General features: G+C 42.9%; 2 long non-coding RNA genes, 1 other non-coding gene and 1 pseudogene across 7 annotated transcripts; 2 read left to right on the top strand and 2 right to left on the bottom strand.

Annotated features, from left to right (window-relative positions):
- Positions 1-32,742: 32,742 nt before the first annotated feature.
- On the bottom strand, positions 32,743-48,548 carry LOC147347958 (uncharacterized). 2 transcript variants are annotated; one of them, XR_015150857.1, is made up of 4 exons: positions 48,447-48,548; positions 48,296-48,339; positions 33,978-34,158; positions 32,743-33,130 (listed from the first exon to the last, which is right to left on the bottom strand). It is a non-coding gene; the product is annotated as an uncharacterized LOC147347958 (long non-coding RNA). The 2 variants fall into 2 exon arrangements; XR_015150856.1 differs by lacking the exons at positions 32,743-33,130; positions 48,447-48,548 and having other exon boundaries at positions 48,296-48,434.
- Positions 48,483-140,815, top strand: LOC147347956 (uncharacterized). Of its 4 annotated transcripts, XR_015150859.1 has the most exons (4): positions 48,483-48,621; positions 91,823-91,997; positions 136,009-136,204; positions 140,368-140,815. It is a non-coding gene; the product is annotated as an uncharacterized LOC147347956 (long non-coding RNA). The 4 variants fall into 4 exon arrangements; XR_015150858.1 differs by lacking the exon at positions 91,823-91,997 and having other exon boundaries at positions 48,508-48,621; XR_015150861.1 differs by lacking the exons at positions 48,483-48,621; positions 91,823-91,997 and adding an exon at positions 50,988-51,131.
- LOC147347957 (U6 spliceosomal RNA) lies at positions 121,157-121,262 on the bottom strand. The gene has a single exon (XR_015152032.1). It is a non-coding gene; the product is annotated as a U6 spliceosomal RNA (small nuclear RNA).
- A 575-nt stretch (positions 140,816-141,390) lies between the features above and the next one.
- LOC147347955 (annexin A2 pseudogene) lies at positions 141,391-142,658 on the top strand (annotated as a pseudogene).
- The last annotated feature ends 1,521 nt before the right edge of the window (positions 142,659-144,179 follow it).

The raw sequence follows: 144,179 nt of genomic DNA, 5'->3' as shown, positions 1-144,179 counted from the left end.
ATGTTTGAACATAGGTGTGTTGCACGTCTGTGGGGTTGGGGAATACCATGAATAAGAGAAACTGAGCAGGATATTGGTTACTTCCAGGGAAAGAGAAGGGGTTGTGATCAGGAAGGGACACATGAAGGATCTCTGGGGTAGTGGCAGTTTTCAATTTCTTCACTGGGTGGTTATCATAAAGGGAATTCATGACCATCTTTAACACACTCTCATGGTTGCAAAGTGGCTACTGCAGCTCATGGAACATGTCTCTGCTCCACACAGGGTAAAGCTGAATCTTTTAAAGGGCTTTCCTGAACAACCCAATAGAAAAATGGGCAGAAGACTTCAACAGACGTGTCTCCAAAGACGTACAGAAGGCCAGTAGGCACATGAAAAAATGCTCAAAATTGCTACTTATTAGAGAAATGCAAATCAAAACTATGAGGTGTCACTTCACACTGGTCAGAATGGCCATCATTTAAAAGACTACAAATAATGAATGCTACACTGTTGCTGGAAATGCAAATTGATACAGCCACTGTGGAGAACAGTGTGGAGGGTCTTAGAAAATAAAAATGGAATTACCACGTGACCCAGCAATCTCACTACTGGCATACGTCTGGAAAAAACTATAATCAAAACTATACAGGCACCCCTGTGTTCACAGCAGCACTATTCACAATAGCCAAGACACGGAAACCACCTCAATGTCCACTAACAGATGAATGGATAAAAAAGATGTGGTACATACACACCGACTCTATGGACATGAGTTTGAGCAAACTCTGGGAGATGGTGAAGGACAGGGAAGCCTGGCGTGCTGCAGTCCAAGGGGGAGCAAACAGTCAGACACGACTGAGCTACTGAACAACAACAAGAACATATACATGATGGAATATTAGTCATAAAAAAGAATGAAATAATGACATTTGCAGCAACATGGAGGCAACGAGAGATCATACTAAGTGAAGTAAATCAGAGAAAGATGAATACCATGTGACATAATTTATATGTGGAATCTAAACTATGGTATAAATGAACCTATCTATGAAATGGAAACAGAATCATGGGAATAGAGAACAGACTTATGGCTACCATGGTGCGGTGGGGGAGCATAGGATGGATGGGAGTTTGGAGTTAATAGATACAAACTATTACATATAGAATGGGTAAACAACAAGGTCTTACTGTATAGCTCAGGAAACTATATACAATCTCCTGGAATAAACCATAATGGAAAATAATATAAAAAATAATGTATATATGTATATAAATGAGTCACTTATCTATACAGCAGAAATTAACATAACATTGTAAATCAACTAGACTTCAATAAAAAATAAATTAAAAAGTGCTTTCCTGGCCTTCTCGGGTGGTGCTAGTGGTAAAGAATCTGTCTGCAATGCAGGAGATGCAAGAGATAATGGTTTGATCTCTGGGTTGGGAAGTTCCCCTGGAGTAGGAAATGGTAACCCGCTCCAGTATTCTCGCTTGGAAAAGTCCATGGACAGAATGAGCCTGGCAGGCTATAGTCCATGGAGCTGCAGAGCTGGACATGCCTGAGCACCTGAACACAAAGTGTTTTCCAGATCATAGCTGGCAAATTCCATTTACATATATCTCATTGACCAGGACTGAATCATGTAGCCATATCTATTAATAGTTGCAAGGGAATATTTGTTGTTGTTCAGTCACTCAGTCATGTCTGACTCTTTGCGACCCCATGGACTGCAGCATGCCAGGCTTCCCTGTCCATCACCATCTCTTGGAGCTTGCTCAAATTTATGACCATTGAGTCAGTGATGCCATCCAGCCATCTTGTCCTCTGTCAACCCCTCTCCTCCTGCCTTCAATCTTTCCCAGCATCAGGGTCTTTTCCAATGAGTTGGCTCTTCACATCAGGTGGCCAAAGTGTTGGAGCTGAAGCTTCAGCATCAGTCCTTCCAATGAATATTTAGGATTGATTTCCTTTAGGATTGACTGGTTTGATCTCCTTGCTGTCCAAGGGACTCTCAAGAGTCTTCTCCAATACCACAGTTCAAAAGCATCAATTCTTTGGCACTCAGCCTTCTTTATGGTCCAATTCTCACATCCATACATGACCACTGGAAAAACCATTGCTTTGACTAGACGGACCTTTGTCAGCAAAGTAATGTCTCTGCTTTTTAATATGCTGTCTAGGTTGGTCAACTTTTCTTTCAAGGAGCAAGTGTCTTTTAATTTCATGGCTGCAGTCACCTCTGCAGTGATTTTTTGAGCTCTAGAAAATAAAGTCTGTCACTGTTTCCATTGTTTTCCCATCTATTTGCTATGAAGTGATGGGACCAGATGCCATGATCTTAGTTTTTTGAATGTTGAGTTTTAAGCCAGCTTTTCCACTCTCTTCTTTCATCTTCATCAAAAGGCTCTTTAGTTTCTCTTCACTTTCTGCCATAAGGGTGGTGTCATCTGCATATCTGAGGTTATTGATATTTCTCCTGGCAGTCTTGATTCCAGCCTGTGCTTCCTCCAGCCCAGCATTTAGCGTGGTGTACTCTGCATATAAGTTAAACAAGCAGGGTGACAATATACAGCCTTGACATACTCCTTCTCCCATTTGGAACCAGTCTGTTGTTCCATGTCTCGTTCTCACTGTTGCTTGTTGACCTGCATAAAGGTTTCTCAGAAGGAGGCAGGTAAGGTGGTCTGATATTCCCATCTCTTTAAGAATTCTCCACAGTTTGTTGTGATCCACACAGTCAAATGCTTTAGCATAGTCAATGAAGCAGAAGTAGGTGTTTTTGTATATTATAACCTCTCTATATTCTGCAAAGGACTATAGAGAAGTTATAGAAAGCAAGAATGAACAGATTTGGGGTGCCTGTACAAGTCAGGGCTTCTCTGGTGGTTCAGACAGTAAAGAATCCCCCTGCAACGTGGGACACCAGGGTTTAATTCCTGGGTTGGGAAGATCCCCTGGAGGAGGGCATGAAAACCCACTCCAGTATTCTTGACTGGAGAATCCCCATGGACAAACACAGTCCATGGGGTCACAAAGAGTTGGACACAACTGAGCGACTAAGCACACACATACAAGTTAGGGTGATGCTAGCTGCTTTAACAAGGAAATTCCAAAATTTCAATGGCTTAACACTACAGAATTTTACTTATAGGTCACTAAAAGTCTAGTGTGGGTTTTCCTGGTCAATGGGCAGCATTCCATTCTGTTGATCAGTTATGCTATAGGGCACTAGGATCCTCATTTATCAGGCGGATGAGAAGAGAGAGTAGAGAAAGTACACAATGACTTGACCACTAGGCCTAGAAATGACACATCACCCCTGTTCACATTCAGTTGGTGAGAATGAGTCACATGGCTCCATCTAGAAACAAGTGGTTCTGGGGAATGTAGTCTCTGCGTCTGCCATCTGCTTCTACTAAATACACTTACCTGGAAAAGAACACACTTTTCCGCAGTGTATTCTTTTTATTTGCCTATACTATGTAGACTGGATAATTGTTCTTATTTATTTTTTAATTAATTTTATTTTTTTTGGCCATGCCACATGGCTTGTGGATCTTAGTTCCCTGACCAGGGATTGAACCCAGGCCCCTGGCAGTGGAAGTGTGAGGTCCTAGCCACTGGACTGCCAGAGAATTCCCTGGATAATTATTTTTTAGGTACTTTTTACTGTAGTACACCATTAGAAAAGTGCATGTATTGTATAGTCCAGTGCGTTTTCTTCTTTTTCTTTGTATTTGTTAAAAGTATAACTGACATATAGAACTATACAAGTTTAAGGTGCACAACATAATGATTTGACTTATGTACATAATGAAATGATCACCACAATAAGTTTAGTGAACATCTATCATGTAATACAGATACACTATCCAAGAAATAAAATGTTTTTCCCTCATCATGAGAACTCCTAGGATTTCCTCTCTTATGTTTCTTTCATATGTAATATAAAAGAGTGTTGATCATATTTATTATGTTGTACATTGTATCCTTAGTACTTATTTATCTTATAACTGGAAGTTTGTGCCTTTTGACTGCTTTCATCCAATTCCCCTGCCCTCTACCTGCTGATTCTGGGAACCAAAAACCTGATCTTTTTCTCTATAAGTCTGTTTGTTTTGACCTATAATTGATCTACAGTGTTATGCTAGCTCCTAGAACACAATATAGTGATTCAATATTTCTGTACATCTCAAAATGCTCACCATGATGGGTCTAGTTACCATCACTCCAATGCATTTTCACAAACTTGATACACTTGTCTGACTGGCTCCAGATTTAGAAGCAGAGCATAACCAGCACTGCAGAAGTCCCTTTGGGGAGGACATATTTTTGATGCATAGTTAGCTGTTGCCATAGTAGACTATCAGGGGTCTCTGCTACAGTCATAAACAGCAGGAAATTTATATTTTCAATTTAACTATGTTGCTTACTAAATGCCAAATCCATTACCAGTGCAGTTTGGTTGCTGGGTTCTGATAGGAGTTTATGCAAACAGAACCACATGTGGCTGGTCACCGGTTCCTGATTGAATGAATTTCTGGTGGTCTGTTGATATTCACATGGGCACAGGCAATGGAAACCACCTTTGCAGATAAGCAGTGCTGTGAATCTTTTCAGCTTTGCCTACATGAGAGTGTATTTGGTTTCTAGGGAACTACTGGAGATATTCAGTTGAATGGCTTCTACAAATGAAATGCCTGAAACAAAACATTTCTCTTTAAATTATAGCTGAAATTGTGGGTACCTTTGTATTGTGTACAGTTTATATAAATGTGAATGAGGTCGGCTAGTATACAGGAACTATTCAAGTGCTTCACATGCTTGTGTTAGTCTGGTAGGGTGTTTATTATAGTAGCTCAGCTGGTTAAGAATCCTCCTGCAAAGCAGGAGACCCTGGTTCAATTCTTGGGTCAGGAAGGTCCTTTGGAGAATGGATAGGCTACCTACTATAGTACTTATTTCTCTTGTAACAGGAAGTTTGTGCCTTTTTACTGCTTTCATCCAATTCCCTTGGGCTTCCCTTTCTAGTATTCTTGGCTTAGCTGGTAAAGAATCTGCCTGCAATGTGGGAGACCTGGGTTTGACCCCTGGATTGGGAAGATACCCTGGGGAAGGGAACAGCTACCCACTCCAGTATTCCGGCCTGGAGAATTCCATCGACTGTGTAGCCCATGGGGTCACAAAGAGTTGGACATGACTGAGTGACTTTCAGTTTTATTTATTTGGCTGACTTGGGTCTTAGTTGCAGACATGGGGTCTTCTGTTGCAGTGCATGGACTCTCTGGTTGTGGTGCATGGGCTCAGTAGTTGTGGCTCATGAGCTTAGTTGCTCCACAGCATGTGGGATCTTAGTTCCCTGACCAGAGATTGAAGCTCCACCTCCTGCATTGTGAGTTTGTAACCATTGGACCACCAGGGAAGTCCCTATGGTTTAGTTTTAAGGCATAGTTTTAACAAGATTCTCCCACTTGCAGTGCTGCGTGGGCACCAGTCTTTGCTTCTGCTAGAGTAGCCTTTGAGCACATTTATGCAGACACCATGCCCAGTGCTCTGACAGCTGCATGAGGTGGGCACAGAGCGGTGGTGATGAACACCAGCTTTGGCATCAGAAAGATCTAGATCAAACAATGGGCTTGGTCATTTTTTAACTATTTTTACTTGAAGAAATGACCTGATCACTCCTAGCTTCCTTTCCTCCCCTAGAATTGGGGTGAGACTCATCTGAGATAGTGCATATTATATTCAACCGATTAGGTGTTCATTGAAATGATTCTGTAGCTCAGACAGAGGTTGGAGTCCCACTTGGCACTGCTCTTTATTGGTTGGATGTGACAGTTCTGGACTCTGTTCAGTGGTGAGTGGAGAGCCCAGTGCTGCATCCTACAGACTCTGGCCCTTCCAAGCCACCCCATGTATGTGCTCTCTCTCTCTCTCTCTATCTGTGTATGTAGATATATATTTTTAATAGAGATATATATTTATTTATTTGGATTCTATGGGTATTAATTGTGGCAGGTGGGATCTTTAGCTGTGACATGTGAACTCTTGGTCACAGCATGTGGGGTCTAGTTTCCTGACCAGGGATCCAACCCAGTCCCCCTGCGTTGAGAACTTGGAGTCTCAGCCACTGAACCACTGGGGAGTCCCCATGCACTCTACATAGGCCTTCCAATGCTCTTCACTCTAAAGCTTTTCATTTTATTAATAGACACTGAAATTGAATATTAGAAATACTTAGGGCTTCCTTGGTGGTCCAGGGGTTAAGAATGTGCCTGACAAATGCAAGCAGCACAGGGTCGATCCCTGGTCCAGGAAGAATCCACATGCTGAGGGGCAACGAAGCCCATGTGACAAACCACAAAGCCCACACTCTAAAGCCCGTGCTCTGAAATAAGAGAAGCCACCGCAATGAGAAGCCTGAAACCAGAGAAAGCCCCTGAGCAGCAATGAAGACCCAGCACAGTGATAAACAAATAAACATTAAATTAAAAAAAAGAATCCTTGTACTTAGAAAAGGCTTTGCCCATTTCCGTACTTCAGGTTCCAGCTGCTATCAAAATTGCTTGGCCAGGCCGCTTGTCTGGTTGTGTGGTTGGTGCGCTGCTTGAAAGAATCTGGCCAAGGGAGGTGAGAGAGCGTAAAATCCAGCATGTGATCCGCTTGTCAAGCCGTGAGTCTTACTGAAGGGCTGTGTTTACTCCTTTTCTCTAATAATCCACCCAAATGGGACACTCACCGATGGGTCACACGAGCACCGTGTTGTCTGGCCATTTTACTTTCTTCTATCCCCCTTCTCCTTCCTGATGTTTATATCAAAGAACTAAAACAAATTCTATGAGTTTATCTTCCTTTTTGCCTACACCCTTGGGGCCACACATTTGTTTTTCAAATTCTGATCCTTTCAGAGTAAGAAAGGTCCACATATTCTGTATTATGTAATAGCTCCAGCAGGGTCTGGGAAAGCACTTGTAATTAAACACATTAATATTTCCTGGCAAAATGCATGAATATTCATGTTAAGTGTGATGGATAAAGACTATAAATAGTTGAGTCTTGCCACCAAGTGAGTTCAAGTCAGGTCAGATTTTGTCACCACTGAGTTTGGAAAAAACTTTAAGCTTTTCTGAGTCTTTGGGATTTCAGAATAAGGGATTATGGACCTGTATTTTCCTATGCAGAGTCGATGGGATCTCTCTAGTAACCATGTCCAAAGCCAGAACAAGGCCATCTTCTGTCTGTCCAATGAAGTGTCGCAGATTTAAAATGAACTCTTGGTGTAGTCGACTGGCTAGATTAGGTCTTCAGATCTGTGGGTATAAACTTTGCTGAACTGCTCATTAGAATCATCTAAGGAGCTTTAAAAAATTCTGGTGCCCTGTTTGTGCCCCAGAGCAATTACATCAGAATGGCTAGGGGTGGGAGCCACTTTTTAAAATTTCTAGATGGTATAGGCCTGTGATTGCCAAGGAGAAGGGAAGGTGGGGGAGGGTTGGATTGAGAGTTTGAGAATAGCAAACTATTATGGATAGAATGGATAAACAAGGTCCCACTGTATAGCACAGGGAATTATGTTCAATATCCTATAATCAAAGATAATGAAAAAGAATATATAAATATGTATTTAACTGAATCACTTTGCTGTACACCAGGAACTAACACAACATTGTAAATCAACTATACTTCAATGAAAGAAAGATCTCTAGATGATTCCAACATGAAGCAAAGTCTAGGAATCTCTGGCTTTGGTGAAAAGGGAAATCATTAGGAGAGATGTAGTAGGGGTCTGTTTGCCAATCACAGGGAAGGCTAAGCTGAGGCTGAAACAGGAGCTCCAAAGCCACTTCCCATAACTGCTGTGCAGTCTGGGGGGTGAGTGAGGTATTGGAGGGGCCATGTCCAGCCTGCTACCCTGGGGCGGTAGGTCACAGTCACAAATTTGGCCTGGGACAATCCAAATTAAGACTGATGGGCAATTTTCTGCTGGTTCAGTGGTTAGGACTCTGTGCTTTCACTGCACTGGGCCTGGGTTTAATCCCTGATTGGGGAACTAAGATCCCACAAGCAGGGAAAAAGACCGATGGCCAAGAGGGAACCATCTAGAAGAACCTGTTGAATCTCCTTGCCTCTCTGACCTGCAGCCTATCAATTCAACTTCTGACTGTTGTGGCTCATCTGATTTTTGTTTTTCTAGTAAAAAATACTTTTAAAGACCCAATTTTATTTATTTATATTAAATTTTTTGACTGCATGACATGGGAGATCTTTGTTCCCCAGTCAGGGATCTACTTCAGGCCCTCTGCACTGGAAGGGCAGAGTGTTAACCACTGGACCGCCAGGGAAGTCCTGCGGCTCATCTGTTAATATCTTCTGTGCTAGGATCCTCTGACCTGTAAATGGGCTTCCCCATGTTACTCGTCACCCTAATAGCACGGCTTCTATTCATCCTCATTCCACTTAGGATTCCTTATATTCTTCACCCTAATTTATCCAGTTTTGGTGTTAGAAAGCAGGGAGTATATGAGTGGTTAAAATCATCTAGTTGCTGAAAGCCAGACAAGAAGTTGTGTGGGAGGGTGTCTTAAATGTGTAGCAGGAGAAGCAGGGCAAGAAATGTATGATATGGTTTAACCTACTCACTGGATATTCATTCACCTGGCCCTCACTTTCCACCGTGTTGAGGATGGGCTTGGCTGTGTAACATTTTGGGCCTGTAGCATATGAACAGTGGGCTTACCAGGTACCTCAGCAGTAAAGAATTCACCTGCCAATGCAGGAGACTCGGATTCAGTCCCTGGGTCGGGAAGATCTCCTGGAGAAGGAAATGGCAACCCACTCCAGTATTCTTGTCTGGAGAATTTCATGGACAGAGGAGCCTGGCGGGCTACAGTCCATGGGGTTGCAAACAGTCAGACACGACTGAGCAACTAAACAACAGCATGTGGGCAGGTAGGGTGTGACAGAGACCTTAAGTGGATGGTGTTACTGGGCTTTCTTCTGCTCCCAGATCTGCTGTGAGGTGAGGATACATGGCTTCTGCTGCCTCCTTAGCCTGCAGCCTGAGGTAGAGATGTGGGGAACAGACTGCAGCCCAACACACAGCTTGGGGCTTGGCTAGCCAACCAGGCGCCAAAAGGAGCCATCCCCAAGAACTGAGGGTGACAAAAATATGTGTTTACTGTTGTAGCTGCTGAGTTTGGGGTACTTTGATATGTGGCATCATTGTGACAGTAGCTGATTAATACTGAAAGGAACCAGGGGTGCATTCAAAGCAAGGACACAGGGCCCATCCCAGCTTGTGGCAGATCTGGAGCTGGCGGGTGAAAGCACCCACTCCACGTTGCTAATAAGTCAGTCAGCCCTGCGTGGGGCTGGGAGGAGGGAAGAGGACTCATCTTGATGGTTTCATATTCAAAATCTGTTTTAAATGATAATGAATCTGGGTAAGCAACAACTCAGTGGCTCCTTTTCACAAAAGACTTAAGCATCTTGCCCCCAACTATAGCAAGCACACACACTGGACTGGAAACCAATCAAAATCAGTCACTTCTCCAAAAATTGTGAATCATTACATTGTACACTTGTAACTTATATAACCAGGAAAGCCCCCAAAACACTGGAGTGGGTTTCCATTCCCTTCTCCAGGGGATCTTTACAACCCAGGGATCGAACTCTGGTGTCCTTCATTGCAGGCAGATTCTTTACCATCTGAGCCACCAGGGAAGCCAAACTTATGTAATATTGTACATCAACTACACACCATAACAAAGCCACTCTAAAAGGGTATTACTATACCACAGTAATACAATGTACTATAGAATACAATCAATAATATCATAGAAGACTTGCTATAAACGGTACTAACTTAACTGGGGTATTTTTTCAAATTTTTCAAGTCAAAAGATCTGATAGCAAAAAACAAAAACCCCAGTCACTTCTCAGAAATACTTTCCCCATGATCTATCCCCACTCTTTCTAGAGCTGTTTCAGTGTCAGAGGATGATCCAAAGCGTGGGTGTGCCTTTTATGTCTGTCTAGTGAGAAAAGCAAGTCTGACCTTGGCCTCAGACACAAGAATAATAAATAAAGATTTAAATCAAACAGAACCTCAGAGACTCTCCAATCCTGTTCCCTTTTTTCCCTGCTTATTAAAAAAAAATACTTGTCTTAGTCTAGATTATTGGAAAAGAAATGCAGTTTTGTTTGACATTACTTAATAAGCAAATGAAAAATTTCCTAGTTAAATTCTAGCATTAACAGTGTGGTGAAGGATAATTTGGACTGTATGAGACATAGGTATCAGTGAAGAGAAGGAACCTCATGACCCAAGACATCAGGGAAATGTTGAGTTAAACAACACTGAACAGCTCTCTTTACTGAAGGAATTCTCAGAGCCTTTGCTAGCCCAGTGGATATATTAAGTTTTTAAGAATAAAACTTTTCCCAAGTTTGGAAGAAAATGAGGTTCCCCTCCCCCACTCCCCATTCACCTCTCAGAAATAGTGTGGAAGATGCTTCAGGAGATGTTGTATTAGGTATATTTCTGGGCTTGCAGTAATCAGTGACCATGGTGGGTACCCTCCTGGAGGGTAGATCTTGCTAAACCCGAGGTCATCCCTCCATCAAGGCCATGTTTCTCTCCTCTTTCTTTCCTGGACAACTCTTTAGAATGCATGGAAGGAAACTGACAAGCTTGTTAATGTCTATTTATAAATATGTAAATATTTCATCACTGCTGCCTTCCTCTGTACATGCAGGTTCCCTTGTGAAGGTATCTGTGCTGACAGAGAGCAAACCCACAGGCACCCCCACATCTGTCACTGTCATTCTCCTGGAATCTAATTGGCAAGAGACACTCGTGGGACTGTATTTGCTAGCATTCGAGGCGGGACTCCTTCTCCAAGGGCTCAGAGTCCCAGTGTCTGATTATTCTGTTCCTGTTGTTGACGAGAGGGGCTTCCAAGTTGAAGCCCCTTGTCCAGGGCTTACCGTGTCCCCACATCTCACCCTAGTTGTGTTTTACGATTCTGGTTGGTTCTTGTACATAGCAGTGCATCAAACGCTAAATGTGTTCAATCACAGACTCTCACATCAATGCTTCTTTCATCACCAGAGCAGTGTTTTTCCTTCTATTCCAAAGATAAGGGACTCCCTTGGTGGTCCAGTGGCTAAGACTCCACACTCCCAATGCAGGAGGCCTGGGTTCCATCCTTGGTCAGCAAACTAGATCCCGCATGTTGCAACTAAATATCCTGTGCACCACAACAAAGACCTTGTGAAGCCAAATAAATAAATATTGAAATAAAAAAAGACTATTGCTCACTGAAAAAAAAAGCAAAGATAGGAAGGCTTGCTGTGTCTATGACCAAGGGCTTATTGGAGGGCAAGATAAAGAGAAAAGTGGTAGGAAAAGCATTTTCTCAGCAAAGCTGGATATTTTTCAAGGTAAAGGAAACACTTTTTTGTTGTTTGTCTCTGTATCTTTCATTCGTAGCCATGTGGAGTCAAGCTTGATAATTTCATTACTGAGCACTTTTCAGCGCATGTCCTGGTGGGCTACAGTCTGTGGGGTTGCAAAGAGTCGGACACGACTGAGCACACAGGCATGCAGAATCCAGAGCTTAGACGCGAGAATTCCAAGCAGTTTTTCAAGAATATGATGAAGAGTAAAAGATCGCTTACGTAAAAGGGAGAGCATTCTAAAGAGCATGCCTATGATGTCAGATTTCTTTGCTGTGGATTAGAGCGCTCCATGGTTTGGGTTCATGTCATCTGTGTTCATGCAAACCCAATCTCTGCACCACCTTTTTGCCTTCAGCTCCCTTTGCTTTAAATTTGCAGATCGTTGTGCAGAATTTGGTTTTTGAACTTTGGTTTTGCTAAAACTTCCCATTGCATCTCTTAAGACTGGACTAATAGAAGGGAAATTACCAGGTGACTTGGAATCCTACAACAGGTGCTCACAAACAGCCCCACTTCGGTTAATATTCCTTGTTAGAAACGGGTCTCCTCCCAGCAGCTTGGGCTCCTTTAATCGATGCCAGAGACCCATTTTCTGCCTGTCACCATGTTTAATTGTAGCAGGTAGCTTCCTCCCCAGTGTTCCGAATAACCATTGAACTTCGCTTTGATTTGCATTGTCCTCATTTTTCCATTTATTAGCAAGCATATTGGCTCTGCCAGAGTCATGCAATTATCTTTGTGTCTGCCAGATTAGGGCATATGGTGTATTATTTTGGGAAGGCAGATAATGCTCCCATTTGGAGCAGTATCCAGGCAGTATGAACATGCCTTCGAAAAGGTTTCTGTATAAATTAATTTCCCCTCTCAACTGTGTAATGACAGTATATTAATTTTTTGCTCTTTGAGGCATGCAGACTTAACTTGGAGAGGGTTTTATAATGGCTTCCCATGATACCATTGGCTCAGCAATTTGAATGTCTTACCCTGGACAATTTTTTTTTTTTTTTAAAGAAAGCAAGCTGACAATCTGGTGTGCTTCTTAGAAAAACAGCCAGTGAATCAACAACATTGAGCCCAAACAGAAATACAAGGGTTGTCAAATGCTTTCCACCACTCTGACCATTGAGTGCTGTGTCTGAGAACAGGAGACGGTCCATGAGAGATGAAGACTTCAGAGCATCATCTAGCTCCAGCTGGGCCTCTCCTGCAGAGTCTAATCAGACTCCTGCTGCTAAATCCCTGGAGAGCATTCTGAAAACTTAGAGATAAGACCTGAGGATACCTCAACCTGGAAAAAGTGGTTACAGATTATATTTTTAAGGGAAAAAATGGAGTTTTTTTCTTTTTCTTCATTCACTGAGGTGCTATGATAAAAGAACCTGATTTCTCTAAAAGTAACAAGGTGGCACAGTGGTAAAGAATTCTCTTGCCAATGCAGGAGATGCAAGAGATGTGGGTTCAATCCCTGGGTCAGAAAGATCCCCTGGAGGAGGAAATGGTAACCTACTCCAGTATTCTCGCCTAGAGAATCCCATGGACAGAAGAGCCTGGCAGGCTATAGTCCATGGGGTCACAAAGCGTCAGACATGACTGAGCACTACAACAACAAAAGTAACTAGCCTGCAAAGTTGACTACCTGTGCAAATTTTCTTGTTAAGGTTTAAGAAACCCTCAGTTCACCTAGAGATGACGACTTTGAGGATGCCCCAGCCTCAGACTTCCTGCTCCCTGACTTCCACCATCATGGCTCCTCAGAGTGATGGAGCAGTGATTCTCATATGCTGACTTACATCAGAATCACCCAGAGGACTTGTTCAGAGACAGCGCTTGGTCCCAGCCCCAGAGCTTCTGATTCTGTGCCCTGGACTGGGGTCAAGAATTAGCTCTTCTTCCAAATTCACACATGACGTTGATGTTTCCGGGCTGGTGGCTGTCTTTTGAGAACCGCTGGTGTGGGTGGACACTAAGTATGCAGACTCTGAAGCTGAGTTGCTTGAGTTCGTGTATTGTTGCTCTTCAGTCGCTAAGTCGTGTGACCCCATGAACTGCAGCACGCCAGGCTTCCCTGTCCTTCAATATCTCCCGGAGTTTGCTCAAACTCATGTCCATTGAGTTGGTGATGCCATCTAGCCATCTTATCCTCTGTCATCCCCTTCTCCTCCTGCCCTCAATCTTTCTCAGCATCAGGGTCTTTTCCAACGTGCCATCTCTTTGCATTAGGAGGCCAAAGTATTGGAGCTTCAGCATCAGTCCTTCTAGTGAATATTTAGGGTTGATTGCCTTCAGGATGGACTGGTTTGATCTCCTTGTTGTCCAAGGGACTCTAAAGAGTCTTCTCCAGCACCACCATTAGAAAGCATCAATTCTTCGGTTGCTTTGCCTTCTTTATGGTCCAACTCTCAAATCCATACATGACTACTGGAAAAACCACAGCTTTGACTACAGGCAGTCATTAATTTTCCAAATACTGTGTTAACAGAATTGCATACACATCAGACCTGTGCCCTTGGTATTCTGTACCATGAAGACTGCGTGGGACCTTAACCCTCTGTGCTTCAGTTTCCTCATGGAGAATGGAAATATTGACCCAATACAGTTCTTGGGGGTTACAGGAAACAATACTTGAAAAACACACAGAACAGTGCCTGACACACAGTAAATACAACCAGTGAGTAACTACTATTACACTATTATTGTTATTTGAGCAATGCACTTAGAGTGATAATGTTTTAAACCCTAGGGACCTTAAAGATAAGGTATTCTAACTTTTCACCTCATCCTTTTTAAATGTAAATATTTATTTATTTATTTTGGCTGACCTGGGTCTTAGCTGTGTCATGTGTGATCTACTTCCCTGACCAGGGATTGAACCGCCTGCATCAGGAGCCTGGAGTCTTAGTCACTGGACCAGCATGGAAGTCCCTCATACTCTTTTTTAAGGAAAGGTAACAGAGTCACCTGGGCTTCCCTGGTGGCTCAGTTGGTAAAGAATCCACCTGACAATGCAGCAGACCCAGGTTCGATCCCTGGGTCAGGAAGATCCCCTGATACGGAAATGGCAACCCACTCCCGTATTCTTGCCTGGGAAATCCCAAGGACAGAGGAACTTGGTGGACCTCAGTCCATGGGGTTGCAAAGAGTCAGACATGACTGAGCAACTAAACCACCACCATAACAGAGTCACAGAGAAGTGGAGCAATCCACCTAAAGCTCTACGAAGAGCTAACCAGTGCAGCTGTTAATTCTTAATTCAGCTCTTTTTCCAAGATATCATATGGATTACTCTGCTTTTGAGATTTGTTCACAAACGATTATTCAGTCTATATTAAGGATGTTTTGATCTTGTTCAGCTAATTTTAAGATCAGAGAGACCTGGGAAATACAGGAACAATGTTGTAATAATTTAATTAGGTGTCTAGCTTGAGAACCAGCTCTTTGTACTCAATCTGTCCCATGTCACAGGGGCTCCAGGATGAGTGCGTTGGGTAGGAAGGATCTGCAGTTCCTTCTTGCAAGTTATCATTCCAAAGGCTTTTCCCTCAGTCTGCTTAGATACGGTTATTTTATTTTTGTTTTACAAAGTGCCTGAGCTTGTGTGAGGGAAAGTCACTACTCATAAAGAAAAATAGGGAAGGATAAGTGATTCCTCCTTTGACACATAGAAACTAGATTCTTCAGAAAAGTTTTTTTGTTTGTGTCTCCTCTAGGTATCTGCGCCGGTATTTAGGGAAAGCCTTGATGTGTCCACTTACTCATTCAACAAGTAGTTATTAAGCAACTGCTGTAAGCCAGCTACTGTTGGATGACGGGAAGCACTTTGAACTTTTGCATGCAGGCAGTTCTGGGCTTGATTTATTGCATTCTTGGCTCCCCTCACTTATCTTCTTTTCTGTTCATCTAGAGGCCACCTGGCATTAGGCAACAGCTAGGGGTCACCAGGTCATGGTAGAGGCTCAATAAATAATTGCTGAAAGAATGTACGAAAGATGGAAAATAAATGCAAGACAGAGGCTGAATTCCCATCCTTGGCCCAGCCTCTGGTCCCAGTGTCCTGATTTTGAAGCCTTAGGGAGAGATTGGAGGTTATTCATAATCTCTATTCCCACCTCACTACCACTGAAAAACTGGCTTCGGTTTATTTTCAGTGATTGACCCCAAGGACTGCCCTGACCACTTAGGAACGACTGGGTTATTTGCCAGTGGACCTTTTCCATGTATGGTTTATAACATGTATTTATTCATTTTAAAGGCTGAGCAAATCACTAGGGCCAGCCAGGATGCTGCACTCACAAACATCAGCTTTGAGTCTGTGTTGGATGTTCAAACTGTTATCATAATAGCCAGTAAAGATAGACCTGTGTTTGGGGCCTGGGTGATAGTGACAATGGAAAGCTTATCAGGCTCCGTGTATTTGAATCGGGGCTGGGACAGTGGCTGTACTGCTTCATGAGTTATTGTCATGCACCTCAAAGCCTTGGACTGTGGAGGACATTGACCTGGTCATGACTCCTTAAAAGAATGAAAGAGGAAGTTCCTTGGGGGTCCAGTGGTTAGGACTCTGTGCTCTCACTGCTGAGGGCTCAGATTCAATCCCTGGTCAGAGAACCAAGATCAACTTGTCTAGTGTGGCCAAAAATAAAAAGAACCAAAGAGTCTCTCTTCAGATAACCATCGGTTGCCTATTAGATATTGCTGATTGGTTAGTCTAATTGGCTGCATATTTCTCTGTAGATAGATTCCTGAAATAACTCTGGTTGTTACTTTTTTTTTTTTTAATAAATGTTTTGTGTGTAAAATAGCTAGCTAGTGGGAAGCTGCTGTATAGTACAGGGAGCTCCGCTCTGTTATGACTAGAGGGTGGGATAGGAAGAAGGCCACAGAGGTAAACTGCTCTTCTCGCCATATGAGTTCAAGTGTCCATATTTACAAAATGACTTATCACGGATGATGTCCATGTTGGTCACCTGGCCAATGCAGCACTGCCAGGCTTCTCCTTGGTGGAGCAACTTTTTCCTCCCTTTACACACTTGTCTCATTGGCAGGAAGTCACTGAAGTCAGTCCAAGCCAAGTAAGTGGGGAATTAAGTTCCAGCTCCTTCAAGAGGAGTATCTACACAAAGTATTTTGGCTTTATCAAGTTTTGTAAAATATGTATGTATTTATTTGGCCGCACTGGGTCTTAGTTGTGGCACTTGGGATCTTTAGTTGCGGCATGTGAGCTCTTAGTTGCAGCCTGTGGGATCTAGTTCCCTGACCAAGAACTGAACCTGGGTCCCCTGCATTGGGAACACAGTCTTAGCTACTGGATGACCAGGAAGTCCCTACACAAAGTATTTGGAACTTTCTGTATGGGAGATCGTCTTTTCTGCTCCATTTGTTTATTTATTCAGTACTTTATATCAGTATGGTCTCATGGATAACCACTTTGGATTTTAACTCAATCCTACATTATTCATTCTCTTTCTCAAACTGTCCCAGTTTTGGCCCTTGGCAGCTCTTTCAGCTCAGCTCTTGGGTCCCTTTGATATATCTTCATTATTATGATTCTGGGGGAATACTTTCTTACTTTCCAGGACCACAAGATGCTCCACGATCATCTTATATATTTCCTGCCCCAGTCCTAGAATGAACTATATCTCCAAGGAATTCTGGTTTATTTTATAGGAAAAATATTAGAAACCAAGACTTTTGGGGACTTCCCTGGTGGTCCAGTGATTAGGACTCCAAGCTTTCACTGCAGGGGTTGTGAGTTTGATCCCTGGTTGGGGAACTAAGATCTTGCATGCCGTGTGGCACAGCCAAAACAAAACAAAACAAAACACAATAAACACTTCATTAAGATGGACGACATATTAAAAAATAAAAAAGAAAGAAACCAAGATTTTTTGTACTGGGTGACTTGATGGTGCTTTTAATAGAACCTCAGCTAGGGAACAATGAGGTGATCATCTGTGAGTTAATTAACAGTCCTACACGGCTGTTCCAAGATTTGATAAAGCCAGCAAAAATAACTTTAAAACATCCAAGAAATGGCTTTCCTTTAAGAGGAAGCTTTTGGGGTATTAGGGTGAGGGGTAGTTACTTGTTTGGCATAATAGAAAAAGCCTTTCAATAAGCAATATTTTTAAAGGAATGATGCTGAGAGTCCCTTGGACTGCAAGGAGATCAAACCAGTCAGTCCTAAAGGAAATCAGTCCTGAATATTCATTGGAAAGACTGATGCTGAAACTGAAGCTCCAATATCTTGGCCACCTAATGTGAAGAACTGACTCATTGGGGAAGACCCTGATGTTGGGAAAGATTGAAGGCGGGAGAAGGGGACAACAGAGGATGAGACGGTTGGATGGCATCACTGACTCAATGGACATGAGTTTGAGCAAGCTCTGGGAGCTGGTGATGGACAGGGAAGCCTGTCCATGGGGTCGCAAAGAGTCGGACATGACTGAGCAACTGAACTAAACTGTTATTATTTTTTTCATGTTCTAGTCCTCAAAATCTTCACATTTTTTTAAATCAAAATATAGTTGATTTATAGTTAGCATTAATTTCTGATGTATAGCAAAGTGATTCAGTTACACACATGCGCACACACACACATTCTTTTTCATATTCCTTCCCATTTTGGTTTATCATGTGCTGTGCAGTAGGACATTGCTGTTTACCCATTCTACATGTAATAGTTTGCATCTGCTAATCCTGAACTCCCCGGTCCTTTCTCCCCCATTCCCTCCTCCCCTCTTGGCAATCACAAGTCTGTTCTCTTTGTGAGTCTGTTTGTTTTTCATAGATAGGTTCATTTGTGTCATATTTTAGATCCCACATATAACTGACATCATACGGCATTTGTTATTGTCTGTCTGACTTCATTAATACGATAATCTCTAGGTCCATCCATACTGCTGCAAATGGCATCACGTCATTCTTTTTCATGGCTGAGTAGTATTCCAGTGTGTGTATGTACCACATCTTTCTCCATTCGTCTGTTAATGGGCGCTCAGTTGCTTCCACGTCTTGGCTGTTGTAAACAGTGCTGCAGCGAACACTGAGGTGCATGTATCTTTTTGAATCATAGCTTTCTCTGGGTATATGCACAGGCGTGGAATTGCTAGATCAATGGCAACTCTATTTTAGTGTTTTGAGGAGCCTCCACACTGTTTTACATAGTCAGTCTTAAAATCTTGACTGCAGTCGTCAGGATGGTGGTATCACCATCATGTCTATGTCACCCTGCTGTCTCTTTATGCCAGCACCTGGTGGGCATCTTTATCTTGGGACTGGGAACAAATTACAGAAGGATTAGTTTTCAGTGACTCAAGACTTAAATGACTGAAGACTTTAATGACCACACCTTTCTCTCTTCCTCGTGTACTTCCCTGTTACTAACTTCCATCTCCTTAAGTTATATGTCTCACCCTGAAGGAGTCTAAGATAAACTAGAGCAAAGATCAACTTTTTAAATAATTTGGAGAAAATGAATACATTATTTAAAACATTTTTCTATTAAGGCCAACATAGACATGTGTAACACTGGAATGAATTAAAAGATACATAAAGAATTTAAAGATACATATTGAGGCATCAAATAGTTTTTTTTCAAACTTGCTAAACAGTAAAAGGGGCTATGGGTCTGCTTTTGGACACATGCAGTGGTGAGCAGTAGCTTACAGTAAGCAGCAGCTGCAGCGAACAGTAGCTGAAAGCAAGACTTTAGTTCTCTGCCCAGGAGTCCTAACTGCTAGACCACAGAGGCTAACAGCTAGGGCCTGAGTCCCCAGTCCTTGCCTGCCTTGACCAGAATGAACTCTGATGAGGAAGCGGAAGGTAAAGGCAAAAGTAAAGCGGTTATTGGAAAAGCAGAGTACACGCGGGAAGACACGCGGGCAAATTCTGCGAGAGTCTTGAGAGTTGTGTCTTTGTGGGGTTTATTATTGGAGACAGCACAAGTCGGAGAGCGCACGAAGGATCAGTTTGCTTAGTTAAGGTGGGAGCGAGGCAGAGATGCACACCCAGAGAGGAAGGGTGGAGGTGATCTCTAATGAGGAGAACTGCAGGAGAGGTGGTTAAATCATTTATACAGGGCAGTTCTTCTGGGCTTTTGTTGACCTTTGCCCAATTATCTGGTTTCTTTTTCCACACCTGACTTGCCCTAGGACCCCCCACCCCCCCAACATGTGTGCACAATTTTTTCCAAGATGGATTCCAGCCCATAGGCCTATGGGGGAGCCTTGGCATCACATATTGTGGGGTGGTGTCCTCTCCTTTTGACCCCCAAGGAGCCTTTCTGAACTTTCTGGCTCCAAGGATGGGAAATATATGACCTCTTGATCTTTTACTCAAACAGGCTTTAGCGTCTCTCTGTTTCTGCCATGACTATTATCTTAAAGTGACAAAGCCTGGCTGTGTACACTGTTTCTGTTCCTTCCATTTCAGAGAGCAAACAGGAGGCTGACTGTAAATGCTTAACCTGAAGCCCACCAATCTCTTGTCTCAGGAAATGCAAGCAGGAGGCTAGTTCTAAGTGTCTGGCCTGAAGTCCACGTGTTTCCTGCCCCATGAAATGTAAACAGGAGGCCAGTTGTAAATGTCTAGGCTGGAGCCCACCTAAAGCCTGCCTCAACTCCATGTGATGGACAATGCAGCAGTCAAAGAATCAAGGCTACAGGCTACAGTGGGGCTTCCCCGGGGGCTCAAATGGTAAAGAATCTGCCTGCAATGCGGGAGACCTGGTTTGATCCCTGGGTCGGGAAGAGTATGGATACTTCTCAAAGATTATACTCAGTGAAAAAAGCCAGATGAAAAAGGCCACATATTCCATGACTGCAGTGACATAAAATGTCTATAGTCAGCAAATCTGTAGAGACAGGGGTTGGTGATGGAAATGGGGATTAACTGTAAATAGACATGAAGGGTCTTACTGAGGTAACAGGGATGTTCTAAAACTAGATTATGGTGATAGCTGTAAAACTCTGTGAATTTAGTGAATTTATTAAAAATCACTGAATTGCATATTTAACAGATCAATCTTATTACATCTCAGTAGAGTTGTTCACCAAAAAGTTAGGGGAAGACAGGGAAGAAAGAAAAAAGGGTATGGTTCCCAGAATCTCTGGGGGTGTGCGCTCAGCTATTGGGGTGTTTGGTGGAAAAGTTTTAAGAATGTGGCTGTAAATTAACTTGGGTGTGCCTAGTCTCTGCAACTTGAAAGAACCTAGCAAGCTACGTGTTGTTTTACTTAGGTTAAAGGGTGACTAAAACCGCCCACTGCGGCCAGGCATGATTGTAACCATGTGCCTGAGCTATTTTATGACAGGAGGTCCTATCAAGGAACAGGAAACTAACAAACCCTCATCAACTGGAAGAATTCAGAAAAGTTCAAAAGGAGATGCCACACATCCTACCACCTCCCAGAATCCTCACTGGAAGTCATCTTGGCTGAGCGATGTGCGTGCCACCAGGAAGGACCCTGAGTCAGAGTGATTGGCCAAGACAACCAGGAAAACAACCCCATCACCATAAAACCCCAGACTGCGAGTCACGTGGCAGAACAGTTCTCCTGAGTTCCCTTATCCTTCTGCTTTCCCCCCAGGTGCCCTTTCCTGATAAAGTCTCTTGCTTGGTCAGCACCAGTGACTCCTTGGACAATTCACTTTTGAGTGTTGGAAAAAGCCCACCCTCAGGTCCTGGATGGGGTGGCCCTTCCTGTAACACTTACTACAAAAAACAGCATAATTTATTTAAAATAATGATGAATTCTAAGCAACAGCTTTTGATATCCATTTCAGTACATTCTCAAGAAGGAATCTGTGATCAATCTGAACCAGGTAGGACTGATCTGTCTTCTGAAAGGGACTAGAGTAATGCTTTTCAAATTTTTATACTCATAGCATCACCTGTATGTGCATGTGTGCTAAGTTGCTTCAGTCGTGTCTCTGTTTAACCCTATGGATTGTAGCCCGCCAGGCCCCCCTGTCACGGGATTCTCCAGGCAAGAATACTGGAGTGGGTAGCCATGCCCTCCTCCAGGGGATCTTCCTGACCCAGCGGCTGAACCTGAGTCCCTTATGTCTCTTGCACTGGCAGGCGGATTCTTTACCACTAGCACCACCAAATGCACATTCAGATTAAGCAGGTCTGGGGGTGCCGCCTGAGATTCTGCATTTTAACAAGCTCCAGAGGGTTGCTCGTGCTAGTGTTGGTCCATGGAGCACATTTTGAGCAGCACGGGACTACAGCACAGTGCTCAATGGCTAAGGATTTGCAAACAGATGAAGATGGATTCGCATCTGGACCCTGTTACTCAGCTGCAGTGTGCTTTTGTGTAAATAGCTTGAGGTCTGCGTGCTTCAGTTTCATCAAGTGCACAGTGGGATGAGTAACAGTCCTAGCTCACAAGGCTGTTGTGAGGACCAAATGCATATAAAACACTTGGAAATAGTCCTGAGTGCAAAGGGGCTGTTCAAGGTAGTTGTCAACGTTATTCTTATTATGCTATGTCTGGTCATAATCCTTTTTTGGTTTCTTTTGACACTCTGCTCACTGGGGACTCATGGCTCTGTCTTTGTTTGGTATTGGATTATTTTATTTCTTCTTTCTTTCTTCTCTATTTCTTTGGTGTCAAAACATTTATTTTTATTAAAAAAAATTTTTTGGCTGCACTGGGTCTTTGTTGCAGCACACAGGCTTAGCTGCCCTGTGGCATGTGGGATCTTATCTCCCCAACCAAGGATTGAACCTACACCCCTGTGCTGGAAGGCAGATTCTTAACCACTGGACTGCCAGGGAAGTCCCACACTTATTTATTAAAGTTTATGGAAAGTTGTCCAAGTTTGTTTACATGCTTTCAGAGGTTTCACTTAAGTACCCACTCTTGACTTAAGAGATCTGTTTCCTCCTGTATTATCTGCAGAGTGTCTGGTCCTAAATTATTCCTTACCCAGAAATGGCTATTATCTGGTTGGAGCTGAGACTCTTCCGGTCTCTCTGTCCTGTTTGTATTTTCTGGGGCGTGGAGTAGTGAAGAGTTTTTCAGCTGTTCTCCTCGCCCCCCATACACATCTTTTTTTTTTTTTTTTTGGAAGAATAATTTCCTGATTAGAGTTTGAGCTGAAAATGGAATTTTCCCTTTGTTGAGTAGAAAAATCCTGGAAGCCAAGACAATTCCTGTAAAACAACACTAAACATGTCCCCAACCCCACCCCACTACCCCACATGTACTAGTTCAGAGGATATCCCTGTTTAACGATTCCATTTTTAATTTTGCTTCACACGCGAGCATTTGTGTAGAGACGGAATGCTTTTGTCTTGATGGAATTGCTCCACCAAGCACCATCTTGCTTGAGTCTCCAGGTCACATAAAGAGTTCACTAGTAAACAATTTCCGCCCCCCCCCCCCTTTTTTTTCTTTCTTTTGGCCATGCTGTGTGGTTTGTGGGATCTTAGTTCTCTGATCAGGAATTGAACCCGGGGCCACTGCAGTAACAGTGCCAAGTCTTAACCACTGGACTGCCAGGGAATTCCCTGTAAGATATTTAGATGAACTATATTGCACCACCTCTATGGTGTCCGCGTGTGTGCTATTTAGAGGTACCCACAAGAGATGAGGCCACCACGAGAAACTAAAGGAGGCACAGTTTTTATTAAGATTCATTTATTTATTATAATAAATCTTATTATAAATTATTTATTTGGTTGCACCAGGTCTTAGTTGAGGCACGTGGGGTCTAGTTTCCTGACTAGGGATCCAACCCGAGACCCTGCATTGGGAGCGCAGAGTCTTCGCCACTGGACCAGCAGGGAAGTCTCCCAACAGAGGCACGTCTTCACCCCAGTGCCAGAACCTGGGGAAATGCAAACTCGAGACGCAACATCCTGGACTGGTGAAATCCCTGTCGTGTTCTTTTAGATTAGAGAATGATTAACTCATGCTTTTGTAAAAGTACTGCCAGGGGATATTTTTCAGAAATCCATTTCATTGAGGCATCATTAATATATCATTAAATGCATGCATTCAATGTGTAGAATTCATGAACCTTGACAAACGTGTGTACTCACACAATCACCACTGCAGTCAAGGTGTCAAACATTTCCACCACTCCTGGGGGATTCTTATCCCTATAAATTCCCCTGGTAAGGGGAGGGGGAGGTCACGCCTCTGGGTAGTAAGTGCGCTCTGCTAAAAGGGGGACGGAAGTCATATTCTGAAGGACTGAGGGACATGGTTTCATCACCAGAGGAGGATGTGATGGTGGTGGACACAGGAGAAGGAAGCCATCTAGGAACTAGTTTTCCCTGAGAAGGTCCCAGGTGAAATCTCTTCCACCTTTTTTTCTACTTCTATTTTCTCTAAGTCATATTTAATATTCTGTGCTCTTGTTGTTGTGCTTCAGTCACTAATTCATGTTCAACTCTTTACGACCCCATGGACTGCAGCACTCCAGGCTTCCCTGTCCTTCACTATCTCTTGGAGTTTGCTCAAACTCATGTCCATTGAGTCGGTGATGCATCCAACCATCTCATCCTCTGTTATCCCCTTCTCCTCCTGCCTTCAATCTTTCATAGCATCAGGGTCTTTTCCAATGAGTTGGCTCTTCACATCAGGTGGCCAAACTATTAGAGCTTCAGCATCAGTCCTTCCAATGAATATTCTGGGTTGATTTCCTTTAGGATTGACTGGTTTGATCTCCTTGCTGTTCAAGGGACCCTCTAGAATCTTCTCCAGCACCACAATTTGAAAGCATCAATTTTTTTTTGGCACTCAGCCTTCTTTATGGTCCAACTCTCACATCTGTACATGACTATTGGAAAGACCATAGCTTTGATTATAAGGACCTTTGTAGGCAAAAGTCTGTGTTAAGCGTCACCAAATCTTTTACAAACACACAGACTCTGTTAGTGGTGTATGGCAGGTGTCAAGGGGAAGAGAGCAAAGGGAATTGCCACTAGCTGAGGCCAGCAAGGCAGAGACTGCACCACTTTAGGATGAACAAGGGCTTGGGAGGTCCTGGAATGACCAGGCAGAGAATGATGGCTTTACATGGACTGAAAACAGCAGCTGCAGCTTAGACTGACTCAGAGACAGATATGAGATGAGTTCAACAGAGGAAATCCTTAAAATAGGGTTGTCGTATTTAGCAAATAAAAATTAGGATGCCCATTTAAATTTGAATTTCAGATAAACAATGAATTATTTTAGGGTAAGTATGTCTCATGCAGTATTTGAAAAACATTATTCTAAAAAAATGTGTGCTTTATCTGAAATTCCAGTTTAACTGATCATCTTGTATTTTATCTGAAAACTCTAACTTATAAGAACGAAACTCTAGTAACTTGATTGCAATGTTAACCACTTAATAAAAATAATTAAAAGTGAAGAATGAAAAATAAGAATCCACATCTTATGGAGGTTTGAATAAAGGATGATATGTATCAGATCAGATCAGATCAGTCGCTCAGTCGTGTCCGACTCTTTGCGACCCCATGAATGGTAGCATGCCAGGCCTCCCTGTGTGTGTGTGTGTGTGTGTGTGTGTGTGTATATGTGTGTGTGTGTGTGTGTATGTATATATACATACACATTAAAATGATTAAAGAGAATTAAAACTGAAAGACCAATATATATATTTGGACTTCAACATAAAGTGAACTTGATATTTTATTTACTTGACTTGAATCTGTTTTCTAGGGAGCTAAGTTTTTTATTTTTAGTTCCAAACCGGCTTAGTCTTGTCTGAGTAGGTATGGTTTCCTTAGAGACTTTTGATCTGGGCACCATTTCAACAAGAACAATTTTCTACCTGTGGGCATTTGTTGCTAGAGATTGGATCACAGAAGCCTTTGACCTTTTTTCTTTATTTTTTCTGTATTGGTTTATTTATTTGTTTAATCTGTTCCCTAATTTACTTTTATTGAAGTTGCATTATAATACTAGTTTCAGCTGTACAGTGTAGTGATTCAATATTTCAACAGATTATACTCCATTAAAAGTTGTTAGAAGATAACAGCTATAATTTCCTGCACTGTAAATATAATCTCATTTCTCTATTTTATACATAGTAGTTTGTATCTCTTAATCCCACACCCTTATTTTGCTTTTCATCATTGAGTGTGATGTTAGCTATGGGACTGTCATAAATGGTCTCTATTATGTTGAGACATGTTATTTCTTTACTAAGTTTGATGAGATTTTCTATCATTAATGGATACTGAATTTTGTCAAATGCTCTTTATGCATTTTTTGAGATGATTGTTTGATTTTTATCCTCCTTCTGTTAATGTGGTGTATCACTTTGATTTATTTGCAGATATGGAAGCATCCTTGGGTCCATGGAATAAAATCCAACTTAAGTATAAGTGTATGATCCTTTTTTTATATTGTTGGATTTCATTGGCAAATGCTCCTTTCTCACAGTTAAAAAATTATTTATATGGAAGTTTCATATGTAAAAAGTTCAAGTAGTGTCAAAATACTTATCAGAAAAATAAATGACCCTTTGTTCAAAACATTTTCACTCCATACCTCCAATCCCCAGTAATAACTACTTTCAATCCTTTTTAGAGATTATGTCTGATCTGTAATTCCACATGTTAAATAATATTCCTATGTTAAATAATCTCTTCAGATTATTTTATTTCCTGCTAGATAGTTGAGAATTTCTCTGTCTTATACTACTCTCTGCAATTCTCTTTCCAGTTCTCTCTGCCATCTACCCAATCTTTCACAATTTTTAGTTCAATTAAGGATTGTTTACATCATTTCAGTTTATAAAAGTCATTCACTGCTGAGAAATGTAATATATTGTGGTTGCATTTTAATACAATTTTTGTTTGAGTTAATATTTGCCTCTGCATTTTAGAAAAAAAACACACACTATTTATTCATTTTTGGCTGCTCTGGGTCTTTGTTACTTCATACAGGCTTTCTCTAATTGTGGTGAGCAGTGGCTACTCTTTATTGCAGTGCACAGGCTTCTCGTTGCAGTGGCTTCTCTTGTTGCAGAGCACGGGCTCCAGAGTGTGGGCTCAGTAACTGTGGCGCACAGGCTTAGCTGCTCCAAGGCATGTGGAGTCTTCCCCAACCCGGGACTGAACCCTTGTCTCCTACATTGGTAGGTGGATTCTTAACCACTGGACCACCGGGGAAGTCCCTTCCTTGGCTTTTTTAATTTTTTGGTCTTTTAAATTGAGGTCTAATTGACACAGAACATTTTATTAGTTTTGGATATACAACACAGTGGTTTGATGTTTGTATATACTGTGAAATGATCACCATAAGTCTAATTAACATATGTCCTCATACATGTTACAAAATATTTTTCTTATGATAAGAACCCTTAACATTTACTCTCTTAGCAGCTAACTTTTAAATATGTCATACAGAGACTTCCGTGGTGGTCCAATGGTCAAGAATTTGCCTTTTAGTGCAGGGTATGTGGGTTCGCTCCCTGGTCGGGGAACTGAGACCCTACATGTCATGGAGCAACTAAGCTACTGAGCCGTCCCCCTCTGGAGTCTGTGGGCCACAACTAGAGAAGTCCACATGCTGACACAAGATCTGACACATTTTTTATGCCATATAGTGCTAAACCATGGTCACCATGCTGTATATTACATCGCCATGATTATTTTATAACTCCAAGTGTGACCCTTTAGACCCCTTTCACAAATTTCATTCACCTCCTGCCCCACCTCTTACATCCACAGTTGCCTGTTTTCACTTTTGATTAGTTTTCTACGGACTTCTATTTTTCCCCCAAATGCTCTCATTGATCTGTTAACGGTAGCAATATATACATACATATATTTTCCAAATGATCAAAAAACTCTTATGCTGGGCAAGATTGAAGGCAGGAGGAGAGGGGGATGACAGAGGATGAGATAGTTGGATGGCATCATTCACTCAATGGAGATGAGTTTGAGCAAACCCCGGGAGACAGTGAAGGACAGGTAAGCCTGGTGTGTTGCAGTTCATGGGGACAGAGTTCGACACAACTTAGTGACTGAACAACAACAAAACACATTAAATAATCTGGTTCTTTTTTTCCACCCTATTCAGAAGCTCTCCCTACAACTGTTTATTGGGTTGGCCAAAAAGTTCATTCAGATTTTCTGTAAGATATTGAGGAAAAACCCAAACTTTTTGGCTAACCCAGTATCTTCCTGTTGCATCTGGAATGGTTGATCTCAGGGCCTCCACTCTGCTATCAACTTGAGTCTTCCCTTCACAATCTGCTTGTGACTTCCCTTCACTATCTCCTTTGGTTGAAGAAGAAAGGATATGTACTAAAACTCGTATCTTCTTCTTTCTTTTACTGAAGCATATATTTTTAAAATAGTTTCCCATCAAAAGGGTGCATTAGAGATTTGCTTATTTGAGGATTTTCTGCTTGAAAATGCATTTTCTCCTTGCACTTGATCTATCGTCAGACTTTGTATGGAATTTTAGATTAATAATGACCCTCAAGGACTTGCCTGGGAGTCCAGTGATTAAGAATCTACCTTCCAATGCAGAGGGCATGGTTTTGATCCCTGGTTGGGGAACTAAGATCCCTCGTGCCTTGGAGCAACTAAACCCACACACTACAAGTAGAGAGCCTGTGTGCCACAACTGGAGAAGCCTGAGAGTGGCAACTGCTGAGCCTGCTCACATGGAAGCCTGTGCTCCACAGCCAGGGAAGCCCAGAGACCACAGCTAGAGAAAGCCTGCATGCAGCAACAAAGAATCTTGATGTCACAATGAAGAACCTGCACTGACAAAAAAAAAGAATAACAACTCTCAGAAATTTGGAGGCACCTAGGTGGTCATCATACTTGCTTTCAATATTTGTGTGTGACATATTTTCTCACTGTAAAAGCATTTAGTCTTCATTTATCCCAGGTGCTCTGATTTTTCATGAGGATGTGACTTTGGCTAAGACACTAATAATTCATTGTATTTGTCACTTATGGAACTAGAGACACATGTCTTTAGCCATAGACTATCTTCTTGTGACTTCAATAATTCTATCCACTCCCTTCTATTATTTCTTGAATTCATTAATTAGACATTGAACTTCCTGGATTGATGATCTAATTTTGTTTCATTTCCCCTCCCATTTCTGTCTTCAGAAAATTGTTCTACTTTCTTGGTAAGTTCCCTTCTTCCAAGTTCCTCAAATTTATCATCTAGCCTTTCCATCAAAAATTTAATTTCAGTTAAATTTTACATAGGGTTTCCCAGGTGGTGCAATGGTAAAGAACTTGCCTGCCAATGCAGGAGACACGAGAGCGGCAGGCTGCTCCTCGTACTTTGGTACTTTTTACTAGCTTCTTAGTCTTGTTTCACAAATACAAATATCTTTTCTTAGCATTCTAAAAATACACACTATAGATTTTCAAACTTCATGCACTGTCTCTGTTTCCCTCAGATTCTCCTTTTCTGATTGTTTTGATGTCTTTCATGCCAGAAATCTACTCTTGTAACTGGTCATCTTTGGTTTTCCATGTATAATTGAGGGGAAAATAGAGAAAGCAGACTGGAATCTGTGTGTTGTGGGAAGGGAACCTTTTCACCAGTGGGCTTCATCTGAAGATGATGAGGTAATGATGGGGTATTTTTATTGGGGAACTTTACCTGTCTCAAAAGATCTTATATTTGTGTTTAGTTTCTCTATGGAGGAGCATCCAGCTTGCAGATGGAGTTAGATGAAAGGAAAGTAAATTGCCTGGCTGCTGTTATTTTGGGACAGGAGGAAGAAGAGAGAAGAGGTTCTTGTAGTTCAGAATGTGGGTTAACTGCTCTGTTTCCAGTCCCGCCTCTAACTTCATTCCTTTGCTAGCTCCTCTACCCATCTACTTGTCCTCTTGGGTTAACACATTTTTTTTTTTTTTTTTAATTAATTTGCTGGAATTTCAGTGGAGTCTGGCTGGAAAGGGAGAAAACCACAGAGGATTATCCATCTTACTTAGAAGTTTAAGACAACTACTCTTCACAAACAATCTTTATCAATTGAGTCCCCTTGATTTCCATATAAATAGACTGTGTTGACTTTAAAGAATGGTATGTATTACTCTCCTTTCCAACCAGACTCTGAGCTGAGTGATATCTTGCCACTGATATGGGTCCTATACGGGACCCTGGGGTTTTGAATTTCTGTATCTTAGATCACCCTTTCCTTGTTGCGGGCTTGTTGTAATGGATAGAAAGACACAGGCAGACCTGGAAGCAGCTCAAAATGTAGGTGCTGGGAAGTGGGCTGATGAAAGACATGAGAATATGATTAAAGGTTCAAAGTCCCATTGAGTGCTAACTAGAGATTCTTTGACATTGGGTCCTTTAATCAAGTTACAAAAATTCTGCTGAAGTGAACATGTGCCTTTATTATTAGGAAGCAGGATAGCATTTGAAGTGCAATTGTAGAAGCAGTGAAATACATCCAAGAATCCATGAAGCAGACAGGAGTCTATTATCACTCATAATGGACCTGAATATAAAGAGTTTGATTGAAGTCTTTTGCATCTGTGACTTCTGAATCTATTTCTGGTAGCTAATGACAGTCCTTGGTTATCATTAAGAATATTCCTAGTCCCCCCCAGGGGTAAGAGAGATTCTTAAGGATGCCTTGATGTATAATTAGGTGGGAATGCAGTCATATTTCTCTTTGAAAGTTCTGAGGATAATCCCTTAGCTTGCCAACTGGCCTTATTATAAAGCTATTATGCTTATGGAAACTGGTGGAGCTTTTATGATCTCATATGAGTGTGGAGAAGGCAATGAATGGGAAAATATTCCATTAGATTGCTGCGGAAATTTTGGAATGCCTGACTAGGTGAAAAAAATTTTTGTTGTGTCTACTATATGCTAGGCATTGTGCTAGAATTTAAATGCATCATCATTATTTAAGTCTTTGGGATAACCCCATAAGGTGGGGGCTATGATTATATACATTCTAAAGAGCAGAGGTCCCCAACGTTTTTGGCACTAGGGACCAGTTTCATGGAAGACAATTTTTCCATGGATCAGGGGTGGGGGATGATTTCAAGATGATTCACACACATTACTTTTACTGTGCACTTATTTCTATTTTATTACATCAGCTCCACCTCAGATCATCAGGCATTAGATTCTAGAGTTTGGGGACCCCTGCTGCAGAGCAGAAGACTGAGATCACAGAGGTAGTAAGTGGGGGCAAACTTATTTTGAAACTAAGTATTTTAGTTCGTCTGTGTTGTGGATGATATAGGAACTCTTCTAGTCCTCAAGGATCTGATTTTGCTGTGTGTGTGTGTGTGTCTGTGTGTGTGTGTGTGAATGTTTATGTATGCTTTTGCTTGAGCTGTTTATCACCTGCAGCTTTCTTGGAGATCCACACTCAGGACAATGGAGCCTACTTTTCCTGGAGTGGTCTTTAACCAATACCTGCCAGATACGAGACTATGAAAGGTCAGGTTTCTCATGGTAACTTGGCACAGCTGTGAAGTGTTGTGACACAGTCTTCCCTCAGAGTCACCTTCAAGGATCAGGCGGAAGCTCCCATCCTTGAAACTCTGCATTCCTCCCCCACTCTTCCCTACTGGCTTCTTCAGGGCGTACTTCCTTATTAAGTCCCTTGACATGAGTCCTTGTCTCGGGGTCTATGTCTAGCAAATTTCACCTAGGACAATAATTTGTTTGCACTGACTAGCTGTGAGCCTGCGCTTACCCAGCTCATGCACAGTAGGGCTGGAGAGACACGGGGAGACCACTGAGGCCAGCTCTCCTCACTCTGACTTATGATGACCACCCTCTACGTGCATGGAGAAATTCACACTTTTTAACCTGGTCTTTAAGACCCCACGTGATCCAGGTTTGACTTACTGCTCCAGTTTCCTCTCAGCATCATCCTCCTCACTTTCACAGGCACCTGACCCTCTTTCTGCTCCTTGAAGGCACCAGGCTCATGACTTCCCCAGGGTCTTTGGACGTATTCATTCTCATCATTTAGGTCTCAGTTCAAATGACATGACCTTAGAAAAATCTCACCTACTGCTCTATGTAAAGTAACAGCCAACCCCCATGTCAGTTAAAAAAAAAAAAAATCACCTTTTCTGTTCTTTTAAGATTTTTTTTCACCTTATTCTCTTTCTTTAAGGTTTTTTTTTTTTTTTGATGTTGAGCATTTTAAAGTCTTTATTGAATTTGTTACAATATTGCTTCTGCTTTGTGCATGCTAAGCCACACAGCCGTGTCTGACTCCTTGCAACCCTGTGGACTATGGACTGCTAAGGCTCCTCTATCCATGGGATTTCCCTGGCAAGAATACTGGAGTGGGTTGCCATTTCCTCCTCCAGGGGAATCTTCCAGACCCAGGGACTGAACCTGAGTCTCCTGTGGCTCCTGCATTGGCAGGCAAGTTCTTTACCACCAAGCCACCTGGGAAGTTTCCTGTTTTGGTTTTCTTGGCTCCCTGACCAGAGGTGAGCCTGCACCCCCTGCACTGAAGGTGGAGTCTTAAGCACTGGACTGCCAGGGGAGTCCCCTGTCTCACTTTTCTTCCCACACTCATGATCTCATGCTAGTGCCTCTTTCACCTGTTCATTTACTTCCTTGTTGTCTGTTCTTCTCCATTAAAATGTTGCTTCCTTGAGATCAGGGACCAGGCCATGCCATGCGCACCATCACCTCTCGTGTCTCGTGTTCTGCTCTGGTGATATGTGCAGGACGCTGAGCAGGCTGTCTGCATCGAAAGGGTAAAGTGAGATCCTTTCCTTCTACGCCTTTCATACGCTCTCCTCTCCATGACATTGTTTGTCAAGAACACCAGATGACTGGCCGTGGAAACAGAAATCTATGTCTTGGAAGCACACAGCAAGAGACAGGCTAGAGACAGGATGTTACAGGATAAAGCAACCTGGATAGCTTCCTCGTGTGCTAACGACAGATTTGTGTTCAAAACAAGTCTATACTGGCCTTTCGGGGGCTTGATTCTAGAATTCCTGATGTAAAACTTTCCTGCCAACCAGGAATGTCTTCTTCCTCTCCCTTCCTGAAACGGTTCATTTTTTTTTTTATTTTTTTATTCATGGCATCCCTCTGCAAGACAGAAAGTCTGACTCTCATTCCCACATTCTCACCCTAGGCCCTGACTTCCAAAAGGAGCTTCAATAACATTTTTATATTTCCAAGTAGATATTTTGATTTGAATAGGACAAGCCTCCACTTGGACACATTAATTGCCTAAATATGGACAGCTGATTTGTTCTTTTCATAGTTCATAATTTCTGAGAGCAACTGGTTGACCACATAACTATGCATGTAAAGATGAATACTACTGATGGCTATATGACTGCTTCATTAGTATTTTATTTTGCTTCTATTTTTATTTATATTTTGTTAGTTTACATTTTATCTTCTCTATTTAATTTTATATATTTTTTAATCTTATTTTATTTTTGGTGGCTTAAAATAACAGAACTTTATTCTCTCACTGTAGAGAATTCATCAGAAGGCCAGAGGCCAGAAGTCTGAAGTCAGGTGCTGGCAGGGCCATGCAGGCGGTAGGGAGATCCCTTCCTTGTCTGCTCCTAGTTGGTGGCAGTTGTCAGCAACCCCTAGTGTTCCCTGCTGTGTTGATACATTACTCCAATCTCTGCTTGCATCCTCAGCATGGTATTTTTTCGGTGTGTCTCACCGTTGCTATGTCTTCATATGGTCTTCTTTTTTCTCTATTTCTTAAAACAATTTGTAAGAAAATTTTAAGGGTTACACTCCAGTTACAGTTATTACAAAATATTCCCTTATTCCCTGCATTGTACATCAGTGTAGCTTATTTTATACAGAATAGTTGTACCTCACACTCCTGCATCCCTACATTGCCCCTCCCGACTTCCCCACTGATAACCACTGGTTTGTTCTCTATCTCTGTGAGTCTGCTTCTTTTTGGTTCTTCTTATGTTCACTAGAATGCTGCATTTTTAGATTCCATATATAAGTGATATCACACAGTATTTGTCTTTGCCTGACTTACTTGGCTTAGGACAGTGCCCTCCAACAAAATGAGAAACAACAAACCCATAAAACAATTCTTGGCTGAACCTACACAGGTCTGTGTGCCCATGTTTCTAACATTTTGTAACAACATCCAGTTACTTTCTTTCTGCTTGTCAGTGTCATTGTTTCGCGGTCAGTGTGTTTATGCCAGAGGTTTTTTTCTTTCTAGAGAATTTGTTGGGGATCAGCATGAGACCTGAATAGTCACAGGTCAAACAGGATACAGGACAGTGTAAGTCACAGGGCCTTGCCTGCAAACAGAGGGGAAGGAAAGAGGAAGTGGAGCCGTAAACACAGGTACACAGAGCCCAGTCGTCAAGCCAACGATCGGGCCATAAGGAAACAAAGCTTGTTGTGAAGCTAAGACTGGGATATGACACTGGTCGACATGAAGATCAGAAAAACAACAATAAAGAAGAAAATGTCCTGCTGAGGACTTTGGAAAATGGGCTGCACATCGTGCTTTTTATTCTTCAATTTGTCCAACCTTGCATTCATTGAGCAATCAGGTGTTTACTGAGCACTTACTTTGTTTCATCTTGATGCTTAGGTCTTAAACTCTTCGGTGTTAAACTCTTTGTATATAATTCAGTGACTTTCCCAAAAGGTGCTGGCAGTTGAACCATTTTGCAACCTCGAAAGTTTCTCTAATAGATAGCCTTCTTAGCCTTCTAACTTTCTTTGCTGCTTTAGATCCTTAGTTGTGGAGCTGGAGCAGAAGAGAAAAGGGGAGAAGAGGGAACATGGTGTTGGGGTTACAGTGCAGTTGGGATGAATGGACCGGACACTGCCTGGGGATGGGGAAGGGGGAGTGTCTGTGTGGGTTAATTCTACCACGAACTCAGGCGAGTCTTGGATAAGGAAGTTAACATCCTGTGGTCCCAAGAGCTTCTCCGATAGGTTTAGCAACAGGTACTCTTTGATAGCAGGGATGTCCAAAGGCAAGGTTGTTTTAAGAGCTTTCAGTGGCTTTTGCCTACTATTTCTTCCTGCTTTCCATATTCTGGGCATAAAGTAGAATTAAACCTCCTGGTCCCCTGTGGTTGTTGGGACCATATGGCTTATCTCTGTCCAACGAACTGAGATGAAAGTCTCCTGAGTTGCAGCATTTAGCAGGAGGTGTGAGACCTTCCTAAGCACTGTTTTCCCTCTGCCACTGGTATCCAGCGATGATGAAATTGGTGGTTGCTCTGTCAGCCTGGATCCTGGGGTAAAGAGATTTGGGAGCGGCCCCCGCACCGTTCCCTTCCCACCCCTACCATCTGACCCCTGATATACAGGGAATGTGAATGAGAAAAAACTTTGTTGTTAAGTAGGTACTAAGATTTTGGATTGTTTGTTACCAAGCTGCATCTAGCCCATACATTCTTAAGAGGAACTATATCACTTCCATGGAGGTAAAAACTGGCTCTTGGGATGAGTGAAAATATAGTCCATGCATACTGTAAATAAACAAATATATAAAGTATCTGTGGTAATGAAATTTCATGGGGGGATTTAAGAAAAAAAAAGTCTGAAAAAGACTCCCTGGGGAGGCGATAATGAACAATAGTTTGAGAAAACTGATTTGGCTTATCCTGAGTGATATAGTTATGAAGAACATAGTCTTTTAAAAAAAAATTGAAGTATAGTTAATTTACAATATTGGGTTAGTTTCAGGTGTACAGTAAAGTGATTCAATTATATATATTTTTCCATTATAGGTTATTACAAGATACTTGAATATAGTTTCCTGTGCTATATAGTAAATCCTTGTTGTTTACCTACTTTATGTATAGTAGTTTGTATTTAATTCTATACTAACTTAACTCCCTCTTTCCTCTTTGAAGGTGAAGGTGAAGTCACTCAGTGGTGTCCGACTCTCTGCGACCCCGTGGACTGTAACCTACAAGGCTTCTCCGTCCATGGGATTCTCAAGGCACGAGTACTGGAGTGGTTTACCATTTCCTTCTCCAGGGGATCTTCCCGACCCAGGGATCGAACCCGGGTCTCCCGCATTGGAGGCAGATGCTTTAACCTCTGAGCCACCAGGGAAGCCCCCTTTCCTCTTTGGTAGCTATAAATTTGTTTTCTAGGTCTGTAAATCTGTTTCTGCTTTGTATATAGATTCATTTGTATTATTTTTCAGATTCCACAAAAAGTAATATCACATAGTATTTGTCTTTCTCTGACTTACTTCATTAAGTATAATGTTCTTTAGGTTCATCCATGATGCTGCAATGGCAATATTTCATTCTCTTTTATTCCACTGTGTGTGTGTGTGTGTATGTATATAGACATACATATACACACATCACATCTTAGTCAATCATCTGTTGGACACTTGGGTGATCCCCATGTCTTGGCTACTGTAAACAGATGGAATGCACAGTCTCTGTTTCTGTTCCTTTCTGCATCCTTTCTGCCCTTCTATGTCAGCTCTAGAACACTTTTGGTTACCAGTGCCAGGACGAATATATGTTTGAAACTTTTTTAGGACAAGCCGATTCTTAAATTTTTTTCTTTGTCCCCGAAAGTACTTTTGAATATCCAGGCACATTCTTAATTTTTGGCTTGAAAAAAATGTTTGATTTACCCCAGGGCCTTCATGGTCACTTGACTTATCTTGACTAGAAAGGTTCTTAAAATTTTCTTAATGTTCTTTTATGGGAGATGAGAAAGGGACAGTCAGGGTCAGTTTGTGTCTGGGGAGTTTCCAGAGTTCTTCTTGCCTTGAGGAATAGTGAAGGAAGAAGCACATTTAATTTTTTGGTTAAGACACTGAGAATGTTTGGGCTTAGGGTAGAAAAGGAAACAGATACAGCTTTTTCCGTCCTTGCATGCATGTATGCACAGTAGCTTCAGTCATGTCCTACTGTTTGTGACTTTAGGGACTGTAGCCCACCAGGCTCCTCTGTCCATGGGATTCTCCAGGCAAGAATACTTGAGTGGGTTGCCATGGCCTTCTTCAGGGGATCTTCTCGACTCAGAGACTGAACTACATCACAGCAGATTCTTTACTGCTGAGCCACCGGGGAAACTCTTTTCTCTCCTTAAGACCTGACTAAAAAAGGCTTCTCAGTTGAGCGGGGAGATGCTGAGTACTAGCTCTGTGAGTAGACAGAGGAGCCAGATACCCATGGGGGCATTTCTGGACAGACTATCTCCCCAACCCGAGAACATGGGCTTCTGCAAGATAAAGTAAAGAAACCAATATAAATGAGCGCCTATGACTCAAAGCTATTAAACCAGCAGTCCCCAACCTTTTTGGCACCAGGGACTGGTTTCGTGGAAGACAGTTTTTCCACAGATGTGGGTGGGGCTGGGGGGGATGGTTTCAGCATGATTCAAGCACATTATATTTCTCGTGCACTTGATTTCTGTTACGGTCACATCAGCTCCAATTCAGATCATCAGGCAGATCCTGAAGGTCGGGGATCTCTGTATTAAACAACTCAATGAGAAGTAAGACTTCTTCTGGGGAGAAGTTCAATAGAACAGTCAGCACCCAGACAGGAGTGACAGGGACCCAGTCAGAGCGTGACACCATGACGGTGAGCTTCTGCTTCTCTGACTGATCTCGTGAGACTCCAGGTGACCCCTGGCATATACTCAGTGCTTAGTAAAGCTGTTTTTTAATGAATGCACACATGAGGGAGTAGCCGTCATCAACCACAATGATTCCCAGGGAAAATAGCTGGGCTGTGACGACATCCTTCCCTGGAAGCAAGGGTGGAGCATTCCTTGAGGGAACCGCCCCTTGTGCCCCCTTCTTTTTTCCTCTCTTTGTCTAGTATTTCCAGTAAATAGGCATATTTTCTCTTTTAACCTCCCCATCGTTGGGTGCTTAATTTGAACAGTCCTCCTGAATATCAACTTCTTTAGCTAAATTTGGGAGGTCTTCTAACAGTTCCTCTGTTCTTTATCCTGTTATTTGACACATCCTTGCTACTCTAAGTGTGGTTTTTGGACCAGCAGAATCAGCCTTACCTGAAAGCCAGTTTGAAATGCAGAATCTCAGGCCTGACCCAAGACCCACTGAATCAGAATCTATGTTTTATGAAGATCCCCAGGGGGTTCATCTGACAATCAAAGTTTGAGAGGCTCTGCTGAAAATGATTATCAGTTCAGTTCAGTCGCTCAGTCGTGTCTGACTCTTTGCAACCCCATGAATTGCAGCATGCCAGGCCTCCCTGTCTATCACCAACTCCTGGAGTTCACTCAAACTCACATCCATCCAGCCATCTCAGCCTCTGTCGTCCCCTTCTCCTCTTGCCTCCAATCCCTTCCAGCATCAGAGTCTTCCAATGAGTCAACTCTTTGCATGAGGTGGCCAAAGTATTGGAGTTTCAGCTTCAGCATCAGTCCCTCCAATGAACACCCAGGACTGATCTCCTTTAGAATGGACTGGTTGGATCTCCTTGCAGACCAAGAGACTCTCAAGAGTCTTCTCCAACACCACAGTTCAAAAGCATCAATTCTTCGGTGCTCAGATTTCTTCACAGTCCAACTCTCACATCCATACATGACCACTGGAAAAATCATAGCCTTGACTAGATGGACCTTTGTTGGCAAATTAATGTCTCTGCTTTTTAATATGCTATCAAGGTTGGTTATAACTTTCCTTCCAAGGAGTAAGCGTCTTTTAATTTCATGCCTGCAGTCACCATCTGCAGTGATTTTGGAGCCCCCCAAAATAAAGTCTGATACTGTTTCCACTGTTTCCCCATCTATTTGCCATGAAGTGATGGGACCAGATGCCATGATCTTCATTTTCTGAATGTTCAACTTTAAGCCAACTTTTTCACTCTCCTCTTTCATTTTCATCAAGAGGCTTTTTAGTTCCTCTTTACTTTCTGCCATAAAGGTGGTGTCATCTGCACATCTGAGGTTATTGATATTTCTCCTGGCAATCCTGATTCCAGCTTGTGCTTCCTCCAGCCCAGCGTTTCTCATGATGTACTCTGCATATAAATTAAATAAGCAGGGTGACAATATACAGCCTTGACGTACTCCTTTTCCTATTTGGTACCAGTCTGTTGTTCCATGTTCAGTTCTAACTGTTGCTTCCTGACCTGCACACAAATTTCTCAAGAGGCAGGTCAGGTGGTCTGGTATTCCCATCTCTTTCAGAATTTTCCACAGTTTATTGTGATCCACACAGTCAAAGGTTTTGGCACAGTCAATAAGGCAGAAATAGATGTTTTTCTGGAACTCTCTTGCTTTTTCCATGACCCAGCGGATGTTGGCAATTTGATCTCTGGTTCCTCTGCCTTTCCTAAAACCAGCTTGAACATCTGGAAGTTCACGGTTCACGTATTGCTGAAGCCTGGCTTGGAGAATTTTGAGCATTACTTTACTAGTGTGTGAGATGGATGGATTTGTGTGGTAGTTTGAGCATTCTTTGGCATTGCCTTTCTTTGGGATTGGAATGAAAACTGACCTTTTCCAGTCCTGTGGCCACTGCTGAGTTTTCCAAATTTGCTGGCATATTGGGTGCAGCACTTTCACAGCATCATCTTTCAGGATTTGAAATAGCTCAACTGGAATTCCATCACCTCCACTAGCTTTGTTCATAGTGATGCTTTCTAAGGCCCACTTCACTTCACTTTCCAGGATGTATGGCTCTAGGTGAGTGATCATACCATCTTGATTATCTTGGTAGTGAAGTTTTTTTTGTACAGTTCTTATGTGTATTCTTGCCACCTCTTCTTAAAGACCGTGTATTATGTCGTATAATTAATATAACCATAGGAGAAAGGAAAGACTGTGTAAATAAGTAATCATTCACATCTATGAGGTAGAAAAAGAAAGCATTGTGTGAAGGGATGCCCCCACAGACTCCTACAACCTACATCTAGTGAATCAGCCACGGACCCCTCAACCTTGGAGGCGAGATGTCCCCACTGGATATGTTGTTCATGATACTGACTGCTTTAGAAACGGAGCTGGTCCATGTCTTTGTGTGACCATCTAGTAAGAAGGGGATTTGCCCTTTTCTTCCTTTTAAATCCACTGCTCCAAAACCACTGGTTTTGAAAAGGTTAATGACAAATCAGATAGAACCTTTCTTAAGAGTTAGACTCCTTAATATAAGGGATACATATTTTATTTGGAATCCATTTTATGATCAGAACATTTTCTTAATGGAATAGTTTATTGTCCACCTGAGTGCAAGAACTCCTCAGGGACCAGGTGTCATCTTGTAGGAATTTATAAATGTTCATCACAGACCTGTGAATGTGATACTTTACAGCATGGCGGCTCTCAAACTTGGATGTGTATCAGAATCTCCTGCAGAGCTCTTTAAAATACAGGCTTCCTGCTCCATCCCCAGTTTCTGACTGAGAAAGTCCAGTGCGGTCCAACACTTTGCATGCCTAGCAGTTCCCAGGTGATGCTGGGAACTTCTAGGCATGCAAAGTGTTGTTTGGCCCAGCCACTCTGCAAACCAATGTGATGGAGAAACTTCAAAAATACTGGGACTCGCTCATTAAAGTGGTTGATCTCTGTCTGGCTCAAGAGAAAGCTTCAAGCCTTTGGCTTGATTTCACATACATTATCACATTTTGCTTGTTATTGCAACTTCAGTCCAGGAATTCATATTTCTCTGAGGGGAGAGTCTGAGAGAGGCTGTAAGTTATTCCCTGAACTCTCTCTTCTCTTTGCCTATAGTAGTAGAAGCCCTGCTATTTAGCTGGGCATCTGGCTTCCCAGAAAAGTGACTACATTTCCTTGCCTTCCTACACCTAGACATGACCATGTGACTAAGCTGTAGTCAGTTATACATGGGCAGGAGTGATGTGTGTAATCTGGGTCATGCCTTAAAGGGAAAGGACAATTTTTAAAAATGCAAGTTAACTTTATTTTGCTTTTAATTTTGTGGCTGTGCCACACACATGTGGGTGGGGTCTTAGCCACTAGATCACCATGGAAGTCCCAAAAGGACATCTCTCATTCTCCTTTCTCCATCTTGCTGCCTGAATGTGGGTATGATAGGTGCCATTTTGGACCAAGAGGAAAATCCAACCAGATATGCTAGAGGAAAAAGAAAACTGGGTGCCTGACAAAATGAAGCTACCATACCATCCTGGACTGCTAGTGTCTGAATTGTTAGGCTGGAAATAATCATCTTTTTTATAAAAGCCATTGTTATTTTGAGTCTATGACACAGAAGCCCAACTAATATTCTCACTAGTGTCAGAGAATAGTGTGACAGTTCTATTTACTGGAAAGACTCTATTTACTTTTGAAGATTTTTCAGGATGTGGAACCATGAAAGAGTTTGGAAGAATAGCACAGAGACCTTATTGTTTGTTTTGTTGGCTTTTTTATCTTTATGTATTCAGAAGGGAAAAAAAATACCTGCCCACTTAAAAAAATCATTATGAAAAAGAGAAAGATGAAGCTTATGGAGAAAAAGGTCTTAAGAGGCTTAATGTTAATCCAGATCAAATATCACAGAAACAGGATATGAACACAACCCATCTATTATCTTCATTCTTTCCAGGCCAAGAGCAGTGGTTAAAGAGTAAATCTATAGGACTGTCAAAGGAGGGAAATATCATAGTCTCAGTATACTGTGACTTGAGGGGAAAACTGGAATAAAATCGTTCATGATACCCTCATGCATGAAATAAAAAAAATTAGCATTGGAGTTCACTGTGGTTAGACAGAATTGTGTCTGTTTGATCAACTATACTTTTAATATTGATTCATGTTGGCATTTTAACTAAAGGTATGATTCAAGCCATGTTTGACTGTAAAGCACAGAAAACCTAACTAATAGTGGTTTAAGGAACATCCCAGGTAGTCCAGAGGCTAAGACTCCAGGCTTCCAATGTAGGCGGCCCAAGTTGGATCCCTGGTCAGGGAACTAGATCCCACATTCTGCAACTAAGAGTTCGCATGCTGCAACTAAAGATCCCACATGCCTCAATGAAGACTGAGGATCCTGTGTGCTTCAGTGAAGATCTAATGAAGCCAAATAAATAAATACTTTAAAAATTACTGGCTTAAGCAATAAAGACAGTTATTTCTCATAATGAGAACTCTAGCTATAGCCACAATAGTCCAAAGTTTCTCCATCTTAATATTGCTTCTGCCTTTAGTTTGTCAGCTCATGGTCACAAGACAGCTGCTATGGCTCCAGGCATCAAAATCACATTCAAAGGTAGAAATAATGGAATAATCAGTGTTAAGAGAGGACGCCTTAGACTGACTTTGCTTTTTTTAAGAAAATGGGAGCAGAATATTTCCCGATGCTCCTTCCTCCTTGTTGATGTCTCTTTATGCCTCACTAGCCACAACTAGCTATACAAAAGTTGGCATAGTGGCTTTGTGGCTTTTCTCAGCCTCTATAATTAAAAGAGAGCAAGGAATAAGAAAGTTTGGAGAAATGGCTATTGGATGAGCTGACCAGTTATGTCTGACACACTGAGAAAGAGGACTGTAGAGTATTTGTAGGGTTTTCTGGGGGCTAACAGGGACAGACCATTTATTAACAAGTTGAAAAAAGGCATGACAGTCATAATCACAGTATTTTCAAATGACACCTGGTGAGGTCAGTTAATACCTTGGATGACAGAATTTGGTTTAAAAATTGTATTTTTCTCCAAAGTTAAGAACTATATGTGCAGATGAAACACAATTACCTCAGCACAGTGGCACACCTAACTCAATATCAGTTAATAAGTGGAAAAAGCCACTGGGGTTTATGCTGATCATGGATTTCAATATGAGTCACCGAGGAAGAGCATCTGTTTACAGGAATAAAAATACACAAATTTTAACTTAGTTCCAGAAAAATGTTCTCCTTTCTTGTAACTATCTCTGCTTCTACTATTCACTTTTTCATTCATTCAGGACAGTTTTATCGAACGTGCAGGATACAGTGCCAAGCACTAGACATACAACAATGCAAAAAACAGGAAACAAGCAACTATTCAGAGTGGGTTAATTAGAAAGCATGACAAACCCTACAGAAGCAGAGTCAAGGAGACTATGAAACTGGACAAGTGGAGGTTCTGACCTGGCCTTGCGGATGCAGGATAGTTGCTGTGAGAAAGTGGTAATTCTGCTGACTCTAGGAGGATGAGAGAAATTGGCCCAGCAGATTCACCAGGAGAAAGCAGAGAAAATGAGCTGCAGAGAAAAATGAGCCCTTCTGAAGGTGCTGGGGGAGGAGCAGGGTGAGACAGGGGAGGGGGCCTAGGAATAAAACCACACCTCAAACTGGACTTAAGCCCACAATAATTCAACTGAAACTGTACAACTTATCTTAGGACTTAAAGAAGCTCAGGTTCTAAGTGTCTTGGTGCAGAAGAAATTAAGTGAGAGGAAAAATGATGGGTGAGAACTAAATTTATTAAACCAAGGCAAAGTGGAGAAGAAAAGACAACCTTCCTCCTCTTCCTTTGTAAAGATGTTACAAAAAATGAGGTGCAAGAGAATGGTCATGTTGCAGTCTCCAGTGGGTTCCTGGGACAGGCCACCAAGTGAGGGTCCTGGACTTCAGGCAGGAAAAATTCAAGGGTGAGTGGTAGTAGAGAGAAAGCAGAGACACATATTCCATGGGGAGAATGTGGTCCATCTCAGGGGAGAGGTGGCCTCAGGGCATGGGGTCCCCTTGGAAACTGACAGCAGCCCTAGGCATGGGGATGGTTAGTTTTCACAGGCTGGCTAATTCCATAAGCTAACAAGTGGGAGGAGTTTTCTATCTTGGAGAAGCAGTGGGGACTGCCAGGAACTGGGGCACCACCCACTTCTGTGCCTTTTCTGGGTGGCCTTGGAACTGTTATGGTGCCTGTGGGTGTGTCATTTAGCATGATAATGTAATGAGTACATAATGAGGCTTAAGGTCTACCAGTAGACAAATCTTCTACCATCTTGGGCCTGCTAGGTTCTAACCAGTGTATGTCACATCCTGCATGGCTTTGTCCTACTTTTAAAAGTTGTACCCCGCCCTCTTCCCTTCAGTTTCAAAGTCAAACCTCTTTGACTTGACCTTGGGGATGCAGGATGGTTAGTATGAGGTGAGGAAGCGGTAATTCTGCTAATACTGAAAGGATGAAGGAAATTGACTCAGCAGATTCACTGGGAGAAAGCAGGCGCTTGCAGAGAAAATGAGCCCTTCTGAAGGTGTTGACATGAGGAGCTGGGCGAGCTGGAGGAAACGCAAGTTCTGTGTGGTTTTCGGAGTACACCTAGGGGGCGGGAGGCATCTAGAGATGAGGCCGCAGAGGTGGGCTGTGTGGGCCATGATAGGATGGCAGTCTTTATCCTAAACGCATTAGAAGGCATTGCTTTGTCTTGCAGAGACCTACCCTGGCTAGTGCATACAGAATGAACTGGAGGGGTCAAAAATGGGTTCGGAGAAACTGGATAACAACATAGTGCCATTTTGGACAGAGAGATGCTGGCAGCTGGGACTTTAGGGGCAGAAGAAGGCAGAAGTATTTTGGATTTGAAGATGCAGTAGACAGGAAGTGAGGACAGGGAGGTTTCAAAACTGACTCCTCATGTTCTGATTTTTGAAATGGAGTAGATGGACCTACACTCACTGAGAAAGTTTTACTGAAAGTGGGGTCCAGCTCCTCACTGCTTTAAGCCAGTGGAAAGGAAAGTCTGATAAGGAAAGTTGAGGCCAGCAACTGGGGAGGAGGGTAAAATATGTCCTGTCCAAAGGCTAATTCCCCACCTCTGACAATCAGTGGGCAAGAGCTTTTATAGGAGGAGTCATCTTTCTTCAAAAAAAATTTTATTGAAATATACTTAATTTTTAATGCACTAATTCCTGCTATACAGCAAAGTGACTCAGTTTTACCCATGGTGCTAGTGGTAAAGAACCCACCTGCCAATGCAGAAGATGTAAGAGACATGGGCTCGATCCCTGGGTTGGGAAAAATAGGCATGGCAACCCACTCAAGTATTCGGAGAATCCCATGGATGGAGGAGCCTGGTGGGCTATAGTCCATGGGGTCACAAAGAGTTGGACATGACTGAAGTGACTTACCACATACACATATACACACATATATATTCTTTTTTATATTCTTTTCCATTGTGGTTTATCACAGAATATGGAATATAGTTCCTTGTGCTATATAGTAGGACCTGTTTATCCATTCTAATAGTTTGCCCCTGCTAATCCCAAATTCCCAATCCTTCCCTCCTCTACCCTCCAACCTTGGCAACCACAAGCCTGTTCTCTGTATCTGTGAGTCTGTTTTTGTTTCATAGATATGTTGATTTGTGTCATATTTTAGATTCCACATCTAAGTGATATCACATGGTATTTGTTTCTCTTTCTGACCTACTTTATTTAGTACGATCATCTCTAGGTCCATCCATGTTACTGCAAATGGCATTCTTTCTTTTCCTTTTATGCCTAAATAGTAGTCTATGGTATACATGTACCACATCTTTGTCATCCATTCATCTGTTGATAGATATTTAGGTTTTTCCATGTCTTGGCTATTGTGAATAGTGCTGCTATGAATATTGGGGGGCATGTATCTTTTTGAATGACAGCTTTGACAGTATTTTGAAATTGGTCATGTAGTGGTCTGATTGGCATCATCTTGATTATTTTAAATACAGTTAATATTTAGTTCCAGGGTTGTTCTCATTTCTTTGAGGCCAGTTCTCAGAATTGTGGCAGCTTATGTCATGGCTACCATCTGGTCACTATGTAGCTAGCTTTTTCTACCTGGTGGGGGTTGGTTTCAGTATCTATAAGACAGCTCAAAGGATATGGCTCAGAATATTACCTATGGCCCTTGAGGAGGAACTAAAAGTCCCTGATTTTATTAAATGACTATACTATTTTGTCCTGTTTGACTGCTTTCCTTTGCTTCTGCATTTCCCCCCACTTCTCTGATTAAACTTGAGCGAGGGTGTGAAAGTCGCTCAGTCATGTCCAGCTCTCTGCGACCCCAAGGACTACACAGTCCATGGAATTCTCCAGGTGAGAATACTGGAGTGGGTAGCCTTTCCCTTCTCCAAGAGATCTTCCCAACCCAGGGATCAAACCCAGGTTTCCCGCATTGCTGGAGAATTCTTTACCAGCTGAGCCACAAGGTAAGCCCCTGATAAAACTTATCTTTCGGTTAAAGTTTTTCCACAGACAAAAGGCAGGCCAAAGACATGGGAGGTAAAGACCATAAGGTCCTGCTCCATTTCAATTCCCCCTTTTCTTGAAATCTCCTCAATTTTGAGGAGGAATGGGTATTGAACAAGAAACAGAATCAAGCTTTTGATAGAGAAGTTAATCCTAAACTTGGCAGAGGAACTCGATTTTAGTTCCATTTCTGTTTCAATATTCCCCAAGTCGTTGAGGGTGTTGACTGCTCTGGTTACTTTCTGCTGAAATGGGATGCAGTCCTACCTAATTTGGGGAATGGACACAGAATTGGAAATAATTTCAAGTTCCAAGTTTAGCATCCATATTTTGTATTGTGAAAACATTACCTCTCTTTGGTTACCTTGTCACAGCACTTAGACAAATGCTTGAAAATTAGTAGACATATTACAATGAGGATAACAACCAAAATGCATCTTTGAATTATTCTCTGAAGTTATTTTTCCCTAATGGTTGAAGCAGACGTACAATGTATGTATGTGAGTGTTGCTTATTATTGTTTTTCAATTTTTGATTTACAGTGTTACAATGTGTGTTTAATAGGCCACCAGGAGGCTGTTTGGTTAGCCTAAACTTCAACTTAAATCATGTATAGACCAGAATGACTTTCCCATACCTCAATATGTGAAATTTCCCTTCATCATTTTCCCCTTTTATTAATAAGGGCAAATCCTTCCACAGAAAACATTGATAAACAACATATTTTTTCATCGTTGCCAGAGTGACTCAGTTTCCTGCTCTGGGGCCATCATAGCCCTTGGTGCTAGGCCAACTTTTTGTTTAAATATTGGCCTAGTTATCCATGTTGGGAGAAAACTAATCACATTTAACAAACAAATACAGAGAAATATGTTGACAGGGAAACATTTCATAGGCATACATTTTATCACTTATGCACAATGTATTGTGCATTTGTACACAAACAATGTATGTGAGCTTTTAGCAGTGAACTTAGAGCCAGAAGCGATACATATCATAAGTAATTATACTCTGTGATAACTTCACGAGACAATTTTCACATCCTGAACACTGGAGTCAAAAATATATTCTGAAGCAAAACAATAGCTTTCTATTAGAATTCTTTAACTTTCTTACCCAGTTCAGCAGTATGGTCTGAAAGTTATCAAATGTGTTCCAAATAATTTAACATACCAAAAATCCTAGGCACTTTAATATTTCTTCTTATTAATAGCTAACTTGGGGCCCTTTGGAATACTCAAAATTAGCTAGAGAAAGAAACTTACAATCTGTTATCAAAAGTAGCTCAATATTCCAGGAAAATTTTGTTCTAATGGGAAGAAAGAAAACCAAATTCCAGTCTCAAACCAGCTTACTATTAATAATTAAGTTCATTTACATAATTAAATCTGATCTTAATTACTCCTGACGACATACAAATTTATTTTCTCAAAGTTCTTTTTTTTTAACAAACCTTATACCACTTTTTGTATCCATATGGTTTTTCCATTATTTTTCCCTATCCAGAAGCAACTGGCTCTATGACAAAATTATCATCATTTTTCTGCAACAAAAACATCTCCATTCTTTATACCTTCTCTCACTTGCAACACATATTCTAGTTGCTTTACACACTGAAATGCTCCCCTTGTCATTTCTAGTAGCTTTAATTACATATTATAATTTTTAGTCCTTAAAGGTCTTAACAAAACCAAGAATCAAGTAATTGAACTATTATACCAGCATTTACTGATTGGTAAACTTAAGAACACATTGCATAACCTCTAAAAACATACATTTTTCCCCCGCATAGCATACGTTCTCTTTAATGTAGTACATGATGCGTGTTTAGTAAACCTAATCATCTTTAGTGATTTTTTAATCTCCAAAGAAGGGTTTCCCAGGCAGCACTAGCAGTAAAGAACGCACTTGCCAATGCTGGAGACATGAGACATGGGTTCGATCACTGGATGGGGACGATCCCCTGGAGGAGGGCATGGCAACCCACTCCAGTATTCTTGCCTGGAGAGTCCGTGGACAGAGGAGCCTGGCGGGCTACAGTCCGTATGGATCTGAAATGACTGAAGAGACTTAAACACCCAAGAAGGCAAAAGTAGGCAAACTTACATTTGTTCAGCAAAGTTTCAGTATTTTATCTTAAAAATTATTTAGATATTCAATTAGTTTTCATAGTTTAACTCAAAAAAAACTGTAAGGTTTTAAGTCACCAAAAATCTTGAAAAGCTGTTTTTAGGTAGACATTCCTGAAACATAATTATTTTCAAAGAGTTTATCCGAAAGCTTTTGATTGCATTTTGGACAATGTTACATATAGATGTATAATATTCAGACAGAGATCTCAAATCAGATATTTCAATAGAGAAGTTATCAGTTTATAAATAATAGTTGGAATAAACTGAATTTACTCACTTGGGTTTACAAGGCTTCTCCCCCCACCTTTTTTACGCTTTTCTTGAAGTTCTACCAATTAACCTAAAGCTAAATTCTTAGGAGTGGACTGTGTTTGTATTAACATTTCAAGGACATGATTTAAGAGTTAACTTCAAGCTTTCTCCTAGGCATATTTTTGTTCTCTTTGCAGTCAAAATTCTGAAAACAGCATTTCATCTAGCCAGTGTTCTCTAAGTGTACTTCCCAATACAAATGGGCCTCCACATCAGAAACACGTCAGAACCAACTGGCAAAACATTCACATAGCACTTCGAGCTCAAAAGAGAAGTTGCCAGGCGCACATTGCTGAACTTACTGGGTCTGGGAGCTCGTCAGCTTGTCCAGAGGTGTCTTCTCATTCTACCAAGGAAAAGCACATATAGGCAGCCAGTGCTGAGCAGAGGAGAAGCAGGAAGGACCCCCGAAACCAATGCTTTAGGCAGCTGCTAGGAATATCCTCCCCAAACCTCTTCCTGGGGCCAGCGAGGCTCCTCACAGCCTTCCTAGCATGTCGTCACGGCAGCAGCACCAATGGAGAAACCCCCAGGAGCCAGATATCGCGAGAGCACAGCCTCACGTTGGCGCCAAAATCTGTTAGCGAAAGTGAGCCCAGCTGCTTCCCGCTGGAAAGCCAATAAAGAGGTAAGATTAGTGGAAAGAAAAGTTTGCTTTATTTTGGAGGCTGGCAGCCAAGGGCAGGGGGCTCATATCCAAAGGCCGACTCCTCCCTAACCCAATCAGTGGGCAAGAACTTTTATAGGCAGAGGGAACACGCTCCATGTATAAACAGCACAGTCAGCTCTGACGGTCGCCTTGAAACTGGTCGTCGGTAGTCTAACCAGTGTCATCTCGATTGTCTTTATATAGTTAATATTCTGTTCCAGGGTCGGTTTATTCCCATTTCCTTGAGGCCAGTTCTTGGGACTGTGACAACTTACATCATGGCTACAGTCTGGTCATCATGTAGTTATTAGTAACTTCTTCCACCTGGTGGGGTTTCAGTATCTATAAGACAGCTCACAGGATATGCCTCAGAATATTAGCCCTTGAGAAGGAACTAAAGGTCCTTGACTTTGCTTAATGACTAAACTATTATTTTTAATTTTTTGTCCTATTTGACTGCTTTGTTTCTGCATTTTCTCACTTCTCTGATTAAACTTATTCTTTGACTAAAGGTTTTCCACAGACAAAAGATAGGCTGAGGACATGGCGGGGAAGGACTATAGGATCCTGCTCCACTTCAACAAGATATTGACTGTTCTATACAGTAGGACCTTGTTGTTTATCCTTTCTGTATATAATAGCTTACATCTGCTAATCCCATCCTCCACTCTGTCCCCCTTCCTCCTTGACAACCCAAATCTGTTTTATTTTATGTTAGAAAATTTTTTACTTTGCATCTTTATTTTAATTGATGAAACTTTTCCAAAATTCTTTTGACATTCTTTTTTTTATTATTATTCTTTTCCAGTATGGTTTATCACAGGATATTGAATAGAGTTCCCTGTGCCATACAGTGGGACCCTGTTTATCCATCTTATATAGGCTAGTTTGCATCTGCTAACGTCAAACTTCCAACTGGGCCTGGAGCTTAAAAAAAAAAAAGAAAAAGAATTAGACATGGAGAGGAATCAGGGCAAGAAAAGGGGCAGTCCAGGTAGAAGGCACGTGAGAAGAATCAAAGCAGACTTAGGACCAAGTCATGAGCAAACAACTTCCAGGTCTGAGACAGGGAGGTGTATGCTAAGTCACTTCAGTTGTATCAGCCTCTTTGCGACCCTATGGACTGTAGCCTGATAGGCTCCTCTGTCCATGGGATTCTCCAGGCAAGAATACTGGAGTGGGTTGCCATGCCCTTCTGCAAATGACTCAGAGGAGGAGAATTTAGGAAGGGGGACAAAAGTAAGATTTTGGCATCTCAGAAGCCAGAAGAGGTTAGCGTTGCCTGGAGGACACGTTGCCTTAGGCTAGTTTTGATATGGACCCATCTGTTGGACCTGCATGAAATTTAGTGAAGGTATAAACACCAACCCCCGGCCCCCTTACCTGCTCTGCATCTGAAACTGAACTGCCTTTGCCCGCACTTAATCATGTTGAATATTCCCTCTTCTCAATATTTAAATAGTGTAAGTTAACCCTTTGATTCATCTCACTTTGTAAACCAGTCAACCTAAATTACTTTTAGGTGATTATCCCCGCCTCGCCCCCCCCCCCCCACCCCGCCTGCTCCCCGTTTGTGTCACAGTGGCCCTGAATAGAAGACAACTTTCCAACCCTCAGCTCTGGAGGTTTGCATTTCAAAGACCCAGTGGGTGTGCAATCAGTCTGTTTTTTCACTTCCTCCCGCAGAAGAGCAGCCAGGCAGCTCACAGAAAGAGGATAACGATGAGGTGTTGGATGAGGTGTTGACCTCGAGTTGGCCCCGACACACCGTGCATTTCAAAGCAGACTAGGAGACACTTTGAACAAGCCCTCGCTGCTTGTCTCTGTCCTTCCCAGCGCCTCAGGTGGAACTGGAGATGAGCTCCATGAATTGTTAATGCTGATCCGAAATGGGGCTTTCAATAATTCCTGCCCCATTCTCCTCTGGGTGCATATCACACCCCAAAGTAGGACAAAAGGCAGTCCTCAAGAGGAACCCCACAAATGGTCATTGACAAATTAGGAGAGATGAGAAATTGAGGGGCAAAATTCAAGTTTTTAATTTTGAAAAATAACCACATCGTTAATTTTTGTAAACTCACTACTTTTTCATTATAAGTAAGAGTATGTAAATCTTGCCTGATGCTTTTTACCCTTTCTGGCAGTTGGGGATGATTTCTTATGGAGCATTTGGTGTGGAATCATTAATATTTTTAGTTGCTATGGCTAAATAATAGCTTTGCTTGGATGGTGTAGGATTTTGTGTCCTAAAGCATTTTTTTTTTTCAGTTGACAGTATCTTCAAAGTTGCAGAAGTAACTATCTCTGTCTTTTTTCTTTTACTTTAATTTTTTACTGATGTATAGTTGTGTTGCAGGAAGGGGGACCCCTTCCAGGGCCCGAAAGTGGGCTCTTGTCTAACACTCAGAAATGAATTGTCCAAGGAGACACACGTGCTGACAAAGCAAGAGATTTTATTAGGAAGAGGCGCCCCGGTGGAGAGCAGCAGGGTAAGGGAAACGAGGAGAACTGCTCTGACACGTGGCTCACAGTCTTGGGTTTTATGGTGATGGGATTAGTTTCTGGGTTGTCCCATCATTTGATTCAGAATCCTTCCTGGTGGCGCGTGCATTGCTCAGCTAAGATGGACGCCAGCGAGAAAGACTCTGGGAGGTGGTTGGATGTCACCTTTTGACCTTTCCTGAACTCTTCCAGTTGGTGGTGGCTTGTTCGTGTTTCTTACCAGGACCTCCTGTTGTAAAAACAACTCAGGCAAATGGCAACTATGGTGCCTGTCCAGGGTGAGCGGGTTTCAGTCAGTGTGCTTCCCCTAACAGTTGGGCTTCCCTGGTGACTCAGATGGTAAAGAATCCACCTGCAATGTGAGATACCTGGGTTCCATCCCTAGGTTGGGAAGATCCCCTGAAGGAGGGCATGGCAACTTCTTGCCAGGAGAATCCTCATGGACAAAGGAGTCTGGTGGGCTAGAGTTCATGGGGTTGCAGAGTCAGACACGACTGAGTGACTAAGCACACTTAGTTGGTTTACAAGTTTCTGGTGTACAGCAAAGTGATTCAACTACACACTCGCACACGTGCGCACGCTCACGTGCACGTGCACGCGCTCATACACACACACACACACATATATATACTTTTTCAGATTCTTTTCCATTATAGGAAAAGAATTTTTTAGATTCTTTTCCATTCTTTTCCATATAATATTGAATATAGTTCCCTCTGCTATATAGCTGGTCCTTGTTGCTTATCTACTATATATGTGTACATTCAGTCCCTTCAGACTCTTTGTGACCCCGTGGACTATAGCCCACCAGGCTCCTCTGTCCATAGGATTCTCCAGGCAAGAATACTGGAGTGGGTTGCCATGCCCTTCTCTAGGGGGTCTTCTGACCTAGGGATTGAACCTGTGTCTCCTGCATTGCAGGTGAATTCTTTACCAATTGAGCTAGCAGGGAAGCCCATTATAATATATATAACCGTTTGTATCCACTAATACCAAACTCTTAATTTATCCCTCCCTCCTCTTTCGCCTTTGGTAACCGTAAGTTTGTTTTCTATGTCTGTGAGTCTGTTTTTGTTTTATAACAAAGTTCATTTCTGTCATTTTTTAGATTCCACATATGAGTGATATCATATTTGTCTTCCTCTGTCTGACCTATTTAGTATGATCATCTAGGGTCATCCATGTTGCTGCAAGTGTCAACCTTTCATTCTAAAACACTTTAAATGTACACACACACACAAATGCAGAACTACGGCTTACTAACCTTTTTATTTTCAATTTTAGGTTCTTGCTTTGTGTCTGTCACTGACTTTCCACAAATTCTGCCCACCTCCCCTCTTCCTGCTAGGCCCGCCCCCTAACTTCTTGGATGTGTTGTTTCTCCCCTCTGCTACCCACTGTCCTAGCCCTTTCCTTGCTAAATGAATTCTCTCTGGGCACAGTGGCACCTCGCAGAGAAAGAAGAAATAATCAACTGCAGCTGAGAAATATTCCCTAGTGATATTTGCAAGCCTGAAATTTCAGCCTCGTGTCAGGGAGAGAAATGAACGGATTGCTTGTAGGAAGTTTCCCTTTCTAATCCGAAAAAAATGTAAACAGAGAGTACACAGTAAATGATTAAGAAAAAAAGATCATAAGATTTTCTTAATGTTATCAGCACAGGAATCCAGAGTCATAGGGTTTAAAGGACTTTTAGGGGTCATTTAGTTCAATGGAACCTGAATTATTGAAGACAGGTGGTTGTCTATATCTGATTTTAAATGGCCTCCAGGGAAAAATTCCACAGCTTCCCTTGGTAACCAGTTCCAGTCCATAATAACAGTGATGGAAATGAGGCTGGTTAACTCTGAGGTGTCTCACGGCATTGCTGTCAATTAATGAAGAACTGATGGGCAGAACCGCATTGTTTGCATCTGAGTTTTTCTAAGTTTATTCTTCTCTAACCCTCTGATGTCATCCTTCGGTTTACAACCTTGACAGTCCAAAGGCTCTTTCATCCTTGCTTCCTAACCCAGTCCTCTTGCTGTATTTTAAACTAGTTTGTTTTTGTTTGGGCCTTAGGGGAGAAGAGGCTAGCTGGCTCCTTTCTGCTCTGGGTTATCTTTCCTAGACTAAGAAATTGTTATTATTTCAGATCTGTCTACAGTTTGTTCTTTACTGCATACTCAGTGTGATTAGCATTTGTTAGTGGAAGTCACAACAAAGCATGAAGGCAAAGCTGCTCTGGATCTTGCCACACTGATGGCTCACACATTTCACTTGTAGGAACTTCTTTCTAGTACTTGTCCATACATACTGTGTGTGTGTGTCCATATGTGTACTGTGCTAGTTGCTCAGTCATGTCCGACTCTTTGCAACCCCACGGACTGTAGCCTGCCAGGCTCCTCTGTCCATGGGATTTCCCAGGCAAGAATACTGGAGTGTGTTGCTATTTCCTTCTCCCGGGGAACTTCCCAACCCAGGGATAGAACTTGTGTCTCCTGAGTCTCTTGCATTGGCAGATGGATTCTTTACTACCACTGTGCCACGTAGGAAGCCTTGTCCATATGTATACATAATTTTTAATATAACTTTTATTACTTTAATATTCTGTTTTTAAAAATTTAACGTTATATGTGAAGCATTTGTCTTTTCCTCAGAGCTCTTTTATAAATCAGTGCATACAATTAATTCAGTATTAGTTTTTCATGATGTACACAACTATTCTCTTCCTTTTGGGCATTTAAGTAATTTCCAGTTTTTAAAGACAAAGACGTTGGTGCCAAAGCAAATAGTGTTCCTAGCACTCCCCAAAGTTGACATCTGGACACAGAGATGCAAAAAGAGGTCTCTAGAGTCTCACTGAGGCTCAGACTCCAAGTTCTGTTGAAGGTAATGCCCAAAATTTTCCCCAAAGCAGGTGAACCAAATCTCACTAAATGAGCTGCCAACAAGGCCCAAACTCAGTTCAACTCTAGATTCGATACACTCACTGCTGTGCCCTCTCTCCCAGTAGCCCCACCTGCCAGGCTACCCACACATTAGCAGCTGACAGAGCTCTGGGGTTTTTCTGGGGTTAAGTCTTATCAACTTCAGGCTTTATTATTTCCTTGCACACAATTTTGGGCATATAATAAAAATAGCAAGTCATGAGACAAACTAGGAAAATGTGATCAATAAACCAGAAAGAAAAGAGTTGAAAGAATTGATTGACATATAGCACAGAGGTTGGAATTAGCAGATGCAGACTTTTTTGGGGGGGTATGTATGGTTGAATTTATTGAATAACACAGCATAACAAGTAACTAATCTCTAATGATCATATACAAAAAGCAATAGCTAGTTTAGCACCAGATATAGAAATAGCCATTCATGTGAATCAGGCATCTTCATTAGCCCTTAACTACTAATAATTAAGCTTAATTTTACTTTGATTAAAAAGAACCATTTTTTATTGTAGTGGAATTGCTTTAACACTGTTGTGTTGGTTTCTGCTGTACAATGAAGTGAATCAGCTATATGTATACATATATCTGCCCCCCTTCCCCGGACATCCCTCCGCTGCCCACCCTCCCATCCCACCCCTCTGGGTCATCACAGGGACGGAGCTGAGCTCCCTGTGCTGCAGCAGCTTCCCGCTAGCTGTCTGTTTTACACAAGGTGATGTATGTATGATGCTGGTGTATATGTCAGTGCTGCTCTCCCAACTCGTCCCGCTCTCCGCTCCCCCGCACCACATCCACTTGTCCACTCTCTATAGCAGCTGTGGGCTTTTGAATAGATACTATAAATACATCAAAGGATCTAGTGGAAAAGATGAATAACACATGTAAACAGAGGTAGAATTTCAGCATAAAAAAGGGAAATGTTGAAAGTAATCAAATGGAAATGCTAAAAAATGTCTATCAGAATTGACTTTTTAAATTGAATTGGTACACCTAGCAGCAGGGAAGGATCAGTGGACATGGAGACAGGTTAATAGAGATTACACAGGCTGAAAACAAAGAAAGGAGAATGCCAAACCAAAAGGGACCGCTGAGACCTATGATCTAATATAGATATAATGGAGTCCTGAAATGAGGAGAGACGGAGCAGGGCAGAAAAAATATTTGAAGAAATATGGCCACATATTCCCCAAGTTGATGAAATATAATTACCCACAGGTCCAAGAATTTCAGTGAATTCCAAGCAAGACAATTCAAAGTAAACCGTAGTCAAAGAGAGTCAACTTCCAAAAAACAGAGATACAGATGAAATTGTGAAATTAGCTGAGAGAAAAGATTTATTACTTACAGCATAAGGGCAGATCTCTCACCAGAAACATGTATGTGTGTATATGTGTATATATATATATATATATATATATATATATATATATATATCTGTTCACACATATATACATTCTTTAAAAGATTATTGGTTATTTAAAAGAGTAATAAAGATGTGTTGTGGGATTATAACGTATGTAGAAGTAATCTATGAACAACTACATTCTACGGAGCCCCCTCTAGTCTGTTGGCGCCAGTAGGGCCCTGACAATCTGAGGTTGTTTGGTGGCAGCCACTAGTGCCACCAGGGAGCTGGTGATGGCTACCAAGCTTCAGCCTAGGCCACCCCAAAAATGCTGTGTGGGGCTGAGGGTGAGGTGTGGGGACTGGTCCAGACCTTGGTGGTGCTACCCACTACCTGAGATATGGTGGTACAGGCTTTCCTGTAGACAACAGCCAACTTTTAAGTGCAGGGAGAAAGAGCTCGGCATAACGTTTTCTGCCCTTGATAAACAATAAGTAAAGTCTCCAAGCTCAGGAATATTAAGAGAGATTATGAAGCCCTGGAGTCCTTTTGGAAGGAGGCTAGCCTTGAGACCAAGTCATAAAATGCTCAGAAATGCTGAGCCTGGAGGCAAATGATAAAAAACAAAAAACAAACAAACAAACAAAACCCATCAGGTTTCATTCTTGAGGTTAACACAGAATTGCCAGTAAATGAATGAAGGGAAGAGACTCCTGCAAGTCCAGGATGAGTGCTGGGGAGGGCTCCTCACAGGATGCCCCGTCACTGGAAGGTGCTTGTCAGGAGCCATTGAGCTCCAAGTGCCTTGCAGTCCCATTAGGGAAGCGAGACCAGCTATATACTCAACGGCACCAAGGAAAGGTGTGGGCCATCTCCAGGAAAGTGTAATGCTACCTCAATAAGAGCTAAAGGGCACAAAGAGGGGAGAACTCCATAAACTTGATGAACAGAAAGAACAAAAATTTGATGACTTGAAAGCAACAGCTTTCAAGGTTTTTGATGTCAGGACCCTTTTGCTTTCTTAAAAATTATTGAGGATCCTCAAGGGCTTTGGGTTTCCCTTGTGGCTAAGCTGGTAAAGAATCCGTCTGCAGTGCAGGAGACCTGGGTTCAATCCCTGAGTTGGGAAGATCCCCTGGAGAAGGGAAAGGCTACCCACTCCAGTATTCTGGCCTGGAGAATTCCATGGACTGTATAGTCTGTGGGGTCGCAAAGAGTCAGACACGACTGAGCAACTTTCAGTCAAGGGCTTTTGGCCATGTGGCCTATATCCATTGGTTTTTACTATATCAGAAATTAAAATAGGAACATTTTGAGAATAGTATTTATTCATTATTTTATTATCATAATAAATTATGCAATGATTTGTTATTTATTTTTAATTATAAACCCCTAATATTTAAAATAATGCATTTAATGAAAAATTGCCAATTTTCCTCCCCCAAACAACAAAAATTACTGAGAAGACTGGCATTATTTTACAGATTTGTAAATTTTTTAAAAGATGTCTGACTTAATAGAAGGTAACTGGATTCTTATATCTGCTTCTGCATTCAATATGTTGCAGTGTATTGCTGTAATTTGGATATATGAAAAAAATTCTTTCTTACACAAATACGTAATTGGAAAACAGAGGAATATGCTAACAGTTTTTTTTAGGTAATGGTGGGTATTCTTTGTTACTGTATTAAAACTTGACAGTTGTTTATTAAAGGGTAGTTGTGATGTGGAATCTGACATCATATCAGTGAAATTTCCATGCTCTGCTACATTAAAATTCATCGGTCTATCTTGTATTTTAAATAACTCTTTTCCCTTTTTATGATTTTATAATATCATGCATTGTCCCTTGAAAAATACTGATTTACTGAGTTATTTAAATCCTCCAAATGTTGATGTATTTCATTATAAAAAATAACACCACTGATTAACCAGAAAAGGCTTTTAGTATTGGGATACTGTCAAACTCATGATGACTGATACAATTTTTTCCCCCAAAATTCTTATGTTCACTTGAAAACTTGAATTTTATCTTGGGCAAAAATACTATCAACTGTTTTCCTTGAAATGACAGGCTTGCTTTGTTTATTTGCAATAACTTGTCTGCCAAATCCCTAAATCTGTGTGGTTTGTCAGATTTTCTTTCAAATGAAAATAGTGTTCTATGAAAAAGTGGCTAGTTCAGCTTGCAACTTAGTCAATTACACACATGCTTTCCGTCCAGATAATCATCAGACTCAGTGTGAAGCAGAAGCTGCTTTTTATTTAATTTATTTATTTTTTAAGCCAAGATTGTAAGATGATGAAGAATACAATGACTACCAGTAGTTTGGTGCTTCTGCTGTGATTCATACTAAAATGTTAGCAGCTTTACTCATCATTGTTTCTTTCACTGTCAGTGTAAATGTCAACTGTGAAAAAGGAAATGGTATCTTGTTATTATTCTGAGAATACTTTTGACCTCACAGATCTGCCAAAAGAATCTTAGGGATACCCTGGCTCCCAAAGACTACAGTTTGAGAATTACTGCTCTAAAGCATGGATGGAAAAAGTTCTACATGAGAAGCAACATCAGATCAAAACTGACTAAATGTCTCCTGAAGACAGCAGATTGGCTGCGGTCCTTGAAAAAGATAACACCAGGAAAAGGACATAAAGAAACAATGAAAATTGGAACCACTTAGATGATAAGTCAATATGACCTTTGAGGAAACTGATCAATGCTATCAAGTTAAATGCTTTCTTACAGACCCTTGAAGTAGGAAGCAACCAAATATATATTGAACTAAGTAGAGAAGATAAAAATCTCTGATGGAACTAGACTGATTTATTTGTCCTTTGAAAAGCCAGCTGAATGCTCTTGGTTACAGAAAATGCACATGGAAGACTGAAATCAATGCAGACGATATAACACTTGAGATTTTAGAAAAGGATCCACAAGATACCGATGATTCAAATAGAGCATTAGGCTGAAGCCCAGGAGAACCAGGAAATCATTTGGATATCAGATCCTCAAGAGAGGAGGTTTGTCTTATCACACGAAGGCAGTTCAGATATGCGGGGTTCAGTGTTGCCCTGCTTCACCAGACATTGTGTCCACGGCTTCCAGAGCCAGGATGACAGAGTGTACACCAGCTTGTCTGTATCCTGGTCCAGCTTTCTTTGCATGTACAAGACAGACTCTCCCTTTTTGCTCCAGATATTGGTCCTCTTTCTGCACCAACAAGACTTGTAAGTTCTAATGAGCTGCTTTTGAGAGAGCAATTAGTCCACATTTTAAAAAATGACATCTGGTGGGACTCATCTGAGGAAGTTTTTGATAATTTAGGTCCTCCTGACCCATTTCTGTGAAGAAAGCTGAGTGCCGAAGAATTGATGTTTTGAACTGTGGTGTTGGAGAAGACTCTTGAGAGTCCCTTGGACTGCAAGGAGATCCAACCGGTGCATTCTAAAGGAGATCAGCCCTGGGATTTCTTTCGAAGAAATGATGCTAAAGCTGAAGCTCTAGTACTTTGGCCTCCTCATGCGAAGAGTTGACTCACTGGAAAAGACTCTGATGCTGGGAGGGATTGGGGGCAGGAGGAGAAGGGGACGACAGAGGATGAGATGGCTGGATGGCATCACCAACTCGATGCACATGAGTCTGAGTGAACTCCGGGAGTTGGTGATGGACAGGGAGGCCTGGCGTGCTTCGATTCATGGGGTCACAAAGAGTCGGACACGACTGAGCGACTGAACTGAACTGAATTGAACTGACCCATTTGTGTCACTGGAATGTGAAGTAGCTGCGGGCACTTTTCTTCAACCCCATCATCCAGGTGATGGGTCCATGCTGGGAAGGGACCCATTCATGAGAAAGGACCTCATCAATAAACCTATATGAGGCCCCAAATTACTTCCTGCAGGGAATTTTCCTGGCTTTTCATCCCCTAGTAGCACAGAGGAATATCCACCCACCGGGGGAGTGTCCTTGTATTTTTGCCCAAGAGTGACTTCTGAGGTGTGAGTTTTCTATGGCTGAGTTAGCCTTCCAGAGACTCCTTGTGAAAGTTCACGCCAGGGCAGTTGTGTTAATAATGTTTCTATCATTCTTCTAAAGACATTTTAAATTCTTTTTTCCTTTTAACAGCTGTTGTTTAAGTAGTTGTACATTTGTTCAAATTGAAACTTGATGGAATTATACCTCTTAGGGTAGTATTTTGTAAGTAGTGGAATGGTTTTATAAATTAGAATCTTATGAATGAGTTATTTCCATCTTATTGTTCTCTGTAGGTAGTGGAAGATTTGGTTTTGATTTGATTAACCAGTCCACCAGAACATCAGCTAGAGTAGGCACTTTGCATGAGCAGCTATGCACATTTAAAATCTCAAAGCCTGTTTTTCTCTGCTAAGAACTCAGTTTTTAGTATAGCATTGAGAAAAATTGGAGGGTTGTTTGAAGTTGACTAAAATTTTCATTCGGGTTAAAAAGGAATAAAGAATGAATAAAGTGGTGGCACAGAATGCCTTTTTGTTTTAGGGATGGAGCTGGGGTGAAAGAGGGTTAAGCGCTCATGCATCCAAAGAGAGGGACCATTTGGTTACTTCCATGTCCTGGCTACTGTAAATAGTGCTGCAATGAACATTGGGGTGCATGCATCTTTTTGAATTGTGGTTTTCTCTGGATATATGCCCAGGAGTGGGACTGCTGGATCATATGGTAGTTGTATTTTTAGCTTTTTAAGGAACCTCCAAGAATAGCAAGGACAGATAAGAAAGCCTTCCTCAGCGATCAATGCAAAGAAATAGAGGAAAACAACAGAATGGGAAAGACTAGAGATCTCTTCAAGAAAATTAGAGATACCAAGGGAATATTTCATACAAAGATGAGCTCGATACAGGACAGAAATGGTGTGGACATAACAGAAGCAGAAGATACTAAGAAGAGGTGGCAAGAATACACAGAAGAACTGTACAAAAAGGACCTTCATGACCCAGATAATCACGATGCTGTGATCACTCACCTAGAGTCAGACATCCTGGAAAGTGAAGTGAAGTGGGCCTTAGAAAGCATCACTATGAACAAAGCTAGTGGAGGTGATGGAATTCCAGTGGAGCTATTTCAAATCCTGAAAGATGATGCCATGAAAGTGCTGCACTCAATATGCCAGCAAATTTGGAAAACTCAGCAGTGGCCAGAGGACTGGAAAAGGTCAGTTTTCATTCCAGTCCCAAAGAAAGGCAATGCCAAAGAATACACAAACTACCACACAATTGCACTCATCTCACACGCTAGTAAAGTAATGCTCAAAATTCTCCAAGCCAGGCCTCAGCAATACATGAACCGTGAACTTCCACATGTTCAAGCTGGTTTTAGGAAAGGCAGAGGAACCAGAGATCAAATTGCCAACATCCGCTGGATCATGGAAAAAGCAAGAGAGTTCCAGAAAAACATCAATTTCTGCTTTGTTGACTATGCCAAAGCCTTTGACTGTGTGGATCACAATAAACTGTGGGAAATTCTGAAAGAGATGGGAATACCAGACCACCTGACCTGCCTCTTGAGAAACCTATATGCAGGTCAGGAAGCAACAGTTAGAACTGGACATGGAACAACAAACTGATTCCAAATAGGAAAAGGAGTACGTCAAGGATGTATATTGTCACCCTGCTTATTCAACTTCTATGCAGAGTACATCATGAGAAACGTTGGGCTGGAGGAAGCACAAGCTGGAATCAAGATTGCCGGAAGAAATATCAATCACCTCAGATATGCAGATGACACCACCCTTATGGCAGAAAGTGAAGAGGAAACAAAAAGCCTCTTGATGAAAGTGAAAGAGGAGAGTGAAAAAGTTGGCTTAAAGCTCAACATTCAGAAAACAAAGATCATGGCATCTGGTCCTATCACTTCATGGGAAATAGATGGGGAAACAGTGGAAACAGTGTCAGACTTTATTTTTGGGGGGCTCCAAAATCACTGCAGATGGTGACTGTAGCCATGAAATTAAAAGACGCTTACTCCTTGGAAGGAAAGTTATAACCAACCTTGATAGCATATTAAAAAGCAGAGACATTACTTTGCCAACAAAGATCTGTCTAATCAAGGCTATGATTTTTCCAGTGGTCATGTATGGATGTGAGAGTTGCACTGTGAAAAAAGCTGAGCACCAAAGAATTGATGCTTTTGAACTGTGGTGTTGGAGAAGACTCTTGAGAGTCCCTTGGACTCAAGGAGATCCAAGCAGTCCATTCTAAAGGAGGTCAGTCCTGGGTGTTCATTGGAGGGAATGATGCTGAAGGTGAAACTCCAGTACTTTGGTCACCTCATGCGAAGAGTTGACTCATTGGAAAAAACTCTGATGCTGGGAGGGATTGGGGGCAGGAGGAGAAGGGGACGACAGAGGATGAGATGGCTGGATGGCGTCACCGACTCGATGGACGTGAGTCTGAGTGAACTCCGGGATTTGGTGATGGACAGGGGGCCTGGCGTGCTGCGATTCATGGGGTCACAAAGTCGGACACGACTGAGCGACTGAACTGAACTGAACTAAACTGATACTATGTATAAAGTAGGTAACTCACGAGAACCTACTGTACAGCACAGGGAACTCCACTCGGTGCTCTGTGGTGATGTAAATGGTGAAGAGATCTATAAAGGAGGGGATATATGTAAGCATATAGCTGATTCGCTTTGCTGTAGAGCGGAAAGGAACACAGCATTGTAGAACAACTATACTATAATAAAAATTATTAAAAAAAAAACAGAGGGGCCAGACCACCCATGCAATCCTTCCTGAAGGGAGTTCCAAAGAACAAATTTCATCCCACGTAGCCCATCACTCACTTCTCTTCTATATGCATCGGAGGGTGGAGGAATTAGTGGGTCTTACTAGGGTTCTCTGGGGAGAGTTGAAGGGGTGCTGTGTTTCTCCCTATTCACACCCGCTGTGTGTTCATGTGTGCTAAGTTGCTTCAGTCATGTTTAACTCTTTGCAACCCCATGGACTATAGCCTGCCAGGCTCCTCTGTCCATGGGATTCTCCTGGCATAAATACTTGAGTGGATAGCCATTACCTTCTCCAGGGGATATTTCTGACCCAGAGATCAAACCCACATCTCTTATGTCTCCTGCATTGGCATGTGGGTTCTTTACCACTAGTACCACCTGGGAAACCCATTCACATCTCCTACATGAGGCCAAGTAAGGGAATTCTCAATAACTCCTGGAGGCGTGTCCTGTGTTGGAGGATACAGCAGCTGGGGTCAGGTTCACACCTAGAAAGAGGCTGGTTACAGCTTTCTTTGAGGTCAGGACACTGAGAGGACAAGGACAGGAGCAAGGAGCGCTTTCAGCTGTCTTTGGAACAATGGTGGTCTTTGGAAGGCAACTGGGCTTGTGGGTAATTTAAAGCATCTGCCCAGGAGATATCCCTGGTGGTCCAGTGGTTAAGACTTCGCCTTCTAATGCACAGGGTAGGGGTTCAATCCCTGGTTGAGGAGCCAAGATCTCACATGCCTTGTGGCCAGAAAAACCAAAACATGAAACAGAAACAACATTGTAACAAATTCAATCAAGACTTTAAAAATGGTTCACATTTAAAAAATTATGTAAAAATATATAAATAAAGCACCTGCTTGGGGGACCAGCCTGTGCCAAAATGGCAACCCAGAAGCAAGAGTCTGTGCTTTACTGGAACAATGGGGGACCCCCTCAAGTGAGGAATCTACCCCCAAGAAAGACTAAAGAGAAGGGGCTACAAAGAGAAAGAGCTGCTGTGTGTGAGTGCTAAATCACTTCAGTCGTGTTTGACTCTTTGTGACCCCATGGACTGTAACCCACCAGGCTCCTCTGTCCATGGGATTCTCCAGGCAAGGATACTGGAGTGTGTTGCCATACTCTCTTCCAGGGTATCTTCCTGACCCAGGGATCAAACCCCCGTCTCTTCCATCTCCAGGATTAGCAGGTGGGTTCTTTACCACTAGCACCACCTGGGAAGCCCAAGAGCTACTAGAATTGAAAAGTTGTTGTTGAACCACAAAAGACGCCGGGATTCTTGGCCTCCGGAGGAAAGAATTCAATCCAGGGCCAGAGACGAGGATTGATCACTCAGAGCGTTTGTGTAATAAAGTTTTATTAAAGTATAAAAGAGATAGAGAAAGTTTCTGACATAGACATCAGAAGGGGACTGAAAGAGTGCCCCCTTGCTAGTCTTTAGCCAGATGTTATATAGGTACTAGCAGTCTGCTAATTAGAGAAAAGAAATGTCTAAAAACTCAGAGAATGGCACCAGGCCCCTCACCCACAACATGCATTGAGATAATACTGGCATCAGGTGAGTCGTTCCAGGCCATAAAATGATGGACATGAATCTTGAAGAAAGGCAGATTTCTGAACAAATATGTAGTTTCATTAACATAGGTTAGGAGAACAATGTATGAGTATAACGTACTGGTTTGTCAAGTCGGTTCTGAGCCTTTAAGCGGAAACTTTAGGAGCCTTTAGGCAACGGACCTGAAGACAGTCTAGGATAAATAGCTTAAGTACAGAGTTAAATAGTTAAGTACATTAACTTCAGTTCAGTTCAGTTCAGTCACTCAGTCCTGTCCGACTCTTTGCGACCTCATGAATCGCAGCACGCCACGCCTCCCTGTCCCTCACCAACTCCCGGAGTTTACTTAAACTCATGTCCATCAAGTCGGTAATGCCATCCAGCCATCTCATCTGCTGTCGTCCCCTTCTCCTGCCCCCAATCCCTCCCAGCATCATGGTCTTTTCCAGTGAGTCAACTCTTCGCATGAGGTGGCCAAAGTATTGGAGTTTCAGCTTCAGCATCAGTCTCTCCAATGAACACACAGGACTGATCTCTTTTAGAATGGACTGGTTGGATCTCCTTACGGTCCAAGGGACTCTCAAGAGTCTTCAACACCACAGTTCAAAAGCATCAGTTCTTCGGCACTCAGCTTTTTTCACAGTCCAACTCTGACATCCATACATGACCACTGGAAAAAACCGTAGCCTTGACTAGATGGACCTTTGTTGGCAAATTAATGTCTCTGCTTTTTAATATGCTATCTAGGTTGGTCACAACTTTCCTTCCAAGGAGTAAGCGTCTTTTAATTTCATGGCTGCAATCACCATCTGCACTGATTTTGGAGCCAAAAAAAACTAAGTCTTACACTGTTTCCACTGTTTCCCCATCTATTTGCCATGAAGTGATGGGACGAGATGCCATGATCTTTGTTTTCTTTTTTTTTTTTCTCTAATTTTATTTTATTTTTAAACTTTACATAATTGTATTAGTTTTGCCAAATATCAAAATGAATCCGCCACAGGTATACATGTGTTCCCCATCCTGAACCCTCCTCCCTCCTCCCTCCCCATACCATCCCTCTGGGCCGTCCCAGTGCACCAGCCCCAAGCATCCAGCATCGTGCATCGAACCTGGACTGGCAACTCGTTTCCTACATGATATTTTACATGTTTCAATGCCATTCTCCCAAATCTTCCCACCCTCTCCCTCTCCCACAGAGTCCATAAGACTGTTCTATACATCAGTGTCTCTTTTGCTGTCTCGTACACCGGGTTATTGTTACCATCTTTCTAAATTCCATATATAGCATTAGTATACTGTATTTATGTTTTTCCTTCTGGCTTACTTCACTCTGTATAATAGGCTCCAGTTTCATCCACCTCATTAGAACTGATTCAAATGTATTCTTTTTAATGGCTGAGTAATACTCCATTGTGTATATGTACCACTGCTTTCTTATCCATTCATCTGCTGATGGACATCTAGGTTGCTTCCGTGTCCTGGCTATTATAAACAGTGCTGCGATGAACATTGGGGTACACGTGTCTCTTTCCCTTCTGGTTTCCTCAGTGTGTATGCCCAGCAGTGGGGTTGCTGGATCATAAGGCAGTTCTATTTCCAGTTTTTTAAGGAATCTCCACACTGTTCTCCATAGTGGCTGTACTAGTTTGCATTCCCACCAACAGTGTAAGAGGGTTCCCTTTTCTCCACACCCTCTCCAGCATTTATTATTTGTAGACTTTTGGATCGCAGCCATTCTGACTGGTGTGAAATGGTACCTCATAGTGGTTTTGATTTGCATTTCTCTGATAATGAGTGATGTTGAGCATCTTTTCATGTGTTTGTTAGCCATCTGTATGTCTTCTTTGGAGAAATGTCTATTTAGTTCTTTGGCCCATTTTTTGATTGGGTCATTTATTTTTCTGGAGTTGAGCTGTAGGAGTTGCTTGTATATTTTTGAGATTAGTTGTTTGTCGGTTGCTTCATTTGCTATTATTTTCTCCCATTCTGAAGGCTGTCTTTTCACCTTGCTAATAGTTTCCTTTGATGTGCAGAAGCTTTTAAGGTTAATTAGGTCCCATTTGTTTATTTTTGCTTTTATTTCCAATATTCTGGGAGGTGGGTCATAGAGGATCCTGCTGTGATGTATGTCGGAGAGTGTTTGCCTATGTTCTCCTCTAGGAGTTTTATAGTTTCTGGTCTTACGTTTAGATCTTTAATCCATTTTGAGTTTATTTTTGTGTATGGTGTTAGAAAGTGGGAACTAGCCAAAAATGGATAGATCTTTGTTTTCTAAATGTTGAGCTTTAAGCCAACTTTTTCACTCTCCTCTTTCACTTTCATCAAGAGGCTTTTTGGTTCCTCTTCATTTTCCGCCATAAGGGTGGTGTCATCTGCATATCTGAGGTTATTGATATTTCTCCCGGCAATCTTGATTCCAGCTTGTGCTTCTTCCAGCCCAGCGTTTCTCATGATGTACTCTGCATATAAGTTGAATAAGCAGGGTGATAATATACATTCTTGATGTACTCCTTTTCCTATTTGGAAGCAGTCTGTTGTTCCATGTCCAGTTCTAACTGTTGCTTCCTGACCTGCATATAGGTTTCTCTTGAAGAATTTTCCACAGTTTATTGTGATCCACACAGTCAAAGGCTTTGGCATAGTCAACAAAGCAGAAATACATGTTTTTCTGGAACTCTCTTGCTTTTTCCATGATCCAGCGGATGTTGGCAATTTGATCTCTGGTTCCTCTGCCTTTTCTAAAACCAGCTTGAACATGTGGAAGTTCACAGTTCATGTATTGCTGAAGCCTGGCTTGGGGAATTTTGAGCATTACTTTACTAGCGTGTGAGGTGAGTGCAGTTGTGTGGTAGTTTGAGCATTCTTTGGCATTGCCTTTCTTTGGGATTGGAATGAAAACTGATCTTTTCCAGTCCTGTGGCCACTGCTGAGTTTTCTAAATTTGCTGGCATATTGAGTGCAGCACTTTCACAGCATCATCTTTCAGGATTTGAAATAGCTCCTCTGGAATTCTATCACCTCCACTAGCTTTGTTCGTAGTGATGCTTTCTAAGGCCCACCCTACTTCATATTCCAGGATGTCTGGCTCTAGGTGAGTGATCACAGCATCGTGATTACCTGGGTCGTGAAGATCCTTTTTGTACAGTTCTTCTGTGTATTCTTGCCACCTCTTCTTAATATCTTCTACTTCTGTTATGTCCATACCATTTCTGTCCTTTATCGAGCCCATCTTTGCATGAAATGTTCCCTTGGTATCTCTAATTTTCTTGAAGAGATCTCTAGTCTTTCCCATTCTGTTGTTTTCCTCTATTTCTTTGCACTGATTGCCGAGGAAGGCTTTCTTATCTTTCCTTGCTATTCTTTGGAACTCTGCATTCAGATGCTTGTATCTTTCCTTTTCTCCTTTGCTTTTCGCTTCTCTTCTTTTCACAGCTATTTTTAAGGCCTCCTCAGACAGCCATTTTGCTTTTTTGCATTTCTTTTCCATGGGGATGGTCTTGATCCCTGTCTCATATACATTGTCACGAACCTCCATCCATAGTTCATCAGGCACTCTATCAGATCTAGTCCCTTAAATCTATTTCTCATTTCCACTGTATAATCATAAGGGATTTGATTTAGGTCATACCTGAATGGTCTAGTGCTTTTAGCTTAAGACAAACATTTCCATAAGAAAAATGCATTGGTTAGCTCAAGGTTTAAGAAAAGTTACATTCTGGTGGAACCAGGTGTGATTATGGCAACACAGAATTTTAAGAGAAACCTCTTTTTAAATTTGTATAGAGAAGGGGAAAAAAACATAACTCTGGTTTGTTTCCTCCTGCTGCTTAAGAGAGGAAGAAAAAATGTCTGACACTTGCAGCTTATTTCCTCTGTTTGGAGACCCCTGGCCTTCCTGCCTGTTACCCTCTCAGTATTTGGGTATCTGGTCCCCAGAAAGGGCTCTGACCCCAGGTTAATATCAGTCAAGGAAGGCTTTTTACACACCACACTCCGTTTACCTTTCCGCTTTCTCGTGCTCCCATCCTGAGCAGGGAAGGAAGTGGGGAAGGAATAAAAAGTATAAACATCTCCCTTCACCTCCACTGCCTCCCAATCCACATCGCAGGTTTCTAAACTCAGATTACATCAAGAGTTTTAAATTAAATGGGACTGAAGTTTTAATTCAGATTTTATTAAACATTTTAATACCCCCAAAATGAGACAGTTATTTATTGTTAATACTTTAAAGTGATTGAAAGGGCTATAGGATTGGCTTCAAATATCATCTAGTTGAGAAACAAAAATGTTAAGGAAAATACTATTTCAATATTTTACTCCCGCTTGGTTTGGATTGTTAAATACACTTATTATGGTAGTAATGAACATCTTTGGGCATGGACCTTGATTCTTCTTTGAAGCAATTTCCTTAAGATAAATGCCCAGATGTGGGGTAATTGGTCAAAGGTTATGAACATCATTATGGCTTCAGGTAAGCAATACTAAACTGATAACCCATAAGTTTACCGAAATAAACTGCTACTGGCAATGTAGGAAAACATACATTTTATGCCAAAGTTCACTGTACCATTGTCACCCTTATGAGATGAGGTCCCAAGTCAGGGTCACAGTAATAGAGTGGACAAAGTAGAACAGCACTCAGAACTCAGTTTCTCTTTGCACCTATGACCATATATATAGGGGGAAATTGCAAATATTTATACAGATTTTGTTTTGCAAAAGCAAAAATGTGATTATATAGTACATATTTATATTCATTTCATTGTTAGTATTTTCCCATATCAATATACAAAGTTCTGTCTGATTCTGTTGATGGATATCCCGATTTCTTTTAACAAAACAATAATATATGTTAAAAAGAAAATGTTAGGGGAAAGCCACATTACATTTCTCATAACTAATTGATTAATTTTTACAAACACTACAGTTTTTTTTTGTTGCTGCTTCTTTTCTTTATTGTTGCATTCTATAATATACATTATTTTCAAGGTGCTGTGTTGTACACTGTAGCATTCACTCATTTAATATACAGATACTGTATATACAGTCACGAATGAAACAAACATAGCATCTGCCTTCTGGAGGAGTTTCCAACCTAATGGAAACTTTCAGTTTCTACTTTGCCTTCTAAGAATAAGCTTAATACTTAAACCCCAAACGCATATTATATCCCATATAGTTTGCTAGAACTTTGGCTACAAATTAATAGTGATCTTCCTAGTAGCTAACACAAAGTGAGACATTTAAGCAGTAATTATAACATAAATTACAACTGTTGAGGAGATGCAACTCTATGCACAGTTTGGGGGATCAGTTCAGTTCAGTCATTCAATCGACTCTTTGCGACCGCATGGACTGCAGCATGCCAGGTTTCCCTGTCCATCACCAACTCCCGGAGACTACTCAAACTCATATCCATAGCGTCTGTGATCCCATCCAGCCATCTCATCCTCTGTCGTCCCCTTCTCCTCCCACCTTCAATCTTTCCCAGCATCGCCCTTTCCAATGTCAGTTCTTCACATCAGGTGGCCAAAGTATGGAGCTTCAGCTTGACATCAGTCCTTCCAATGAATATTCAGGAGTGATTTCCTTTAGGATGGACTGGTTGGATCTCCTTGCATCCAAGGGACTCTCAAGAGTCTTCTCCAACACCACAGTTCAAAAGCATCAGTTCTTCAGTGCTCAGCTTTCTTTATAGTCCAACTCTCACATCCATACATGACTACAGGAAAAACCATAGCTTTGACTAGATGGACCTTTGTCGGCAAAGTCATGTCTCTGCTTTTTAATATGGTGTCTAGGTTGGTCATAGCTTTTCTTCCAAGGAGCAAGCATCTTTTAATTTCATGGCTGCAGTCACCATCTGCAGTGATTTTGGAGCCCCCTAAAATAAAGTCTCTCACTGTTTCTGTTATTTCCCCATCTATTTGCCAAGAAGTGATGGGACCAGATGCCGGATCTTAGTTTTTTGAATGTTGAGTTTTAAGCCAATTTTTTTACTCCTCTTTCACTTTCTTCAAGAGGCTCTTTAGTTCTTCTTCACTTTCTTCCATAAGTATGGTTTCATCTGCATATCTGAGGTTATTGGTATTTCTCCTGGCAATCTTGATTCCAGCTTGTGCTTCATCCAGCCCAGCATTTCACATGATGTTTTCTGCATATAAGTTAAGCAGAGTGACAGTATTCAACCTTGACATACTCCTTTCCTGATTTGGAGTACTGTTCCATGTCCAGTTCTAACTGTTGCTTTTTGACCTGCATACAGATTTCTCAGGATGCAGGTCAACTGGTCTGATAGTCCCGTCTCTTGAAGAATTTTCCACAGTTTGTTTTGATCCACACAGTCAAAGGCTTTGGTGTAGTCAATATAGCAGAAATAGATGTTTTTCTGGAACTCTATCACTTTTTCAGTGATCCAACAGATGTTGGCAATTTGATCTCTGGTTCCTCTGCCTTTTCTAAATCCAGCTTGCACATCTGGAACTTCATTGTTCACATACCATTGAAGCCTGGCTTGGAAAATTTTGAGCATTACTTTACTAGCGTGTGAGATGAGTGCAATTGTGTAGTAGTTTGAAATTCTTTGGCCTTGCCTTTCTTTGGGGTTGGAATGAAAACAGACCTTTTCCAGTCCTGTGGCTACTGCTGAGTTTTCCAAATTTGCTGGCATATTGAGTGCAGCACTTTCACAGCATCATCTTTTAGGATTTGAAATAGCTCAACTATTTCAAATAGTTGCATAAAGGAGATGCAACTCTACGCACAGTTTGGGGGATGGAGAGCATTTTTCCTGTAAGTTCTCATTAAAGAAATACTTCATAATGTAGAGAACTATGTTCTCAACATTATATCATTAGTCAGCACAAACTGAATTTTAAAGCACTGTTTTCTATCATGTATTTCAATATAAGTAATGATGTAATGCCAAATACAATTCAGGAAAATAAGTTCTCTAAGGAGAACAGAGCTCATGGGCAAGGCATACAGCTTTCTGACTTGACCCATTGCCATAATTTAGAGGGTCTGAGTCTACACTCCAGAATGTATGTGTATACACACACACACACACACACACACATATATGTATATATTATATATATATATATATATATATATATATATATATATTCAGTTCAGTTCAGTTGCTCAGTCGTGTCCGACTCTTTGCGACCCCATGAATCGCAGCACGCCAGGCCTCCCTGTCCATCACCAAATCCCAGAGTTCACTCAGACTCACATCCATCGAGTCGGTGATGCCATCCAGCCATCTCATCCTCTGTCGTCCCCTTCTCCTCCTGCCCCCAATCCCTCCCAGCATCAGAGTCTTTTCCAATGAGTCAACTCTTCGCATGAGGTGGCCAAAGTACTAGAGCTTCAGCTTTAGCATCATTCCTTCCAAAGATATCCCAGGGCTGATCTCCTTCAGAATGGACTGGTTAGATCTCCTTGCAGTCCAAGGGACTCTCAAGAGTCTTTTCCAACACCACAGTTCAAAAGCATCAATTCTTTGGTGCTCAGCCTTCTTCACAGTCCAACTCTCACATCCATACATGACCACAGGAAAAACCATATCCTTGACTAGATGGACCTTTGTTGGCAAAGTAGTGTCTCTGCTTTTGAATATGCTATCTAGGTTGGACATAACTTTCCTTCCAAGGAGTAAGCGTCTTTTTTTTTTTTTTTTACAGCATACAGTTCATGGTTTTTATTTTTTATTTTATTTTTTTCCAACTACAATTTTATTTTATTTTTAAACTTTATAAAATTGTATTAGTTTTGCCAAATATCAAAATGAATCTGCCACAGGTATACATGTGTTCCCCATCCTGAACCCTCCTCCCTCCTCCCTCCCCATACCATCCCTCTGGGTCGTCCCAGTGCACCAGCCCCAAGCATCCAGTATCGTGCATTGAACCTGGACTGGCAACTCGTTTCATACATGATATTTTACATGTTTCAATGCCATTCTCCCAAATCTTCCCACCCTCTCCCTCTCCCACAGAGTCCATAAGACTGTTCTATACATCAGTGTCTCTTTTGCTGTCTCGTACACAGGGTTATTGTTACCATCTTTCTAAATTCCATATATATGCGTTAGTATACTGTATTGGTGTTTTTCTTTCTGGCTTACTTTACTCTGTATAATAGGCTCCAGTTTCATCCACCTCATTAGAACTGATTCAAATGTATTCTTTTTAATGGCTGAGTAATACTCCATTGTGTATATGTACCACTGCTTTCTTATCCATTCATCTGCTGATGGACATCTAGGTTGCTTCCATGTCCTAGCTATTATAAACAGTGCTGCGATGAACATTGGGGTACACGTGTCTCTTTCCCTTCTGGTTTCCTCAGTGTGTATGCCCAGCAGTGGGATTGCTGGGTCATAAGGCAGTTCTATTTCCAGTTTTTTAAGGAATCTCCACACTGTTCTCCATAGTGGCTGTACTAGTTTGCATTCCCACCAACAGTGTAAGAGGGTTCCCTTTTCTCCACACCCTCTCCAGCATTTATTACTTGTAGACTTTTGGATTGCAGCCGTTCTGACTGGTGTGTAATGGTACCTCATAGTGGTTTTGATTTGCATTTCTCTGATAATGAGTGATGTTGAGCATCTTTTCATGTGTTTGTTAGCCATCTGTATGTCTTCTTTGGAGAAATGTCTATTTAGTTCTTTGGCCCATTTTTTGATTGGGTCATTTATTTTTCTGGAGTTGAGCTGTAGGAGTTGCTTGTATATTTTTGAGATTAGTTGTTTGTCAGTTGCTTCATTTGCTATTATTTTCTCCCATTCTGAAGGCTGTCTTTTCACCTTGCTAATAGTTTCCTTTGATGTGCAGAAGCTTTTAAGGTTAATTAGGTCCCATTTGTTTATTTTTGCTTTTATTTCCAATATTCTGGGAGGTGGGTCATAGAGGATCCTGCTGTGATGTATGTCAGAGAGTGTTTTGCCTATGTTCTCCTCTAGGAGTTTTGTAGTTTCTGGTCTTACGTTGAGATCTTTAATCCATTTTGAGTTTATTTTTGTGTATGGTGTTAGAAAGTGTTCTAGTTTCATTCTTTTACAAGTGGTTGACCAGATTTCCCAGCACCACTTGTTAAAGAGATTGTCTTTAATCCATTGTATATTCTTGCCTCCTTTGTCAAAGATAAGGTGTCCATATGTGCATGGATTTATCTCTGGGCTTTCTATTTTGTTCCATTGATCTATATTTCTGTCTTTGTGCCAGTACCATACTGTCTTGATAACTGTGGCTTTGTAGTAGAGCCTGAAATCAGGTAGGTTGATTCCTCCAGTTCCATTCTTCTTTCTCAAGATTGCTTTGGCTATTTGAGGTTTTTTATATTTCCATACAAATTGTGAAATTATTTGTTCTAGCTCTGTGAAGAATACTGTTGGTAGCTTGATAGGGATTGCATTCAATCTATAAATTGCTTTGGGTAGTATACTCATTTTCACTATATTGATTCTTCCAATCCATGAACATGGTATATTTCTCCATCCATTAGTGTCCTCTTTGATTTCTTTCACCAGTGTTTTATAGTTTTCTATATATAGGTCTTTAGTTTCTTTAGGTAGATATATTCCTAAGTATTTTATTCTTTCCGTTGCAATGGTGAATGGAATTGTTCCCTTAATTTCTCTTTCTGTTTTCTCATTATTAGTGTATAGGAATGCAAGGGATTTCTGTGTGTTGATTTTATATCCTGCAATTTTACTATAGTCATTGATTAGTTCTAGTAATTTTCTGGTGGAGTCTTTAGGGTTTTCTATGTAGAGGATCATGTCATCTGCAAATAGTGAGAGTTTTACTTCTTCTTTTCCATTTTGGATTCCTTTTATTTCTTTTTCTGCTCTGATTGCTGTGGCCAAAACTATGTTGAATAGTAATGGTGAAAGTGGGCACCCTTGTCTTGTTCCTGACTTTAGAGGAAATGCTTTCAATTTTTCACCATTGGGGATAATGTTTGCTGTGGGTTTGTCATATATAGCTTTTATTATGTTGAGGTATGTTCCTTCTGTTCCTGCTTTCTGGAGAGTTTTTATCATAAATGGATGTTGAATTTTGTCAAAGGCTTTCTCTGCATCTATTGAGATAATCATATGGTTTTTATCTTTCAATTTGTTAATGTGGTGTACTACATTGATTGATTTGTGGATATTGAAGAATCCTTGCATCCCTGGGATAAAGCCCACTTGGTCATGGTGTATGATCTTTTTAATGTGTTGTTGGATTCTGATTGCTAGAATTTTGTTAAGGATTTTTGCATCTATGTTCATCAGTGATATTGGCCTGTAGTTTTCTTTTTTTGTGGGATCTTTGTCAGGTTTTGGTATTAGGGTGATGGTGGCCTCATAGAATGAGTTTGGAAGTTTACCTTCCTCTGCAATTTTCTGGAAGAGTTTGAGCAGGATAGGTGTTAGCTCTTCTCTAAATTTTTGGTAGAATTCAGCTGTGAAGCCATCTGGACCTGGGCTTTTGTTTGCTGGAAGATTTTTGATTACAGTTTCAATTTCCGTGCTTGTAATGGGTCTGTTAAGATTTTCTATTTCTTCCTGGTCCAGTTTTGGAAAGTTGTACTTTTCTAAGAATTTGTCCATTTCTTCCACGTTGTCCATTTTATTGGCATATAATTGTTGATAGTAGTCTCTTATGATCCTTTGTATTTCTGTGTTGTCTGTTGTGATCTCTCCATTTTCATTTCTAATTTTATTGATTTGATTTTTCTCCCTTTGTTTCTTGATGAGTCTGGCTAATGGTTTGTCAATTTTATTTATCTTTTCAAAGAACCAGCTTTTGGCTTTGTTGATTTTTGCTGTGGTCTCTTTTGTTTCTTTTGCATTTATTTCTGCCCTAATTTTTAAGATTTCTTTCCTTCTACTAACCCTGGGGTTCTTCATTTCTTCCTTTTCTAGTTGCTTTAGGTGTAGAGTTAGGTTATTTATTTGACTTTTTTCTTGTTTCTTGAGGTATGCCTGTATTGCTATGAACTTTCCCCATAGGACTGAGTAAGCATCTTTCAATTTCATGGCTGCAGTTGCCATCTGCAGTGATTTTGGAGCCCCCCAAAATAAAGTCTGACACTGTTTCCACTCTTTTCCCAACTATTTCCCATGAAGTGATGGGACTGAATGCCATGATCTTCATTTTCTGAATGTTGAGCTTTAAGCCAGCTTTTTCACTCTCCACTTTCACTTTCATCAAGAGGCTTTTTAGTTCCTCTTCACTTTCTGCCATAAGGGTGGTATCATCTGCATATCTGAGGTTACTGATATTTCTCCCAGCAATCTTGATTCCAGCTTGTGTTTCTTCCAGTCCAGCGTTTCTCATGATGTACTCTGCATATATGTTAAATAAGCAGGGTATTTACAATATACAACGTTGATGTACTCCTTTTCCTATTTGGAAGCAGTCTGTTATTCCATGTCCAGTTCTAACTGTTGCTTCCTGACCTGCATACAGATTTCTCAAAAGGCAGGTCAGGTGGTCTGATATTCCCATCTCTTGAAGAATTTCCCACAGTTTATTGTGATCCACACACTCAAAGGCTTTGGCATAGTCAATAAAGCAGAAATTGATGTTTTTCTGGAACTCTCTTGCTTTTTCCATGATGCAGCAGATGTTGGCAATTTGATCTCTGGTTCCTCTGCCTTTTCTAAAACCAGCTTGAGCATCAGGAAGTTCACGGTTCACATATTGCTGAAGCCTGTCTTGGAGAATTTTGAGCATTACTTTACTATATTACCATTATGGTTTATCCCAGGAGATTGGATATAGTTCCCTGTGCTGTACAGTAGGACCTTGTTGTTTAATCCATCCTGTATACAACAGTTTGCACCCACTGATCCCTAACTCCCACCCTGTCCCTCCACCTCCCCTCCCCCTTGCAACCACAAGTCTGTTGTCTATGTTTGTGAGTCTATTTATGTTTCATAGATAAGTTCACTTGTATCATATTTTTTAAATTTTTATTTATTTATTTTTGGCTGCTGCTGGGTCTTGTTGCTTTGCACAGGCTTTCTCTAGTTGCAGCAAACAGGGGCTACTCTTCTTTATGGTGTGTGGGCTTCTCACTGCGGCGGCTTCTCCTGTTGGGGAGTGCAGGCTCTAGGTGTGTGGGCTTCAGGAGTTGTGGCACACGGGCTTAGTTGTGCCACAGCATGTGGAGTCTTCCTGGACCAGGGATCCAACTCACATCCTCTGCATTGGCAGGTGGATTCTTATCCACTGTGCCACCAGGGAAGACCTGTGTAGTATTTTATGTCCCACATATAAGCAATATCACGATGTTTGTCTTTGTTTGACTTACTCACTTAGTATGATCATCTCTAGGTCTATGCATGTTGCTGCAAATGAGATGTGTATTATTAATATTCTTATTTTTAGGTGAGGAAACTGAGTTAGGGAAGGTAAGTCACTTCAAACAGTGAATTAGTAGCAGGGCTTGGATTGGATCCAGGGGTAAAGTCTAATCTAAAATTTGTATTTTTAACCACAATATTAAAGGATTTAGTGACAGGCTGAGAAATCTCAGGATACAGACTCTTTTGGTTTCACAAATAACAAGTACCTAGGAAACCATCACAGAATCCAGTGTCCAAACTCAAAGCTATGTCTATGAACTTCTTCCCTTCTCTTTATGGGGTTTCTCTGATTTCTATCAGGGCTTTCCTGATAGCTAAGTTGGTAAGGAATCCACCTGTAATGCAGGAGACCCTGGTTAGATTCTGAGATCGGGAAGATCCACTGGAGAAAGGATACGCTACCCACTCCAGTATTCTTGGGCTTCCCTTGTGGCTCAGCTGGTAAAGAATCCACCTACAATGTGGGAGACCTGGGCCCTGGGTTGCAAAGATTCCCTGAGTATGGGAAAGGCTACCCACTCCAGTATTCTTGCATGGAGAATTCCATGTGACTAGGGTCACAAAGAGTTGGACATGACTGAGAAACTTTCACTTTTTGGGGGGTTTCCCTTAAAGAGTCTGTAGCTCACTTGGTAAAGGATACACCTGCAATGCAGAAGACCCTGGTTTGATTCCTGGGTCAGGAAGATCCACTGGAGAAGGGATAGGCTACCCACTCCAGTATTCTTGGACTTACCTGGTAGCTCAGCTGGTAAAGAATCCACTTGCAATGCAGGAGACCTGGATTCGATCCCTGGGTTGGGAAGATCCCCTGGAGAAAGGAATGGTTATGCACTCCAGTATTCTGGCCTGGAGAATTCCATGGACTGTATAGTCCATGGGGTTGCAAAGAGTCAGACTCGACCGAGTGATTTTCACTTTTTTTCTTATTTCTAGGATGTAAGGATTAAGGACACGGTGGGCTGTTTTCCAGCCTCCTAGGCCCTCCGATGGGCTCTGTTTTCCCAGGTTCCTGCATTTGAATGCCTCCCACCCCTGGTTTCCCTGGTGGTCGGGCAGTAGTAACCCCCACCCCTGGTTCCCCTGGTGGTCCGGCAGTGGTAACTCCCCCGCTGGTTCCCCTCCCTGGTGGTCCGGCATGGTAACTCCCACACCTGCTTTCTCTAGTTCCTGTTCTGATTCACTGAAGTACAGATACTGTTTTCGGAACTCTTGTTTAGTTTCTTTCATTCACAACCTTTCCTCCATGACCTGATTTTCCTATTTTCCTTTTTCCCATTGGTCAGTTTCTGACATTTTGAACATTTATATTTACACTATCCACATCTATGTTGAATTTACATGAAATGACCCTCGTCATCTACACTTGAAGAAGTGGACTATTTCTCAACATACCACTTGCTAAGGTTTTGTTTTTCCTACAATTGCCTTCTCTTGATGGGACATTTATGGGCTTCTTTTCAAACACTGAGATCTGAAGACTTGCCTGAATTTTCTCCAAAATTGTGTTTCCCAGCATCATCTGGAGTTTTATGTATCCTTTGGTTGTTTGGTTCTACACAGGCAGAATTTGGGCACCAAAAAGGATGCTTTTTCTTATACATTAAGCTAATAAGTTTTTTTCCAACCACATTTGCTCACAGAATTGAAACTATTCTCAAAATGCATTAGCTGAGTGCTGAGATCCCTGATGACTTAAACTTTGATGGAGTGAGAAATTAATCAATTTCTGCCTGGAAGGTTTCTGTTAGTGCTACCAGATTAAGGAGCCTCACCAGAGCTTCTGCTTGATAAACAGCAGGAATGGGCAGCCAGACAAAGCCATCTCTGGTGGGGACTCTGGGCCATCAGAGGGCATGAGGGCTTGTGGGGTTGGTGTTGGCCCTCTTCCCCCCTTTCAGGAAAGGACATGCTTACAACATTTCTAGGTGTCTGTCTAAGGGTGGGGTCCCTGAGACAGAGATTTGAGTGACTTATGAGGGAGTGCTCTTCGGAAATAACCTGCCAGGGAGCAGGGGAAGGGGATGGGAAGGGGAATGAGTGGAACACGTCAGTGGAAACAGTCTCACTTGCCATTGGTCCATGGTGCTCTGGAGCGTACACAGTGCCCTGGGACTGCCGCACCTTGAAGGAAGGGGCTGGGCTTTTTAAAAATTAGTTAATTTATTCATCTTTGGCCGCACTGGGTCTTGGTTGCTTCGAGAGGGCTTTCTCTCTCTGTGGTGCACAGCCTTCTCACTGTGGTAGTTTCTCTTGTGGAGCACAGACTCTAGAAAGGCTCGGTAGTTGTGGCACAAGAGTTTAGTTGCCCCATGGTAAGTGGGCTCTTCCTGGACCAGGGATCAAAACCGTGTCCCCTGCATAGCAGGCAGATTCTTAACCACTAGACCACCAGGGATGTTCTGGACTTTTTTTTTTTTTTTTGAAACTCCTTATCAGTTACCTGCTCCTGCCCCCCTCCTCTATCTATCAACTTCTAAGCATCCTCTGCCTACCTGATGATCTTCAGCCAAGTATTAATATAATCCCTGGCAAAGCGGCTTAGGTGAGCCGTTATCTGCTATACTTGCAGCCACTGGGGCCTGCACACATCAGCTGGTCAAGGGTGTTGGCTGTTATGGGGACCCACTTCCTGGGTTGATGATGATTTCCAGCCATGTCCTCACATGGTGGAGAGAGAGGTCCTGCCCTCATGACCTGTCTAACCTAATTACCTCCCAAAGTCCTTACTCCCTGATAATGTCACATCAAGGTTCAGTGCTTCAGTGTATGAAGTGGGTGAGGGACACAAACATTCAGTCCAAAACAGCAGGAAGTTGGAAGAACGGATAGAGTCAGCCCCAGTGGATGCCTGCTCTTAGCTCACCAGGTATAACTGTGTCATGTGGCCACACTGAGCTACAAGAGTGGCTGAGAAAACGAGATTTTGGCATTTCTGGTCTCAGCAATAGGGGTAGGGAGGGGACCATGAGGCTGACATTGGAGGCTGGGCCAGATCCCTAGCAGTATCTCTGTGGAGCCTTTACTTGTTGACATTGTTTTCTGAGGAGCTGCTTATTGATGACTGAATCTGGGCAACATTGCTAGTTTCCTTAAAAAGGAACGAGAGATGCTAATGAGCTTTGGGGAACTTGCTGTCCAGGGAGGGCAGTCGATCAGTAGTCAAAACCTCTATTCAGTGTGACAAAGGCTATGAGAAAGGCCTGGCTCTCCACACTGTCCCACAGAACAGGAGGCCCAGAGGATGGACTCGGCCAGTTGGCTTGAGAGAGGCAGTTGGTTCATCACATGTTGGAACAATATTCTTGGTGTCTAATGTGACTGGGGTGAGGAATATGTGGGAATTGGCAGGGATCCGTCACCTTGCAGACTTGGAGAATGGATGGCGGTTAGATCAAGTTTATTGCGGCGTGTGGAGTCCAAGTGCTGTTACGGAACAGTTGACAGGAGCTGGCCAGCAGGCAGCTAGAAAACCAATGGCTAACGTCAACTCGGCTCTCACTCTAGGTCAAGTTCTGGGAGTCAAGCTCTTCACATTGATGAGCTCTCCTAACTCTCACAGCACAACTGGTCCCTAGTACATCCTCCCCATTTTACAGAGGAAAAAACTGAGGCTTAGGAAGAGTAACTCATCTCAGGTTACACAGCCCTCAGTGATGGCACTCAGTGTGTGAGCCTGTGTGCTAACAGTCATGTCCGACTCTGCAGTCCTATGGACTGTAGCCCAGCAGGCTCCTCTGTCCATGGGATTCTCCAGGCAGGAATACTAGAGAGGGTTGCCATGCCCTCCTCCAGGGGATCTTCCTGACCCAGGATCCAGCCCACATCTCTGGAGTCCCCTGCAGTGGCAGGTGGATTCTTTACCACTAGCACCACTTGGGAAGCCCGATGACACCCAGATCTGAGCCCAGATAGTTCGATTCCAGTGTCTGCTCTTAACTCTTGATTAATTCAGCAGACATCTCCTGAGCATCAGTGATGTGACAGATGCTGTTCTAGGTGCAGGGGATACAGTGCATAAGACAGACAAAATTGTGGTCCTTATGGAGCTTCTCTTTTAGTGTAAGTAGCAAATACAATAGTGTATAATGAATGAATCTTGTTATAACATAATTAATAAATAAAGATATTTATTTTAAAATAAACCACAATTTTATAAACCACGTGTAGTGATAATGTAACTATGTCATAAGAAGGCTTCACTTTAGTGGTGATGCTGCTGCCACTGTAGCAGCCTGCCTCCTGGCAGAACTGGGGCCCAGCGTGGAGTCTGGGAAGCATAGGATGGGTCCTGGGGCCAACACAGGGATGGAGCTGACGCTTCTGTGCTGGTACTACAGCATGAAAACTTGGGATGCCTGTTTCCAGAAGAGAAATCCTGGGTTGGCTGGTGCTTCCTTTTTTTCTGTTTTTTTAGCCACATCACACAGCTTATGAGATCTTAGTTCCCCACCAGGTGTTGAACCCAGGCCCTCAACAGTGAGAATGCAGAGTCTTAACCACTGGACCACCAGGGAATTCCCCCCATGAATGGTGCTGGTTTTGATGAGAGCTTTGTCCTAGGAGGATCAGAGATAAGCGTACATAAGACAACCAAGCCAAGGAGTACAGCAGGACAGGTCAAGACTGAACTCAAGCTCAGACATTGCAGTGGCAGCTCTGGGGCAAAACTCAGGTGTTTTATCAGAAATCTATCATGCAGCTAAAGATACACAGCGTGGGTCTGAGTCTGAAACCATCTGCCTCTTTCTGTTTTCTTTCCAACCTCAGGGTCATGATCAGAGATAGGCCTTTAAATGGCAAGTTCTGTTTTGTTAATTCCATGAGGTTGGTTCTCATTTTGGACTTTAGAGAGCCAAGCTGTAGAATCATACCATAAATCTTACTACAGAGGGATGGGACAGCTTTTAGTTGAAAAGAAATTGCAAACTACTGTACAGCCAAGGAAAATAACATAGCTACAAAGCTCTATGCCCATAACGCTTTGTGTTTAGGGGTCAGGTTTGTTCAGGAAATTAAGGGAATTATTTAAGTCATCCACTGAGTTTGCTATCAAATAGGAGCGAGTAGAAGAATTAAAGCAGGAAAAAAGGGAAAACAGCTGACTAAAGTGAAAAGGAGAGAAATTCATTGAGCAGAGTGACTGAGATCTTAGAGTGTAGTCTGGACAGATATGAAATGAAAAATGACATCTTGTTCCTCTTTTTTATCTTTGTGCAAAAACTGGAAAACTGTTACTGGCTTTGTGTTGAGGTTTCACCCGTTTTGCTGCTTTTGGGACACTGCTTTGCTTAAACACTTGGTCGTGGCTGCATTGTTTTTTTCCCCCCTGTGGTGTTCAAAAGAATAAACATTTTCTTACAGATTAAAGAAAACTTCCTTCTTTCTAGAAAAAATAAAATAGTAATTTTTAAAAAAGAAAATGAGATCTTAGAGGCTGGATGAGACAGATCTAAGAATGGACAGGAGAAGCACATTCATCCAACCCCCTTCCTAATGAAGAGGTTGCTGTGCATCTGCTCTAAGATCAGAGAAGGTCACTCATCTCCGCGAGGAGATGGGACTAATGTTTCCCCGGCAGTCCTTGACTTTAGAAAACGATTGAGGGGTGTCTCTGTAAAACTGCAGGTTGTTCCCCCCGAATAAGAACAACTGGGTAAGCTCCCTTGAGGACTGAGACAACTGCACAATATTTGGATAGATGTGAATGACAAGGCCTGAGAAGATAAAATTCTCAAGGCATTGAGTCATGACTTGGAAACTGGTTCTGTTATCAGTTCTCACAGGTGGGAAAGCAGGAATTGCCTGTGCCAGGTGGGAACTTCCTAGGGAAATTTATGGAATTGGGGTTTCCCTACAGGGAGAGGCACAGGGCATATAAGACATCCTCCAGAGGAGCCAGGCAAGATAAAAATAAACCAGGTCAGTCCTGAGTCCATTATTGATCTGAGGAGTGCATCCCTCCTGAGTGGGTTTGAATAACTCGGGAAAGTGAAGCTAGATAAGATTTGTTTGAAAATTGTATGCTTGGAAAACGATTGACTCCCTGACTTGGTATCAGGTACTCTGAGGGACCCAGAGAGACAAACCCAAGAGGAGGAAGTTAGAAAGTCAAGTGCCTGGGTCAGAAAAGCAGTATGAAAGCCAACAGAAAGAGAGTGCCAGGCCAGCAGAAAGGTGTGGTCCTACTCCCCATAGCGAAGGTGAGGGACCCTGTAAGAAGCAGGTGAAGCTGCTATCATCTCAGATGTAGCTTCTGAGGGGAACAGAGGGGTGCAGACACCAGAGGCCTGTCACACTCAAGCAGAAAACAGATGGAAGAGAAGGAAATGTTACAGGCCAAGAAATTTCAAAAGCAGAAAAAAGGGTCTTGAGGAGCATACCATAGCAGATGCTCTTACTGGACCCTTGGACACAGGCCACCCCTGAGCAGTATCCTGGGGATGCTCAGAGTGAAACTGGCCAGACTCATTGAGGTTGTGAAAATAAACCAGAGACCACCCAAACGAGAACAAACAGAGGCTGTTTCCAGAGTCTGCTATAGCAAGGGGATCGCCCATCATCACCTGTGTTTGCCAGAAACTCAGGGAGGCAGGGGATGGGGGAGCTTTACAGTGAAAAATAGGGAAGATGTCAAGAAGGCAGGAGGAGAAGGGGATGACAGAGGATGAGGTGGTTGGATGGCATCACCAACTCGATGGACATGAGTTTGAGCAAGCTCTGGGAGTTGGTGATGAACAGGGAAGTCTGGCATGCTACAGTCCATGGGGTGCAAAGAGTTGGACACGACTGAGCGACTGAACTGAACAAGAGTGCTCTGATTGGAGGCTGTAGGCACAGGGAATCTGGAAGCGGGCTAACCAGAAGTGAAGCATTTTATGTTGCTAATCTGGGGAACAGAGTGGGCTTCTCTGGTCAGTCATGAGTTGGAACTGGAAGCAAACATTTGGGAAGCTGGTGGTCGTTGACCAAGTCTTGGTTGTCTGGGATGATTGCTGCAGAGGTTTTGTCTTCCTAGACTAATTGCTGCAGAAGTTATGGGTCAGAGTTCTATTTTCATCTATTGTCTGGCCATTTGTCTGTTTGGTCTCTTAAGAGTAAAACTGTTCTAGAGAGCAGATTGTATGGACCTGCACATTTCCATAGTAGGAACCCCATGACTTGGATAGTAAGTAAATGGCTGACCATAAAAAATGTAGAGGTGATTTCCTGGTTTTCAGCATTTTTCTGGCCTTGTACATGGCACTGGGCATGTACAGAAACCTGTACATATGCGTGATCATCTGGACTTACAGAGATGTTTTTTTCAGAGATCTTTACAAACTTTGCTTTTCCTTTTAAGTTTCTTTTCAGCTTGTTGTCTGTCCCAACTGTTATTGCCACCTCAGGCAAGTGCAATATTAAACAATTGCTGCTGATAGTTTTTGATAAATACCCCTGAGGAAAAGGTTGCTCACTCAGAGTAAGCTCTGAGTCAAGTCCCATAAAGACTTGCTTAATGACAGTGTCCAGGGAACTGCAAGAGAGGTCAAATAATAACAGTTCTCTGGAGTGGTGATTTGGGGAGGTCAAAGCCTGTCTGGTTCCTCCAGTGGCTGCTAGTTTTCACTTTGATTGTGGAACTGTGGTTTTCAAGGCTACTGTGAAGCTGGAGAGAGGAAGGAATCAGAAGAGAGCAAATTAAAATGCCACAATCCTGCCTATTCTTACCAAGATGTGGTTCTTTTCCTTGGGTTGTTGCAAACCTTTTGTTAATTTCCAGAGTTTTGGAAAAGTTGACTTTCACAATTTTGCTGATTCATTGCTTTTCTGGAGAAGCAGATTTTCAGAGGTCCTTACTCTCACATGCAATAGCTTTGGTTCTGCTTCCACTGAAATGCATATGCTTGCCTTCCTTCCTCAAACCTGTAGTTATCCATGTTCTAGGCTTCCCTAACCCCCACCCCTTTCCAGACTATCTGGGTAAACCATTAGACATTGCCCAAGAATCAAGATTGATCCATCCCTTCACCATCTCTTTGTCCAGACAAAGTGGATAATGAGATATACTACTTCAAGTTTTGCCCAGGTAGGGATTCCTCAACATTTTTTTCACAGATGCTTTAGAGTGAATCAGTAATATTTCTGTTTGACTCGTGCCACCATATTTTGTAGACCATCTGTAAACCAGACTCGAGTATTATCTTCCTCAAATGGTCACAGGAAAGTTCCACGAGGCTGTAGGAATAGATGAAGAGAGAGAGGGCAATGCAACAAGAGGGATCGCTAAGGGAGTCTCAGCCAGTGCCATGCACGAGTGCTTTCAGGGCCTGGTCAAGCTCAGTCTTGGGTAAGCCATTGTCATCTGATGATGGATTAATGCTACGTATACCTACCTTCATGGTTGGTGGGTCAGACGATGATGGAAATTTAGTGATGGGGAGCTCAGACAACATGGTCACTTGATACCCCCTGGTTAGGTGTTCAGCCTCTACTTGGGCATAGTAGTAAGCCAACAACTATTTCTCAAAACTAGGATAAGTATAGGCAGAAGAAGACATGGCATTACTCTGAATTCTATATGTATCTGCCCTTGAACTCGCCAACTAGGGTTTACCAGATGTCCCATTGTTGTTGTTTAGTTGCAAAGTCATGTTTGACCCTTTTGTGATCTTATGGACTATAGCCTGCCAGGCTCCTCTGTCCATGAGATTTCCCAGGCAAGAATACTAGAGTGGGTTGCCATTTCCTTCTCGAGGGGATCTTCCTGACCCAGGGATCAAACCCGTGTCTCCTACATTGACAGGTGGATTGTTTACCACTGGGCCACCTGGGAAGGCTAGGTGTCCCATTAAGCATCCCTATTTGCCACTGCATCTCAGGTACCGGGTGAAATGTTTGCAGAATGTTGGACCCTTAAGGCAAGTAGCAAGCGGTGGTCCAGTGGTTAAGACTTCACCTTCCAGTCCAAGGGCTGCAGGTTTGATCCCTGGTCAGAGAGCTAAGATCCCATATGCCTCAGGGCCGAAAAACGAAAGCATAAAGCAAAAGCAATATTGTAAGAAATTCAATAAAGACTTTAAAAAAGAATGGTCCACATTAAACTTTAAAAAGATAAATCAAGTAGCTAGGTGTCTTTTGTTAACCCTTGTAGAGACCAACCCACGTAATCAACACCTTGGGTTGGCAAACTGTGGCCTACAAGCCCAATCTGGTCACATCCATTTGTTTAAATATCTTCTATGACTATTTTTATGCTACACACCTGGAGGTTTGAGCGTTTGTGACAAAGACCAGGTGGCCCACATAGCCTAAACTATTATGACTCTTTACAGGACTTGTTTGCTGGCCCTAGCCTCTACCACTGGCTCCTTTGCCCTCTGAATTCTGTGTAGGTTCAGTCCTGGGAGCATGGCAGAGGCTGAAGGGAAGGAGGAGAGGGAGCTGGGGGTTTCATTCCTTTAGTTTCCTCTCTTTGCTGCCTCAAGTTCAGGACTAAAAGTCTCAGGTCGTCTTGGGGCCCCCCTCCAATCAGCCATTTCTGCTCTGGGTTCTGGTAATGTCAGCCCATCCTGCCCCTTCTGGCCCAAGGATGACACCTGCTCCCTGCTGCCCTACCCCTGGGGCCCTGTGCTGTCCCTCATGGTTTCTGAACCTTTGCTTGTCCTTATGCAACGGCCCTTTGTTAAGCTGTCCTTAATTTAAGGATACCTTCTGCTCCTGGAACTCTGACTGACGCAGCAGATTTACAGTACTCCCTTTATAGACAAATATGTAACTCTGCCATCCTAATTTTATAGAAGAAAGAAGATACTGAAAATAATTTTACAAAGATGGTACCAGTAGGTATCTGTGCTTTGTGAAATTATCAAAGATTTTTATTATATTCTTTTTGCTTTTCCTTGACTTTATATGGTGATGATAGATTACTTTTGTGCTAAGGAAAATGTTAAATAATATAATCAAGAGAGAAAAAAAAAAAAACAACCCTAAGCTCTTTGGCTTGGACCAAACCCCACTGTGTCCTAAAGCTCAGTGATCTGTGATGTCTTTTCCGGGAGGTTGTGTAGAGGATGGGGCGGCCGCCGCCTTTAGAATCTGCAGCTCACCCTGCGCTCAGCCTGCAGTCACAGAGACCGACGGGAGACGCACAGATACAGTCCTGTGTGAAGGAAAGCTGCACGGCGCAAAACAGCCTGGAGCTAAAACTCCCCTCCAGGTCCTCCCCACCATTCTATACAGAATAAAGAGCTTTCTCCCCTGAAGAAAGGAAGGGACATGAAGACTGATTACGTTCAGCTCCCAGCCGATCCCAGTCTCCGGCTGGTATCAGGAATTCCTTACCCCAGTTGTTGAAAGCTAACTAATCAAAAATAATCATGAGGAAAAGAGACCCCCTCAAAATGATGCACCTCCGCATATATATGTTTTCTATATATACCTACTCTCTTCTCAGTCCATTAATTGGACTGCTGCCCCTTCTCGTCCCATTAAAGGTGATCTGTTCCTGTAAAATGCCGGTCTCATTATTTTTTCTTGAACCTCACCTTCTCTAACTCCCTTACCTTACAATGTGAGTGTGCATGGCACATACGCACACATACACCAGGTGCATGCACACCCCCACATACATCACCACACACTCCAGATACACAATATATACATATATACCCCACACACTGTATATGCATACATACCACATACACAGACACACACATACTATACACACACACACCTACACACCACATGTGTACCACAGCACAAACAGTATATGCACGCACACCCCACATACATACTATATATACACACCACACACACACACTATATAACACACACCCCACATACACACACACACACACACACTTAAAGATGCACCTCTCCCACACACACCACATACACACCACCACCACACACACCCCACATACAAACACCCCACAAACACACGCACCATGTACACACACACCACACTGTCACACCCACCACTTTCACACACAAAGGACAGTCGCGTCGGCCCAGTGTACCTTCACTTCAGGGGCTGCCACGTGTCCTGTCCCATCTGACTAGTGTCTGCCACGCCTGCAGCTGATGGTCCTGGCTTCGTGTTAAGCCGAAGAAGCAGGATAATACTCTATTTGCAGAGTCCTTTCTCTGTGTAGCTTCCTCGTAAAGTATTCCACACTGAAAATTCTGTCTCCACCTCCCTAAACTCTGACATTTGTCTCCTCAACTCAGAGAGCTTGCCTGGTTCCGTTTCAGCTCTCCATCCCTACACTGTGGTTTGGAAATTGCCTCAGGGCAGAAAGATGGGGCGATCCTCGGTTATGCCTCCTTTGTTTCTTCTAGAGATCACGGTCCTGAACTGCCTGTTGTCCGACGTGAAAATACGTATGTCCTATGTCTCCTTCTCCTCCCAAGGTTTCTAGTTGTTTATTACAGGAGGGTCATTCTGGACTTTGTCACTCCCTTACCCTGACTGGCACACACAAGTTTTGAATACCTGCCTGCCTGAACGAATGAATAGCATACAGAGAAGTCGACTACGGCTCATGAGCGGGATCAAAAGATCTTCACCTTGGGGTATGACTAAGGCCAGCAGACTCGGAATCTTGGGCAGAAGCTGAATTGTGAGACGGCTTAAAGAAAGGCATCTGCTCCTCCAGGAAAGAGAGGTGGCCCAACATAGTCTTTCTTAAAAATATTTCCTTTATTTATTTTTTGGCTGTGCCAGGTCTTAGTTGCACCAAATGGGATCTAGTTCCCTGACCAAGGAGTGAGCGTGGGCCTTCTGCATTGGGAGTTGCAGAGTCATAGCCACTGGACCACCAGGGAAGTCCCAACCCTACATGGTCTTGACTGTGGTTTTGTGTTGCAGAAAATGTTTCTGAATTGGGCCCCGAGGGACCTGCATTCTACTCTTAACTTTCCTACAAGCCAGCACTTTGAATGGCACATGGAGCTGTGTGATCTGCTTTAACCAATGAAATGTTAGTGAAACCCACGAGTCACTTCCAGGTGGCATCTTTAAAGGCCATGTGACATCTGTCACATTCTTCTTTTTTACTATATAATCATGTATCTAGAAGCTAGTGAACCAAGTTGGACATGAAGCATGAATAATAAATTAATTTTTTGCTGGGTTGAATTCTGGGAATTGTTTATCAGCCAAGCATAGCCAGTCACATCTGGACTCATGTAAACACTGTCCATGCATTATTTAATTATGATTACAATTTAATACTTCCTACAATCTCTGAGTCGTAATCATTTTTGTGGATGAGGAGACCAAGACACAAGGGATTATGTAACTTTTCTCAATTCACAGCATTGGTAAGTGGAGGAGGTGAGTCAAGAATTCAACTCCAGGAGTGGTCTCCGACACTCACTGCTCAACAGTACAGTCAACAAGGGTGAGGCAGAGGGAGAAAGGTACCCAGGACCTGGTGATGGTGGGGGCCCTGAGGAGCAGTTTTGTGCAGGGTGGTTTTTTACAGTCTGTTGCAGTGTTTGGTTTCATCTAATTGCTTTATCTTTTCCCTTACAAGCTTAGAGTCTGGACGTGTCCCTGAATCTGCTTTTGACATTTTGTATTTCATGCCCATGAAGTTGTGGGGATTTTTAATTGTTGGTTGCTTTTTCAGAATAAAAGAAGAAATTATATTCAAAGGGATTCCTGCATGCCACATGGAAAGCCTTTGATGATGTCTTGGCATTTGAGGAAATGAGCTTCTAAATGAATAAATAGCTATTGTATGTGATTGGACAGAATTTAAATGGCAACAAGGAAGGACCAAGAATAGCTATTCAGGTCTCTCCTGGCTCTCTTGTAATCCTTTGAATACTTAATTGGATTTTCCTTCAAGTGCCTATTTCCCCCGCCTCTTTTTCTTCTTCTTTTTTTCTTTATTGGAATATAGTTGATTTACAATGTTGTGTTCATTTCTGGTGTACAGCAAAGTGATTCTATTATACATCTCTCTCTCTCTCTCTCTCTTTATATATATATATATACACACATATGTATTTTCAGATTCTTTTCCATTATGGTTTATCACAGGATATTGAATATAGTTCCCTGTGCTATACAGTAGGTCCTTGCTGTTTATCTCTTATATATAAAGTAGTGTGTATCTGTCAGATGTCTTTCAGTATCTCCAGTAGTTTGAATGGAGCAAGCTCAAGTCTAGTCATGAATCATGATGTCAGTAGAGGGCATGGAGTCAGCTGAGGAGAAGGACCCGGGGAAGCCCTGGGAGCAGAGGGGGAAGGAAGTGGAAGCCATCGGTGTCACTGGCCTCAGGGATGCCACTCCTCTGAGCCCTGCTGGCACCCAGGTCTGTGCCGGTCATCCTGTATCAAAGCCGCACTAAGTGCTCACGTCCGCTAGCCTCTCAGTCCTTTCTCTGTCTCTTAAGTTAACCCACAGCCCTGTATGGACATGTTCTATATGTATCTTTGATACATTTCCTAAGGTAGAACCCAATATGTGGAAAACAATTACTGTTTATTAATTATGGTTAACCAGGAAATGGGGATTTATTGAGAAGGAGGGTAGGAAATGCTTTATCCATCTCTTTCTGGAGGACAAACTTGCCAGCCATCATCACCCCAAAGAAGGCCCTAGAGAAGCCTATTGGTCAAACAAAGCTGTATGTTAGACATACTCCAGCCTTGATAGCATCTTAATAGTACCTCAGAGGGGACCTCAGGGAGGATACTTATTGCACTTTGGATCTGGGTTCAATGATTTTAAGGAGAGTCTTACAAGGCAGAGAACTAATTGGTATTAGACAGAACTTATGACATAGTGCTTAATGGAATATAGAGGTGAAGGTTTGCAGGTGCATATATTGGTGCATAAACTGGTAGGTTTTTTTTAATGTTTGTTTTTAAAATTATTTATTTATTTGTTTGTTTTTGGCTGTGCTGTGTCTTCGTTGCTGCACGGGCTTTTTCTAGTTGCAGTGAGAGGGCTTCCCACTGTAGTGGCTTCTCTTGCTGCGGAGCACAGGCTCTGGGGTGCATGGGCTTCGGTGGCTGTGGCATGTGGGCTTAGTTGCCCACAGCATGTGGGATCTTCCCGGATCAGGGATCGAACCCATGTCTCCTGCAGCGGCAGATGGATTCTTTACCACTGAGCCACCAGGGAAGCCCAAAGCAAGTAGTTTTAAAAGTAAAGTGTCTCATTGCTTTAGAGACTTATCTTCGAAGTGTAAGTATTAGATTAAGTAGCCAAATGTTTTTCTGCCTGATCCCAGTGTTGTTAAGCACTGAGGAAAAAAAAAAAAGTATGTACATAAATATTCCACAGTGAAGTTGTTAAGGAAGAGTGCTCAGTCCCAGAACTGTTTAGCACAAAACCTGGAAAGTTGATTGGTTTTGGTTCTTGGGATAGAACCAAAAGAACCTGGCCAGTATTTTGGAGACTCGAAACCTCAGCTGTTAGCAAACAGCTGGTGTCTTTTCTCTAACCTTTCTCAAGTGAGGATTTGCACCCTTCACATGGTACCAATCATCAAAGTTTGACCTGGATTATTTAAATCCACTGGGGTTGAGGTAAGGTGATACTAGAATCCTCTGGCAAAGAAGACTTACATTTCTGCTTTTCATAATTACTGAGGTTTTCACAGTGTCAATGAGTGGAGTATCTTTCAATGGTTGAAGTAGTCTATTTTGTTTCTAGTCCATCAGAAATAAGTTGACATTTGCATTCGTGGTAGTTCCTTTTAAAAACGGATTGACCCTGCATGGTTGTATAAATGGTTCATACCAACATGGTGGTATGTCCCAAAGGAGTTAATGTGATTGCACCTTCATCCTGAGTAAATTAGTTTCTGCTCCCTACATGTGGAGAAAAAAGACTGCTTTCCTGGAGAATACAGTGAGGATAGTGGATTATTTTGCTTTTTTAACCTATTGGCCATGGCATTGTAGCCCAAAGATGGCATGAAATGAAGCTGAAAATCATCTGCTTGAATGCTAATAATTTTATGCACTAGGGATTTGTGAAATGCAGGAACAATAAGAAAACATTCCTGAGCCTATAGAAAGATAAATTATGCAGTCAGCATCTGGAATTTAAATGATATGTTTTCCTCTTTGGATGCAAATAACAGTTAATGGTGACAAGCGTATCGCAATCCTAATGTAATTTCTCCTCTGGAAATATGTCTTGAAAATTATGAAGCTATTTTCAGTTCAAAAGATAAAACTTAAAAGAATTAAGTTAAAGGATAACCAAACCCAAAACAAAACAAACTGAGAGAGAATTGTTTTCTTTGAAAAAGCCACATCTTGTTCCCTTCCCTATTTTTTCTTCAGTTTTCTTAGAAATATCAGTGTTTTCTCTGCATAATAATTGAAATCATCATCATCATTATGTCACCTGTTGAGTGAATACCATGAGATGGGCACGATGCTAGACTCTTTAATTTCATGTCAAAAACTCTATGAGGCAGGTATTATTACCCCATTTTACAGGTGATAAATTTGAAGGTTAGAGAGATGGTGTCATTTTCACAACACATTGTCTCCCTCAAAGACTCATGAGCCTTTCAGTGTTAGAGACAGGATGCATCTCAGAAACCATCCTTGGTTTACAGACAAGGACACCAAGGCATAGAGAGGGGAAATGACCCGAAGTAGAATCTTACTGTGGGTTGTACATCGTGGGGACCTTGTGATTGGATGTTCACCATCCACTCTAGCTCAACATTGGTAATTCCTCCCCCCTCATCCATTATTGCAGAGAAGGCAGTGGCAACCCACTCCAGTACTCTTGCCTGGAAAATCCCATGGACGACGTAACCTGGTGGCTGGCATCTATCGGGTCACACAGAGTTGGACACGACTGAAGCGACTTAGCAGCAGCAGCACCCATTATTGATTCAGGAATGGATGTTTATGGCCAGTGAAGTGTGAGGGTAAGTGTGCTGGAGGGCTTTCAGGAAGAATTTCATCAGTCCCTAAAGAACTCTGAGGAGAGAAGGTAGTCATCTTTCCATTAGCCCAAGAATGATGCCAACCCCAGCCTGGTAGAGCAGAGCAGTGGCAGGCCCTTGTACTCCTGATGACCTTGATGGACCTCTGATTCAGTTAGATTTGAAGTTCATCCAACCTCTAGACTCTATAGTTATTTTAAAGGTCTAGGGACTTCCCTGGTGGTCCAGTGGTTAACACTGCATTCTCAGTGTAGAGAGCCCGAGTTTGATCCCTGGTCAGGGAACTAGATCCCACATGTTGCAACTAAGACCTGGGACAGTTAAATCAATCAACCAGTCAATCAAATAAAGGTCTATATGGTTGTATAGTTATAATAAGTATATAATAATAATAAATTCCCTGTTACTTAATTCAGTTTGAGTCAGAATTTCTACTTGCAGCCAAAAGGATATAAACATTCAACTTGCAGTTACCCAGCTTCCTCTCTAGCTCTGCAATCTCTGTTTTATACACACACCAAGTTCAGTGAATTCAATGAGGAGAAAAACAAATTATTTTACATGTAAGTTATAACAAAGAATTGGGGAAATGAAGAAGCACAAAGTAGAGATACAGAATAAGATGTACATTGATCCTGAGGCCATGGGTAAAGTAGATGAAGTTTCAGATTGGGAGATTGCTTGGAGATGGTTTATCAGATATCTTTTTTTTTTTTTAATTGAAGTATAGGTGATTTGGTGGCTTAGACCATAAAGATCTGCCTGTGATGCAGGAGAGTGAGGTTCGATCCCTGGGTCAGGAAGATCCCTTGGAGAAGGGAATGGCAACAGGCTCCAGTATTCTTGCCTGGAGAATCCCATGGACAGAGGAGCCTGGCAGGCTACAGTCCATGGGGTTGCAAAAAGTCAGACATGATGGAGTGATCAACACTATAGATGATCTACAGTGTTGTGTTAATTTCTGCTGTATGGTGTATTGACTGAGTTATGTACATATATACATTCTTTTTTTAATATTCTTCTTCAGTTCTGTTCAGTTCAGTCACTCAGTTGTGTCCGACTCTTTGTGACCCCATGGACTGCAGCACGCCAGGCCTCTCTGTCCATCACCAACTCCCAGAGTCCACCCAAACCCATGTCCTTTGAGTCGGTGATGCCGTACAACCATCTCATCCTCTGTCGTCCCCTTCTCCTGCCTTCAATCTTTCCCAACATTAGGGACTACATTATGGTTTATCCCAGGAGATTAGACATAGTGCTAATCTAATTTCCTGTGCTCTGCAGTTGGGCCTTGTTGTTTATCCATCCTATATATAGTGGTTTGCATCTATGAACCCCAAATTCCCAGTCCACTCATCCTCCCCCCCGACCTTGGCAGCCACAAGTCTGCTTTCTGTGTCTGTGAGTCTCTTTCTATTCTGCAGGTAAGTGACTTTGTGTCATATTTTAGATTCCACATGTAAGTGACAGCATATGGCATTTGTCTTTCTCTTTCTGACTCACTTCACTTGGTATGATAACCTGTAGTTGCATCTATGTTGCTGCAGATGGCATTCTTTCTTTCTTCTTTATGGCTGAGTAGTATTCCATTGTATACATGTACCACATCTTTTACATTCGTTCATCTCAAATACTAATTTTGAACAGAATCTCAAACATGTGAGTTGATCTGTATCAACTAGATATAGTTGTACTAGTGAACTACTCTATTTAGTACGCTAGAATTTTAAAATGAAAACTAAGCTTCTAGAGCCATAATCATTTTGTACTTTGACTCCAGTAAGTGAATAACAAAGGTATATATATTTGTGCATCTGCGGGCAAGATGTTATTGAGGTATTTAGACTTGACCTGGAACTTCCCTGGTGGTCCAGTGGTTAAGAATCCCAGTGCAGGGGGCCTGGGTTCAATCCCTAGTCAGAGAACTAGACCCCTCACACCACGACAAAGACCCTGCATGCCTCAACTAAGACCCAGCACAGCTAACTAGAAAAATAAATATTAATAAATAAAAATAAATATTAGACTTGACCCACTCACTTATATTTTAGAGGTTTGAGACCTGTAGAGACATAAATATTCATTTGCTTCTTTTTGTCTCTACAAACATGGCATTTTCACACCAAAATAAAGCGTTTGAGTTTTGTCTGAGAAATATTGAATTCTTCTCCCATATGTGCCTCACTTTTACCTGCTTCCCGAGAGGTCAGAAGTTTCCAGCTAGAACAAGTGTACCCACCCACTCACCTCCACCTGATTAGGAATCCAGGAGCAAGTGAGATTAGGGCTGGGGTCACCCTTTGGTGGCCACTTAGCAGTGTTTTCTTGCATTGCCCAGTCTGGCTTTCCATGTTCTTGAGACCATGGGCTCAAGAACAAAGAGACTGCATAGGCTGTATTTAAGTTCAAACACATCAGTACCCCTTTTTTCAGGAGGGGCAGACTTCCTAGTCTGCTGGACTCCAGCACACCTAAACGGCTTGCTCTGGCCAGGAGAATATGAGTAGAAGTGACACGTGTCACTTCTGAGCAGAAGCTTTAAGGGCCAGTGTGTCAGCTGCCATGTTTACGTTCCCTTGCCTCCAAGATTATGGAAATTGCGATGGGGCCTCATCAGCCTGGGTTCCTGAGCAATTATGGTGAACAAAACTGTAGCCAGCCCACTTTTAATAGGCTGGATGAGTGGGAAAGGAACTTTGTTGTTTTAAGCCACAGAAATTTTTGACCTTATCTGTTACTGCAGCAAACCTAGCAAATCCTGACTGATGTGGTGACAGGCAGCAGGGTGCGTAGTTACGCAGTGTGGTTGTTATCACTCACTGGAAATGATTAACTTCAGGTGGCCCTTACCCTGAATATGACCAATTTTTTAAAACAAATCATTCTTTTTTAAAAAGGATAAATAGTGATTTATTTGGCCATGCCAGGTCTTCGTTGTGGCATGCGGGATCTTCAGTTGCAGCAGGCAAGAGCTTTTAGCTGTGGCACGTGAACTCCCAGTTGTGTTGTGTGAGACCTAATTCCCCGACTAAGGGTTGAACCCAGGTCCCCTGCATTGGGGCACAGAGTCTTAGCCGCTGGGCCACCAGGAAAGTCCCAATACAGCCAATTTTTAGATATTGTTTGCAATTTTGAAAGGCAAGATAAAAGAAAAGATGTGAAAAAGATGTTAGCCCTGAGAAAAAGACCCGAAAGACTGATGAAATGGGAACATAGTCCGGTCACAGAAAAAATTAAGTTATAATTTGTGTACATCTTGGTTCATGAATTTTAAACCTTTTACCTACAGCATTTATTGGTGAAAAGTTTCTAAAGAGGCAGAGGTTCTGAACTCTCTGTTGGTCCACAGAAAACCAACATGCAAAGAAAAGATCTTGGTATCTATTCTCATTAATTTATCTTAGGAGATTCCTGTTTTATTTCTAGCCTCTTTTCCCCCTTGTGGTGGTGGTGGTTTAGTCCCTAAGTCATGTATGACTCTTTGTGACCCCGTGGACTGTACCCCGCCAGGCTCCTCTGTCCTTGGGGTTCTCCAGGAAAGAATACTGGAATGGGTTGCCATTTTCTTTTCCAGGGTCCCCCTTGTAGGGGGACTTTGGTACTAAATATATGTACTCTGTACATATGCAAATATTGTGTTCATGTGTCCCAATGCTGATTCTTACATAAAGGGTTTGATTCAATCCTCAGTATTTGGGGTGAATAATTTAAAAAACCCGACCCTCATTCTTAGAGCATCTTCTATAGATTAGAGGCTTCTATAGACTATGATTTATTTTCTAGTAAGTGATTTCACTTTAAGACTCCAGTTCCTTATAGGCAAAATGGGAATCCTATTAACTGTCCCATCACATTATAGTTTTGTTATAGTGCTTTATAAATGGTAAATTCTACATGCATGATTATTATTTTCCATTGACTACCCTGTACGTCATGGCTATTGTTACCACCTGTATAATGAATGCTATTTGCAAAGCTAATTAATCCATGTTATTTATTAAATTTTCTCAGCAAAATACATTTCCTATAGTTAAGGGTAGAGATGTGGGGAGAGTAATTGCAACTCTCCTCTGCTTTTCTCTCTTCCTTTTCCCTATCCCCTCTTATAAGGAGGTCTGTGCTTCTCTCGTGATCAGGAGCAATGGAATTTGAAACCAGATCAAATTTCTTTAAGTGGGAAAGGATGAGATTGGGAGGGGTAGCCTGAGAAGATGAGGAACAGCAGGAATAGGGAGAGTCGAGAGGGGGAGCTTGAGAAAGAGAGGAGGAAAAGAGGAGGAGAAATAGGTGCCATGATAGGCAGCTTTGGAGAGAGATGAAAAACAATTATTTTCCAGAAGTTCTACTGTGCTGTGCTGTGTAAATCCCTTGTCTCTGGCTTCTCAAGACACATTTCAACAGTTTGTCTGGTTCTGAGAAAATATGCTGTTGGTATTTTTATTCTCATTGCATTCCGTTACATTACATACAGAGATTAGCTTTGGGAGAACTGACAGTCCTTCCATACAAAAACAGCACATGCATATTCATGTCTTCAACTTTTCTTTTTCATACTTATCTCAGTTTAAGTTTCCTTCAACACAGTTTGCCTATTTCTTGTTAATTTGAATCAATTCTGTTGAAATTTATTTCTATTTATTTTATATTTTTGTTGCTTTTGCAAAGGGTATCTTTTATTCTACAATATTTTCTAACAGCTTGCTGTTTTTCTATTGGTCTATATTTTGAGTTGTTATTATACACTCAACCACTATTATTGAAATCATTATTTGGTTGATTCTTTTAGGCTTTTCAGATATATAATCATATTATCTGCAAATAATGGTAATTTTATTGCCTCCTAATTTTTTAAATACATTTAATTTTGTTCTCTTAGACAACTGCTTTGGTTAGGACCTCTGTAACAATGTTAAATAACGTGGAATTAGTGTAGGTCATCGACCTGTTCCCTACTTTATTGAAAATAGTTTGTAGTGTTTCTCTAATTTTACTTCTTGGATTGAGATGTATATCATGTTTATCTCTATTGTTAAGTATGAATCTGTCTGTTTCTATGGAAATTAGCATAACTAACTTGTCCTTCTTGTCTGGCTCTTTCTTGGTTTTAGCATTGAGAGTACAATGTCTTGGGAAGCTCTTTGTTTATAGACAAATCATGATTTAGTTCATGACTTGAACTAAAATCAAGAATGAATGTGAATCTTATCTGATCATTTTCAGCATCTATGTGGATACCTTTTAATTTTTCAAGTGGACTGATTAATGTAACTGATTGATTGTATTTATATGTTTTTACAGCATAGAGCTGACTTTTTCCTCTTGGTGTGAACTCCAGCAATTACTCTTATGCTCGTTCTCTAGCCGATTGCTGGATTCTCTTCGGTAATATTTTATGTTAGCTGTTTTTGTCAATAGTCATAAGCGAGATCAGTCAGCCTGTGGTTGTATGTTTTATCTGTGTTGGATTTAGGTACTGATGTTGTGGTGATTTCATAAAAAGAATTTAGAATCCTCATTTCCTTTTCTAGATTCTGCAACAATTTAAATAGCATTGGCTTTTCTGTCCCTTAAAGTTTTGGTGGGTTTTCCTCATGAAGCCATCTGGACTTGGTGTTTTTGTGATGGGTAGCTATTTTTTCTAGTTCCTCTCCAACCAACAGTAATTGGTCTGTTTAAACTATCTATTGCTTTGGGGTTCAATTTTAGTAACATGTTTCATTGGACAGTCCTCCATTGAGGTTTTCAAATTATTTCATAGTCAGGTTTTAAAAATATCTGAATAGAATCGATAAAAATAGTTTCTTATGATTTTTTTAGTTTATACTATATATCTGCATATTTTTCCATTTTCTTTTTTTATGCTTCATACCCTTATCTTTTAACTTAGCATGTGGTTTTCAATTTGGAGGTTTTTTCCTCCCCCCCCGCAACAACTGTCTGTCTTTCTCTTTCCCTCATTTGTTTGTCTCTCTGTGTACTTTTATATTTTTCTATTATATAATTAGTTGATTTCTGTTTTTATTTATTGATGATTTCCTTCTGCTTTATTTAGTTTTAGTTTTCGCTATTTTTTAGCTCCTTGAGAATATGTGTGTAATTTATTTTTCTCATCCATTCTTATTTATAATATAAGTGCTTAAGATTATGAATTTTGGGGACTTCCTTGGCAGTCCAATGGTTAAGACTTCACCTGCCAAGGCAAGGGGTGTGGGTTTGATCCCTGGTCAGGGAGCTAAGTTCCTATATGCCTTGTGGCCAAAATACCAAAACATAAAACAGAAACAATATTGTAACATAATCAATAAAGACTTTAAAAATAGTCTGCATCAAAAAAATCTTTAAAAAAGATTAATGAAATTTCTTTGGGAATTCTTTAGCTGTTGCCCATAGATTCTGTCATGTAGTATTTTCAAAGCCTTTTTAAAGTCACTCATCTCTAGTGTAATCTCATCGTAATCAAAGAATGTTATCCATATGATTTCCACTTTAGGGTCTTGGCACTGTTACTTGCATTCCTGTGCAGAATCCAGGCAGCTTCCCAGGCAGCTCACATACCCAGTCCCTGATCCAAGGAAATGACTGTTCACTTTGTCCCTCAGGCTTCACCACTCCGTGCTTTCAGCATCTCCCAGAGGTCTGTTAAATTTTCTCTGCATTTAGTAACTCTTCCTCATATAGAGTGATTCTGTCAGAAGTGGAGTTTGCATTGGGTCTTTCATTATCCTTGTTGTTTCCAAGGTCAAAGGGTTGAGCAACTTCTTTATTTTTCTGCCATCTTACAAATGGCATGTTGTTCTAGATGTTCAGCGGAGGACAGAGTCATCTGGGGAAGTCACGTGTGTGCCCCCAGCAGCCCATCAACTAGACTCTGAGGTCTCTGCCGAGCCTTGTAGACAGACTCTTTCAATGTGTGTTCACTCTGAGCTCAGAGAAACCAGGCTCTACTCTCTCTGTTTCTCCAAACTAGCTGCTTTCTATTCCTTTCCTGACATTTCTTCTCACTCCTCAGCTTCTGGGGAGGGAGTAATTGAGGTGAATCCTGTGAGAACATTCTAGAAAAGGAGGAAAATATGCAAAGGGCTGGAGATGAGAGAGAGCCGGGATGTTTGGGGAATTAAAGATGGCTAGAATGACTAGCTCATAGAGGGTAAGGAGCCTAAGAGGGAAGGGTGGCTAGAAATGCAGGAGCTTATAAACCGTGGTAGGAAGTTGGGATTTTTTAAAATTAGTTTTTATTGGAGTACAGTTGTTTTACAATGTTATGTTGGTTTCTGCTGTACAGCAAAATGAATCAGCTATATGTATAACTATATCCCCTCTTTTTTTGGATTTCCTTCCCATTTAGGTCACCACAGAGCATTGAGTAAAGCTCCCTGTGCTATATATAATAGGTTCTCATTAGTTATCTATTTTATACATGGTAGAGTGTATATGTTCATCTCAATCTCCCAATTCATCCCTCTCTTCCTTTCCCCCTTGGTGTCCATGCCTTTGTTCTCTATGTCTGTATCTCTGTTTCTACTTTGCAAATAAGAACATCTGTGAAATTTTTCTAGATTCCACATACATGTGTTAATATATGATATTTGTTTTTCTCTTTCTGACTTACTTCACTCTGTATGAAAGCCTCCAGGTCTGTCCACGTATCTGCAAATGACCCAGTTACTTTCCTTTTCATGGCCGAGTAATATTCCGTTATATATGTATACCACACCTTCTTTATCCATTCATCTGCTGATGGACATTTAGGTTGCTTCCATGTTCTAGCTATTGTAAATAATGTTGCAAAGAACACTGGGGTACATGTGTCTTTTTTGAATTATGATTTTCTCAGGGTATATGCCGAGGAGCAGGATTGCTGATCATATTTTAGTTTTACTTTTATCTTTTTAAGGAACCTCCATACTGTTCTCTATAGTGACTGGCTCAGTGTGCATTCCCACCAACAGTGTAGGAGGATTCACTTTTCTCCACACTGTCTTCAGGAAGTCAAGATTTTATTCTTTTGTTTTAAGTTGAAGTAAAGCTGAGTGCCGAAGAATTGATGCTTTTGAACTGTGGTGTTGAAGACTCTTGAGAGTCCCTTGGACTGCAAGGAGATCCAACCAGTCCATCCTAAGTGAGACCAGTCCTGGGTGTTCATTGGAAGGACTGGTGCTGAGGCTGAGACTCCAGTACTTTGGCCACCTCATGTGAAGGGTTGACTCATTGGAAAAGACCCTGATTCTGGGAGGGACTGGGGGCAGGAGGAGAAGGGGACGACAGAGGATGAGATGGCTGGATGGCATCACCGATTCCATGGACATGAGTTTGGGTGAACTCTGGGAGTTGGTGATGGACAGGGAGGCCTGGCGTGCTGCAATTCATGGGGTCGCAAAGAGTCGGACACGACTGAGTGACTGGACTGAACTGAACTGAACTGATAGGTGATAAGTTACATGTGTACAATATAGTGATTTACAATTTTTAGAGCTCATGCTCCTTTGTTATTTATTTTATTATTTTTAAGTTACTCATCCTGATTATCTGTACCTGCTATACACCAGGGTCTTCAGTAACTTTATAAAGAACTGGCCCACCAGGGGAATTTAAAAATCCCATAGCAGAAAATGTTTTAGGGTTGGGGGAGTGAGCACCTCTTGAGATCACAAGAAGTGGATATTATTCCAAAGTGGGGTCCTGCCTGGGCATACCCGTTTTTACCCACAGACCAAGGGATGCGCACTCTTCTTAAGTAAGCCTGGTGTTCAGGCGTATGGGCTAGTGGGGACCCATGTGCTGTCAGGGAGCCTTCTCCTGCCGTTCCTGGTGCCCAGCAGGCGTGGTAATGAGTGTCATGTTCAGATTACACACCCCATGTAGGGGCAACTAGCTTCTGAGGGTGACATGCACTCACTGGCTTCTCCTTTCCCCTTCTGCTTATTAACACCTTTCAATTAGTAAATGTCATGAACATAGAAACACATATTAGCTGCTTGTCACCAGTTCCCTACAACGTAATGGTGGCCTACCCCAGCATGCCAGGGGTTAGCCTCTAGTCTAAGGGCTTATCTTTCCCTGTTTTCACCCCACAGACCCCACAGCAGCAGCTGGTCCTATGAGGCGCATCCTCTGACGACTCTACCCCTTTGATGCCTCCACCAGCCTCTGCACTCGCCTGACTCCTACCCCCTCATTGATGTACCATCTCTGTCCGCCTCTCGTATGTTTCTCCTTGGCGGGCCTCTGTCCTCTGCTCTCTTGCTTCTCAGGCTCCACATTCTGCCTGGGTGGCCTGTCCTTGTCCATGGGAGGACACCCCCCGGGTTCTGAGGATGTCTGTGTCTGTTCTGCCCCCTCAGCCCTTTTTTGGGCAGCCGCCGCAGTCACCCCCCACCCCCAGCTGTTCCCAGTCAACAGGGAGAGCAGAACACATTTGCCACCCCCATCAGCTCCTCAGCATCTGCCTGCAATGCAGGAGACCCAGGTTTGATCTCTGGATCAGGAAGATCCCCGGGAGAAGGAAATGGCAACCCACTCCAGTATTCTTGCCTAGAGAATTCCATGGATTGGGGAGCCTGGTAGGCTACAGTCCATGGGGTTGCAAAGAGTTGGACACGATTGAGCAACTTCACTTCACTTGGCTTCGCTTCAGCTCCACGTGCAGCCACAGGATCGCCCAAAACCTAGGGCTGTCCTCAACACCACCCTCTCCTGGACCTCACACCTCTTCAGCCCCAAATGCCATCAATGCCCCCCGCCCAAACTCCTCTCCATTCCCTTCCGTCGCCCTTCTCCTGCAGTCACCCCCCAACTGACCAAACATATCAGGCTTCCCTGGACTCATAAAACCCCTATGAGCTCATCTTCTACTGCAGTCTTTGTCTGCCCTCCCCTACTCTGTCTTCCAGCCACTGTTGGGTTATCCTTCAGAAATGGCCTCTTGCCCCCGCTATCACCCCTGCCCCACCATAAATTAAAGGCTGCCCAGACAGGCAGAGGGATGCCGTGCAGCCACGGGGATTGGATGGTGACCAGAGGCCTCTGTTTTCCCTCTTTGACTGTGTGTGCATACTCAGTCGCTTCAGTCGTGTCCAATTCTTTGTGACCCCATGGACTGTAGCCTGCCAGGCTCCTTTGTCCATGGGGATTCTCCAGGCAAGAATACTGGAGGGGGTTGCCATGCCCTCCTCCAGGGGATCTTCCCGACCTAGGGATTGAACCCGCATCACCTCTGTCATTGGCAGGCAGCTTCTTTATTTCTAGCACCACCTGGGAAGCCCTCTGACTGTGTTAACTTCTGGCAGAGACCCAGCTCTAGGAAGCGCAGAGCGGAACAAACCCAGGTCAATCCTTTTTCTGACACTGGGGCAGAATGAGAGCCAGAAGCATGACCTTGAGTTACAAAAGCAAGCGTGATAAACCTAGCACACCCGAGATCCCAAGGGCAGCACTGGTTCTTGTCGCATCTTTGTCTTCACTAGATGGGGATACCCTCCAAGTCCGTATCTATGTGGCCCTTGGGCCCAGCTCAGGGTCTGGACCATCCTAGGTGGTCAGTGCATTTTACAGAATTTTAATGCATGCCTCAGACCTCACTGCTCACGTGTCAGTGAGGGAATCTCTGAGAAAAACCTGCTCTTTCAGAGAAATTTGGGTTAATACCGACAGAGACAGCCAAGAACAAAAGCAGGAGAGGGAGGGGTGTGATGGTGGGGCAGAGAAAGAGAGAGATAATATGTATGCGCTGGGCTTCTCTGGCTTAAGACCTGTGGGGTATTATTCAAGCAGCTCAGCCGGGAGCAGAGCCGGGACACTTCTCAGTGGGTTGGCTCTGGAGTTGGCAGGCAAGAATTTGGCCGAGGCCAAGCAGGCTCACTCACACTGTTTATTCCTCTGCATTGTGTGGGGAGGAAGTCACCCTTGGCTGTGAACTGCAGCAGTAGCCCCGGCTGATCCTTATGTGCCTGAGCATCAACCAGGGTGGCCTTGCCAGCTGCCAGGGGGCTCCCTGGGCTTGGCAGCCCCCTCCCACCTGATCCAGCGAGGACAGCTGGCCCCTGCCTTCCTCAGGACCTCACCCTTCCTGCCTTCTAGGCAGTGGCGGGAGGCAGGAGGGCTGGATGACTTGTGTTCATTCTCAGAGAGCCTTCCTGGGTGGCTTCTGGGTTTCCCAGGAGTCATCGTTTTTTGCTCATAATCCAGAGATTAATGCAGAGAGCCTTGCCCCATAGCTTAATTTTTGTCTTTGTAAGCTGGTGGATTTATTTAAAAGTATGTCACCTTCCCAAACCTGAAAGCAGCGTCACTGGCCTTTCCCATGATTTGTTCTATTTGTTCTTTGGCTGACTTTTAACTACAGTGTAGAAGGTTTGCAACATGTAAGGAACATACTTTTAAAATATCAGGTTCCAGGGACTTTCCTGGCCGTCCAATGGTTAAGACTCTGTGCGTCCAGTACAGGGGACAAGGTTTGATCCCTGGTCAGAGAACTAAGATCCCATATGCTTCACAGTGTGGCAAAAAAAGGAAAAAAGCTAAAAAAGGAAAAAAAGATAGATTCCTATCTGTGGCAAGGTTCTAGAAGAACACGTGGGACCTGAAATATGACTATGGTCTTTTTCAGAAAAGGTGACCTGTCTCACTCATCTTCAGTTTCCCACCCAGCTGAATAAACTCCATATACACTGCTTTTTGAACTCTGTTACATGTCTTTTGAAGGCATGTGCTATGGTCCGAGGGTCTGTGTCCACCCCCACCCCCAAGTCATGTGTTGAAAACCTGATGCCCAAGGTGAGGGTTTGGAGTTGGGTCTTTGGGCAGCAAAGCCCTCGTGAACGGGATTAGTGACCTTATGACAGAGACCTCAGAGTAATCCCTGGCCTCTTCCTTTAGGGGTGGACACAGCAAGAAGGCTGTGACTCAGAAGAGGGACCTCAGCAGATCAGGCTGGCACCCTGGTCCCAGATATCCAGCTTCCAGAACTGTGGAAATGCGTTTCCATTGCTTTCATGTTAGGCTGGGAGTTTCTCGGCTGTGGAATCTAGTTTATACCATTCTGAATGGACTGTCAGTGTCTGTAGCCACATGACAATCCTGTAGGTTAGGGCTCACAATCCCCACTGAGAGGCCTGGTAAGTGGCAAGACCAGGATTTCAGAGCATTTTCTTCTTTGCCATCACTGCTCCCAATGTGCTGGTTCAAATCTCACTTCCTCTTTTAGAACTGATGTCCTGAACAGATTCCAAAACTTCACAACCAACAACTGTTAGTAACACGATGGTTATTCTACTTCAGCATCTGCAACCCAGCCTTTGTTGCTGTTGTTCAGTCACTCAGTCGTGTCTGACTCTCTGTGACCCCAAGGACTGCAGCATGCCAGGCTTCCCTGTCCTCCACTATTTCCCAGAGTTTGTTCAAACTCATGTCCGTTGAGTCGATGAAGCCATCCAACCATCTCATCCTCTGTCGTCTCCTTCTCCTCCTGCCTTCATTCATTCGCAGCATCAGGGTCTTTTGCAATGAGACTCAGTTCTTCACATCAGGTGGCCAAAGTATTGGAGTTTCAGCTTCAACATCAGTCCTTCCAATGAATATTCAGGACTGATTTCCCTTAGAATCGATTCATTTGATCTCCTTGCAGTCCAAGGGACTCTCAAGAGTCTTCTCCAACACCATAGTTTGAAAGCACCAATTTTTCGGTGCTCAGCTTTCTTCACAGTCCAACTCTCACATCCATGCATGACTGCTGGAAAAACCATAGCCTTGACTAGATGGACCTTCGTTGACAAAGTAATGTCTCTGCTTTTTAATATGCTGTCTAGGTTGGTCATAACTTTCCTTCCAAGGAGTAAGTGTCTTTTAATTTCATGGCTGCAGTCACCATCTGCAGTGATTTTGGAGCCCCCCAAAATAAAATCTGTCACTGTTTCCACTGTTTCCCTATCTATTTCCCATGAAGTGATGGGACCAGATGCCATGATCTTAGTTTTTTGAATGTTGAGTTTTAAACCAGCTTTTTCATTCTCCTCTTTCACTTTCATCAAGAAGCTCTATGGTTCCTCTTTGCTTTCTGCCATAAGGGTGGTGTCATCTGTGTATCTGAGGTTATTGATATTTCTCCCCACAATCTTGATTCCCACTTGTGCTTCATCCAGCCTGGCATTTTGCATCATGTACTCTGCATATAAGTTAAATAAGCAGAGTGACAATATACAGCCTTGTGTATTGACGTATTCCTTTCCCGATTTGGAACCAGTGTGTTGTTCCATGTCAAGTTCTAACTGTTGCTTCTTGACCTGCACACAGATTTCTCAGGAAGCAGGTAAGGTGGTCTGGTATTCCCATCTCTTGAGAATTTTCCCTTTTGTTGTGATCCACATAGCCAAATGCTTTGGCGTAGTTAATAAAGCAAAGGTAGATGTTTTTCTGGAATTCTCTTGCTTTTTGATGATCCAGCTGATATTGGCAATTTGATCTCTAGCTCGTCTGCCTTTTCTAAATCCAGCTTGAACATCCAGAAGTTCTCAGTTCACGTACTGTTGAAGCCTGGCTTGGAGAATTTTGAGCATTACTTTGCTATTGTGTGAGATGAGTGCAATTGTGCAGTAGTTTGAACATTCTTTGGCCTTGACTTTCTTTAGGATTGGGATAAAACAGAACTTCTCCAGTCCTGTGGCCATTGCCAAGTTCTCCAAATTTGCTGGCATATTGAGTGCAGCACTTTCACAGCATCATCTTTCAGGATTTGAAAAAGCTCAGCTGGAATTCTATCACCTCCACTATCTTTGTTTGTAGTAATGCTTCCTAAGGCCCACCTGACTTTGGACTCCAGGATATCTGGTTCTAGGAGAGTGATCACACCATCGTGATTATCTGGGTCATGAAGATCTTTTTTGTGCACTTCTTCTGTGTATTCTTGCCACCTCATCTTAATACCTTCTGCTTCTATTTGGTCCATACCATTTCTGTCCTTTATCGAGCCCATCTTTGCATAAAATGTTCCCTTGGTATCTCTGATTTTCTTGAAGAGATCTTTAGTCTTTCCCATTCTGTTGTTTCCCTCTATTTCTTTGCACTGACCACTGAGGAAGGCTTTCTTATCTCTCCTTGCTATTCTTTGGAACTCTGCATTCAGATTGGTATATCTTTCCTTTTCTCCTTTGCCTTTAGCTTTTAAAGAAGCCCTTAAATGGAATATAATTGCTTTACAATGCTGTGTTAGTTTCTGCTGTACAATAGCATGAATCAGCTCTATGCATACATGTATCCCCTCTGTCTTGAGTCTTCCACCCTGCCCTCATCCCACCTCTCTAGGTCACCACAGAGCACCGAGCTTAGCTCCCTATGCTATACATCAGCTTTCCACTAGTTATCTCTTTGACACATGGTAGCTGCTGCTTCTGCTAAGTCACTTCAGTCGTGTCCGACTCTGTGTGACCCCATAGATGGCAGCCCACCAGGCTCCCCCATCCCTGGGATTCTCTAGGCAAGAACACTGGAGTGGGTTGCCATTTCCTTCTCCAATGCGTGAAAGTGAAAAGTGAAAGTGAAGTCACTCAGTCATGTCCGACTCTTCGAGACCCCATGGACGGCAGCCTACCAGGCTCCTCCGCCCATGGGACTTTCCAGGCAAGAGTACTGGAGTGGGCTGCCGTTGCCTTCTCCACATGGTAGCATATATACGTCAATCCCAGTCTTACAATACATCCCACCCTCCCCCTCCCCCACTGTGTCCACATATCTGTTCCCTACGTCTCTCTCTCTCTATTCCTCACCTGAATGACTGGGCTGTGTGCTCCCAGAGGCAGTGTGCATTAAGACCTAAGACTTTACTGAAAAACCCTCTTTCTGCTCTGTCTTTGCTATAGGACTGTGAGCTCATTGAGGGCAGGGGCTGTTTGGTCCACTGCTGTAAATATTCCCATGCCTCCCTTCAAGCCTGGTGCATGGCAGGGGTCTCAGTGAAGGTTCGGTGAGCTGAATTCAAATAACAGGGAGCAGAGCTTGGAGCACCAGCCATTTAGGGTCTGCTGTCCTCAGAGATGAATGGGCTCCATTTGTATGCACAGGCAGGGTCTACTTTTCAACCTGCCACATTTGTCTTCTTTATTTGCTCTTTCCTAATGGACCCCTCGGAAAAGGCAATGGCACCCCACTCCAGTACTCCTGCCTCGGAAATCCCATGGATGGAGGAGCCTGGTAGGCTACAGTCCGTGAAGTTGCTAAGAGTCGGACACGACTGAGCTACTTCACTTTCACTTTTCACTTTCATGCATTGGAGAAGGAAATGGCAACCCACTCCAGTGTTCTTGCCTGGGGAATCCCAGGGACGGTGGAGCCTGGTGGGCTACCCTCTGTGGGGTCACACAGAGTCGGACACGACTGACGTGACTTAGCAGCAGCAATGGAGCCTTAGGCTTTCCATCTCACCTTCTTGGTCATTTATTCTACAGTCTTTGGTCTGTGTGATGGTTTCTACCCGCGTGGGTGGAGCATTGCCCGGGTCTGCCTGAGGATGGTTAGCTCCATAACATCTGTTTCCAGGAATGTACTGCATTTTAATTGCATCTTAAAAGCAGAGGCGTCCTGTACCCGGTTACCTTTGGGGGACACAGTGTGTAGTACTATTGATTTATTTATAATTCATAGCCTAATCCCTTCTGGAAAAATAAAAACAGCAGCTTGAAGCTGTTGATGAATGATGAGACAGAATTCTAGAGAAGAAACTGTTCTGGTCCTGGATTTTCATTCTGGTTGTCTCTGATTTGCTGTGTGACCTTGGGCAACTCATTTGACCTCCGTGGGCCTCGGTTTTTCTCATCTGTGGAGTGGAGTACTGAGTGTGTGGGAATGGGGGGCGGTGTGAGTGGATAGGTATTTATGACGTGGAGACCGAGGTGCCCTCTTGAACCACATTCTGTGATCCTGCGAGTGTGGACATGTCAGAAACCTTGTGTGATGTGCACAATTATGGGACTGTAAACTATAGAAACTGACTGTGGAAACGCTGTTGGAGAGCTTGCTTGTGAAAAGTCATCTTTTTAGCTCTTCTGCACTGTGGCATGTGTGTGCTGATTGACGGCATGCTTCAGGAGCCCGCTAAATGCGGTCATTAATCGTATTGCCAGCACATGTCGGGCTGGGAACCCCTTGAACACGATTCAACTTGTATTATTTTCCTCTCTGCTTTTGTTTTTAATAATGATGACACACCCCAGACAGATAAAGACATTTTAAGAACTCTCTTTAGCAAAAATGTGTTCTGGCACCTGCGTCAGTGCTGAGAGCCGAGAGCATCCGTACCATTTCAGAGATCATGCAGAGAGAAAGTGACTTAGCTTCTAAAGCAAAGTTATGACTATAATTTCCCTCAATTACAGTCTCGTCTCATGTGATTTGTGCTCAAGGGTACTTCAATTGAATTGATTTCCACCAGTCGGAATATCTTACTACAGCTGGAAGCCCGAAATGGAACATACTTCACTGATTCTATTAGAAACCAAATGTATTTGGTATCCAGAGGAACCAGGGAGTCTGTCTCCAGATTTGAGGAGACTCAGGGGACAGAGTGGGTGAACCCCAACCTGAAATTGTAAGACTGTTACCCCAGCACAAGAAATCTCCAGACACATCCCCAGCTCTTCTCTTTGGCCAAAAATTCACAGCCTTCCCATGCATGATTTTTTATTTTCTTCTGACTGGGAAACCACCAGTGACCATTTTGACGAGCAAAAAGCTGACATGAGCATTTGTCTGTAAGAAATCCCTATAATTAGGTTTGTTAATTAGTCAGCGTTCCGCCTTGTTTCTATTTTTATCTGAAGACCAGCCTCCTCACAAACATCTCTTCCAGAAATTTCTGTGTGCTCTTTCTTGTCAAAAGTTTGCAAAGTCGATCTTAATCCATGATTAAATCAAAGGGAATCCCCCACATGGTTCCCAAGCCCCTTGCACCCCTGGTAAGTGAAGAAGGTTAGACCTCAAATCCAGACATGCCCTTGTACCAGGCCTCTAGCACCGGTCAGCAAGGAAGCCGGTCAGACCAAACGAGCTGCTCTAAACCAGCATCTGCTAGGTGCTTCCCTTTCCCTCTTTTTATTTTATAATCGAGGAAACAGATGCCAAAATGGATTCGTATTTATGAATCTTTTGTCAGGGTGTCAGAATTATTTTCCTATTCACCGGAAGTTGTGTAAATTCAGCCAGAACAAGAAATTCTTAAATGTAGTTGTATTCCCTTGAATCCACTGTGAAGGATTTGCAAAAGAGGGGAAAAAAGGAGGCTTATGGTACATAATGGGGAACGATCGATGAAAACAAAGAGCCACATAGGGTATGTGTTTTAAGAAAAGGTTTCCAAAGAGGAATCCAGCAGGCAGTGCTGTTAAGTGTGAACTCTATCACCAAAGTTCAGACTGTAAATCAAGATACCTATTCTTTTCTCCAGGGACTTCCCTGGTGGTCTGGTGGTTGCCAATGCAGGGGGTGTGGGTTCGATCTCTGATCAGGGAGCTGAGATCCATATGCCTTTATCTGTGTGTGCTCGCCCGTGTCTGACTCTCTGTGACTCCACAGACTATAGCCCACCAGTCTCCTCTGTCCGTGTTTTCCAGGCAAGAATACTAGAGTGGGTTGCCATTTCCTACTCCAGGGGATCTTCCTGACCCAGGGATTGAACCTGTGTCTCCTGTGACTCCCAAATCGGCAGGTGGAGTCTTTATCAATAGCACCACCTGGGAAGCCCTCTCACATGCCTTGTGTCCAAAAAACCAAAACATAAAACAGAAGCAATATTTTAACAAATTCAGTAGAGACTTTAAAAATGATCCACATCAAAAAAGTCTTTAAAAAATTTAGATTCTGGATATAAAATCATAAGCATTTTTCTTAATATTGCTAGCTGATGAGAAAACTGACAATACAAATTAACAAACATTAAAGTATCCAACTTTTTGCCTGTGGCAATGGGAGAAAGGCAGATGGAGAAAACTAATAATTTCTCTAATCCTACATTAGGATCATCTGGCTTTTTTATATGGATGGAGAAAAGGGCCAGTAGAGGTGCCTGAAGTTGTGTATTCGTCTGTGTGGGTAGGTTATGCTGTGGTAACTAAGCACATAGCATCTCAATGACTTACAACAACCAAGATTTCTTTCTTGTTTCACTGCGTGACCATGGTCGACTGTGGCTCTGTGCCTTGTCATCCTTGACTCAGGACTCAGGTTGATGAAGTAGCTTCTATCTGGGACTCTGTGGTTTGTTGAGAAAGAAGACAAAAAGGAGATGGTGAACCCTATGCTGGTGCTTAAAGCTGCTCTCTGGAAGTGATACTGGAGAAGGAAACAGCATCCCACTCCAGTACTCTTGTCTGGAAAATCCCATGGACAGAAGGGCCTGGTGGGCTATAGTCCATGGGGTCACAAAGAGTTGGACAAAACTTAGTGACTAAAACACACACAGGAGTAATACATTTCACTTCTGTTCACATTCCATTGGCCAAAGCAAATCATTTGGCCAGCCCAGAGATAGTAAGATATGTGGTCCTCCAGCAGAGAGCATCCCTAACAGGGGGGCAATTATATAGTCCATGAGTGGCCGAGTGGGGCATTTAATTGCTGTTGCACTTTGAAATCTGGCTTGCGTTTGTGCCAAGGCCATACTTCCTCTGTGCTGCTCCCACCAAAGACTTGTGTAGTGAGGACCTAGTCCAGGAGGCAGGGGAATCCTTTGCTATCAACATGGCTCAAGGACACCCACAGAGCTTTGCCAAACCTTCCTCCAGCTGCACAGGGATCTCGAATGCCTCCACGAAAGCTCCTCTTCTCCTTCTTTCCTTGGGGTCACACTTGTGCCATCATCTGTTGACTCTCCCAGCTGGCTCCAGCTCACTCCCTATTTCCTTTCACACACACTTTTGCCTGTCAAGTCCTTGGATGTTCAGGCCTCTCTTGGCAGAGTCCATCACAAAGTGTTCTATGGCAAGAAGAAATTCAGGAGGAAGCAGAAACAAAGCTGTGTGGCTGAGTCTCTGGAGGTGTTTGAGTAACTTGTACTTATAATGCACGTGGGCATCTGAAACGGTGTGTATGTCCTAGCTGGCGGGCTGTGGGGTGTACCATCAGAATGCCTAGATATAGACACAGATACTCAGGTTCTGTACTGAACTGGTTGGTCAGAGTACCTGTCCTGCTCAGAGTCCTCCTAAGGAAGACGGTCCCACTCATGGCCTTATACAAGGGAGGCAGCTCTTACAGCCATGCAATATACCATGTGGTTGTTTAGACCCAAGACCCGAACCCAAGAGCAGCCAGTAATAGCTGGTCTGGGCAGTGATGTGTGAAGAGCTCTGGCTCAATACAATTCTCTTGGGATTTGAACCAGGACCTTTTTTTAAAGTGTAGGTTCTTCCAGGAGAAGATTCTGAGAGGATAACGTGGGTGTAGGAAGTTTATTTGGGAAGTGTGATGGTTAACTTTATGTATCAACTTGACTGGCCTAAGAGATGCCCAAATAGCTGGTAAAGCCTTATTTCTAGGCATGTCTGTGAGGGTGTTTCTGGATCAAACACCCTGATCAAATTAGCATGTGATTCGGTTGACTCAGTACAGAGATGCCGGGTCTAGGAGTGCAGGCTTCAGTGGTTGCAGCACAGGAGCTCGGTAGTTGGGGTGTATGTCTTAGTTGCTCCGTGGCATGCGGGATTTTCCCGGACCAGGGATCAAACCTGTGTCCCCTGCATTCACAGGTGGATTCTTAACCTCTGGACCACCAGGGAAATCCAAATTTTCTCTCTCTCCTGTCTCTTTTCTCCTTCCCTTTGAGATCAGAGCTCCTAGTTCTCAGGCCTTTGGACTCTGAGGTTTACACTTGTGGGCCTCTGGTTCTCAGGCCTTTGTAATCTGATTGAATTACACCCTGGGTTTGTTAACTCACCAGCTTGTAGATGGCCAACTGTGGGATTTCTTGGCCTCCATAACTGACTGAACCAATTCTATAATAAATTTCCTATCAACCCATCTATCTATCCATCCTATTGGTTCTTTCTCTCTGGAGAACTAACATCAGAGGTGATTCCAGGAATTATAAATATAGAGACTATGATAGGAAAATGGGATGCATAGGAGGAAAAAACTATGGAGTGAGTGAGTGGTTATTCTGGGCAACTGGAGCTTGCCTCTATTGGGGACCCTTTTAGAAACTGTGTGGACTCATACGGATTTGTCCCTCTAGAGGATGGGTGAGCAAGACACTGACTCACTCATTCATGGAGGGCCCATCCCAATAAGTAATACAATGAGCAATAAAAACTCTACCAGTTGAGGGCTATTACTTCTAGGGAGTTAATTCATTTACTTTTCTGGACTGTACTTGCTGCAGCTGAGCAAGTACCCATGGGACCTCTGGTGAAGTCAAAAGGGCAGCTCAACCTGCTGGAAACTCTACCACAGCTGAGGTGGCCTTAGGGGCAGGCAAAGAGGCCTTGAAAGTATCTGCAGAAACTTATAAGGAGAGAAACAGGAGTAGGAATTGAGAAGACATGGAAGAACAGCAAGCAGAAAATATTAAGATACTGTGAGTAAGCAGAAGCTGAGAGGTAGAAGGAGAGATGAAGGAAGAAAACACATACATTGAGTAGCTGGTTTGGTCATGGGAAAATTTAATGGATGACAGGGACAGGTGAATTCTGCTGGGACACTGGCACTTCTTTCCTTTTCCATCCCCCACCTTGCAAGGCAAGCATGTAATGGACATAAACGCATGTGCTTGCTTTTTAGTGAGTAACATTTCTCTGTGGCTCTTGTACTGCACTGATTAGAGATTAAGTCCTCAGTTTCAGGGACGAGATTGAAACTAGAAGTGGGTTTTTGCCCCTAAATGAATGGATGTTCATGCAGATCTTTAGGACACTTGGAAAACACAAGCAAGCATTGAGACTGCCTTCTGGGGTTCTGAGACACAACGGGGGAAGAAAAAGGAAGGCTCTGGCTCAAGAAGGGGTTGGGAGGGTCCAGGTTCTCCATGGGCCTGCTCCACTGCTGCAGCGTGCGGCTCGCAGGTGCCCAGGCGGGGGCTCTTACACAACTGGCATCCTGCCTTCGCTAAGAGTGGGGAGCAGCCTTTCCTCCACGGGTCTCAGCAGGTGCAGGGGTAGCCCGTGTGTCCTACTGCTTGGCTGCCCCAAGAGCCGACTGTCGGGTCCTTGCTATCTCTGGGGTCAGGTGGATGTAGGTCTCACTCTTATCAAGGATGACCGGGTGTTCAGGACACAAACATCCCAGGCGCACTTAAGTCACTGATCATCCTTAACAAAAATGCCTATTAAAATCCAGCCACATCCCTACAGTGTAATCAGTTTAGGGCAAAGTTTGGGATCTAAAGAAAGTCTTGTTCCAAAGTGATATTTGTTTGGCAGACGTGGGAGTTACTCAGGACCCCTAAAGGGATTGCCCTGAAAATTAATGCAGTGACAGCATCTTACAAGCTTTGTCAACTGTTCTACCCTTTCTTGGCCACTAAGGCAACATAACACCATGAAAACAGCCCAGGCTTGTCCTATCTGTTCTCTGCCTCCATTAAAGCGTGCCTGTGCAGGGCTCCACTCCCATCTCATTTAAGGTGTGCACAGCTGGGCGGGGCTTACTGTGCCCCATGATACTGGCCTTTTCGTAGAGAACCTCTGAGGATACTGCTCATCACAGGTTGGGCTCTCAGGGAAGCAGATGCTGAGATGAATTCAGGAGGGTAAAATACTTACTGGGGAGTTACACACGGGGAATCAAAAGAGTGTGGAGCAGGACTGCACAGTGGGAGCTATCAGACCAGGGTGCACACTAAACAGAGCTTCGGCCAGCTCCAGGGAGAGCCTCAGAGCAAGACAGTCCTTTATTGGGTCCTGTGCTGGGTGGAGATGGTTTGATCCTGTATCACTGCTCTGCTCAGTCATTGGCTGGAAACCTCTTGAGAAGAGCATGAACTTGACTTGAAAGTGGAGGTTGTTGGATGTTCATACTCCTTTTCTTTTGGTTGCACAGCACATCAGATCTTAGTTCCCCGGCCAGGGATTGGACCTGCACCTCCTGCATTGGAAGCACAGAGTCTTAACCACTGGACCACCAGGAAGTCCCTTCCCATGCTCCTTGAGTTCTTTCTTAGAGAGCCATCTGAGTGGTACATCTCTGTGTCCACGTTCACTTAACCCAAGGAAAGACCATGGAACATGGAATTTTTAAGGCCATATTATTGAGCTGAGGCGTGTTTATAAATGTGTGTTCAGGGACTACTTTGTGCTGGATATGTTCACAAAGCATGTATGTTCTGACATTTTGAGCAAAAGGAGAAAAAAGGAAAAAGAGCTTTTTTTGTTACTCCCTTCCCCACTTCATATTGTCTTTTGTTTGGCTGTCTTGCTTGGCAGAATATTTAAGTCCTACTTATCTTTCAAGGCTCAGGTCAGGATTATCATGGTGTCAAAATATTTAAATTGGAACTCTCCCAGAAAATCAAGGATGTGTTTGAAATCCTGTGCCTTCAAATCGCCAGTGCTGGCCAGCTTTGCGGATTTTCTGTCAGAGGGAGACCTGGTTTTGTTTTTATTTTTGTTGACCTTGATCTGTTGTATGTTTCCGGACACACTGACTGCTTGACCCTCATCAAGTCCTTAGCTCACTGGGACGAGGAGTGTTCTCAGGGCCCCCATGGGACCGCTGTAAGTTTCTGTCCTGGACTGAGTGTGCTGAGAGGTCAATCTGCTCTCTCCTATTTGGCTTGAGTCGCCACAAGCCTCTTATCACATGTACCTCTTGCTACATTGAGTGTGTTTTTGGTGTTTAAAGGTGTGTGTCATTTCTTACAACACGATCTTTAACACAAGCCAGATGCTTCATCTGGCACTTATTTGAAGATACAGTCATGGGTCCCATTGCTGGGGAAAAACCTGCTTGTGATGAGCTCAGGGAGAGGTAACAGTGTGTTGCTGTGTTGGCTTCTGATCTGGAGCGTATAGATATGGCTGCAACAAGTTTAACTGTCAAGATGTAAGTAACAGAGACTCTCCTGGTGGTCCAGTGGTTAAGACTCTGCGCTTCCAATGCAGGGGGCGCTAGTTCCATTCTTGGTCGGGAACTAAGAACCCACATGTAGGAAGGCGTGGTCCAAAAAATAAATAAATAATTTTTTTAAAGACGCATGGGCCATTTGACAGATTTTCAGGGGTAATGCTGACTTTGTGAATTTCACCATATGGACAGAATAACTACGGCCAAACCGTTGGTCTGCTGTAGTCCAGCGGGCCTTTCACTGCATGCTTATTGAGCCTTTGTGATGTGCTGGTCTCGGTAGGTCTCCTCCTCACCCAGTTCCCACTTGGCAGACCCTATGGCTCTTCCTGCTGCCGGCGGGAGCATCCCCAACCGCATCACCTGCTCAGTTATGTCTGTGCTTGGCATCCCTTTTCTTCAGAACTTTTCCTTAATTCAGACTCAGCATCTCCTGTCTCCCTCACTCCGAACCCTACTCCCTTCCTGCTGCATGACTGCTGGTCATCTTGATGAAGAATTAGCCCTTGGATGCTAATCCATGAATCTCTACAGAAGGCCTTGTGTTGAAAGCACATGGCCTGGATGGTCAGAATGTCCTCTTCCAAGAAAAGACTTTGAGGGCACAGATGAGGTTGGACAGCTCTCACGATGGTCTCCAAACCCCCCTGGGAGGAAGTAATAGGGATCATACAGCTGGGTCTTTCTGGTGATGGCTGCTTGGTGCATGTATGCAGTAAAGTTAAGGTCTTATTGGCAATTCCACTTTGTTACTAAAGAAACTCTCTAACGTTGGTCTTCTTGTGTTTTCCTTGAACTTTCTGCCAATTTTCCCTCAGAATGTGGCTTTGTAGACAGGAATTGCCTTGGAAAAAGATCCTTCACCTTTTAATGATATTTATTTTCAAAGGCACTAAAACAATAATTTGTGGTGTCTTTATAATAGAGTTTAAATGAATGCATAAATTTAGCTTTTATGTTATTATGAAGTTTTTATTTTCAGCTGTAAAGTAGGATTTTTATAGTTCTGTGGACTTAGGCAAGAAGAGATGTGTATCAAAGCTAATATAGATTTCAGCTTTTATGTGTTAAAATGTATAATATATTCATCAATGCAGGAAATTAATATTGTGCCTTTTTCCTTATAAAAATTGAAAATCAGTCATGATACTTTTTAATAGAGATTAAATGAATAAAATTACCTTTTAACATAACAATCCGATGTTCTCATTGTATCTTCCCAAGTGTAGTGCATGGCATGATGGTAAAACATTAACTTTGGTTAGTTATTAACTCTGATTGTGAGAACTTTTGTTTCCCCCTAGAGTCTGTGTGCTCCAGGTCAGCTCTTGGTCTCTACAGTCTTGGCACCTAGCACATAGTAGGCCTACAGTATATATATATAGGAGCCAACACATAATTTTGAGTTTGTCAGGCCCCAAGAGCTGTGATTTGTGGAAATAAAAAGACCTGGTGATAAGACTCTGTGAGCTTCCCAGGTGGCGCTTGTGGTAAAGGACCTGCCTGCCAATGCAGGAGATGTAGGTTTGACCCCTGGGTCAGGAAATTCCTCTGGAGGAGGGCATGGCAACCCACTCCAGTGTTCTTGCCTGCAGAATCGCATGAACAGAGGAGCCTAGCAGGCTATAGTCTGTGGGGTTGCGAACAGTCAGACACAACTAAAGTGACTTAGCACATAAGCATGATATGATTTTGTAAATCTGTGTGCAAGGGCAAAGGAGGGGCCTGATGTCTGGTGAGTGCCTATTATATGCTAGGCATCCTGATTGTCCTACCACGCTGCATCTATGGTACTAGCTTAAGTTCTATGGAATTATCTGTATGGATAGTGCACCCTTAGCCCTTTAAGGGAGAAGGCAATGGCACCCCACTCCAGTACTCTTGCCTGGAGAATCCCATGGATGGAGAAGCCTGGTAGGCTATAGTCCATGGAATCGCTGAGAGTCAGACATGACTGAGCAAATTCACTTTCACTTTTCACTTTCATGCATTGGAGAGGGAAATGGCAACCCACTCCAGGGTTCTTGCCTGGAGAATCCCAGGGACAGGGGAGCCTAGTGGGCTGCCGTCTATGGGGTCGCACAGAGTCAGGACACGACTGAAGTGACTTAGCAGCAGCAGCAGCAGCAGCAACCCTTTAAGAACAGGGGACAGACCCAATCCTATCATAGCCAAGCCTCTTGCCAGGAGAAATCATGAAGTGTTCCAGGTCCTTGTTGGCAGTTCCCTGATTTCAAGAACTTTCAAGGGCAGGGAATGACCTTGCATTGTTCCCAGGGTCCATTCTGATGGGATTAGCCTTGGAAGAGTTTCTCGGTCTTTGCCCAAGTCTTCCTGGTTCATTTTAGAGTCACTGTGTGCCCAGATGAGGTGAGTAAATGCTTCATCCCAGAAGTGCCAGTCAGGGTCATGAACCCACTTCTTTCTAATTATGTTCCAGGGTCATGGGGAGAAAACTACTATCAAATCCAGCGTGAGCAACCCTAGACAGCTTACCTCATCTCTCCATGCAAATGAAAATTCTCACATCTGCCTTGCAGGCTAAGAATGAGATGAGTTTATTGATGTGCAACCTGCTGGCAGGCTATACCAGTTATCTGTTGTCCCAGGGATTTCTGGTAACAGATGACCACAAAACCACAGGGGCGTATAACAATAAGTGTTTATTGTTCTTGTGTTTGGTTCTACTGGGGGTTGGCTAGATGGTTCTGCAGATCTGGGCTGGGCTTGCTCATATGTCTGTGGCTCGTCTACCTGTCGGCGGGCTGATCTAGGCTGAGACAAACCACACACCTCTCATTCTTTGTCAGGATAGCCTGGGCAGAGGTTCAAGAGAACTTATGTATAAACATAGCTGATTCACTTTGCTGTACAGCAGAAACTAAGACAACAGTGTAAAGCAACTATGTTCACTGCTCCCCGCCCTTCTCCACCCCACCTCCCGCCAAAGAAAAGAGACACTCTGTTCCCCTAATCCTTAGGGCAGGCTTGTCCTGTGACTTGCTTTGGTCAATCAGGTGATGGTGTTGCCAGTTCTGAGCCTCAAGAGACATCCCAGACCTTTTTAATTCCTCTGCTCCTCTGCCATTGCCATGTGGGTGTGCCTGGTCTGGACGTGTGGGCATAGCCGGGTCACCCCAGGCGACGCCAGCCTAGAACAGCTAGTAGCAGCCAAGCTGGAGTCTCATGAGGGGTCCAGTCAAGACTCCAAAGCTGCCTCCTAGCCTCTGAGTGACCCAAACACACAAGCAACAAACACTTGTCATCTCTCACCATGTGTTTGTCGCTGTTGATTAGACAGCGTTATTGCAGAAACAGCTAATGGATAGTTGTGTCCGCTGCCAGACAGTGTGCTGGGATTTAGTGTGGTCCTGGATGCCCCGCATCTCTTTGCTCCTGTTCATTTTCAGAGCCTGGTCCTCCCGAATTCTTGGCAATTAATGCAAGTGATCCAGTATCTTTTCAGCAAATGCCCTTTGTGCTTACATCAGCCAGAGCCAATTTCTATTTCCCACACTGAAGAATTCTGTCTAGTACTATGCAAAGATCATGCTGACTCTTATTATTATTCTTCCATTTCTGCCTCTGTTTGAACTGGCACTTATCTTCTTGAACTTGTTTCCTTCCTGAATGATACAGCGTCTGACACACTGTCTTCCCCAGGAAACCTCCCCTGACTAATTGGGAGGTGCCAGTCTGACCTTGTATCTTCTCTTCTTTGAGAGCCAGCATCTTCTCAGCCTCACTTGTCACTGTCCCCCACTATGCTCAAAGCAACCGTGAAGAAACTGCCATTGTTCTCAGAGAAGTGATTCATCTGTTGGATGTTTACAGAATTATCATTGTTTGTTCATGTCATCATTGCCCATTACAGACAGTAACTGTGCAGTGGACACAGATGGTGTTGATTTAACCAATTTTTTGTACACCATGTAGATATTCTCTTGATTCAGGTGAGTGGATCAGCCCTTTGGTGATGATGAATAATCAAATACTAGACAGAGACAGGAAGCTGATGGCCAGACTAATTTGCTTCCAAGGAGGCTGCCTTAACTGAGTTGTGACATTAGAATTGAAGAAGTGGATTGGGACCTTTGGCATATTGAAAAGAGTGAGGACCTTGGCACCAAAATGCTGAGTTTGCATCCTGGCTGTATGCCTTAGAAAAATGATTCAACCATTCCAGAAACCAGTTTCCTGAACTTTAAAATGGGGGCCAAACCAATACTCTCCCCATGCATTGGTCAAAGTTGTTTTGACAGTCAAAAGACATACAGCTCACAAATGTGCTTTGTAAAAAAAAAAACAAAAACTGCCGAAGAGCGAACGAATAGTGATGAGTGCTAACTGTTGGGCTCCCTTGACCCCAAGTTCACTTCTCTAGAGAGGCCACAAGGAGATGAGAAGTCAGACAGGCCAGGAGTCTGCCGTCAGTGTCCTGGTAGTTACTGGTAAATTCCTAGTCCTGGTATGGAACCAGGAGCCGCAGACCTGACCATGCTAGGCTGGCAGACAGGAATGAGGAGGTTTCATTATGGCATGTGTCAGGGCACAGGGCAGGGTAACACCAGCTAGCATGGTGCTCTGATTCTTCTTAAGCAAGAAGACTGGGAGAGAGTGAGTCCTCTAAGTTTAGTAGGGGAGTGAGCATTAGAGGGCTTGTGTCAGAGAAGAATCAGTTTTGATCATGACTAGTAGGGACCTAGAATGTAGTGGCTAACACCATTATTCAAGATTTTATTTTCTCACCTAAAGAGAAGTCCTAATGTGGGCAATTGAGGACAGATGTAGTAGCTCCATGAACAGACTCAGACTTCTAGAAATCTACTCTTTTCTTATGGTGTGATCCCTCTTTTTGCATTTTATTTATTTATTATTTAAACTTAAAAAATTGAAGTATAGTTGATTTACAACATTGTATTGGTTTCTAGTGCACAGCAAAGTGATGTGTACACACACAGTTGTATGTATATATATATATATATTATTTTTCAGATTATTTTTCATTATAATTTATTACAAGGCATTTAATATAGTTCCCTGTGCTATACAGTAGGTTCTTGTTGTTTATCTGTTTTATGTGTATTCATGTGTATAGGTTAATTCCAAACTACTCATTTATCCCTCCCCCACCTTTCCCATTTGGTGACCATGAATTTATTTTCTATGTCTGTGAGTCTCTTTTGGTTTTGTAACTAAGTTCATTTGCATATATTTTTAAAGATTCTTCTTATAACTTATATGATTTTTGTCTTTCTCCTTCTGACTTACCTCACTTAGTATGATAATCTCTAGGCCCATCCCTGTTGCTGCAAATGGCGTGATTTCATTATTATTTATGGCTGAGTAGTGTAGTGTGATCCTTTTCTTCATAACCACTCAAAGTAGCTGCCAAGGCACCAGCCATTATGTCTGTATCTCAGGCAGGAGAGGGTATTCCCCTTTAAAGACTTTCTCAGAAAATACTTTCTAGAGACTTCTGCTTGCATCTCATTGCTTAATGGAGGGGGCTAAAACTGCCTTTCTACCTGAGCATATTGTCACCCCAAACAGAATTGGGGTCCTATTAGTAGGAAAGGATGGAGGCAAATTTGCTGTCTCTTCCACAGATTCTTATGCTCTAACATGCCAATATCATGATGCACAGTCCTCAGAGGGAAATGTGATGTTTGGAAATAGTATAACATTGGAAATTCAGGCTGAGTCTGAATTTGGAGGACAGATCATCCTGGTTTCAAATTATACCATTTATACCATTGGTACATTTATACCAATGAATGGCACTTAAATAAAATGAAATGCAGCATACCCAGACTCACAGAATGGAGAAAATGAGAGTCATCATTTCTAGCTCTGATTTAAAGAACCCTATAATTCATCGATTCATCCATCCATTTATGTACATTATTAAAGTATATTAATTTACTTTGGGGAGAGATTCACTTTCCTCCCTGTCCACCCCCCTTCCAGTTTTATTGAGATACAATTGACATTATGTAAGTTTAATGTGTACACTGTGCTGCTTTAATGCATGTATATGTGGAGAAATGATCACCTTACCTATTACTTTTTGGTGTGTTGAGAACTCTTAAGATCTACTTTCTAAAATTATGGTGCGCCTGGGGAATTTGTGTATCATCCTGGCGCAGGGGCCGTGCTGTCTTCTCCGCGTTGTTCTAGTTTTAGTACACGTGGCAGCGAAACAAGCGCTTTCTAGTGTTCCTTGGGAATCTGTCATGTACCAGGTACCATGTTAGTTTCTGACGAAGCTTGGTGGGCTCACATTCTAATGAGGGAAGGGGGCCAAGGGGAGAGGCAGGTAAATGATTAATTATAGCAAAAGTCAAAAGCTTACTGACACACTGTTGGTAAAGCCACACACCATCTATTGTTGGTGAGAACTGAAATTAGGGGAGGACATTTGGCAAGATTTATCAAAATTGTGGGGCTTCCCTGGTGGCTCTATGGTAAAGAGTCCGCCTGACAATGCAGGAGACTTAGGTTTGATCCCTGGGTAGGGAAGATCCCCTGGAGAAGAGAATGGCAACCCACTGCAGAATTCTTGCCTGGAGAATCCCATGGACAGAGGAGCCTGGCAGACTACAGTTCATGGAGTCACAAAGAATTGGACACGACTGAGTGACTGAACAACAAAAACAATCAAAATTGCAAATGTACATACCTGTGGACCCAGTGATTACACTTCAGGGAGTCTCTCTGAAGGAAATAATGGTAGAAAATATCAGAAGCAGGAGATTATTTATTGTAGCATAATTTATAAAACAAAAGATTGGAGGCAACCATAATGTTCCTAGATTATGGCCCCTCCATGTAATGAAATGCCACAGAACTCTCTACAAGAATGAAGCTTGAAACAGAAAAATCTCCAGAATAAAGTATAAATGCAGACCAGTGTGAAAAGATTTGTGTAAAAAGGAGGGAAGAAAATGACATAGTTAAGTGTATAGACATAGAATATCTCAGGAAGGACACTGAAAGCATTGTTGTTAGTTGCCTCTATGGAGGAGAACTAGGTGTCTGTAGGGTTAGGGTTTTTAATTCTTTTACCTTTCAAATGACCAATTGTGTGAACATATTACTTTTCAAAAAGTAAAGTTTAAACTTTTAAAAAAGAACTATTTACATTGAATGAGCAAAGTATGAACGAAGTGTGTATTGTATAAAGTGCTATTGGAGTGCTAAGTAGATTTGTGTATTCTAATTATCAGTTCAGTCAATCATAGGGAGAATTGGTGTCAGAATAGGTAACGTTTACTTATGTGTTTATTTTTGGCTGCGCAGGGTCTCCGTTGGTACGTGCGGGCTTTCTCTACCCGCAGTCAGTGGGGGCTCCTCTCTAGTCCCCGCACTTGGGCTTCTCATTGCTGTGGCTTCTCTTGTTGAGGAGCATAGGCTCTGGAGCATGTGGGCTTCAGTGGTTGCCCCAAGGCATGTAGGATCTTCCTAGAGCAGGGCTCCAACCTGTGTCCTCTCCCTTGACGGGCAGATTCTTAACCACTGGATCACCAGGGAAGTCCAGAATAGGTAACTTTTAATATCCATAGAATCTTGTGCTTCTGTGACAATTAGAGGTGACATTAGAAGATGTCTGAATTCCTTTCAAATGCCAGAACTGTGTGATTCAATGGTTTTAAGAAATCGAAGAAGCAGAGGTTTGCATCTGTGTGAGTGGGGGAGGGAGACCTTTAATAATTAAATGCTAGGAGCACTCCCAGGAACCATCCCATCAACAGGGAAAGACAGTTAATTTATGCACGTCTTCTTTGTGCTGCAGAGGGAGGCAGGCTGCTTCCTCTGCTGATGGGCGTGGCATTGCCTGCTTGCTGCTCAGGTACATACAGCTCTGCATCTTTAAATCAAACCCCGGCGAGTAAATTTAGTACCAGAAGTGGGAGGCTTCTGAATAATTAAAGATTTTCCCTTTGTTTTCTTCATCTATACATTTTTCTGAGCACACCAGCTATTTTGTTAGCCTCCCACTGCGGGAAAGATGCAACTTTGTGACTTTGGCAATTGTCGAGGAGGTTTGGGGAAAAAAAAAGGCTTAGCCAAGATTTATTAGGTGATTTATCTCAGTTCTTAATAAACCAGGGAAGAAATGTTAGGAGCCAAGGAGAGGCACTGGGAAAAACAAGCCAAGGCCAGAGACAAAAATAACAGAGAAAAAAGATGCTTGCCTGCAGCAAAACAGGATGCTAGTGTGACCGCCAGCCCAGACTTTCAGGAGGCCCAGCCTCCCCCAGCAGAAGCTCCCAAACTGTCTAGGAAGTCTCCCTCTTGCACGAGACCAGACTCGGGGCAGACCCAGTGGATGTGCAAAGAACACGCTGACCTAATTTACCCCAGCTGCAGCGGGGCTTCTGGGTACCACAGTCTCTTCCAGTTTCTTGTACAGTTTTGTGACCTCCATGTGGTCAGATTTGCTAGGGTTTTCATCCCAATCTGAAAGTCAGAGCTTATACACAAGTCACCCTTCACACCTTTCCATTTTAATCCGTCAGCCTTCCCAGAGAGGCCTAAGGAAGGGGAGGGCAGTCCCATTCCCTGCCAGACCCCTCGGCTGCCTCCTGGGCGAGCAGGAATCAGGAATGTCGGCTGTACATTTGAGATGATTCCCAGTGAAGTATTCCACCTCCCCTCAGCCGGTGGAAAGACCCCAGGTTCCCAAGTTCAGATGCTATCGAGAGGGCATTTCCTGGAGAGGCCTAGTGGTCCAGCTGCCCCTGCCCCCGACTCTGCCCTCTGCCCTTGAATTTCAGAGGAACAGTGAATCTGCTTCTTACCAGACTAGGTCTTCCACACAAAACTAAACTAACCTCAGCCCGATGCCCTGAACGTTTTTTATCATGAATATATATATAACGAACCATTTAAACCACTTTTAAATATATAGTCCATTAAGTGCATTGACATAATTGCACAACCATCACCACCATCCAGAGCTTTTCATCTTCCAAACCGAAGTTCTGTATCCATAAAGCAGTTAACTCCCCACCCCCACCCCTAGCCCTTGGAAACCACATTCTATTTGCTGCCTCTGTGAACTTGGCTTCCCTGGGTACCTCTTATGAGTGGGGCCGCACAGACGATTCCTTCGGCACTGGCTCACGTCACTTTTCAAGGCTCACCCATGCTGTCCTGGCTCCTGTCTGCCTTTAGTTTCTGTCCCCTTCCCCTTCTGTGCTGCCTTCTCCCCTCACCGCTGCCTCACTCCCCCGTGTCCTAGTCCCTGTTTTCTCTGGGGCCCCCCTTCTGATCCTTCAACTAGTCACAGAATAGGGCCTCCATCTTCCACCAGGCTCTCCACCTACAGTGGGGCCCCAGATCACATTCTGTAAAAGTGGTGCCGTTGCTGCAGAGAAAAGGGAGCCCTCTTACACTGTTGGTGGGAATGTGAATTGGTACAGTCTCTATGTGTGATATGGAGGTTCCTCAGAGAACTAACAGTTTTGAGGTTCCTCAAAAATAGCATGTAAATTCCTCAGAAAACTAAAAGTAGAATGGCCATATGCTCCAGTGATCTCACTGTAGGGCATATATCTGGAGAAAAGTATAATTTGAAATGACACACGCACCCCCCGCCCCATGCTCAAAGCAGCACTATTTACAATAGCCGAGACATGGAGGCAACCTAAATGTCCATTAACAGATGAATGGATAAAGAAGATATGATATATGTATATACAATAAAATATGACTCAGCCATCAAAAGGGAATAAGACCATGCCATTTGCAGAAATATGAATGGACCTAGAGGTTATTTTACTAAGTGAAGTAAGTCAGACCGAGAGAGACAAATGTCATATGATATCACTCATATGTGGAATCTAATTTTAAAAAATGATACAAGTGAATATATTTGTAAAACAGAAATAGATTCATAGGTATAAAAAGCAAACTTATGGTTATCAAAGAGGAAAGGCAGGGGTGCATAAATTAAGTAATTAGGCATTAATAGATACACACTACTATATATAAAATAGGTAACCAACAAGGAAACTATATTCGGTATTTTGTAATAACATAACGGAAAGAATCTGAAAAAGAATGTATGTGTGTGTGTATATGTAACTGAGTCAGTTTGCTGTTTACCTGAAACTAACACAATAGTGTAAGCCAACTATACTTCAATAAAACATAAATAAATGAAATAAAAGTGATATCTTAGTGAGAATTTATTTTAAGGTCACCTCCTGACAGGAGTTATGATAAGATTATCGAGAAAGAACCAAGGAAGCAATGAAAGAAGAGGCCAGGGGATGGGAGGATATGTTCACAGCGTGTCCCGTGACTTACAGGCAGCCGGACGCCATGGGCAACGCCCCTTGTCTACCGTCTTCAGACGGGGAGGGGAAGGAGAGTGAGGGCGGGGGCGGGGGCGGCCCCCTCCCCGGGGGCGGCCCCCTCCCCGGACTGTTCCTTGCCCAGCTTTGGAGGATTGTCCTGGGTCCCACATCATGGAACAGCAGAACCAGAGCGGGGCGGTGGCAGGGGCTCTACAGATACGAGTGCACTTCCTGACATTTTTACGTGATAACAGCACGAGGGCTGGGACAGCAGCAGAAGGTGGCTGGAAGGAATGCGTTATAAAACCCTATTAAAAATAGTGCCTCTTTAATCTCTTAATTTCCTTCCTGTCCGTCAGGTGAGGGCTGATAAATCTGGAAACCCATTGGTGAAAACCTCACAGCTTGTTAATCAGGTGAGCTGGCTGGGAGCTATCTATTAACCCAGGCCCACTCTGGTGCGGGGTGACCCAGTTTTAATGGGAGAGTCGGACTCTGATTTTTCTGTTACTGTACTTAAGGCGACTGGCCGTTATTTCTAAGAAAAGCGAACTGCCGGCAGCCTCCGTGTCGGATTTCTCTGGCAGGGCCGCTGCCGCTTTCATTCAGCCCTTTCGTCAGGTCATTCGTGATGCGTTGGATCGGACACGGACAGACAGATAAGTTCTTTCCCACTTGATTCAGCAAATGGCCTCGTGCTGGCTGTTGTTTTTTATTGGTACTCTTAGTGTTAGCTACTGAGTAAGAGATACCGTGACTGTAGCTGAAAGAGCTGAGTTCTGTGCCAGTGTTTACAGGGCTCCCCTGTTCTGTTGTCTTTTGGTGGGGGTAAGTGGGAGGCTAGTTTCCCCTTCACTGACCTCCCAGAGGAAGGATGCACAAGAGCAGAACCCAGGGTGGTCTGGGAAGGTGAGGAAATCCAGGTAGGTAAGGTAGTCACTAAGTTGTGTCCGACTCTGTGATCCTGTGGACTGTAGCCTGCCAGGCTCCTCTGTCCATGGAATTCTCCAGGCAAGAATACTGGAGTGGTTGCCATCATCAGGATGGAATTGGGCCTTGGTATCTGACCAAACCTCTGCTGCTTGGCACATTCTGAAAACAGCCTCCAGAAAGGGAGGTAGGGGACTTCGCTGGTGGTCTAGTGGTTAAGACTTTGCCTTCCAATGCAGGGGTGCTGATTCGATCCCTGGTTGGGGAACTAAGGCCTCACATGCCTACCAGCCAAAAAACTGAAATATAAAACAAAAGCAATACTGTAACAAGCCTGGTAAAGACTTTAAAGATGGTTCACATTAAAAAAACAAAAAAAACAAAAAAAAACAACCAACAACCATCTACAAAAAAGGAGGTAGAAAAAAGAACCTGATGGAGGAATTGCTGAATTCTAGGGTGTCCTGTGAAGCCATCTTGTCCATCTGTACCTCGCTCCCTGCTTGACCTGCTTCAACACTCTGCCTCTGGAAAAGGGATCTGCCCTCTGCTTAGGAGTCTCTTTCTAAAAAAAAGGTCCTTGTAATCTGGAAATGTCCCCTTTGGCTTCGCCCATTTCCCTTGATGCTGTGTGCAAGGCCTACTCTTTACTGCTTCTATACAAGGCGGAGAAAAGCCAGTTGCCACCCTCAGTGGGTCCTCAGCCACCATCAACCTAGGAGATGAACACAATTGTGTCTCCCTTTCTTCACGTCTTCTCCAAGCCGATCAAAAAGTCAGTTTCTTTACTGAAGGCTGGCACTCTTTGCCCACACCTGTCTATGGAATCTAATTGGTTAAATGCACAGACTTTGTGTTTGCGAAACCTCCCAGAGGAGGGCATGTTGTGTAAGTAATCTTTTAACTCAGGTACATGGAGAGAGGTTGTTGTGAAGATATAGGGGTGGGACAGGTTAGGGGTCCGAGTGTATGGGGAGTGAAGTGCTAAAGAGTGCAGGGTCTAAAGCTAGACTGCCTGGTAGGAACTCCAATTCTGCCACATGTGGGCTGAGTCTGATTCTTTCCTATGAAATAGGATTGTAACAGAACCTCCTTTATGGAGCTTTGTAATAGAATTACAGATTACACCATGTAAATGGCTTACACAGCACCTGGATATGGGCCACTTAATTTTGTCTCTCACCATGATCATTGTCATCGTCATCACCATTGTCATGATCATGGTTGCTCATTTGCTAGACTGTGAGCTGCTTGAGGACAGGGACTGGATTTACCTGTGCGTAGGAGGACTCAGCCGGAGAAGGCAATGGCACCCCATTCTAGTACTCTTGCCTGGAAAACCCATGAACGGAGGAACCTGGTAGGCTGCAGTCCATGGGGTCGCTAAGAGTCAGACACAACTGAACGACTTCACTTTCACTTTTTACTTTCATGCACTGGAGAAGGAAATGGCAACACTCTAGTGTTCTTGCCTCGAGAATCCCAGGGACGGGGAAGCCTGGTGGGCTGCCGTCTATGGGGTCGCACAGAGTCAGACATGACTGAAGTGACTTAGCAGCAGCAGCAGCAGGAGGAGGACTCAGCAAGTGTTTGCTGAATGAGTGAACAAAGGTTACTTAGTGTCAGGCTTGGGCTTCCTTGGTGGCTCAGATGGTCAAGAATCTGCCTGCAATGCAGGAGATGCAGATTTGATCCCTGGGTTGGGATGATCCCCTATAGAAGGAAATGGCAACCCACTCCAGTGTTCTTGCCTGGAGAATTTCGTGGACAGAGGAGCCTGGCAGCCTACACAGTTCATGGAGTTGCAGAGTTGGACATGACTGAGCGACTAACACTTTCACATTTTTCAGTGTCAATCTTTCTTTTCAAATTATTCCTTTTTAAAAAAATTTGTTTGCATTTGTTTATTTATTTTTAAATTAAAAAAATTGAAGTATGGTTGATTTACAATGTTGAGGTGTATAGCAAAGTGATTCAGTTATATACATATGTTACATTACATTATATGTTCTTTTTCAGATTTTTTCCTGAAAGGTTATTCTTTTCTTTACTATAGATTATTCTTTTCTACTTAGGTTATTACAAGATATTGAATAGTTTCCTGTGCTATACAGTAGGTCCTTGTTGTTTTATCTATTTTATAGGTAGTAGTGTGTATCTTAGAGAAGGAAATGGCAACCCACTCCAATGTTCTTGCCTGAAGAATCCCAGGGACAGGGGAGCCTGGTGGGCTGTCATCTCTGGGGTCACACAGAGTCGGACACGACTGAAGCGACTTAGCAGCAGCGGCGGCAGCAGGGTGTATCTGCTAATCCCCAGCTTGTTTTTTTAGGACTGATTCTTGAGGTTTCCTTTTGTTTTGTTTTTCTCTTTCAATCTCAAAGACAATATAGTAAGTGTTATTTTGGGAAGAAAGGAAGACAAAAATACCCTCAATCTCACCAAATTATCATACTTCTCATTTTTTTTTTTTTTTCTATTTATATCTGGTCCTTCAAGAGCACGTCCCCGCTCACCTCCACTCCCACGGGGAGAAGTATGCTTGGCCCTGTGACTTACACTGGTCTTGTGGGGTGTGAAGTGTACTTTCTTATCCCCGTATTTTGCTCAGGCATGTGATTTACTTTGCTTTCGTTTTGGCTGTGCCATGTGAGATCTTAGTTCCCTAACTAGAGACCAAACTCCTGCTCCCTCCAGTGGTTGCGTGGAGTCTTAACCACTGGACTTCCAGAGAAGTCCCTGATTTGCTTTGACAATGGGATGATGTGAGCAGAGGCTTAGAGTATACTTGTGCTGCTGGACTTGCCCTCTTGTACCACTGTCATTGCCATGGAAAAAGCTCCTTCAACCTGGGCCCCGGGACAGACATGTGTGGAGCAGACCTGAGTTCAACCTACTTCAGGGGCAAAAACCCAGCTGAACCACAGCAAAGTCACCAGCAGACATAGGGGGAATAAGTACTTGTTGTTTGTTATGCAGCAATAACTGACTGATGCACTTATACAATGTGAATGTAATTTGTACATAGGCACAACCAGAACTGTATTTCGCTTTAATTCATTATGTATATGATAGCTGGGTTTCTCTATGTTGTCATGAAGTTTTGATAGTTTTCAACTAGTAACAGAATGCTTAATCAGATTTATTTAGGAAATAATAGCATAGTAATATTTTTTCATATCTTGGGGACTTTGTGTGTCAGGTAGAGTGTCTTGTGTACATTTAGTCCTTTCAACAGTCCTGGGAGGCGAATCTGATTCACCATTCCATCATCTCAGAGCTAGAGGTGTCATGACATACACTGAAGACTATGGACACTGGAGCCAGCCTGCAGGGTTCAAATCCTGGTTCTGCCACTTCTGAGCTGTGACCTTGGGAAAATCACTGAAAAGCTTTTGACTCAGTTTCCTCACCTGTAAGGATGATCATAATAATAGGATCTACCTTATAGAGTTGCAGCTATGAAATTATAATAAGTTAATATACCTAAACATTTAGACTAGTGTCTGGCCTATAGAATTGATGTTAGATATCATAGTAGTTGAGGAAACTGAATTTCAGGGAGGGTAATAAATTATAGTAAACCAACTATGATACCTTGCTGTATGCAGGTCAGGAAGCAACAGTTAGAACTGGACATGGAACAACAGACTGGTTCCAAATAGGAAAAGGATTACGTCAAGGATGTATATTGTCACCCTGCTTATTTAACTTATATGCAGAGTACATCATGAGAAACACTGGGCTGGAAGAAGCACAAGCTGGAATCAAGATTGCTGGAAGAAATATCAACAACCTCAGATATTCAGATGACACCACCCTTTATGGCAGAAAGTGAAGAAGAACTAAAGAGCCTCTTGATGAAAGTGAAAGAGGAGAGTGAAAAAGTTGGCTTAAAGCTCAACATTCAGAAAACGAAGATCATGGCATCCGGTCCCATCACTTCATGGCAGATAGATGGGGAAACAGTGGAAACAGTGACTGACTTTATTTTTCTGGCTCCAAGATTGCTGCAGATGGTGATTTCATCCATGAAATTGAAAGACGCTTACTCCTTGGAAGGAAAGTTATGACCAACCTAGATAGCATATTCAAAAGCAGAGACATTACTTTGCCAACAAAGGTCTGTCTAGTCAAGGCTATGGTTTTTCCAGTGGTCATGAATGGATGTGAGAGTTGGACTATAAAGAAAGCTGAGCACCGAAGAAGTGATGCTTTTGAACTGTGGTGTTGGAGAAGACTCTTGAGAGTCCCTTGGACTGCAAGGAGATCCAACCAGGAGATCAGTCCTGGGTGTTCATTGGAAGGACTGATGTTGAAGCTGAAACTCCAGTCTTTTGGCCACCTGATGTGAAGAGCTGACTCATTTGAAAAGACCCTGATGCTGGGAAAGATTGAGGGCAGGAGGAGAAGGGGATGACAGAGGATGAGATGGCTGGATGGCATCATTGACTCGATGGACGTGGATTTGGGTAGACTCTGGGAGTTGGTGATGGACAGGGAGGCCTGGCGTGCTGCGATTCATGGGGTCGCAAAGAGTCGGACACGACTGAGCGACTGAAATGAACTGAACTGAACTGAACTGACCTTGCTAGGATACTTTAATGATTCCCACATATTGAGAAAGTATTTGGATTTTCAGGGTTTTTGTTTTTTTCCCCTGGAAATCATAAAATCATCATGATGCACAGCAAAATAAGCTGCCTTGGCAAATGTTGATGGTGAACTGTTCAGCACTGCTCAAGGATGCACGGACTCTTGGTTAACAGACATTGGGTATTAAGATTCCACTGTCAAGTCCAACAGAGAAGGCAATGGCACCCCACTCCAGTACTCTTGCCTGGAAAATCCCATGGACGGAGGAGCCTGGTAGGCTGCAGTCCTTGGTGTTGCTAAGAGTCGGGGACAACTGAGCAACTTCATTTTCACTTTTCACTTTCATGCATTGGAGAAGGAAATGGCAACCCACTCCAGTATTCTTGCCTGGAGAATCCTAGGGACAGAGGAGCCTAGTGGGCTGCCGTCTATAGGATTGTACAGAGTCGGACACAACTGAAGTGATTTAGCAGCAGTCAAGTCCAAACTTAGGCAGAGACAGAAAGGCTTCAGGGAGCCTAATACTTGTCTGAGAGTCACAAGGTGGTAAGAGGGAGGGGTAGAACAACTTGGATTTCATGACTCCAACCCCAGGGGTTTTTCACGGCACCACGCTGTTTCTCTAGAAACAATAATTGTTCATTTAAAGACAGAGGGAATGATCCATTGAAGATTAATTTTGCTGTTTAGCAGGGTGACCCACTTAAAACCTAGCTTGGATTTTACTTTTTACCGCAAAACACATTGAATGTTTCCCTGGCTTATGTTTGGGTTAGAGAATAAAAGGTGAGGAAGGGAAATTATTCCTCCTCCATCACGAATAAAATGTCCTCTTTCTTCCCCGGCCTCTTGGTGGGGGTCTGGTCTCCCTTTCGATGTTACTATTTCCTATTGTTTTGAAAGCAGAAAGCCAGCAATGCTATCTAGGGTCAACGTGGTGAAGCTGCCTGGGGGGGCTCACTGTTTTGAGGGTCTGAATCCTTCCATCACTGCCCCAGTGTCCTACTGACCAGAAAGGGGGATAAAGGAGCTCTTTAATACATACAGTGCTGAAAAGGGAGGTGACGATGCCAGGTGTATGGCTGTGGATCCACATAAGAGGAAAATGGGATAAATAGTGGTTCTGCTTGGCAAGACCTGGGTTCCTGAACCCATTTCTGATCTGATTCCCCTGGCTGAAGTCCCAGTAGAAATAGCTCTTCTAGGAGGGACAGGACCAGGAGCATCAGGCCCTGGATACTAAGTGAGAGGCACCTGGAGCTGGCCTTGCAGTACAAAGAGTGGAGATATCCTGTCTCCCAGCACAGTGGCTGCCATGTGCGGAGCTGGACCGGGCCTGGGGTTGACATCACCACCAATGACCCAGAAACATCATTGGCCCTAGAGCACCAAAAGGCCATGAACGGAGCAAAGACAGCAGTGGTACTAGAAGGCAGGGTAGATCCCAGTGGTCTCCTAGTCAATGGGGAAGTTGGGCTGACTTTTTCCTCCAAAGAGTTGTGATTTTGAGGTTTGCATTTTGTGTAATAGTTCCTGGGGAGGCAGGTTCCCCAGGGGGAAGATAACTGGTATCACTTCCAATATGGCAGCAGGTGGGGAGGAAACAGGAAGTGGGGCAAGAGCCTGGGCCTCTTCTGACTTGACCTGAGGATGTAAGGGAGAGGGAACATCTTTGCACAAGAGTGTCGTCAAGCTCTCCAAAGCAGGTAGTCAAAGCCCCTAGGAGTTAAGAGAACATTAGCAATGTCCTCATTTTTCAGAAGGAAAAAAAAAAAAATCTAGCATGCCTTCTTCTGAGTGACCCACAGTATTTCCTCAACAGCCCCAGGAAAGCAACGGCCTGAGCAAAGGAGATGAAATTTTTAAGTGTGAATTGCTTTTATATTCAGATGAAAACTACTAAACCCGGTTCGTGTTGTAAAATATAATAAAACATACAGAATATCTAATGACATGGAAAGATGTTCCCCACATAGGGCCTCATGAAAAAGCAGGTTCATTCCTGGATTTTCAGTGTGATCTCCTTTCATAGCACTAGGTAGATAGATCTCTGCCGAGGGAAAAGTCAGAAAGATGTATTCCAACATGCTCCCTGTGCTTACTCTTTGGTGCAATAATGGGTGCTTTTTATTTCTCCATTCTGTTTGTCTGCACTGTTTGAATATTTTTATGATAAACAGGTATTGCTTTTGTAGTAAGGAACAAGTGCAACATAGGTTTTTATTTTTAAAAACCAAGAGCAAATCTAAACAACAACAAGAAGCCCTGCCGCCTTTGTGTTCAGGACGGCGGAGATGGTGGAGCTCTTTCATCTTTTGGGGGTGTGGATGTCAGGGCTGGAGGACAATGACTCAAAGGCGGTGGGAACGCAGCCTGCGGAACAAGTTTCAAACAGGAAAGCTCTTGTGGGTGACCCCTGAGGTCAGCTGCAGAGCTTACTGCAGATTCCACAAAGACAGAAAGAGGATCCAAAAAGGCATGGGGTGGGGTCGGTTGGGCAGGCGTGGCCCAGTTTAAACAAAACAGCTTTGATGTGGGTCCCAGTGGGCTCACACGGGAAAGAGGGGGCCTGCTTTCTCCCCCAGCCATCAGGGAGTCATAAACATCTATCTCCAGAGGGAAGATCCATCAGCTTTGCATCAACCACAAAGGAAAGATTTACAGGTAATTCTCCCCTCCCAGTACAGAAATATGATCAAGCATATGCTTGGAAGGTTTCTGTTTTTCTCTTTCTCACACTGTAAATAGAGATGCTTTGTTTTTCTCTCATTCCTGGTGATGTTTATAATGAGTTTTACAGACACAGAGTGATGTTTGGTGCTGACAATGTGTTTTCCTTACATCCATCAGGAGGGTGAGGCATATGGACTCTGCTGTTCCCCACTCTTGAGATGATGGGGAGCAGCTGAGGTACAGGGTTCTGGGTGTGCTGGAGATCTATCTGCTGGCCCAAAATTCCTACAGAGCACACAGTCTGTCCTTCTAGGCCCAGGCAACACGACCTCAGGGAGGTGTGGCTCATGGGGGTGGGAGGGGGGAGAAATACACCTGGCCCCATACTGTGGATCAGTTACCTAAAGGAATACCTTGGGAGGTGATGGGGTTCATTTTAAGGCCAAACCTCTTGAAAGCCCTTTCATTAAGCAGTGGAGCACCAAGACCTTGACGTGGAGACAAACATTTGTTGGTTCAGATCCATGCTCTGCTGTAGACTGGTTGTGTGATCTTAGAAAGTGTAAGAAGTTTCCTGGAAACTTTAAAAAAAATTGATCTACAATAGATTTATAGTGTTGTGTTAGTTGTAAAATCTCAGAAATGTATCTCGGGGGAATCCAGTTGTTTATGTCTCATCAGACCAAGAGGCAAGTGATAGATAAGAAGTGATTTATTAGAATAGGATGCTTGTGAGGCTTACAAGCAGGTGGCACAGAAGTACCTTGCCAAGAACTTAGTGGGCTACACTTCTATAATCAAAGGAAATGGGGAGGGGAAGAAGACACCTTCTTCCTCCTTCTTGCGTAGATGTCACGCTTCCATCATCAACTCCTCCTCCATGGCAGGTGGTCAGGTTGGGATTGTCACGGTGCAATGGAAACAACCCAAAGGGCAGTAATGTATACTAAAGTATGGTAAAGCACCTCAGGTTTTAGTATAATGTCACTTTTGCTTATATTTTTGTCTTTAGTGTGCATAGAGGAGCATGTCCTAGGAATCAGTAACTTACTGACATCAGTGGGCAGGATGTAGCACTGTCTCGGGGGCATGTCTCATGTTTCCATTGCATGGGTTTGTTGCTAAGTAAGCCCGCTTGGTTTTGTGGTTAAGCAAACTTGCTTTGAGTGATGTTTAACTTAGAGGGCTCTCCCATACTTTTTTCTCTACTTACAATTCCCTAGTGAAATTAGCTATTTAATCACCTACTTTGTGTCTTTACTCTGTCCCTATCAGTTTCAAGTGTTCAGGTGTAGAGCAATGTAACACACACACACACACACACATGTGTATATGCATATATGTGTGCATGCATATATGTGTGTATATACGTATATGTGTATATATATATATATATATATACTCTTTTTCAGATTCTTTTCCATTCTAGGTTATTACAAGATCTTGAATATAGTTCCCTGTGCTACAGAATAGGCCCTGTCATTTATCTATTTTATATATAGTTAGTGTGTATCTGCTGATCCCAAACTCCTAATTTATCTCCCCTTACCCTTTCCCCTTTGATAACCATAAGCTTGTCTTCTAAGTCTGTGAATCTCTTTTTGTTTTGTAAGTAAGTTCATCTGTATCATTTGTTCTAGATTCCGTGTATAAACGATGTCATATGATGTTTGTCTTTCTCCCTCTGACTTACTTCCCTTACTGCAGTATGATAATCTCTAGGTCCATCCTCGTTACTAAAAATGGCAGCATCTCATTCCTTTTCACGGCAGAGTAACACTCCATTTTGTAAATGTACCACAGCTTCTTTATCCATTCATCTACCAAAGACTTAACTTTCGACCTCTGTGTGCCAGGGATGCAGCCTTCTTGCACCGGGGGTGGTACAGAGTGTGCAAGCGAGAAGTCCTGGCAGCGCTTCAGCGGAGGTGGTGCTGGTGGCTCTGGCACCCCAGAGTGAGGCGCTAGTAAGGCCACCTAAGCAGGACTTGCAAGGGGGTACAAACCCCACCTGAGCACCTACTCAGGAGAGAGTGCTGAGGTGTCTGTGCACCTCCCTCAGAACCTCATGGGTGAAAACATACAGGTCAGAGGCCATTACATATATATTTTTAATACTGTTTGCTAATGTGACAGGCAGAAAATGAAATCTTGTCATTTGAGTTGCATTAGCAACTTTGATTATTGTAAAATGTAACATTTATTAGCATGTTTATTGACCATTGATATTTCTCCCTTGCTCTTGACCTCTTCATGGTCTCCAATTTTTCCATTAGCCTCTCAGGCCAGTTAAATTTAACTGTGTGTTTTAATGTTCCCCAGGCTTCAAAAGAAGAGACACAGTTCAGAATAGCACTGACTTCCAGCTCAGTAGAAAAGCAACCTGGGGAGCCCCACACTTCCCCTTCCCACAGGGAAATCAGAGCCTGTGTTCATTCCTTTCCCTCTAGACTCTTTTCAGGTTTAACAAAACAACAGGAGGTAGAAGAAATCAACAGTCAAGGACAAAAAATGCTGAAGAAAAAAGGCAAAACCCACCACAGATCTTCAAGAAGGGAAAATGAGTTGCGTGGAAGATGGACCCGTTTTGTTGCCATGTGGCTCCCAGAGAAGAAAGGGATGGATTCCCGTCATTCTGCAGAAAGGGTAGGACCCCAGAGACAATTTCTTCCACCTTTTAAGTGTAAGCTATTTGTACCCCTCGCCCCCAGCAAGGCATCAAGGAGTTTCCCTGGTGGCTTAAATGGTAAAGAATCTACCTGCAATGCAGAAGACCTGGGTTCAATCCCTGGGTTGGGAAGATCCCCTGGAGAAGGAAAGCAACCCACTCAGTGTTCTTGCCTGGAGACTCCCCATGGACAGAGGAGCCTGGCGGGCTACAGGCCACGGGGTCGCAGAGTCAGACACGACTGAGCGACTAAGCTCACACAGCACACAACACAAGGCGTCAGGAAACAACTCCAGCACAGTCAACAGCATTCTCAGGGCCTGACTCAACATTTTTAGAGAAAGGTCTTAAATTATTTTGTCATCAAAGCAAACTCAGTTCCGGCTCTCAACAGAGGATAGAAGAGCTGTGTGGCTACAGAGCTTTACCAAGGAGACCTCGGGTTTGAAGAATCCTGTAAAACAAAATGTCTGTTCCTCTCACCATTTCTTACCTTCAGAGAATTTCTGAGGCTTATGTAATGGAAGGTCAAGGGAATAAAAACTCACTCACTGTCTTCCCTTGGTTCGGTCAATATGATATGAGGGGTGGGTAGGAGAAGCCTCACCATTGTTCTTATTTTACCTTTTGCCCCACAAAGTCTTTGAAATTCCCAAATCTTTCAAAATTCTCCCAACCCAACATAGATGATCACTTTGGTGAACACTAGTGAAGTGGAAGTGAAGTGGAAGTGTTAGTCACTCAGTCAGGTACAGCTCTGCGATCCCATGGGCTGTAGCCTGCCAGGCTTCTCTGTCCATGGAATTCTCCAGGCAGTAGTACTCTCTAATAAATTAAGGTTGCAAGAAAGAAACCAGAATCCTTGGCTATTTTAGAAGCTTTCTGGAGCCTGTTTCCATGAGCTCTTGTTCCAGAAAATAATTAGCAGCAAATGGAAGTACTGCAGGAAAACCTGGGGAACACTGGGCAGTGTCCATGGACCATTAACGAGGAACAGTTTCTTGGAAAAATGGAGCCAGCATCTTGTACCAGGTACATTTTTCTGCTTGATTTCTGGTTGGGTGCTTGGAAGAGATAAAATTAAAATTTGGCTTTCCTAGAGCAGGAGAGTCCCTATCACTTAAGGAAGAAGGAATAGGATATTTCTGTGATCTTCTCTGCAGTCATGCCTGTTCAGCTGCTCCCCAAGCCACACTGTGTTGGGTCAAACAGTTTAGTGAATGTCTTTGTTGATTGTGGCTGCCATAACAAACAATGGGAATTGTGGCTTAAACAATGGGAATTGTGGCTTAAACAATGGGAATTTATTTTCTCACTATTATGGAGGCTAGAAGTCCAAGGTGAGAGTGCCAGCATGGTTGGGTTCCCATGAGAGCCCCCTTTCGGGTTTGATAGCCATCTTCTCACCGTGCCCCCACTTGGAAGTGAGAGGTCGAGGGGAGAGACGGAGGAAGAGAGGGAGGTGGGGAGAGAGAGACAGAGAGAGAGAGCAGGAGAGTGGGGAGGGGAGGGAGAGAGAGAGAGAGAGACAGAGATAGAGGGAGGGAGGGAGGAAGAGAAGGAGTGAGAGAGAGGAGGGAAGAAAGGAGACAGGGAGGGAGAGAGAGATACAGAGACAGAGAGAGAGGGAGAGGGGGAGGGGAGGGAGACAGAGAGAGGGAGAGGGAGGAGGGAGGGCTTGATGTGTCTCTTCTTTAAGGGCACTAATCCCATCATGAGGCCCCATCCTCATGATCTCATTTAACCTAATTACCTCCCTAAGGCCCCACCTCCAAATACTAACACACTGGGGGTTAGGGCTTCGGCACGAATTCAACATGAAATTTTTTCAGGGATGGGACACAATTTCACAGTCCACAGCAGTGAAGTTGATGAAAACAGCGTTGAAGTCCTGCTGTATCAATCATTCTCCTTTGGGGGCCTTGCTCCTCCTCCTGTCCTGTCTCTATGCCCACCATGTCTTGGCTCCCCACATGCAGGGTATGCCCTGAGGGGGAAATACTCTTCGGTACCTTGCCAGCTGAGACAAGCAGCTGCAGCGGTGGCCTATCTCCTCATCATAAAAGCGATGTTGGCTCTAATTTTGTAAGTTGTCACTGTTTCTTTAGCATGCCTCATGGCCCACCATGGTTCTGTGCCTTGAACCAAGCCAATCTCTCTGGTGAACAAGATGACCAGGTCCTCCAGCCCCATCTTAGGAACCACCGGACCAGAAGAGAACAATTTTTTTTTTCTTGGCAAATGGTCAAGTAATACATATTAAACATTTTGTGTGCATATGTGCATGCTAAGTCACTTCAGTCATGTCTGGCTCTGCAATCCTATAGACTGTAGCCTACCAGGCTCCTCTGTCCATGGGATTCTCCAGGCACGAATATTGGAATAGGTTGCCATGCACTCCTTCAGGGGATCTTGCCGACCCAGGGATCGAACCCATGTCTCTTGAGTCTCTGGCATTGGCAGGTGGGTTCTTTACCACTTTGGCACCACCTGGGTGCCAAAAGGTTTTGTGGATCATAACTAATCAGTTCTGTCTTTGCACCATGATAGCAGCCATAGACAATATGTAAATGATTACAGTATGGCTGTTTTCCAATAAAACATTATTTACAAAAAAAAAAAAAAATAGGCTTGGGCCAATCTGGCCCAAGGCTCCTAGTCTCCAACCTTGACTCCCTCTTACCCTCTGTCCTGCTCCCTCTCTGCTCCCTCCTTTCCAACACTGAACGGTTAAGTATTTGTTTGATTGTCTTCATCTCTGTTCTCATGACTAGTGTCTTTGTCTCTGCCTTTAGATCTTTACATGTCTTCAGGTGGGAGTAGTTTGGATGGCCCCATATCTGAGTGAACCCATGATGGGATGGGAGCTGGCCCCCTTGTCTGTGTGAGACAAAGGCCAGTCAGATAGAACAGGGCAACGACTGCGTGGTTTTCTCTCTGCTTTGGACTATTTCAGGAACTTGGATGCCCTTTTCAGTGCATTCCATCCCTGGGAAGAATCTGGAACCCATAGATCAATGGCCATCAGTCTAGTCCTGGTTGCCAGGCACCTGTAGCTATGGTAATCTGCCAGATATCTCAATTTAGATCTTGATTTAAGAATCTCTGGGAGAGGAAGAAGATGACAGGTTTCTAACAAGCTAATTTACTCACTGAGCAAGATTAACCGTGGTGGCTGGACACCCCAGTCTCAGAAAGACATAGAGCCTTGCTCCACATGTCAGCCGAGCTCCTGAGGGGTCTGTTGAGTGATGAGCAATCTGACAGGTGTTACTTCTCCCATAAGGACCTTCACTCCTGGAGGTCCATCCATCACTGCTTCTAAGGTCCTAGGCACCATGGCCTTTGTACCTAGATGGCTCTCCCTGATCCCACCTCTGCCCTCCATGTCCACCATATTTCATCTCAATCAAGCAGAGAATGTAATCCTTTGAAATCAAAATGGAGCTTGATCTTTGCTCAAGATCCTGAGGCAGTTCCCCAGAGTAAAAGCCAAAGTCTTGACAAATACCTATAAGGCCCAGATGATCTGACAGCTTCTTCAACTCATTCCTCATTTTTGATTTTTAAATTTTACTTTATTTTTACAATATTGTGTTAGTTTCAGTTATACAGCAAAGTGATTCAGGTAAGATTTTTTTTTTTTCAGATTTTTTCCATTGTAGATTATTACAAGATATTGAGTATAGTTCTCTGTGCTGTACAGTAGGTTACCTATTTTATATATAGTAGTGTGTATATGTTAATCCCAAGTTCTTAATTTATTCCCCCCACCTTTTCCCTTTGTGTGTTAATCACTCATTCGGGTCCGACTCTTTGAGACCCAAGGACTATAGACCACTAGGCTCTTCTGTCCATGGGATTCCGGAGTGGGTAACCATTCCCTTCTACAAGGGATCTACCTGACCCAGAGGTCAAACCCTGGTCTCTTGCATTGCAGGCAGACTCTTTACCACCTGAGCCATAAGGGAAGCCCTCCTTTTCCCTGTGGTAACCATAAATTTGTTTTCTAAGTCTGTGACGCTCTTTCTGTTTTGTAAATAAGTTCATTTGTATCATTTTTTTTAGAGTCTGCATATAAGTGATAGCATATGATATTTGTCTTCCTCTGTCTGACTTTGCCCGGTGTGATCGCCTCTAGGTCCATCCGTATTGCTGCAGATCCACCCACTGCTCTCGCAGCTTCATCACTCTCCTCGCCGCGGGCTCCACGGAGGCCACATTCTACCGCACAGTACTCACACTCATCAGTTAAGGCCTTTCCACCCTCTGCAAGATTCGGCCTTTGCTGCTTTCAGGTCTCTGTTCAAATATCACCTTGTCAGTGAAGCCTTCCCAACTCCTTTACTTAAAACAACACCCTCCCCTACTACTCTGTCACTCTCTGAGCCTCTCATCCTGATGTATTTTTCCCCAGTGCACTTATACTAACATACTGTATATTTCCTTATTTATCCATGTATTATCGCACTTGTCCACTAGAATGTAAAACTCCAGGAGGGCAAGGAAGTAATCTACTTGACTTAAAATTTTATCTCCAGGACCTACAACATTTAATTTAAGATTAAATTAGAACATTAAATTTAAAATTTTATCTCCAAGACCTGTTATTTGATACATAACGAGTCCATATACACATATATACATATGGGTGTCTATGTATATATATCTACATATATCTATAAATATACATAGGGTTGGACAGAAAGTTCATTTTGGATTTTCCATATTATCTTACAGAAAAACGTGAATGAGCTTTTTGGCTAACTCAATATGTGTGTGTGTGTGCACATGTGTATATTTCGGTGAATGAGTGGGTGAATTCATGACTGATCAAAATAACCTGTGGATTTTCTCTATGTCCCATAAGTTTTTCTCTTAATAAATGGTTCACGTGCATGGATGCATCCTTTTTTAGGTAGATAGAAAGTCATTGGGACCATAAAAAACTATAGGATCATTAGTTCTGGTGAGAGAGGCAGAATAAATGACTTCCTATCCAAACAGGATCTAGTTTTTATTTTTATTTTTTTCAGGATCTAGCTTTGTTTGGAGATTGTAAATCCTGGATAAGGTTCTTTCATATAACTGTGCTTTTTTACACTGCACTATATTTTACCTTAATTCTTTGCTCACAGACATGAATAAAATACTTATTTTACAGCAATAGGGAGTGAGCTGGGTTAACCTTCCCCCAAGTATGCTTCATGGAACATTAAATCTAGAGAGTGCGCTGTGCATCTGGGGACACCGAGTGCATTGCACCCAGCCCAGTTTCTTTCAAAATGTCTACCATTCTTGAAATTCTGCCCAAGCTCACCTTATAGGGTGATCACTTTACACCTCCAAGTGCACATGGGTTAGTCAAAGCATACACCAACTTTCATGCTGAGTGGGATGCTCTGAACATTGAGACAAGCATCAAGACCAAAGGTGTGGATGAGGTCACCATTGTCAACATCCTGACCAACCACAGCAATGAACAGAGCCAGGATATCACCTTCGCCTACCAGTGAAGGCCCAAGAAGGAACTTGCATCAGCACTGAAGTCAGCCTTGTCTCTGCCACCTGGAGGCTGTGATTTTGGGCCTATTGAAAATACCTGCTCTGTATGCTGCTCCTGAGCTGAATGCATCCATGAAGGGACTGGGGGTTGATGAGGACTCTCTCATTGAGATCATCTGCTCAAGGACCAACCAGGAGCTGCAGGAAATCAACAGAGTCTACGTGGAAGTGTACAAGACCGGTCTGGAGAGGGACATTGTTTCTAACACATCTGGCGACTTCCACAAGCTGGTGGTTGCCCTCACAAAGGGTGAAGAGCAGAGAATGGCTCTGTTGTTGATTATGAACTGACTGACCAGGACTCCCGCTATCTCTATGATGCTGGTGTGAAGAGGAAAGAAACTCATGTTCCCTAGTGTATCAGCATCATGATTGAGTGCAGCGGGTGTCACTTCCTGAAAGTATTTGAAAGGTACCAGAGCTACAGCCCTGATGACATGCTGGAGAGCATCAAGAAGGAGGTCAAAGGTGACCTGGAAAATGTTTTCCTGAACCTGGTCCAGTGCACTCAGAACAAGCCCCTGGATTTTGCTGACAGACTGTACGTCTCCATGAATGGCTAGGGCACTCGTGGTAAAGTCCTGATTAGAATCCCCCACAGTGGCATGGACATGTTGAAAATAAGATCTGATTTCAAGTAAAGTTCGGCAAGTCCCTGTACTACTACATTCAGCAAGACACCAAGGGCGAATACTAGAAAGCGCTGCTGAACCTGCGTGGTGGGGGTGACTGAACCCCACAACAGCCTGAGCATCCAGGGTGGCTGCTCCGTGCTCCAGCTAACAGTTCCACACAGTCGGCTTGGGCTAACAGCCCCTGTGCCCATCCTTGGGAGGGTGACGTTAGTGCTGCCCGCCCCACCCACTCTTTTGTTAGTTTAGTTGCCTCTACATCACCTGACTTTCCCATCTAGTCCCTCTTTATAGCCAAAGAAATGAACATGCCAAGGATTTGGAAGTGAAATCTATGATGTGAACACTGTGTCTCTTGAGTACTGTGTCATAAACAGATGAATAAACTGAATTTTTTTTAAATTTATTTATTTTTTAGTTGACGGATAATTGCTTTACAGAATTTTGTTGTTTTCTGTCAAACCTGAGCATGAGTCAGCCACAGGGACACGTATCTCCCTTTCCTTCTGAACCTCCCTCCCATCTCCCTTCCCATCCCACCCCTCTAGATTGATACAGAGCCCCTGTTTGAGTTTCCCGAGACATACAGCAAATTCCTGTTGGTTATCTGTTTTATGTGTGGTAAGTTTCCATGTTACTCTCTCCATACTTCTCACCCTGTCCTCCCCTCTCCCCATGTCCATAAGTCTATTCTCTATGTCTGTTTCTCCATTGCTGCCCCACAGATAAACTCTTCAGTACCATTTTTCTAGATTCTGTATATATGCATTAGTATATGATATTTATCTTTCTCTTTATGACTTACTTCACTGTATAATAGGCTCTATGTTCATCCACCTCATTGGAACTTACTCAAATGCATTCCTTTTTATGGCTGAGTAGTATTCCATTGTGTATATATACCACAACTTCTCCATCCATTCATCTGTCGCTGGACATCTAGGTCACTTCCATGTTCTAGCTGTTGTAAATGGTGCTGCAATGAACAATGGGATTGCATGTGTCTTTTTCATTTTTTGTGTCCTCAGGGTATATGCCGAGGAGTGGGATTGCTGGGTCATAGGGTTGTTTTATTCCTAATTTTTTAAGGCATCTCCGTACCATCATCCATAGTGGCTGTATGTATTTACATTCCCACCAACAGTGCAAGTGTTCCCTTCTCTCCACACCCTCTCCAGCATTCATTGTTTGTAGGCTTTTTGATGAAGGCCATTCTGACTGGTGTGAGGTGAAATCTCATTGTAGTTTTGATTTCCATTTCTCTAATAATGAGCGATTTTGAGCATCTTTTCATGTGTTTGTTAGCCATCTGTATGTCTTCTTTGGAGAAATGTCTGTTTAGGTCTTTTTCTCACTTTTTGATTGGGTTGTTTGTTTTTCTGGTATTGAGTTGTATGAGTTGCTTATATATTTTGGAAATTAATCCTTTGTCAGTTGTTTCTTTTGCTATTATTTTCCCCCATTCTGAGGGTTGTCTTTTCACCTTGCTTATAGTTTCCTTTGCTGTGCAAAAGTTTTTAAGTTTAATCAGGTCCTACTTGTGAATAAACTGAATTTTTACTTAAGAAAAAAAAAAAATCCAGAGAGCTGTTCTGTGGAAAAAGGGTACTCTTAACATGTATGTTTAGAAAGCCTCGAATTTGTCATAGATAATAATTATAAAAGCTAACATGGATTGTTGTTAAAGTACCTGCAGATTACAAACTGCTCTCTTTGATCCTGTTCACTCTACCATTAGCATATTAAAGGCTCTGAG

This window comes from Bos grunniens, chromosome 22, assembly GCF_055505025.1.
Source record: "Bos grunniens cultivar Pamir isolate PY7600 chromosome 22, Bosgru_T2T1.0, whole genome shotgun sequence".
Classification (NCBI taxonomy): domain Eukaryota; kingdom Metazoa; phylum Chordata; class Mammalia; order Artiodactyla; family Bovidae; genus Bos; species Bos grunniens.
This window is presented reverse-complemented; position numbering and strand designations above follow the sequence as displayed.